The sequence below is a fragment of the Equus przewalskii genome, chromosome 18 (genome assembly GCF_037783145.1).
Source record: "Equus przewalskii isolate Varuska chromosome 18, EquPr2, whole genome shotgun sequence".
Classification (NCBI taxonomy): domain Eukaryota; kingdom Metazoa; phylum Chordata; class Mammalia; order Perissodactyla; family Equidae; genus Equus; species Equus przewalskii.
The window spans coordinates 21,377,828-21,522,006 of record NC_091848.1 but is presented as its reverse complement, the minus strand read 5'-3'; the positions used below and the strand labels follow the sequence as shown (position 1 = coordinate 21,522,006).

The 144,179-nt window shown below is 37.0% G+C and overlaps 2 protein-coding genes and 1 pseudogene across 15 annotated transcripts; 2 read left to right on the top strand and 1 right to left on the bottom strand.

Moving 5' to 3' along the window:
• The first annotated feature begins 36,136 nt into the window (after positions 1–36,136).
• On the top strand, positions 36,137–41,510 carry DNAJC19 (DnaJ heat shock protein family (Hsp40) member C19). The gene is made up of 6 exons (XM_008519104.2): positions 36,137–36,279; positions 37,156–37,207; positions 37,286–37,359; positions 38,420–38,499; positions 39,238–39,308; positions 40,914–41,510. The coding sequence occupies exons 1-6, from the start codon at positions 36,277–36,279 to the stop codon at positions 40,982–40,984; spliced, it is 351 nt and encodes a 116-aa protein (XP_008517326.1). The 5' UTR covers positions 36,137–36,276; the 3' UTR covers positions 40,985–41,510.
• Positions 41,511–49,206: 7,696 nt separating this feature from the next.
• FXR1 (FMR1 autosomal homolog 1) lies at positions 49,207–112,607 on the bottom strand. 14 transcript variants are annotated; one of them, XM_070583206.1, is made up of 20 exons: positions 112,408–112,607; positions 112,129–112,269; positions 111,708–111,797; positions 93,248–93,300; positions 90,853–90,946; positions 78,203–78,274; positions 77,648–77,796; positions 77,329–77,422; positions 76,531–76,647; positions 75,025–75,195; positions 73,531–73,609; positions 69,725–69,834; positions 64,327–64,413; positions 62,978–63,035; positions 62,828–62,890; positions 57,808–58,011; positions 55,728–55,928; positions 54,943–55,023; positions 51,000–51,091; positions 49,207–50,270 (listed from the first exon to the last, which is right to left on the bottom strand). In XM_070583206.1, the coding sequence occupies exons 2-20, from the start codon at positions 112,150–112,152 to the stop codon at positions 50,100–50,102; spliced, it is 2,010 nt and encodes a 669-aa protein (XP_070439307.1). In that variant the 5' UTR covers positions 112,153–112,269; positions 112,408–112,607; the 3' UTR covers positions 49,207–50,099. The 14 variants fall into 14 exon arrangements, with proteins under 14 accessions (XP_070439307.1, XP_070439305.1, XP_070439309.1 ...); XM_070583204.1 differs by having other exon boundaries at positions 62,828–63,035; XM_070583208.1 differs by lacking the exon at positions 54,943–55,023.
• LOC103550349 (diphosphoinositol polyphosphate phosphohydrolase 2 pseudogene) lies at positions 83,008–86,724 on the top strand (annotated as a pseudogene).
• Positions 112,608–144,179: the final 31,572 nt, after the last annotated feature.

The window sequence follows — 144,179 nt, the reverse complement described above, 5'->3', positions numbered from 1 at the left end:
TTCGAATAAATAATATCTTGGAAATAAATTTATCTTGTGACTTTTGGGCCGGCCCCGTGGCCAAATGGTTAAGTTCCCGCGCTCTGCTGGAGGCGGCCCAGTGTTTCGTTGGTTCGAATCCTGGGCGTGGACATGGCACTGCTCATCAAACCACGCTGAGGCAGCGTCCCACATGCCACAACTAGAGGGACCCACAACTAAGAATATACAACTATGTACCGGGGGGCTTTGGGGAGAAAAAGGAAAAAAAAAAAAAAAGACTGAGGAACTATTATAGGTTAAAGGAGACTATAGACATAAAGAAAAAAATATTATACTACCATTAGTTCAAGCTAATAAACTATTCAATCTACATCAATTTGTAACTGAATCAGATCTGCCAGACATGATACAGAAAACAGAACCAGACAATCATGCTCAAGAATTAAAACGACTTCTGCTTCTAGGAATTAACACTAAAATAACTGAAGATACTCCAAAGAGCTAACAGTGTGGGGATATTAGCTGTAGCATTATTTATAACAGCCAAATTTTTGAAAATAATATAAATGCCTGTTTAGAGTTCTTTAGGTTGCAAGCGACTAAGAACTCAACTTAAAAGGGTAAAAACAAAAAGAAAATGTATTGGCTCTTATAACTAAAAATCCCCAAGAGAGGCAGGCTTTCGGGCTGTCTTCAGGTTCTAACAATATCACCAGAATCCATCTTTTGACTGCTGATTCTGAGGGTCAGCTTCATCTTCTAACTGCTCCACCTAATGTTTATCATTTGAACATTATGCAAATCCAGAGCCTGAAAATCTTTTCCCCATAAGTCTGACAAATGCCTTCTTGCTTCATTCTAGCTCTAATTTGGTTACATATCCACCCTGAACCTGATGGTATGTATGTCTGCTAAAGCAATCTCACCCAAAACATATAGCTAAAAATTGGGTAGTAGGAGTTTACCAAAGAAATGTGGGATACAATTACCACTAAGAGGGAGAATTGATACGAGGCAAGAGAGACAGGTGACTACTAAAACGTCCAGTGATAAGCCATTGATTAAGTATATTATGATACATCCATTAAAATTATGTTGAAGATGAGTATTTTTTTGCATGGAAAGATTTCCACAGCATATTGTTAAGACAGGGGAAAAGCAGTAACTAAAACAATAGAAAATATTTACAAGAAAATATTAATAGTGGTTACCTCTGAGTGGCAGGAGTTCATAAATCCTCTGAACTAATAAAATTTTGTGTGTACAACCCATTTAATATGGATAGGCTTCATAGCATTCTTCTGGTTCTCAAAGGATCATAGTTCCCCAAAAAGGATAAGAATGAATGACCAGGGCACCCTTGTAATTTTGAAGATGAGGAAACAAAGGCTCAGAGAGGTTAAATGCCCTCCTCAAACTCACAACAGTCTGCTAATGACAGAACAAAGCAAGAATCCCAGTTTTCTGATCCCTGAACAGACATTCCTTTTGCTAGATGCTCACTGGACAGTATGGTCCAGGTTGCAACTCTGCAAATTAAAATTCTACTAAATGTTGAGAACTAGATAAACGATTCTGTTTTCAAGTGTATTACAAAAGTTAGGAAGTTCATAATGCAAAAGGAAGAAACTAAAGAGAGCAATCTTTCTCAAATTTGGATCCATGGACCTCTTACAAATGTGCCATAGACTTATTATCCAGGGTCAACAAATTTCTTATAGGAATATTTTTATTTCCATTTTTATTTTATAATAATCTAAAATGCATATTCTAAATCATTCTGATGACTCCTAGTAGAATATAAGCACTATGAGGGCAGAGCCTTTTTCTTTTTATTCACTTCTGTAGCCCCAGTGCCTAGAACAGGGCCTGACACATATGCTGGGCTGGCCAGCATATAAGACTTACTAATGAAGAAATGAACAACTGATTTCTGCCTCATGACCTTAGTGCCCATGTTTATGTTACATTCACATGGACACTAAGTTGTACTGCCGTGTTAAAAAGCTAAAGAGAAAAGAGAAAAGCAGATTAAGTAAAATAATGATATGCTCACACTTAGTTGAGGTCAAATAACATCTCAATTTGGGGTACAAATAAGCAAAAGAAATTGGTTAAACAGTTGAGAAATGACACAGCACTACTAATTAGGTACGCCAAATTCAAAAAACCCACCCTGTAACAGTCAGGATCAAAGGCAACTTTCAAAAGATGGTTTGGTTTCAGCAAAACAACATCATCCAGCTTAGTAAGTTAAATTAAATTTTTAGTTTTGTTTATGTTTAATTTATTGATTTCTTTCAATTTTGTAGAAGCTACAAGCATAAGAAATGTATGCCTAATTTAATGTTCTTAAATATTTACATAAATTACCATAAATAATGTAAGTCAACATCAGGAGTATAAACTATTTTATCCTCTAAAAATTGTCTTTATATTATTCAAGTTTTAAAACCAGTAAAGCAGTGTAAGTGTGGATCAAAAATTAGGAATTCAAATCAGTTTCTTAAAAGACTGTATAACTCTGGTTTTTAATACCACTGTGGTTCCATTTTCATTCATAAAAGTGAAATTAACTTGAACATTATTCAGAAGAATAATTTTATTAATCATAAAATTTAAGAATCTAAAATAACCTAGAAAAACATCTGATCCAACTCCTCATTTTAGCTCAGAAACGGCTCAGAGGCATTAGAGTGACTTGCCCAAGGTCACCTAATAAATCATGGTAGGAGTGGGCTGAGAACCTAGATCTAATCATTGTATCTACTGAAAAATGCCAAGCATTGTAAAAATACCTCTTAATGATAATGATGCTTTAACTCAACAGCCTATTGTTCTTAAATTGATTCCTGGGCATGATTCTTGTTACATTCTTTAAGTACAAAGAAAAGCAGCATACTGTTCTGGATTTATACAATCAGATTTGAGGGCTGACATTATTGTAATTGCTTGGTCCTTGAGTCAACTGGCAGCGCATCAACCATTAAAATCAAAAGCATATAAGGAAGCAGGAAGATCTTGGCAATGCATAAATACACTCAGGAAGAAAAGTCAAATTTGAACCTATCAACCTTGGCAGTTCTCTTTTCAGAGAGCACAGAAAAGCCACAGTGGCCATGGAAATTAAAACTGTGTCTTAAATGAATGAGAGATGCTGTAACTATGAGGAACTGAGGAAACAATAACAAGCAGTTGAAGCCTCTATACACCAATCAGGGTTTTTAAGATACATTTGGGATTCCATGTAATAGATGAAGCATTGGAGTGAACAATAAGGCCAAACTATAAGAATAATTCTCTTCTCCTTATCCTAGACTGAGACCAATCAGTATGATAGTGCACAATTTATATTTAAATGTAAATTTCAAAACTAATTATGATTTCCAAATAGCAGATGGTAATTCAGTTAGAAACACAATCAAAAGGAAGATTCATTTAGTTTGCTTAAAAGGTTTTAGCAAACAGGGTGAAAAAGTTCATACTGGTCATGGGTTTCAAAAAGTGTACTTGAAGCTGTGGACTTCCCATGGATATTCTAATCAATTCAATTTAACCAAGGTCCTAATAAAACCAGAATCCTCTTGTTTCTTTCTGAGGTTGTTCTGAAGATTTACAGAACACCCAGTATCAACCCATTCCCACAGGGGTTCCTCTCCAGAAATAGTTTGGACAGGAGATAACACTTTATAACCTGGTTTTCTTTGCCAAGCATCTTCGGCCTGTCCTTACAGCTACCATATACTATATCATATAGCCTAGATTTGCTGGAATGGTCTCAATCTCAATTTTTATATCTCATTATCAGAACCACGAGTCCCAATATTCTGGTTAGGGAAATATGATCTCCATGACTTGGCACAAAAGTGAACAACCAAGGCCTCCTTAGGGGCCTCCCGAATCTTTGAAGCAGGTCTAGAACTTGGCATTAAAACGAGTTTCTGGTTAGCATCATGTGGAAGTCAGTGACTTAGAAAGAGGACCAAAGGACAGTGAGCTAGCATGTTGCAATGAATTTAGTGACCATGGACTGAGGAGTCAACAGTACACTCCCATTCTGAAGACATCATACTCCAACTGAGGCAGTGTGTGCATCCAGAAGTACCATCTAAAAAGAAACTATGATATTTACAGAACAATTTAATTTTTGTCCGTAAAATAACTTCGAAGTATTCAGGATTCCTCATTGCTAACAGCATCAATATTTGTTCTACTTAGGAAGAGAGGAAAAAAATATCTGTAAAGTTTAATTTTCGTTATCATTTCTTTGCTTTTAAAGAGGACTAGTAATTAGTTGTAAATGCTCAGCTGACTGCCTCCATATGACAAGCTTTTGTTTTTACCAGTGGGAAAGCAAATCCAAGGAGAGCTCTGGCATACAACTGCCACTCAGCCAGCCAGCCGTGGTCAGTGACACTCACAATTCAGGTACTTTCTTTGGGAAGCTGATTTTGAATTTTTCTTTCGTTTTTAATTTTACATGCCTGTCTAGGAGGAGCAAGCACTGCTCTTCTTGATCTCAGTTATGTCATAAGACCAAGAAGATGCCCTTCTGGGCTGAATTGTGTCCTCCCCAAACTCATGCTGTAGCCCTAATTCCCAATGTGACTATATTTGGAGACAGGGCCTTTAAAGAGGTAATTAAGGATAAATGAGGTCATAAGGGTGGGGCCATAATACAATAGGACTGGTGTCCTTATAAGAAGAGGAAGAAACACCAAGGGTCTGCTGTACACACCCAAAGAAAAGGCCATGTGAGGACACAGCAAGAAGGTGGCCACGTACAACCCAAGGAGAGAGGCCTCAGGAAAACCCAAACCTGCCAACACCCTGATCTTGGACTTCCAGCCTTCATAACTATGAGAAACAAATTTCTGTTGTTTGAGCCACCCATCCTGTGGTATTTTGTTATGGCAGCTCTAGAAGACCAATATAGATGTTAAATACTCAATACAACTTCCCCTACTAAATGGTGCCTGCAGCCTCACTTTAAGTACTTCTCTTATATTATTTAAAAAGCAAAGAACTTGAGTCCAAGTTCATGACCCAAGTACATGACATTTGGGACACTAAAAACCAGACAGAAACACACAGTCTCACTCCCTTGACATGTTAAGGAAAGACTTCAAGGCAACCACAATAAGGAAAGACTTCAGGGTAACCACAACATCCAGAAAGAAAGGACATCTCAGAAAGAAAAGAGCCAGAGGGGAGTGTCTCAAATTCTGAATATAAACTCTGCCCAAATCTCTGGCTGACTCTTGAACGATGTTTGCATATGACAAATTCCAATCAGCACTGAAATTTCAGTTATTGCTCTCCACAGGGAAGACCAATTTTTCAGTTTGAGCTGAGCCAAACTGATAAAACAAAAGAAAACAATATCTTGAAAAAAAAATAGGAGTGATATTACCGAAAACTGCAGAGTAGAGAACTCCAAAACTCCATTAAAGCAATGATTAAACTGACCAAAAAAAAGTCAAAACCAACTTTTCCAGAATTCTGAAATCTAATAAAAAACTTACAACATCCAAGAGAATACTTAATGAGGAAAGAACCTACTGAATTTTGGTAAGAGAGGGGTGTGGCATTTTATCTTACTCCCCTAAAATCTCCCACCCAGGCTCAGGTGGCAACCACGAGGATAGTGGCTGAGATTCCTGGTGCAGCTCGCTGGTGCAGAAGGAGCAATACGGACCTTGTGCTCAAGGAATTGTGGTCATGTGTTTTGACCTATCTGGTGGCTCCTTGAGGGATCAGCTCAGAGGCTTGTCTACTCCCTCCCCACCCTGCGCACTTTGGAGCTTTCTCAGCACTGAAGAGTGGTGGGAATATAAAATTTTGCAGCTGCTTTGGAAAACAGTTTGGCAGCTCCTCAAAAATTTAAACATAGAATTAACATATAAGCAAACAATTCCACTCCTAGTTATATACCAAAAGAACTGAAAACAGGTGTTCAAACAAAAACTTGTACAAGAGTGTTTCTAGCAGCACTATTCACAATAGCTAAAAGGTAGAAACAACACAAATGTCCATCAACTGAAGAATGGATAAACAAAATGTGGCATATTCATATAATGGAAAATTATTTAACCATAAAAAGGAACAAAGTACTCATACGTGCTACACCATGGATTAACCTTAAAAATATAATGCTTAGTGAAAGAAGCCAGACAAAAAAGGCCACATATTGTATCATTCTATTTATATGAAATATCCAGAGCAGGCAAATCCATGGAGAAAGATGCAGATTAGTAGTTTCCAGGGGATGGGGACAGGGGAGAATGGGAAGTGAGTGACCAACTAGTATGAGTTTCCTTTTGGGGTGATGAAAATGTTCTGGAACTGGACAGTGGTGATGGTTACACAATATTGTGAATGAACTAAATGCCAATGAATTGTACACTTTAAAATGGTTAAAGCTGTGAATTTTATATTTTATGAATTTTACCACAATTTTTAAAAATATAATGCAATCCCGAGACTCAACGTATTTTTTACAATGTCCAGGATACAATCCAAAATTACTTAATATATGAAGAAACAGAAAAAATATGACTTATACTCAAGAGAAAAGACAGTAAATGAAGTGTGACCTTGAGATGACCCAGCTGCTGGAATTAGCAGACAATGATTTTAAAGCAGTTATAAAACTTTGCTTAAGGATATAAAGGAAAATATGTTTGTAACGAATAGAAACATGAGAAATCTCAGCAGAGAAATAAAAAATATAGAAAGGAAACAAATAGAAACTATTCAGCTGAAAAAATATTTGAACAGATATTTTGTGTTTATAAATAGGAAAATTCAATTATGATAAGCTGTAAATTCTTCCAAAATTGATCTATAAGTCCAATCCAATCACAACCAAAATACCAGGAAACTATCTTGTGTATATTGACAAACTAACTTGAAAGTTCACATGGAAACACAAAAGACCAAGAATGGCCTTACACAACACTGAAGTAGAAGAGCAAAGCCAGAGGACTGACACTACCTGACTTCAAGACTAACTATAAAGTTACAATAATTAAGATGATGTCGTAGTAGTAAAAGAATAGACAAGTAGATCAATGGAATAGATTAGAGGGCCCAGGAATAGATCCACACTTATATAGTCAACTGATCTTTAACAAAGGAGCAAAGGCAACTCAAAAGAAAAAGGATAGTCTTTTCAGCAAATGGTGTTAGAATAACTGAACATCCATAAGCAAAAAAAGAGAATCTAGACATAGACCTTACACCTTTCACAAAAATTAATTAAAAATGGATCATAGACCTAAATGTAAAACATAAAGCTGTATATAGAATATAATATAGGAGAATATGTAATAGGAAAAAAATCTAGATGACTATGGGTTTGACTGAGTTTTCAGATGTAAGACCAGAAGCACAATCTGTGAAAGAAAAAATTGATAAGTTGGACATCATTAAAATTTAAAACTTCTGTTCTGTGAAAGACACTGTTAAGAGAATAAAAAGACAAGCCCCAGACTCAGAGAAAATATTACCAAAACACATATCTGATATAAGACTTTTATCCAAAATACACAAAGAACCCTTAAAACTCAACAACAGGAAAATAAACAACCTGATTAAAAATAGGCAAAATATCTGAACAGACACCTTACCAAAGAAGATAGATAGATGGTAAATAGCATACAAAAACATGCTCCATATCATAAGTCATCAGGGAAATGCAAATTAAAACAATGAGATACTACTACACACCTATTAGAATGGGCAAAATCCAGAACACTGACAACGCCAAATGCTGGTGAGGATGTGGAGTGAAAGGAACTCTCTCATTCCCTGCTGGTGGGAATGTAAAATAGTACAACCACTTTGGAAGACAGTTTTAGCAGTATCTTACAAAACTAAATATACATTTACCATACAATTCAACAGTCATGCTCCTTGGCATTTACCTAAATAAACAGAAAATTTCTGTCCACACAGAAACCTGCACATAAATCTTTACAGCAGCTTTTTCATAATTGCCAAAACGTGGAAGCAACCAAGATGTCCTTCAGTAGGTGAATGGATTGATAAACTCTGGTACATCCAGACAATGAGATATTATACAGTGCTAAAAAGAAATGAGATAGCAAGCCATGAAAAGATGTGGAATAACCTTAAAGGTATATTACTAAGCAAAAGAATTCATTTGAAAAGGCTACATACTGTGTAATTCCAACTACTTGACATTCTGGAAAAGGAAAAACTATAGAGACAATAAAAAGATCAGTGGTTGCCAAGGACTGGGGGGAAGGCAGAGGAGGCATGAATAGGCAGAGCACAGAGGATTTTTAGAGCAGTGAAAATACTCTGTATGATACCATAATAATGGAGACATGTCATTATACAGTTGTCCAAACTCACGGAATGTATAACACCAAGGGTGAACTGTTACTAAACTATGGACTTTGGATGACTATGATATGTCATTGTAGGTTCACCAGTTGTAACAAATGTGCCACTCTGGTGAGGGATGTTGATAATAGGTGAGGTTATGCATGAGGGGGCAGAGAGGGTATACGGGAAATCTCTTGGCTATTATAAATAATGCTGCAATGAACATGAGAGTACACATATCTCTTCAAGATCTTGATTTAATTTCCTTTGGATACATACCCAGAAGTGGGATTGCTGGATCACATAGTTCTATTTTTAATTTTTTGAGGAAGCTCCAAACTATTTTCCACAATGGTTGTACCAATTTACATTCCCACCAACATTGTACAAAGGTTCCCTTTTCTCCACATCCTCAACAGCATTTGCTATCTTTTGTCTTTTTGATAATAGACATCTTAATAAATGTAAGGTGATGTCTCATTACGGTTTTCATTTGCATTTCCCTGATGACTAGAGATGCTGAGCACTTTTTTATATACCTGTTGGCCATTTGTATGTCTTCTTTGGGAAAATGTCTTTTCCAGTCCTTTGCTCATTTTAAATTGGGTCACAGTCATGCTCTGCATAACAACGTTTCGCTCGACAATGGACTGCATATACGATGGTGGTCCCATAAGATTATAATGGAGCTAAAGAATTCTTATTGCCTAGTGACATCGTAGCCTTGTAATGTTGTAGTGCAATGCATTACTCACATGCTTGTGGCTATGCTGGTGCAAACAAACCTACTGCACTGCCAGTCATATAAAAGTATAGCACATACAATTATACACAATACATAATACTTGTAATAAATGATAATGATAATAAATGACTTACTGGCTTATGTATTTACTATACTATACTTTTTATCATTATTTTAAAGTGTATTCTTTATACTTATTTAAAAAGAAGTTTACTGTAAAACAGTATGCTGTGTTATGTCAGCAATGCCTCATACATCTTGTGTTTACCATGTCTCTTGATGACATCATTTTCTCTTGTGCTTGATTTAATCTCGTGTTGTTTTGTTTGTCAGGGCCCTTAAGTGTACAAAATCCACTGCTAATGTTGCCAGTAAGAGGCCACATTGAGTGATTGGCCTGGAAATTAAATTAATAGTGAGTAAGTGCTGTCATGACCAAACCAAAAAGTCTGTTTGTGAGGTTGAAAGAAAAGGCTCGACCAGACTATGATGTTGAATTTACCACTAGCTCTGGGTGGTTTAAATGATTCAAGTATCTTTATCCATTACATAATGTGAAAGCGAGTGGTGAGTCTGCAAGTACGGATGTGAAGGCAGCTGAAGAACTTGTAAAAACTCTAAATAAGCTAATTGTGTAGAAAAATTACTTGCCAGAGAAAGTATTCAGTATGGATGAAACCTCCCTATTCTGGAATCAGATGCCCGAAAGGACTTTCATCCATAAGGAGGTCAAGTCAATGCCAAGTTTCAAGGCTTTTAAGGACAGAATAACAGTCTTGCTTGGGGGCAATGTTGCAGGCTACAAATTTAAACCCTTTGTGATGTGGCACGGTGAGAACCCAGGGCCTTCAAGCAAATCAAGAAGCACACACTGCCAGTGTACTACAGGAGCAATAAGAAGTCATGGAGGACCCAGCTCTTCTTCCAAGGTTCCCTCCTGAATTGCTATGTCAGCGAAATGGAGAAGTGATGTTTGGAGAATAACATACCTTTCAAGATTTTGCTTATTGTTGATAATACTCCTGGACATCCTCCTTTTATTGGTGACCTTCATCCCAATATCAAAGTGTTGTTTCTCCCTCCAACCACCTCTTTGATCCAACCATTGGATCAAGGAGTTAAAGCAGGTTTTAAGGCCTACTACCTGAGGAGGACCTTTGCCCAGGCTATTGCTGCAACTGAGGAAGACACTGAGAAGACACTGATGCAATTCTGGAAGGATTACAACATCTATGACTGCGTCAAGAACTTGCTTGGGGCCAGCCCGGTGGCGCAGCGGTTAAGTTCGCACATTCCGCTTCTCAGTGGCCCGGGGTCCACCGGTTCAGATCCCCGGTGCGGACATGGCACTGCTTGGCAAAAGCCATGCTATGGTAGGCGTCCCACATATAAAACAGAGGAAGAGGGGCATGGATGTTAGCTCAGGGCCAGTCTTCCTCAGCAAAAAGAGGAGGATTGGCAGTAGTTAGCTCAGGGCTAATCTTCCTCAAAAAAAGAAAAAGAACCTTGCTTGGGCTTGGGGTGATGTCACCAAGGAGTGTATGAATAGCATCTCGAAGAAGACACTCAAGAGATTTGTCCATCACTTCAAAGGGTTTGCCAAGGATGAGGAGGCTGCAAAAATCAACAAGGCTGTCATTGAGCTGGCAAGTGACTTTAACCTGGGTGTGGATGAGGATGACATTGAGGAGCTCCTAGAGGAGGTTCCTGAGGAATCAACTAAGGAGGAGTTGTTGGAACTGGAATAGGAACTCAGAGCTGAAGAAGACCAAGAGAAAAAGAAATTTCTGGAGAAGAAAAAGAAGAACCCTAAGAAAATTCACAGTGAAGGGTTTAGCAGAAGCTTTTGCAGAACTCGACAAGCTCCTAAAAAGTTTAAAAACATGGACCCCAACACCAAAAGGCTTCCATGAATAGAGAGGAATGTTCGTGATGCATTATTTGCTTACAAGTGAATTTATGATGAAAAAAGAAACGAACCAAGCAAACCACCATGGACATATTTCCGAAAAGAGTGACACTTCCCCAAAAGGAGCCTCAGGCAGGTCCTTCAGGACGTAATCTAGAAGAAGGCATTGTTATAGGAGATGACAGCTCCACGTGTGTTATTGCCCCTGAAGACCTTCCAGTGGGACAAGATGTGGAAGTGGAAGACAGTGATATTAATGATCCTGACCCTTTGTAGGCCTAGGCTAATGTGTGTTTGTATCTCAGTTTTTAACAAAAAGGTTTAAAAAGTTTAAAAAAATGAAGAATTCTAAAAATAGAAAAAATCTTATGCAATAAGGATATAAAGAAATAAAACATTTTTGTACAGCTGTACAATGTGTTTGTGTTTAATTGTTATCACAAAAGAGTAAAAAAGATTTAAAAATTTTAAAGTTTATAAAGTAAACAAGTTCCAGTAACCTAAGGTTAATTTATTATTGAAGCAAAATACATTTTTATAAATTTAGTAGCCTAAGTGTACAGTGTATATAAAGTCTACAGTAGTGTACAGTGATGTCCTAGGTCTTGACATTCACGCATCACTCACTCACTGACTCACCCAGAGAAACTTCCAGTCCTGCAAGTTCCATTCATGTTAAGTTCTCCACACAAGTGTACCATCTTTTACACCATTTTTTACTGTACCTTTTCTATGTTTAGATACACAAATACTTACCACTGCCTTACAATTGCCTACAGTATTCAGTACAGTAACATGCTGTACAGGTTTGAGCCTAGGAGCAAAACAGCTATACCATCTAGGTTTCTGTAAGTACATTCTATGATGTTCACACAACAAAATCACCTAATGTACAAAATCGCACGTCTCAGAATGTATCCTATCATTATGCAAGGCATGACTGTATTTGTTTTTTTGCTACTGAGATGTATGAGTTCTTTATATATTTTAGATATTAACGCCTTATCATATATATGCTTTGCAAATATTTTCTCCCATTCTGTAGGTTGCCTTTTCATTTGTTGCCGGTTTCTCTTCCTGCACAGAAGCTTTCAGGTTGATGTCCTCCTATCTGAGGATTTTTGCTTTTGTTGCACATGCATTTGGTGTCATACTCAAAAAAATTATTATCAAGACCAATGCCAATAAGCTTCTCCTCTATGTTTTCTTCTAGGATTTTTATGTTTTCAGGTCCTACATTGAAGTCCTTAATCCATTTTGAGTTAGTTTTTGTTAGTGGAGTAAAATAGGGCTTCAACTTCATTCTTTTACATATGGACATCCAGTGTTCCCAACATCATTTATTGAAGAGACCATACTTTCCCTATTGTGTGTTTTTGGCACCCTTGTCAAAGATTATTTGACTGTATATGTGTAGGTTTATTTTTGGGCTCTCTATTCTGTTCCATTGATCTATGTGTCTGTTTTTATGCCAGTGCCATATCGCTTTGATTACTATTGATTTGTAATATAGTTTGAAATCAGGAACTGTGATGCCTCCAGCTTTATTCTTCTTTCTCAAGATTGCCTTGGCTATCTGGGGACTATTGTGGCTCCATTGAACTTTAGAATTGTTTTTCTCTATTTCTGTGAAAAATCCCACTGGAAATTTGATAGGGATTGCATTGGCTCTGTAGAGCACTTTGAGTAGTATGAACATTTTAACAATATTAATTCTTCTGATCCATGAACATGGGATTTCTTTCCGCTTGTTTGTGTCTTGTTTGTTTTTCATCAATGTCTTATAATAAGTTGGCAGTGTAAACATCTTTCACCTCCTTGTTTAAATTTATTCCTAAGTATTTTATTGTTTTTGAAGCTATTGCTAGAAGGATTGTTCTATTTATTTTGCTGATAGTTTGTTAGTGTGTTGAATGCAACTGATTTTTATACATTGATTTTGTATCCTGAAACCTTACTAAATTTGTTTATTAGGTCCAACAGTTTTTTGGTGAAGTCTTTAGGGTTTTCTATGTATAAGATCATGTTATCTGCAAACAGAGACAACTTTACTTCTTCCTTTCTGGTTTAGGTGCCTTTTATTTCTTTTTCTTACCCAATTGTTCTAGTTAGGACTCTAAGAACTACGTTGAATAGAAGTACTGAGAGTGGGCATCCTTGCCTTGTTCCTGATCCTAGATGAAAAGCTTTTAGCTTTACACCTTGAGTATGACGTTAGCTGTGGGCTTGTTAGATATGGGTTTATCTCTTATGTTGAAGTACTTTTCCTTTATACCCAGTTTATTGAGAGTTTTTATTGTGAAAGGATGCTGAATTATGTTAAATGCTTTTTCTGCATCTATTGAGATGGTCATATGGTTTTTGTACTTCATTCTGTTAATGTGGTTTATCATGTTATTGACTTACATATGTTCAACAATCCTTGTAACCCAGGGATAAATCCCTCTTGATCACAGGGTATGATCCTTTCAACATGCTGTTGAATTCAGTTTGCTAGTATTTTGTTGACGATTTATGCATCTATGTTTCTCAGAGATATTGGACTGTAATTTTCTTTTCTTGTGTCCTTGTCTGGCTTTGGTATCAGGGTAATGCTGGCCTCATGATGAGTTTGGGAGTGTTCCCTCCTCTTCAATTTTTGGGAAGAGTTTCAGAAAGATTGGCATTAATTCTTCTTTAAATGTTTTGTAGAATTCACCAGTGAAGCCATCTAGTCTTGGGCTTTTCTTTGTTCGGAGATTTTTAATTACCAATTCAACCTCTCATACTAGTTATATGTCTGTTCACATTTTTATTTCCTCATGATTTGATCTTGGTAAATTGTATGTTTCTAGGAATTTATCAATTTCTTCTAGGTTATCCAATTTGTTGGCATGGAATTTTTCATTTTTCTCTTATGATCCTTTGAATTTCTACAATATCAGTTATAACACCTCCTCTTTTATATATGATTTTACTTATTTGAGTCTTCTCTCTTTCTTTTGTAGTTAGTACAGCTAAAGTTTTGTCAATTTTTTTCAGCTTTTCAAGAAAACTGGCTCTAAATTTGATGAAATTTCTGTTGTTTGTATAGTCTCCATTTCATTTATTTCTACTCTTATCTTTATTTTCTTCCTTCTGCTAACTTTGGGCTTAGTTTGCTCTTCCTTTTCTGGCTCCTTGACGTGTAAAGTGAGGTGGTTTATATATGATCTTTCTTTTATCTTAATGTAAATGTTTATCACTATGAACGTCCCTCTTATAACTGCTTTTGCTGCATCCCATGACTTTTGGTATGTTGTGTTTCCATTTTCATTTGTCTCAAGATATTTTTTGATTTCTTCTTTGACTAATTAATTGTTCAGGAGGGTGTTAATTTCCACATATTTGTAAATTTTCCACCTTTCTTCCTGTTATTGATTTCTAGTTTTATACCACTGTGGTTGGAAAAGATACTTAATATGATTTCAATCTTCTTAAATTTGTTAAGACACGTCTTGTGACTCAACATATTCTATCCTGAAGAATGTTCTGTGTGCATTTGAGAAGAATGTGTATTCTGCTATTGTTGGATGGAATGTTCTATATATGTCTGTTAGGTCCATTTAGTCTAAAATGTAGTTCAAGTGCAATGTTTCCTTACTGGTTTTCTCTCTGGATGATTTATCCATTGTTGAAAGTAGGTTATTGAAGTCCTGTACTACAATTGCATTGCAATCTATTTCTGCCTTTAAATCTGACAATATCTGCTTAGCATATTTAGGTGTTCCATGTTGGGTACATATATATTTACAATTGTTGTATCCTCTTGATGAGTTAACTTCTTTATCATTATATAACGACCTTCTTTGTCTCTTGTTACAGTTTTTACTTAATGTCTATTTTGTGTGATATACATATAGCTACCCCTGCTCTCTTTTGGTTTCCATTTGCATGGAATATATTTTTCCATCTTCATTTTCAAACTATGTATGTCCTTAAAGCTGAAGTGAGGCTCTTGTGTAAGTAGCATATAACTGAGCCTTGCCTTTTTCTTTTTTATCCATTCAAAAGTTCTACGTCTTTTGAATGGAGAATTTAATCCATTTACATTTAAAGTAATTATTGATAGGTATAGACTTACTAATTGCTTCCTGGCTGTTTTATAGTTCCATTCTTCCTCTCCTGCTGTCTTCCTTTGCGACTTGATGATTTTTCATAATGGTATTCTTTGATTCCTTTCTATTTCTGTTTTGTGTACTTACTACAGGTTTTTGCTTTGTGGTTACCATGAGACTTACATAAAAAAATCTTATAGTTATAACAACTATTTTAAGTGGATAAAAACTTAACTTTGATCATATATGAAAACTCTACCCTTTTACTCCCCCCAATTTTATGTTTTTGGTGCCATACTTAACATCTTTTTATATTGCGTATCCATTAAAAAATTATTGTAGCTATAGTTATTTTTCATACTTTTGTCTTCTAACCTTCATACTAGAGTTAAGTGATTTACACACCACCATTATAGTATTAGAGTATTCTGAATTTGACTATATAATTACTTTTACCAGTTAGTTTTATATATTTTCATGTTACTAATTAGTATCCTTTCATTTCAATTCAGTATCCTACTTTTAACATTTCTTTTAAGGCAGAATAATCTGCTGATTCAGGAAGTGTGAGGTGAGGCCCAGGAATCTGCATGTTTTCCCTGCAGGTGCTGATGATCACCTAGTTATAGGAAACACAACAGTGAGCAATGGTGAAATTCTCAGAGCCTCTTCAGCAATGTAGAACTGTATTTCTTCTACATGTTAGGCTTGGACAGTGCCTTGTTCCTTAAGTCCTTGTGCCTTAATTTAATAGGTCTTTTTGTTTTACTTCTTTGTCCCTAGTTCATCACCATTGCCACTCATCAGTGTTATAAATATGTCTGCCTACAGCAGTGTCTCCCTCATCTCTAAGCCATTGCTTTTATAATCTATGAACTTACAAGAAGATAAATAAAACTACTATAACTTTGTAGAAATTAAGAATCAATGGAACAGCTTTAGCTACTGAAGCTACCAAAACAAACTACTACAAAACAAACAAGAATTATGGAGAGTCTCAGACATGGAGGCAGCAGATACAATTGAGTGTGGAAGTAAGAGTAGGACTAAACTCAAGGAGATTCATGAGATTCATTGAAGGGCTATATTCCACTACCAGAGCAATGATTCCATCACAAAAATTGTTCTCAAGAAACTGAATGACCCATCAGTGAAAACCAGAGTTGTTAGTTGGGTGATGGTATCCCATATGATGTTTCCTCAATCTTGGTATTTGGGGTCCTTTAACACAGTATCTGGTCCCCTCACACTGAGCTCCCAGTCAGACTTCATTTTCCTTTGCCTTCAACCATGAATAGACAGGCAAAAATTATCATATATTTGAGAAAAATATACAGCATGAGAGAGACATATCATAGGAAGTAGAGAAAGAAATTGTCCCCAAAGGAAATAGAGAGAACCAAAAAAACAATTTTAGACGAGTGATGTCAGCAACATGGCAGAGTGAGCTGTTCACATTATCTCTATCCCTCTGAACTACAACTAAATGGACATTCCTTGACGAACAGAGGACACTCACACAGCACAACAGGATGCCTGAGAGAACCATACAGTTATATATCTCAAGGTGGGTGGACTGCCTCCTCAGGAAGTGGTAGAGATAGGTGAGCACTCCCCTACCCTTCCTGGCAGCCCTGTGCATACACCCAAACACTTCCCTAGCCAGTGGGAGCGCCCATAGTACTGTTGTGGTCCCAAAAGCAGGAACACGCCTTGGGACAACTGTGGGAAGTGGTGGCGGCAGCTCTGGTCTCACATGCAAACACATTCATGGCTGGTGGGAGAGCCCATCCTGCCACTGCAGTCCCAATGAGTGGCCCAGGCTCAGACCTCACGAAGAAGCCCCACCCACCAAGCACAGCAGCCAGGGGACCAAAAGAAGAGGTTATAGCTGATATACACATGCACACAAATGCTTTCCTGGCCAGCGTGAGCACCCATAGTGGCCCCAAAAGTGGGAATGTGCCACAGTGAAACTGTGGGAAGGGGCAGTGGCAGCCCTGGGCCCATGTGCACATGCTTTCCCAGCAAGTGGGAGAGCCCACCATGCTGCTGCAGGCCCAATGAGTGGCCCAGGCTCAGACTCTGCAAAGAAGCACTGCTCACCAAGCACAGTGGCCAATATAAGAAGAGGCAGCAGCAAGGGTCAGCCCGGTGGCACAGCGGTTAAGTTCACACATTCCACTTCTCAGGGGCCTGGGGTTCGCTGGTTCGGATCCCGGGTGCAGACATAGCACTGCTTGGCATGCCATGCTGTGGTAGGCATCCCACATATAAAGTAGAGGAAGATGGGCACAGATGTTAGCTCACGGCCAGGCTTCCTCAGCAAAAAGAGGAGGTCTGGCAGTAGTTAGCTCAGGGCTAATCTTCCTCAAAAAAAAAAAAAAAAAAGAGGGGCAGCAGCAGATATATCACCACAAGTGAACACTTTCCCAGCTGGTGCAAGAGCCGATAATATCACTGCTGCCCCATAAGTGGGAATGCACCTCAGCATGGCAGGAGCCCTGAGCCCATGTGCGAATGCTTTCCCAACCAGTGGGAGCATTCACCATATCTGCACAACTTCCAGCAGATGGGATGTAATCAGAAACATAGCTCTTGGGGCCAGCCCCAAGGCCAAGTGGTTAAGTTCGCATGCTCCACTGCAGGGGCCCAGAGTTTCACCAGTTCAGATCCTGGGTGCAGACATGGCACCACTCATCAAGCCATGCTGAGGTGGCATCCTACATGCCACAACTAGAAGGACCCACAACTAGGAATATACAATTATGTACTGGGGGGCTTTGGGGAGAAAAAGGAAATAAATAAATTCTTTTAAAAAAATTAAAAAGAAAAAAAAAAAGGAAACACAGCTCTTGCTTCCCCCTAGTGGTAGCAGGTGGAATCTGTGACCTGACACTGCCACAAATGAGCCAGCAAAAGATTAGTTCATCAAACACCATGAAAAATTACATGAACAATTCAGAGCAAAAGGAAAATGATAAATCTCTAAAAACCAACCCTGAAGACACAGAAACTTACAATCTAAATAACAGAGAATTCAAAATAACTGCATAAAGAAACTCAACAAGTTACAAGAAAACTCAGAAAGTTCAGTGAGCTCTGGAATAAAATTAATGAGAAGAAGGAATACTTCACCAAAGAGACTGAAACTATGCAAAAACCAAGCAGAAATCTGGATACGAAGAACACAATTAATGAGATTAAAAAATAATCTAGAATTCTTAAAAAATAGAGCTGATGTTTTGGAGGGAAGAATTAGTGATTTAGAGGATAGAAATGTAGAAATGCTTCAGGTGAAGGAGGAAAGAGAACTAAGATTTTTAAAAAATGAAAAAAAAAGGGGGGGATGGCCCAGTGGTGCAGTGGTTAAGTGCACACGTTCTGCTTCTTGGTGGCCCGGGGTTCACCAGTTTGGATCCCGGGTGCGGACACGGCACCACTAGGCATGCCATGCTGTGGTAGGTGTCCCACATATAAAGCAGAGGAAGATGGGCACAGATGTTAGCTCAGGGTCAGGCTTCCTCAGCAAAAAGAGGAGGTCTGGCAGTAGTTAGCTCAGGGCTAATCTTCCTCAAAATAAATAACTAAATTTTAAAAATGAAGGAATTTTTCAGGAAATATCTGACTCAATTAGGAAAAGCAACATAAGGATTACAGGTATTCCAGAAGAAAAAAGGAGGGAGAAAAGAGCAGAGCACTTGTTTTAAGAAATAATAGCTGAGTACTTCCCAAACCTGGGGAAAGAAGTGGACTTACAAATATATGAAGCAAGTAGAACTCCTAATTACATCAATGATAAACGACCCTCTCCAAGGTATATAATAGTAAAACAGGCAAAAGTCAACCACAAAGAAAAAATATTAAGGGGAGCAAGGCAGAAGAAATCATCTAAAAAGGAACCCCTATCAAGCTTTCAGCGGATTTCTCGACAGAAACCTTACAGGCTATGAGAGAATGGAATGATATATTCAAAATACTGACAGACAAAACTTTCAGCCAAGAATACTCTGTCCTGTGAAACTATTCTTCAGATAGGATGGAGAAATAAAAGCTTTTCCAGATAAAGAAAAGATGAGGGAGTTCGTTGCCACTAGACCTCCCCTAAAAGAAATGATCAAGGATGTCCTCATACCTGAAACAAAAAGGCAAAGGTCTACAAAACTTTGAGGAAGGAGATAAATAGACAGAAAACTCAGAACACTGCAGCTCTCTTTCAGAAAAGGGTAGCAATACTTAATTATAACTTTACAGGGAAGGAAAGCATCAAAAGTAACATAAACACTTCAACGTAGTCACAAACTCACAAAATGAAACAGAACAATTTGTGACAACAATAACTCAGTAGGGGAGGAGCAAACGGATGGAACCTGTTTAGGCTAATGGAGATAACAGTCTATCAGAAAATGGACTATCCCATCTACAAGATATTTTATACAAAACTCATGATAACCACTAAACAAAAAATCAGAGCAGAACCACAATTCCTTAACAAAGAGAAAACTGAGAAACTCTCCACAGAAAATCACCAAAATAATACAGAAATACAAATAGCTCCATATTTATCCAAGAAATCAAATTTATTATCAAAAACATCTTCCCTCAAAGAAAACTTCAAGCCCGGATGGCTTTACTGGTAAACTCTATCAAACATGTATGAAAGAAATAATACCATTCTTATACAAATTATCACAAGAAGTAGAAAGAAAAACTTCATCTGGTTATATGAGACCAGCATTACACTAATACCAAAAGAAGACACAAAAAATTACAAAAAAGAAAATGACATCCATTAGAAATAGAATCCCTCATGAACATAAACACAAAAATTCTCTAAAATATATTAGCAAATTGATTATAGATGGAGTAGCCCTGTGGTCACACAATGGTTGGTATTCTCCCACAGAACAATGTGGAGGAGGAAAAGAGCTGTCCCCAAAAGAGATTATATCTCTCCATTTATTTTTAGATCTTTTAAAATATCTATTGGCAGTTTTCAATCTGCAGGTTTTCCATTCATTTCTGGTTAATTTATCCCTAAGTTTCTCATATTTTTTTCTATATATTAGCAGAGAACAATTGAAAAATTAAAATTTTTTAAAACACCATGTCAGCACAAATGGCAGGCTAAGGACCTCTGAAAGCTCATTTATCCATAAAAGCACTGAAAAAAACATGCAAAAATTGTCAGAATCAACTTTTTCAGAATTCTGGGAATTACCTAAAAGTTTGCAGCAAACCAGGGAGCATTTAGTCAAGAAAAACTGCTAGATCTTGATAAGAACAGTGAGTTTGTGCCATTTTAACTTACCATACTCTCATCTCTTGCTTCCCAGCTCTTCAGCAGCCTTGGAAAAACAACTCATATTCTGGTACTGGAGGGAGCAGAACAGACCTGGATTTCTTTCAGAGGCTCATTCCCAAAGAGGAGTCATTATTTGATCTGAGTCATTGTTTTCTGTAAGATTCTTCTCATAAGGCTTGTCATTACCAAAAAGCGAGAGAGAAGTGACTCATCACACACAAGGAGTTCTCAATAAGATTAACAGCTAATTCCCTATCAGAAACTATAGAGGCCAGAAGGCAGTGGGATGACATATTCAAAGTACTGAAAAAATTAAACTATCAACCAAGAATTCTATAGCCAGCAAGACTAACCCTCAAAAATGAAGAAATTAAGACATTACCACATAGTCAAAAACTAAGACAGTTCTTCTCAAGCAAATCTGTCTTACAAGAAATAGTAAAGGAAATTTTTTAGATTGAAATGAAAGGACACTGGACAGCAACACAAAATAAGGAGTACCAATAAAGTTAACTACATAGGTAAATATAAAAGATAGTATAAATGTATTTTTTAAATAATTTTTTCTATCTAATTTAAATGAAAACTGCACAATACAATTTGGGCACATCAAATTATAAAGATGCTTTTCATGACAATAACAGCATAAGGGCATGAGGGGAGTGGACCTATATAGGAGCAAAGTTTTTATACACTACTGAAATTAACTTGGTATTAATTGAAACAAGATTGTTATAAATCAATACATTCACAGTAATCCTCAAGGTAACCACTAAGAAAAAAAACTTTAAAATACAAAGGAAAAGAAATGACAAAAGAATTAAAATAGTATACTAGGAAATATCTGTTTTACACAAAAAGAAAGCATTAATGGAGGACTGGAGGAACAAAAGAGAAATAAGACATATTAAAAACAGACAGCAAAATGGCAGATATAATTCCTGCCTTATCGGTAATTACATTAAATTTTAAACACATTAAACTCTTCAATTAAAAGGTAGAGTTTGGCAAAATGAACAAAGAATGTTCATGGTCATTTCAGATGCTTACTTTTCCCAATTTCCTTTTGTTATTGATTTCCAGTTTCATTCCATTGTCATCAGAGAATATATGTCTATGATTTCAATCTCTTAAATTAATGAGTCTTGTTTTATGGCCTAGCATATGTTATATCCTGGAGGATATTCCATGTGTACTTGAGAAGAACGTAGTTTTCTGTTATAGAGTGGATTGTTCCATAGATGTCTGTTAGGTCTAGTTGGTTTACAGTGTTGTTTAAGTCTTCTGTTTCCTTTCTGACCTTCTGTCTAGCTGTTCTACACATTGTTGAAAATGAGGGTATTGAAATTTCCAGCTCTTCTTGTTGAATTGTTTATTTCTTTCTTTAATTCCATCAGCTTTTTTATTCATGTATTTTGGGGCTCTGTTGTTAGATGTGCATGTATTTATAAATATTATATCTTCTTGGTTGATTGGCCTTTTTTATCATTATGAAACATCATTCTTTGTCTCTAGTAACAATTTTTGTTCTAAATTCTGTTTTGGCTGATATTAGTATAGCTATTCTAGCTCTTTTCATTGCCATTTGCATAGTATATCTTTTTCCATTCTGTTACCTTCAACCTATTTGTGTTTTTGAATCTGAAAGGGGTCTATTGTATATACTAGCATACCTTGGATATATTGTGGGTTCAATTTCAAACCACCACAATAAAGCAAATATCACAATAAAGCAAATCACATGAATTTTTTGGTTTCCCAGTGCATAGAAAAGTTCTATGTACGTTATACTGTAGTCTTTTATGTGTGCAATAGCATTATGTCTAAAACAACAACGTACATACCTTACTTAAAAAATACTTTGTTGCCAAAAAATGCTAACCACCATCTGAACCTTCAGCAAGTTGTAACGTTTTTGCTAGTGGAGGGTCTTGTAAAAACCACAATAACTGTAAAATGCAATACAGTGAAGCACAATAAAACAAGGTATGCCTGTAGCACATAGTTAAATCATTTCAGATGATACCACAACATCACTTCACAGCCAGTAGGATAGATATAATGAAAAACAGAAACTAAGAGGTGTTGGTGAGGATGCAGAGAAACTGAAACCCTTATACACTTATTAACTCAATTAATAATAGAATTAACTCAATTCTAACAAATAGAATATGGCAGACATAACAGTGTATGACTTCCAAGAATAGATCACAGTAGGTATTGCAATCTGTTCCTTGCATTCTCTCATTTCACTCAATGTGGGGAAAGTCAGATACCACATCATGAAGATACTTGAGCAGCATTATAGATCGGTCCATGTAGTGAAGAACTGAGGTCTCCTTTCAACAGCCATGTGAGTGAGCCATCTTGAAAGAGTTTTCTTCACCCCCATTCAAATGTTTAGATGACTACAGCTCTGGCCAACATCTCGACTGCAACCTCATGAGAGAGCCTGAGCCAGAATGACAGTTGCTCCTTAATTCCTGATCTAAAGAAATTGTGAGATAACTAATGTTTGTTGTTTTAAGCCATAGTTTTGGGATAATTTGTTACTCAGTCAAAGATAACTAATTTACAGAGTAAAGGAAAACAGAGTAAGAAATTTTCACATTGAAATTTCAGAAAGAAAAAAGAGAAAACAAGGTAAAAACAATACTTGAAGAAATATGACTCAAAATTTTTCAAAATGAAAACAAAATCCACAGGTTCTTGAAAAAATACTATCCCCAAGAAGCGCAAATTTTAAAAAATCTATATGTAGGAACATTATATTAAAATTGCAAAAGGTGCTGGCCTGGTGCCATAGCAGTGAAGTTCACGTGCTCCACTTTGCCAGTCCGGGTTTCACTAGTTCAGATCCCAGGTGTGGACATATGCCTCGCTCATCAAGCCATGCTGTGGCAGCCATCCCACATACAAAGTACAGGAAGATGGATATGGATGTTAGTTCAGGGACTATCTTCCTCAGCAAAAAGAGGAGGATTGGTGGCAGATGTTAGACCAGGGCTAACCTTCCTCAAAAAAAAAAATTGCTGAAGAAAAAAGATAAAGAGAAAAACTTAAAAGCACACAAAGAAAAATGATAAGCATACAAAATTAGGCTGAGATCTTACTTCTCACCAGAATACAATGGGAGCCAGAAACAATGAAATGATCTATCTGAAGCAATGACAGAAATTAGCTGTTAATCTATAATTGTATACATAGCAAATATATCCTTTAATAAATAAAACAAAACAAAGATATTTCCAAGCAAACAAAAACTGTGGGTCACCAATAGACTTGCATTTAAAGAAAAATTAAAATATTTCTTCAGGTGGAGGGAATATGATCACAAACAGAGACGTGTAAATGAAGAAGAGAAAAACCAAAAGAATAAAGAAGAACAGAAATGGTAAATATTGACTGTATAAAATAAAAATAAAGTTTCTGCTATTTAAAATACATGTATAGGGGCCAGCCTCATGGTGAAATGGTTAAGCTCGCATGCTCCACTTTGGTGGCCCAGGGTCTTGCTGCTTTGGATCCTGGGCACCGACGTAGCACCGCTCATCAAGCCATGCTGAGGCAGCATCCCACATAGTACAACTAGAAGGACATACAACTAGAATATACAACTATGTACTGGGGGACTTTGGGGAGAAGAAGAAAAAAAAAAAAGATTGGCAACAGATGTTAGCTCAGAGCCAATCTTTAATAAATAAACAAATAAATAAATAAAATACATGTGCAATTAAAATACATGAAAACAATAACACAAAAAGCAGAAAGTGAAAAAATCTTTTAGGAAATGGCAGAGTACTAATTTATATTAGATTTTAGTAAGTCACAGATTCTTGCTGTACTATCCAAAGTAGTCACTAGAAGAATTGTAAGAGTGTGTAACCAACAAGTAATAGAGGAGCAGAAATGGAATTTAAAAAACAAAACATTTGACTAATCTAACAGAAGGCAAGAAAGGACAAAGAGAATATGGAATAAGAGGGTCAATTAGAAAACAAATAATACGCTATTAATTATATTAAATATAAATGGACTGAATAGACAAATGAAAAGACTAAGATTATCAAATTAGATTTTTAAACATCCTCAAGTTTATGCTGCTTACAAGAGTACATTAACATAAATAAATAACATTGAAAGTGAAATTAAGTGAAAAGGTACAGCACACAAAGGTTAACCAAAAGAAAATTGCTATAAGTGTACTAAGATCAGGACAAAAAACTTTAAGGCAAGCAATATTACTAAAGATAAAAAAATTTTCATAAGGATAAAAGGTCAATCCAACAGGAAGATATAATAATTATGAATTTCCATGCATGCTAACATAGCTTCCAAATACATAAAGCAAAAATCAAAAGAATTAAAAGCCGAAATAGAGAAATCCACAATTACAGTGGACGATTTTAACATTCCTCTCTCAGAATGTGATAGAACAAACAGACAAATAATAAGATATAGAAGATTTGAATATTATAGCAAACAACATAATGAAATATATCGAACGATGGCAGAAAACATATCTTTTTCAAATACCCAGGAAATATTTATTAAAAGTGACCATAACCTGAGTTATAAAGCAAGTCTGAAGAAATTTCAAAAAATCAAATAATATAGAATGCTTTCTGATCCCACTGAAATTTTGCCAGAAGTCAATTTCTTTTAAAGCAACTATAAAACCCTTAAGCTTGAAAATGAATAAATTCACTTCTATACAGACAAAGGATCAAAGAAGAAGTCTCAATAGAAATTAGGAAAATCTGGAATTGAATGATAAAAACACTACATATCAAAATTTGTGGGATATAGCTAAAGCAATGCTTAGAGGGGAATTCATAGTCTTAAATGCATACATTAGAAAAGAGGAAAGGATGAAAATTAATCAGTTAAGCAAACATCACAAGAAGTTCAAATATGAAGAGCAAAATAAACACAAAATAAATAGAAAGAAGGAAATAGTAAAAATATGAGCAAAAACTAATATAAAATCAAAAGCAAACATATAATAGTGAAGATAAAGCCAATTTCAGTTCTCTACAAAACTATTTCAGTTGATAAACATCTAATGAGACTGATCAAGAGATAAGCAAGAAGGCATAGCTATCTCAAGTGAGGAATGAAGAGGACACCATTATAGATAATTCAGACACTACAAAGATATTAAGAGGATATTTTAAATAACTGTATGCCATTGAATTTGGAAGTTTAGATTAAAGGGAAAAAGTCCTAAAAAATACATAACTTACCAAAGAGAAACAGAAAATACTGACATTTCTATAACTATTAAAGGAATTAAATCTATAATTAAAACCTTCCCTAAAAGAAAATCCCAGTTCAGAGGTATTTACTGGTAAATTCTATCAAACAGTTTAGGAAATACTATCAATTTTTCACATTCTTCCAGAGAATTAAAACAAAAAAAAATAGGGAACACTGCATGCATTAGTTTCCTATGGCTGCCATAACAAATTATCACAAACTGGCCTAAAATAACAGAAGTTTATTCTCTCACAGTTCTGGAGGCCGGAAGTTTAACCCCAATTCCACTAGGCCAAAATCAAGATGTCAGTAGGACTGCACTCCCTCTGGAACTTCTAGGAGAGAACACATTCTTTGCCTATTCCAGCTTCTGGGCACTGTTAGCATTCCTTGGCTTATGGCCACATCACTCCAATCTCTGCCTCCATCTTACACTGTGTTCTCCTCTTCTGTGTGTAATCTCCCTCTGCCTCTCTCTTGTAAGGATGCATTTCATGGTACCCAGGGCCCACTTGGATAATACCCCTACAAAGACGTTTTTTTCCAAATAAGGTTACATTAATAGATTCCAGGAATTAGGAGATGAATGCCATTTGGGGGGCCATTTTTCTAACCTACCACTCTCCCCAACTCATTTCATGAGGCTAGCATAACTTTGAAATCAATACCTGAAAATGACATTATGAGAAATGTAAATTAGAAGCCAATGTCATGAGTGAACATAGGTACAAACACTAAAAAGAATATTGGCAAACCAAATCCAGCAATACATAAAAAGAATGAATATACCATGATTCAGCTGAGGAATGCAAAATTGTGTTAACATTAAGAAGTGAATATAATTCTCTACATGAATATTGACAGAAAAGAAGAGGAAAAATATAGGGAGAAACATACATCTTTACGTCTTCAACAAGATAGAAGAGTTATGTTAGATGTCACCTTAGTCTACAATTTTTTCCCTGAAAAAATTTAATAAAAGGAGCCCTAATGCCTTCGCTACCTCCACCAGCACCTCTCTCAAACATAGACCATTGGGTCTGTGGATACTTGGAAGCATCCCCACTACCTAGTACCTATAATTACCAAGAGAGCCGTAACAACTTTCCCTGGAGCCCAGAACTGATGTGATGATTGAAGAATCCCATCTTTAGGTAGGGGCGGGAGCAGGGCAGGTTATATCTAGGAAAAGTCTGGCACTGAATTTTATCAGGAAGAGGAGACGTGAAAACTTTCTCACTGGTCTCCAACTTTTGGTGACTTAAAATCTCCAGCTCTTTGAAATCAAAGTCAATGTATGACCTAGCCCAGAGGTGTGTGGTAGACCCAGTTTTAACAGTCCCTAAAATATTATAGTGCAGTAGTTCTCAAGCCAAAGCATATCCCAGCCACCTGGGGACTTTGACAAACTACAAGCCTTAGCCCCACCCTTAGAGATTCGTAGGTATAGGGAGCCACCATTGTGATAGAAGGATGACATATTCTTCAAGTGTTTTACATTGTTTGCGCACTGCAGTAAGAAAAAAAAAGTCTAGAACCATTGGAATAGTGGTATAACAAATACAAAAATATAAATGCCTGGAACAGAAATATAAATATGCTCCATTCCCTTGCCCCAGATATTTCTGGACCTCATCACACAAACCAAATTAATGTTCATGTATTTGTTTTCTATCGGTGTATAATAAATTACCACAAGTGTACCGACTTAGAACAACACATTTGTTATATCACTAGGTCAGAAGTCTAGGCACGTTGTAGCTGAGTTCTCTGCTCAGGATCTCACAAGGCTGAAATCAAGGTGTCTGCCAGGGCGACAATCTCATCTGGGGCTTGAGGGCCTCTTCCAAACTCAATGAAGTCGTTGGAGAATTCACTGCTTGCAGTTGCAGAGCTGAAGTGCCATTTTCTTACTGGCTGTCAGCTCCTAGAGGTTGTTCTCAGCTCCTAGAGGCCACCCTCAGGTCCTAACCACAGGCCTTTAAAAACACGACTCTCACACTAGTCTGCTATGATGGTGTCTTACATAAAGTAATGTAACCACCAGAGTAACTATCTCATCACCTTTGCCATATTACGTAATCTAATCAAGGGGGTGATGATGATGATGATCGCACCATATTCACAGGTCCAGCCCACACCCAAGGAGATAGAATCATCCAGGGGGTGTACACCAGTGGTTAGGAATCTTGGGGGCCATCCTACAATCAGACCTATCACAGTGCATATTGCAGGGAGGGAGAAAATATAAAGGAATGGGAAAACTTTGAATGGACAGAGTAACTGAAAGAAGGGAATAAAAGAGACTGAGGAGTGGCGGCAAGAGAAAAAAGAGTTGAGCAAACAGCATTGGCGGAAAATTGGGAGAGTTAAGAGTTTTTTCTGGCAATGGATTTGGTGTGAAGCAGACAGTAAGAAAGATAAAATAAGGAAAAAGGACCTTCTTTTTTTTGAGGAAGATTAGCCCTGAGCTAACATCTGCTGCCAATCCTCCTGTTTTTGCTGAGAAAGACTGGCCCTGAGCTAACATCCGTGCCCATCTTCCACTATTCTATATGTGGGACGCCTGCCACAGCATGGCATGCCAAGCGGTGCCATGTCCGTACCCGGGATCCAAACCGGCAAACCCCAGGCTGCCAAAGCAGAACGTGCACATTTAACCGCTGTGCCACGGGGCCGGCCCCGGGAAAAAGGACCTTAAGGAAATCCTTCTCACTATTAAGAACTTCCTCCCTCTTTTGACGTTTTTCTTTAGAGATTACCATAAAATATCTTAATTTCTTTCAACTAATTGTATATGTAGTTGTTTTTGTTTCTAATTTTTATTTTTTGCTTCTCTGTTGTTCAATGCAAATCTGTGCTCAGAATAAAACTCAACATGATTCAACATCATTTTGATTACATTGGAAAGATTAGACTTCAGATTCAAACAGACCCTAAATCAAATTTCTACTCCTTCACTTACCAGCTAAGTTATTTTTTTAAACCACCACCAATTATTAACCACTATGTACCTATTCTAAATGATGTTGCTTAATTTAGCTTGTGATCAAGATATTGCTTCTAGTCAACTGGTTTATCTCCTGTAATCTGGTTAAGTGACAGCTGTGATCACCAGTTTATCCAGATTGACAACAAAATAACTAAATGCAGTTAATTGCTTCATTAAACCCCTTATGTGGTTGCACATATTAAAAAGGATCTCTATAACTGTCTATTATTGTATACAATAAATGTCAGCTTCTATTGTTATAGTTTTTATTATATCTTGCACTCTGGTAAACCAAGTGGCAGATATTATTATTAAGTCAATGATCTGAAAAATAGAAAAGTGAAGTTGAGACATCTCAGGAGGAGAGTTCACATTAAGAAGGTGCTTTCCAGCCTAGACTGCAAAATACCACAATGGCTGAGGTTTCTGTCTATCTTGTCCATTGATGTTTTCTCAGAGCTTTGCAAGTAATAAGTGCTCAATGAGTACAATATTTGATACATAAAAATTATATTCCAATTACCAGTTGCATTTATGGTACACATGGCCTTATTAAGGCGTCCAGGGTCAGGATAGAGGTGGAAGACCTACCCATCAAAAAATTAAGGGCTTGGAACAGTTGGAAAATAAATTATTCTTGCTGGAAGATATTATAAGTAATCTACTCACTCATTTTACAAATATCCTTTGAGCACTTTCTATGTTCAGATTCTATAATAGATGTTGTGGGGAATAAATAGAGTATATGAGACATGAACTGTACTCTCAAGGATCTTCAGCGCAATAGAGAAAATACTTGTATACCAATAATTTCTATACAAGGCTGGACGTGAAAGGGGCACGTATAACAGAAACAAAATTTGTACAGGAGTTCAGAGAAAGGGGAGATCACATTAGACCATGGATTGGCTAACTATGGCCCATGAGCCAAATTCATCCTGCAGTCCATTTTTTAATGATCCGTGAGCTAAGGATAATTTTTACATTTTGATAAAACAAATAATACAGAGACTAATTTCTCTGTGTCCCTTTACATAAAAAGTTCATGGACACCTGTTCCAGAGGAACGAACAAAGGCAGCTTCACAGAAGGCACACTTGATCTAGGCCTTTAACTGAGGGGCAGAGATGGGATGGGGGAAGGGCACTTGGAATGGAGGGAATGATTTGAGTAAAAGCCAGAGGCAGTGGACTTCAGCGCACATCTGGAGAATAATGGGAACAAATTCCATTTGGTAGGACTATGAGGTTTATGAAGGGAGAAGTGGAGATGAGTCTGGACGGGTCGTCTGTGGTGGGTGGGCTAAGGAAGTTGACTATGCAGTAATTGAGGACGTCACAGTTGCCAGAAAGAATTTCATAAAGTTTTTCATTAGAGTCCCTTCAGGGACTCTAATGCCGAGAACAAAGATGATTTTTCATGGTAGAGCACTACAGTAATGTGATTTTTATGACTACTAGCCAAGGAGGAATCCCATGCTTCATTCTGGCCACCGAATAACTCACAACGGCAATTCTCTTAACACTAGCCTAGGTCAAAGTGAAACTCCCAGATGGGTGCTTAAAGACACCTTGCTTTATTAGTTCTCGTCTCCTCCACCATCTAGCTCCCTGAAAATGTGATTTAAAACAGGACTTCCGGCAGACCCTCCAGTGTAGCTTTGTTTCACATGACACTATGTTATTAATGCATGACACTATATTATTAATAATATTCACCAACAAGTCTCAGACCCACTATTTCACCCTCATTTAGTGGCAATCTCCAGCAATCAAATAATTGTGCTTGTCTGTCTAGCCCGGGCACAAGATGCACTTACACATACAGTTCTGTTGGTCACTTCCATTTGCTGACAGCGCAGCAGGAAAGTCTCAATTTATTCAATGCTTAAAGCTGCTGCATTCAAGTGGAACCCTGGCTATGGAAGGGGGAAAAAGGACTGAGAAAGGCAAGGGGAAAGACATGCAAAGAGGGAGTGGAATGGAGGGCTGGTTGGGAAATCTCCATTTGGGAAAAGGCACCTAGGCTACTCCAATTTCCAAGTTTCCCCTGAAATCCTCCGTGCCTCAACTTTCCTTCCTCACAGCCTGAGAAGAGAGCAGAGTCTTTATTTAGAAATACATGCCTCCTGGGTGCTGTCACTCTGGTCAAACACATTGCAACTCTCTGAGTGGCCCTTCACTCACATGCTCCAGACTAAATGAGGACAACAGTTCTTGAAATTAGAAAGAAAAGTAGGAAGTCAGACTAAAACAGATGCAGTGAGAAAAAAATGAAGCAAGCTGAGAAAAGGGGAGAGAAAATCACAGGAGAAACAGTTATAAATTATTTTATAATAGCCACAGGGAAGGGCGGGTCACCTGACTTAGAAGCAGATGAGCCACTGGACTGGAGGAAAGAGTGGGTGGACCTTGGGCTTTCCCTTCCCGCTTCCCAGGATCTCTTCTGCTTCCCCCCTGCCTAGGTCCTCATGTGACTCCCACAGGGCCTGTCTTCAGTCCCTCTTCTCTAAATCTCTTTTCTCTTCTTTCCTTTCTGCACTCCAATTAAAGTATTCCTTTTGCTAGTTACAACACCGAAAGGATCTCTTAAAACATTTCACAGAGGAGTCTGCTGATCATAGCTCAGTATGATCATTTACCAAGAATATTCATATCCAAACAGGAGACAATAGGATGAATTCCCAGTGGTAGATTGCCAGGTCATGGCAGGATCACTGGAGGAAAGGAGATCATTAGAGAGAATAAAAAGGAGTGGAATGAAGGATAAGGGAAGGGAAGGACATATTTATTGAGTGCCATTTAGTTGTACATATAGCATTACGTGAGCAGCTGCCTACAAAAGATTCCCTGGGCTAAATGGCTGCTAGTCAGGAAGTTAGATCCCATTAATCCAAATCTAAGATAATTCCTAAACAAAGTGGTAAGGAAATACAGGGAAAGACAATTTGACGACCCTCTCATCTTATGACGCTAACATTATACACATGTGGAAAGTGGACAAAAAGGGTGAGCAATTACTGGACTCTGATAGGGCTTCAGGAAAGTTAGTCAACCCCTCTGAGGCCCAGTTTCCTCACTAATAAAACAAAGCGATTGGGGGGAAAAATGGTCCTACATTTTCTTCTCATTCTTAAATTACATGACTCAATGAATTCTGTCAAATTTTCCCCCTTCATAGGATCATTCCTATAGCAGATAAACATGCTTTTATTTCTTCCATCTTAAAAAAACAAAAATGAAAAAACTCTCCTTATACTGCTTCTCCCTCTGGGTACTGCCCTATTTCTCTAATTCCCTTTTCAGCAAAATTCATTGGAAGAGATTTCTTATAACCTATATGTCCACTCTTTCTCCTCCCATCCTTTCTTGAATCCACTCCAATCAGACTTTTGTCTCCATCATGTCTCAGAAACTCTTCTCATAAATATCACCAATGATCTCTAGTAGTCAATACTCAGTTGTTCTTTTATTTGACTATTAGCATCATTTTTACACAGTTTCTCCATTGAATATTTTCTGCATTTGGCTTCCAGGACACCACCCGCACCTGGTTTCTGGTCACCCCTTTCAGTCCAATTTTCTGGGGTTTTCCTCACCCCCTCAAATTTCAAATATAGATGATCCCAAAACACAGCCCTTATTTCTCTTCTCTCTCCACTCACACAATGGACGATGTCATCTGTTCCATGGCCTTAAAGACCATCTATGAGCTGATGACTTCAAGATCTCTCTCTTGACACCAGACTTGTATATCCAAATGCCTACTTGAAAACATTCCTTAGATATCTAGTTGATATTCAAACTTCACATGACAAAAGCTCCCACCCTCAGTTTGCTCTTCAGGAAGACTTTCCAGTCCATTAAGTGGCAACTCCATCCTTCCAGCTGCTCAAGCCCATAGCCTTGGAGTCACTCCTAAATCTTTCCCTTCTCTCACACACCACTTCTCATCCATCAACAAATTCTATCAGCTTTTCCTTCAAAATATAAGCAGGAGTCCAGCCACTTGTTTCCACTTCCATTGCTTGTCACCATCTCCTACTTGAAATATTGCAGTTGCCTCTTATAACGGTCCCCATCCATGCTGGAAACAGATGGCATACTCAACTGGAGTAACTGAGGAGAATTTAATAAAAAGAGAGTTTATAAAGGTGTGGACAGGATGAAGGGAAATTAGCAAATGATGGTCACGTGTCCTGTGTCCAGCAAGCTAGCAGGCAGATAATGGAGTCATTATTAACCTTAGACCTTAGGGAGCAAGGAATGGGAGTAATTACCTGAACACACACACAGCAGGAACTGTATTCTTCAGTGGACAAACTTGGGCAGCCTAGGGCAACCAACAGGAAGGAAGATGGAGAAATGAAGACCATGAACTCACTCTCCTCCTGTTTTCTGATCTTCTGATCTCAGACATCACTGAACTCCAAGCCAGACGACAAGAGAGCCCATTGATGCAGTCTGTTAAAGTCAGCCTCCTAACCTCCTGTACTCCTCTGGGACACAGAGCAGAATGGAAAATGGTAGAGAAGGGATCTAGAGAAGAAAACAAATATATCAGCCAAAATATCCTTATCTGCAAAAGAGAAATAAATAGTACTGTCATAGAGTGAAGTGAAATAATCTACATAAAATATTTAGCACAAGTCTGGCACATAGCTTTTTTTTGAAGATTGGCACCTGGGCTAACATCTGCTGCCAATCTTCTCTCTCTTTTTTTTTTCCTTCTTCTCCCCAACGCCCCTGAGTACATAGTTGTATATCCTAGTTGTAGGTCCTTCTTGTTGTGCTATGAGGGACACCGCCTCAGCACGGCCTGATGAGGGGTGCTAGGTCCGTACCTAGGATCTGAACGGAAGAAACTCTGGGACACCAAAGCAGAGCATGCGAACTTAACCACTCAGACACGGGGCTGGCCCCTGGAACAAAGGTTTTAAGGAAAAAAAAAAAACAATTCTTATTTGCCTGGCATCATATTTCCAAGTGTGGATTTTTATGGAGTGATGTTTTCCAAACTTCAGATCATGACCAATTAGTGGGCTATAAACTTAATGGAGTTCCTAGCATTTTGTGGGGGGGAGGGGAGGGGACATAAAAGACCAGCGTGCATTTCATGAAATACGGGTAACTATTGTCTCAAAAAAATTAAATTCAGTTTAAATACACATTAAATTCAAAGTGTGTGTGTGTGTTCAGTTATGTATTTGTTCCCTGAGTGATAATGTAAAATATATTTCTTACGAAGAGTCATGGTCAAAAAGTGTTTGAAAGCCACAATGCAAGAACACTTCTAGCTACTCCCTCTCACCTCTCACTTATTCTTCCCCAAGAAGTGACTTACCTGACTGACAAACTTGGAGGAGAAACTGAGCAGATGTGCTTGAGTCCTCTCTCATTCTCTTGTCCCTGCTAGTCCTCACTTTTATCTTCTCTTATTCTCTATAGTCAACTAAATAATGGTGTCCAAAGATATCAGGTCATAAAACCTGGAACCCGTAAATGTTACCTTACGTGGCAAAGTCTTCACAGCTAAGATTCTTAACAGAAACTAACGATTCAGTTAAGGATCCATGATTAAGTTAAGAATCTATGATTCAATTGAGCATCTATGATTAAGTTCATTGTCTTGATACGGGGAGATTATCCTGGATTATAGGAGTAGGCCCATAATGCAATTACATCTATCCCTTAAGAGGGAAGCAGAGAAGATTCTACACACAGAGGAGAAAGGCAATGTGAAGACAGAGTAGAGAGAGATTTCAAGATACTGATCTTCCTTGAAGATTGAAGTGATGAAGTCACAAGTCAAGGAATGCTGGCAGTCACCACAAGCTAGAAGCAGCAAAGAATGATTATTTATCCATTCATCATTGACAAACATTTAAAAAGGTTACTTTTAAAGGTTCTTTGCATGTCTTTAGTGGGTAAGGAAGGGCTTACCAAATTTACATCCTTGAGTGAGGTGTCACGAGACACCTCTGAGAAGGCCTTTGCACACCAATTTGCACTCTGACTTCCCTGGTAAGAATAATAGCCACACACTAAGTGATAATTATGTGAAGAGCACACTATGTACATAATCTCTATCCTCACAAAAATTTGGCAATATAGTCATCATTACCCTTGTCTTACGAGTGAGAACACTCAGAGTCAGAAATAACTTGTCCAAAGTCACACAACCAGTAAATGACAGGGCCAGGCTGTACGTCTAGTTTGATTTGCCTCCAAAAACAGGGCTATCTCCACTTCACCTCCAAGTGTCTCCCTGCTTTGCCCATCTCTGGTTCCCAGAGGCTGGGCTTCTTTATGATAATCCATTCCTCAAGCAAGCTGAATGCCATCTGTACATGCCAAAAATATGCATAAGAAGAAGTTTTTTCAAGCAGCAATCTAGCTTGTTTCTGGCCAATTTGGTCCCAAGTTCTTACGCCTCACTTGATTATTTATTTTGTAGTTGGTGGGGGAAAGTTAGATAAAAGAGAGGCAAGAGAGGAAGATGTATACTTAACACTAGTGTCTTAGTGCTGGGTCATCTGTTGACAATAAATTACATTACAAAAATCTCAGGGCTAGAAGAGCTCTTGGAGATCCAAATACAGAATCTTTTTATAGATGAGGAAAACAAAGCCAATAAATTTGCTTATTTGTCTAATAACCAACCAGTTCCTCACAGCAGAATTTCATTGCACTGTAAACAGATTTCTAATACTTTGTAAGTTCTAAGTGGGAAGCAACTCCAAACTTATTTTGATCATCCAAACATTGTATTGTAAAACTTCCGTTATTTTTCTCTTCTCAAGCATTTATGTAAAGGTACATGAAACTGATGCCCTATAAGGGCAAAACCAAATCTTACTTTTTATTTTGAGGAGTGGGGGAGAAATTTTAAATAGCACTCTTCAGTTGTGGGGATTTTGAGATCCCATGATCAGAATATTAACCGTCTTTGAAGTGGTAACTTCATTCTACACAACAAAACCCCCAACGTTCACACAAGGTCCTGTCAAGTCACATATTTAAGTAAAATTCTTTTAACAAAAGAATGCTACCGAGTGACCCCTGAAACACAATGTAGTTCGTTCATTTGGTTTTCTGGGACATCTCGTTTGCTATACTGGGTTGCTACATATTTATCTGGCTTCATGGTGGAACTGATCCGGTTTAAGGATATTCATAACCGTCGACAATTATAAACAAAAATGGCAAACAGAGGTGCTGAGAGGTAGGGCAAAAACATTCTGAGTAAGACTACACAGTATTTGCTCGTGCCCTTTTATGCCAATACCCTTCCCAGCAGGAATTTTCAAATACCCTCGGCCCAGGAGCAAACAGCAAAACACAGAGACGCCCCACCTTCGAGCTCAGTAAGGAAGCGATCCGCCCACCCATCAACCAATCCGAAGCGGCGTTCTCCAGCTGCCCTCTGCTTGAGCGACCTTTTCTTCCCCGTCTGTGAGTCTCCCCTTTTACGACACTTTCCGGCCTAGTTTGCGGCCGCCACTGCCGTACTTGCTGCGGCGCCCGTCTGGGCGGGTGGTACCTGGTGCTGGTGGCCGCGGCGCTTTCTGGTACAGCGTGCGGGTGGTGGCTGCGGGCTTTGGGCTGTGATGAGCCGCGCTCCCGGCGGAGGCAGGGGAGCTGAGCCGGAGCCATGGTGAGTGCGGCTTGCTGCTCTCCTGGGCGATCTCGGGCCCACGCCCCAGCCTCAGCTCGTGGCCTCGGAGGAGAGGAGCCGAGGTGGTCCGCCTGGTGCGGCGCTGGGCTGGGGGTGGAGGGCCCCGGAGAGCCACCCTCTCCAGCACACAGAGCTGTTGGCCGCCCCCCACCCCCTCGGGCCTTTGTGTTCTTACACGGTCCTTCCGCAGAGGGTCCCGGCCCTTGGTCCGCCGCCGCCTGGGCTCGGAGATTAGTGGGAACGAGTTTAGTTATACCTGCCCTTCCCATAACACATTCCCACAGTCTTTTCTCTACTTTGCTTTATCTTTCCCCTTGGTTCTTGCTAACTCATCTCTTCTCGATTCCTGAACATATTCGGGCTTCTCTCCTGTTGTCTGTAATCGTGAGGCGAAACAGTGCCGAAGGCTCTGGAAAGCTAGTCTCCTAGTTTAAGCCCTCGTTGAACGTTGAAAATAGATTGTCAGTATTTTACAGGAACCCTCTGTAAACAGTTCTTCCTTCCCTAACAGAAACTTAACTTCTGTTGCTCTTGATTGAACTTTAATGTGATTCCATGCGCCCCGAGGTGAGAGAGAGGATTTCAAAGGAAGGAAATCATCTTTTTCACTGTTGTAAAAGTAAATTAGCAGATCAGTTTGCCCTTTTATTCCGTCATGAAAATCCCAAACCTTCATAAGGCATCAGGTAGAAAAGTTGCAATAGTTTTAAAGGATCGTTGGGCAGAATATTTTCACCCTTAACCTTGTTTCTCCCATTGAAATAAAACTTGTAATGAGTTGGGATGAGAGAATGGGTATGATAGGGAAGGGTGGGAATTAGAGAAGTAAATATTTACTCTGCTTCCCCTTACCAGGCCACTACAGTGGTAGCAGTTGGACTGACCATTGCTGCTGCAGGATTTGCAGGTTTGTTTATGGTTTGGGGGTGGAAGTGAAGTAGGGGGTTTGGGGACTTTTTAATTACTCTATTAATTTTGTTTTTAGGCCGTTATGTTTTGCAAGCTATGAAGCATATGGAGCCTCAAGTAAAACAAGTTTTTCAAAGTCTACCAAAATCTGTAAGTCTTACTAAACATTTTTGCTAATTCTTTGCTGCCTACGTATTAAGCCTAGAGCCACACTCAAGAAGGTAGGATTCCAAACTTGAAGTTCTAAGTGATTGCTTTGGCCCCCTTCTCTTGCTTTCCACAAGGAGGGTTTAGAAGTTCTAAGTATTGTAACGATGCTACCCTAAAAAATCAAATGTTATGTCTAACAGAATTGGGGCAGAGGTGTTAACAATGCTAGTGTCATGAAAGTTAATATCACTTTATTGTTTATATACTATTTACTTCGGCATCATCCGTCCACATTCTTGCCCTCCTTCCTCTGCTCTGCATCACAAGCACAGAGGGATCTAGGGATCTGAAGTGATCCATTCTTACTGTGTGGCCCTGGCACTCCCTCACATACTTGGGTGGCACTGCAGTTAATTAGGCTATAGAGTATGACTGGAGGTGATGATCATACCTTCTAGTGTCACAGTTCAGAGTGAATTTGGCTGTGACAGCCTGTTGAGTATTTATTTCTATTGTTGTGATTGAATGCGACAGAATAGAGTGAAGGTAGGCTTTGCCAATATGATTTCTTAGGTAATAAGGTCAGAGGACCTGATAGCCTGATTTTCTCAATACATATCTTAAAGTCTTGTTTTAGTAGTTGCCTCGAACCTCAAAATACTCTTGAACTACTTGTCTCAAAAGAGCTCTAAATCCTTTTCTTGAGGTACTTCTTGTTCTAAAACATATAGTCATATTCTGAGATCAAATTTTTATCTAGAACATGGCTGACTTGGACATGGCTATCTTCCCTTCACTCCCAGAGGAACTGGCTTTGAGGCACTGTCCTTTTGTCTTAAATTTTCAACACAGTTTAGGTTGTCTGGGGAAAAAATGATCCATTTAATGATCATTAAAATATTTGTTGCTACTTCTAAAGCTAAAATACCCTGGGAACTGCACTTAAAGTTCTCTGAAATGTCTGTTTTTCTACTGGTTCTATGAACATTTACAAACACTTTTTTAGCAACTTTCAATTTATTCTAATAATCTTTTATTACAAATGCATTTTCTCTTTTAGGCCTTCAGTGGTGGCTATTACAGAGGTGGGTTTGAACCCAAAATGACAAAACGGGAAGCAGCATTAATACTAGGCGTAAGGTAATAATTTCTAATATTTTTTACAATTCTAGAGCTATGACCAAATGTAAGACCTTCTCTCTTTTATTTGGAGGGAGTTGTTATGTACAGTTTTAGGATCTAAACACTCCCTATAAAAATCCAGTGAGAAGGCACACTGGCACGTAAGCACTTTTTTGTCGTTGTTCAGGAAGATTGGCCCTGAACTAACATCTGTGCCAATCTTCCTCTATTTTGTACACGGGATGCCACCACAGCATGGCTTAATGGTCAGTGTGTAGGTCCATGCTTGGGATCCGAACTGGCAAACCCTGGGATGCCAAAGCAGAGCGTGCAAACTTAACCAGTATGCCACTGGGCCAGCCCCATAAGCACTTTTTAATTCATTGAAAGATAGACTTTTCAACAATCACAGTGCCCAGTGTTGTTCTCTATAGCTAACACATTTTTTATGGTGAATTGCTGCCTTCATTTCCAAATACTTAAACATGCTTTCCTTCTTAATAAAAGGACTATTGTAATGAATATTATCAAGTTCAACTAGATTTTTGTTTGAGAATGCCTTATTTTTCTAAGGAGCTGTTTCTTTAGTTCCCAGATTCAGAATATTCATCTCCCTTGTGTGTTAGGGAAGAGGCTCCTAAACAGCTTATACTGTCACAATGACTTAACTCGTTTCACACTGTCTTTAATTGGCTTTTATGTACAGTTTTTTGATGTGATCCAGTAGGTTACAATACCTTTTCCTTTTTAAATTAGCCCTACTGCCAATAAAGGAAAAATAAGAGATGCTCATCGACGAATTATGCTTTTAAATCACCCAGACAAGGGTAAGTAGTCATTAAACTCTTTCTATACAAGATGTTGGAGTGACTGATTATAATTTTTTATCTAACTCTTGGCTATTACAAAGGAGATGCCTAAATCTGTATGTGAGCACTGTCTTGCAGGCTGGATCCATTTGTTGTTTTTGATGTCTTTAAAGAATAAATTCTGAGTGAAAAATGTATGTATAGAATAATGAGCAGAGCTAATTACTGTTATAATTTGAAAGTGGTGATAAGCGTTAACAATGTTTTGAGATCTGCACTTGTGATAAAATGTGGCTTCTAATAGTCATAAATACTGCTGACACCAGTTTGGTAGGGGGTTGGTCTACATTCTTAAGGAAATGTTCAGTTTCAGTTAATGAAACTAAAAGCATGATTTTTTTCCTATTCATTTAGACCTTTGAACTAGAAGTTACCTAGTTAGAAACCTATAGGATGTATTTATTCGTTTCTGATACTCTTCTAAGCAACCTTGGCTGTGTTGAAAGAAAGGAACTAATTCCTTGGAATACCAAATATAGACCACAAAATCCATGTTCCAGTGCTCACATCCTTTTACATTCATAGGAGAGGCTTTTCATTAAGAAAGAGGGTTTTGAGTTTTAAACAGGGTTGTAATTGCTTGATAGCTGACTGCATAGTTTATGAAATTTAACTTGTATTAACTGGAGGGCCTCTGATTCAGTAAGTCTAGGGTGGAGCCCATAAATTTGCATTTCTACCAAGCTTCGTATTGATGCTGATGTTTGCGGGTCTGACCACACTTTAAGGAGCACTAATCCAGGGGCCCAGTGGCGCAGCAGTTAAGTGCACAGGTTCTGCTTTGGCGGCCTGGGGTTCGCTGGTTCGGATCCCAGGTGTGGACATGGCACCACATGGCAAGCCATGCTGTGGTAGGCGTCCCAAATATAAAGTAGAGGAAGATAGGCACAGATGTTAGCTCAGGGCCGGTCTTCCTCAGAAAAAGAGGAGGATTGGCAGATGTTAGCTCAGAGCTAATCTTCCTCGGGGTGGGGGGAGATTGACACCTGAGCTAACAACTGTTGCCAGTCTTCTTTAAAAAAAGAAAAGCACTAATCCAGCAGATCAGTAAGAAAGGAGTAGATATCATTGTGAAGGGACAATTAATAAAAGGAAAAGAGAAAAACTATGAAGGACAGAAGACAATCCAAAGTAAAGTGGGGTCTTTCCAACAAAGCTTAGAAGGCTGAGAATATCATGGTTTTAAAACAACACAGTACAATAAATATGTTCATTTATGATTTGTAATCATCATGAATAGGTAACTTACACTATTTCAAAATCACATAAGTATGTGGGGGTTTTTTAATCCTATTCCTATCAGCTTATGCTATTTTAGAAGGTGCCATTTTTGTGGAAATCTCCCTTATGTGACTCACTTCTGTTGCCCATTGGTCCAATATATTACCATATATTTGGTGATCCAGTTGCAATGTCAAAGTTATTTTTAAAAATCAAAATACCATTTCTGCTAATTCCACTTCTCCGATAAGCATAGGGATCCTTGAAACAAGAAAGTAAGTTTTCACCACGTAGAAATTGAGAATCTGTGTTATAACTAATCCTTTTTCTTTTTTCCTGTAGGAGGATCTCCTTATATAGCAGCCAAAATCAACGAAGCTAAAGATTTACTGGAAGGTCAAGCTAAAAAATGAAGTAAATGTATGATGAGTTTTAAGTTCTTCTTAGTTTATGTATATGAGTACCAGCTTTTTATAATAAAAAGCCTCGAAGCTACAAATTTTAAAAATGATTTAGCGTGAGCTAAATCAAAGCCTTGGTATAAGAGATTAATACTCAATAATTATGGATAAATACATACCATTTGAATAGAAATATTGTTCATTACTCACTTAGCAAATAATTTGGTACCTACTTCAAGGCAAAGTGAACAGGACAGTCTGCTTTCAAAGAACCTCCACTCTCATGGGAGACTGATAAACTGGTAATTAAAGTACAATATGTGATAAATATTATGATAGAATTAGCACAGACTGTTACAGTAGGGACTCATCTCAGGGAGGAAAGGCTGTTAAGGTACAAAGAACTGGCCCAGCTGCTTGGAACCTTGAATTTAAGTGAATTTAACCACAACTTTGACTAAGAAATTGGCGTAGGTATGTGTATATCCCTGCCAGCACTCAGATTTCATACATTAAAAACTGAAACAGTATGATAAAAGATTTGAGTACAGGTCTTGTTTTTCATCAAAGAATTTGCATCGTATTCAGCTAGCCTCTTAAAGAAACTGACCATTTTTTAATTACTTTGATTACTTTTTTACATTAAAGTTTTGCATTTGTTATGACCAAGCTTAAACAGTTAACAAAATGGAAAACTGAAATGCCCCATTAGCAAAATATCCAGCTTGTTCCTTGAGAGTTTATACACTGATAAATTTAAATGACATTTGAGAGCAAATGGCTTACTCTTAGTCTAACATAAAATATCTAAGGATCTTAACCAGAAGACCTGTGTAAAACCTGTGAGGTAAAATAGCTAGTCTGGTCACCAATAAAATATGTATGTATTATGTTTAGCTCTAAAATGATAAATTATACTATCTGCCATCTAAACTTTCTTAAATCATCCTCAAGTTCTTAACTATTAATGGAGAACACAGACTTTCAAGGTCAAAATAGTGGAGGTAATCATATTTAGTGTCTGACTGTGTTTAGGGGCATTTTCAGAGTTGGGATATATTTGCTCTTTGGTTTATTTTCCATCTTGTTTCCTTGTTTAAAAATCTAATCAAGTCCATTTGTTATGGTTTATTAGAGTATGAAGCACCAGGTTAAGGCAACGATGGCTTTTGTGTAGGATAAATCTTTTTTGTTATTTCCAGGAACAAGGGCATGTAAGATATGATTGATTCTAGTTATTCGAAGTAGTTATTTCTATAAAGTCACAGCAGTGAATTAGTGAATACTGAACCATTGTTCCTAAGGGCAATACAGGTTCCTATGAGCCTCTGTTCGTTTTTGTCCATGAGTATATAACCTTGTTTTATGCATGTTTCTGTTTAAACACACTTTATTTAATATATATTATTGATTCGTTAACGTTGAACTCACAGCCAACACTGTAACTCAAGCCAGCACATCACAGCCTTCTTGCATTTAGGAACATTAGGCAGCACTTCACTGAGTTTCAGGGGCATCTTTAACAAGGGTAATCACGAATAAACCATGCAAAAATGTGAAAAACTTGGTACTAAATGGACCATGGAACGGATACTCGTTTACCGTTATGAAAATGTAAACAAGGCAGAGCATCACTTTGTGGGCATCATGTGATTCAAATTTTTCACCCTTCTGCATGTCCATAAATGACCAGGAAAGCACTCTGAGTGTTGATTTGAGGCTTACAAATAAATTTTAGCGAGTAGCAGAATTTGCAAATGAGGAAGTCTGCTAATAATGAGGGTCAACTGTATTTAGGCTTACTGACCTTTTTTTCCAGTCCTTTGGACTAATCAAAAAAGTTTCTATGAACATGAGCTTTAATTGAGAAGACAGAGTATCAGTTAAGACTTAAACGCACGTTTTTCAAAGACAAATAGTTTGACAATATGCCCCAGGCAATCAAGCATTTACTCTAAAAAGGAAAACTTCATGTAGTGGGTATAAATACTTTTGAGTGTTTAATGCAAATAGCATACCTGTTTTTTTTCTTTTTTTTAAAGATTGGCACCTGGGCTAACAACTGTTGCCAATCCTTTTTTTTTTTTCCCCTGCTTTATCTCCCAAAACCCCCCCACCCCCCACAGTTGTATATCTTAGTTGCAGGTCCTTCTAGTTGTGGGATGTGGGACGCTGCCTCAAGGTGGCCTGACAAGCAGTACCATGTCTGCGCCCAGGATCTGAACCCTGGCCTGCCACAGCGGAGCGCGTGAACTTAACCACTAGGCCACGGAGCCGGCCCCAGCATACCTGTTTTAAGACAAGTATTGAGACAAGGGAGAACACTTTAAAATAATACTAAGGAGCACAGCAGAGCACATTTTTCTTTCATAGTAATCAGCTTTATTTCCAGGCTTACCTTTTTCAGGTAGAAGAATCCACATTTCATTGAAGGCTATTAGGCAAACCTACCATTTTTATTGGGGGAAGAAAGTCATATATATGAGGGCTCTAGCTCATAGTGGGTAACTGATGCAAGTATGAACTGTAAAAGAGCCTTCACTTTTAATGGTATTCTCTTACAAAATACTTCATGTGTCATTTTAGCATTTATTGACTACCTTTAGTATGCTAGCATTGTGCTAAACAGTTTCCCTGTTATCTCCATAAGAGTTACCATTGTTAACTACATTTTACAGGTAAGGAAACTGAAGTTTAGTGAGGTTAATAAGTAACTTGCCCAAAGCAGCATGCTGGGTGAGAAGGCTGATATTTCTAAAATGCAAAGAAAGTTCTGTCCTGTCAACCTCTGCACTGTGGTACCTTTCACAAATCTGATAACCCAGGGATGTTTGCCTTGGGGAAACGTGTGTGTGTGTGTGGAACTTGCCATTACACATCTAGCTTGAGACCTTTTTATCAGTCATTGCTTACAGATAGACTTTTTTTAAATGAGGAGGAAGGTATGGTTGGACACAACACTAGGGAATAGGAGGTGCAGGTTTCAAGTCAAACTTCTGCAATAATAGACAACTTTGAGCAAGCCATATACGTGGTTAGGGCTTTGCTTCCTCATCTGTGCCGACTTGAAAATTGTGAGGATTCCTCTACATTTTATGGATAGGGAAACAAAAAGCTAGGGCAAATGGTTTCTGAGGTTACACAGCTAGTGCAACAGTAATTACGCCCTGGGTGTGTTCTCGTTTACTATGTTCATTTATAATTTGGTTCTATATTAGTCCTCAACAAGTATGTTTTGGGGGAATTCTTATCCACAGCCTTAATAGTAGATCTGCCTTACCAGTGGTTTAGTTTCCCTACTTAGCCCCTTCCCTTTGGCATTCACTCGGCCTCTGGGTTGACATCATGAGTCCTACACTACTTTATAAAATCTGCTTTGCTGATGATGAAAGTGGGCTATAATGAGTGGTCCTGGAAGTTAAATCTTTTCCCACCCTTAAGAGTTTTAATTAAATTTTCTTGCTTTCAAGTATTTTCCAAATGATGGGAATGCCTATGGAAGCATTTAAACAAGAAAAAGTCTGGTTACACTGATCAGTCCAGAAGACCCAAACCATTCAAGAAATGTGAGAACTTGTGTGAAAATAGACTCGATACAAGCCCATACCTATATATTCTGAATCTCAACGCTTGGTTGTATATGGTTTTCTCTGCCGTCCTTAATTTGCTCTACTCTAAATTACAACAAACAGAAGCAAGAAGGGTAGAAGGCAGCAGGAAGCAAAAAGAAGTGGAAAAACTTAGGTAACTAGCATCCTAAAACAAGGGTAAAACCCTAAACTTCAAAATGAACTATGCCACACTAAAAAGCTGTATTGTATTCAGCATATTGGAAATGTATGCCCTACCTTAAAGAAAATTTTGCATCAGAAATATTTTTTTTAAAGATTCACTCAGAATGCTTCATGTAAATAATTAGTCAAGTTTTAAGTTTCAACACTTTAGGCTAGAATATTGACTTCTGTTTCAGTGAGAATTTACAAGGCATCTTTCTGTTGATAAAGACCTATAAAAGTTGTTTTGCACTTCAGAAGTATATAGTGGGGTCACATTTTATTGAGTATAAGGATGCCCCCAAACATGTTAATTCCAATGAGAATTTAGAAATTGGCTCAAAAACTTCAAGAACAGAATATGATAGGAAAAAAATACATAAATTTGAGGTAAAGTAAAAAACAGTATTTAGAGTGCTACAGTAGGTTTTCAGTTCTATAAAGTATCCTGGACTGAGAGTAACCTTGAGTACCAGGAAATTTAAATGACCCAAGCTCTATTTTTTGTTGTTGGCACTGTCGTTCAGAGTGGTGTTCATCTCCTTAGAGCCAACTGTTAACCTTAGCATCAAGATAAAGGAAGCGCTTCTATCCAATGCTGTTATTCCTGACCCAATGATGAGGTCATAGTCCAGTGTTATGGTATAATCTGTAACGTGTTAACACTTGCTGTTACCTTAGTGCTGTTTCAATTAATGGAATTTCAAATGTAATGTTTACATGACATTTTTACAACCTGAAAACAGCAAGTTGAAAAACGAAGCTCAGAGATTGAGGTATAAGCTGCAAGCCACAATGAACTATAAATTGGTTCACCTAGAAAAACCATGGGAAAATTTTTGTAATGCAAAGTCTCTAAATTAGAAAATGAGTAGCTACATTTAACAATCCATTAAAGTAAAAAGGGTACAAAATTCAGAAAATATCCCTGTAATTTCACACCCCCAAAAAACATACCAGCCACTGAAACACTAAGAAATTTCAGAAGCTGTTAATTAGTATACTTAATAGTGGAGCTTTAAGACTGAGAACGTCAGTGAAAAATAATGTTGCCTCTGCTGTTGCTATCTTCAGATGATACACAGCATTGGTTGGAAATGTCTGGGATGGATACATATATAAAACATTTTAATTCAGCATACTCCTTGTTTAGAATACTTGGGAACATGGTTGTGTTACCCAGCATCCCACATATGACTAGACTCCAGTTATATTAATATTGGAAAGATCCTTAAGAGATCAGCTAGTCCAGCCCTCTCTAGTTAGATGAAATAGAACACAGAAATACAAGATGATATTTCTGTGCTTAGACCTCCATCTTTTCAGATTATCAAAAGAAGTAGTAGGCAAACAAATGGACTGATTAATTCCTCTTATAAAGCTGCATTTTAGTTTATCCAGGGCATCTTTGTGTACCTTATTTCAGTAGTTGAAATGGTATATAGAAGATACAGATGAATATGAATCTAAAGTGACCCACTGATGAACCGTTTTTAAAAAACAAAATTAATATTTCCTTATAGACTATATGTACCTCCCTCATCTAGTAATTAGGGATTTTCTGGATTAGATTTTTGCTTGGATTTCTAGAGTAAATGATTATACCTAAAAATTTATCATTAGGTTAAACCATAGAAAATTTGCCACTTTTGTGGGTCAAAAATGTTCATTTGCAACTTCTTATGGTTCAACATAATTGACTTATTTTCAACCAGCAGTTGAGTGCAGTTTTGAATTATCACCCCTTGCCAAAAGTTTAACTACAGCAGATTGTGATTACTGCAGCAGTTCCTGAAATAAAACTCAAACGCTAACAGAGGTTCATCATGAGTTCTAAGTGACTACTATCCATTCCAGCACACATGATAATAGAGAACTAAAATTTTTTTTAAAGGGGTCAACAAATTCACTATACCAGATATCCTTATAAAAGGGTATAGGGAAATCCAAACCATAATAGCAAAGAGAGGAAGACTGAATGCGACTTTACAACAAACATCCTTTTTGCCTTTTGGAATTTTGCCAAACTCATATATCCAAGTTCAAATCCAAGCTCCCAGAAGCCTTCTACAAAATCCAAGTGTAAAAGTCGTTTTCCTTTTCTGTCATTTCTAATAACCACCAATCATCTGACATAAGACTTACTGCATTGTAGCCAGTTTTCCATTCTTCTCTCCTTGGTAAACGAAGCTCATTGTAGGCACAGCCTATCAGAATACTAACTAGTTGGTTTCAAGCTCAAAAAAGTGTTTGCAGAGAACACAAATGGTACTGTTTCCCAACCTAACTGCAACATTAACTTAACTTGCCAACTGTGCAGAGACCCTTCTCAGGTTTAATACTAGACTCACAGCAAACAATAGCTACAAAAATGCCTGACTTAGCACAAAGGTAATGGGATCCGAGCCACAGAAGAATGGCTGGCAATGAAGATCCACAATACAAGAGTAAAATACCAGCTGCTTTTGTCTCCTCCTTAACTAACCCTGTTCTTCAGTTATTTTGCTTGCCTACATATACCTGTACTTTCTTTTTTTTAATTACATTTATTTAAGCACTTCCCTCAGCCCTGTCCTATGCAGTGTCCAGGTAAGTTTTCATGAACTCATCAGTTTGATGTGCTGCGTGTCTTAACTCCACATTAAAATATATAACTACTTAAAACTAAGACTTCTGTATATTTTACCAGTGGTGACTGAGCTGTCAACAGAGACCCATACCATTTTGCAAATGTTTTAGGCCCACTGAAGCTTAAAAAAGGTAATGCCAAACCGAAGAACCCTAGGCTTCCCAGATATCAGGAAAAGCAGTTAATTTTTGCCGCCACACAATCTCAGCTCCTATTTCATGATTTAGTTCAGATTGCATATATGATTTCATGTATTTACACTGAAACATCATTTAAGCTGCACAAGACCTTTCGATTTTTTTTTACTTGAGTGTGTCTTTGTTTACGATGTACTGGCAAGTTCTCCCATAGCAACGTATGATTTAACTAGTATAGTAGCGAAAAACGATGTACCCCTCTGAAATAAGTTTGGAAAGCTACCTGAATCAACAATGGTTACCTTGAGGAGTAGGCGTTTCACTTGTGAATCTGAGCATGTATTATTCACCAAAAATAAGTATCATGATTCTGCAGTACATATATTTTTTTAAAGGACGAAACACTGGGTTTAGTCATTGGTAAGTAATGAAATCTTAATATTGTTTCCTAGAATATGGTTATTAGTACTGTAAAGAACTACTTGGACTATACTATACTAGAAGTTTTAAGATAGGCTTGTGTTTCTTCCTTTCCCACTGAAACTATCTTCATGGAAGGAGGATTTTAGTGAATCTACATGGAAGAAAATGAAAAATCATTTTCTTCTTTATACCATATTTACCAGTTTGGGGATTAAGGAAAATTCTTTTCATACCTTCCAGTTAATCTATAACCCTATTATCGAAGAGAACTAAATGAAAAAGCCAACAATTTTACTTGTTTCTAACTTTGATGGATAAAAAAGACATTTGTTGGAAAATTTTTAAAAATCAGGATTTGACATTACTTGATACTGTTATTTAAGTGCAAGGATTACACTGTGTGCACCACATCTTACTTGAAAATTCTCACTTATCAGCGTTTCACAAAAAGGATTTAATACTTAACCTCAACAATAATAAATGTGAGGGCTAGGGTTTTATGTACACTGATCTGGAAACCAGTACATGTTTAACTATACCCTGAATTCTCTTTCAGTCATTATAAACTAAAATCATTTAAAATCTTTGTGCACATAACAAAACAAATTATGCACATAACTTTTCAGATGTCATGTGGCAGAAAGGGTTGTCTGTCTTGCTCAGTGGTCTATGTAATATTGTAGAGCAAAACTCTCCCATAAATCCAGTTGTTTACTATGACTTCACAATTAGCTGCATAAATTATTCTACCATTGTTACTCTTTAGAACAGCACTTCATGTCTGAAGTCCCTAAAGTTAAGCTCTCTGGCTAAAATGCATACAAAAAAGTACAATCAGTAGTAATGAGAACCTTCAGAATTGTTTCCTTGAGAATCAAAAGGCAAAGTAGTAGCCCATTATTTAAAAATTGCTCATCATACTTCTTTATAAAAATATTTTTTAATAAAGTCAAAGGCAAAAGTAAAATTCTGGATTTTAGCCCGTTGCCTCCAAACACTGCCTCCGATTAGGACTTTGTTACAAAGACTCCTGATATCAAATATATGATCAATTCCCTAAGCCATTCTATTCTAACGGACTAAATTTTTAAGTGCTAAGATTTCAGAGGTTTCATTACAAAATGATAAACTGACCAACTAATATTTTAATGCTATTTATGAGCAAGTATAAATGCTTTTTAAAAGCAATCAGGATACTATTCTAGGCCTGCATGTAGCTCCAACTACTTTGCAACACTTGATATAAAAAGTAGAAAGTTAAAAATCAGCAAATGGAAGATCAAAGTTTATTTACTACCTGCATACAAAAACATATTGCACATCAAACAACCAAAATCAAAAAAAAAAAGAAAAAAGAAAAAAGAAAAGAAAGAAAAAGAAAAAAGAAAAGGAAAAGATACTCTACTTAAGACTAACATGTAGTTTATACAGAATAAACCTTCTGGAAATTGATCTTTTCAGTAGTTCAGGTTATGTCTGAATGGACATGTCTAATTCAGCTTAGTGTTTTAACTAAAGCTATGTTTGATTTTTAAATACTGTACACTTTAATAAATAAACCAAACAAAGCCTCAATGTAGAACAGTCACTGCCAAAATCACCCAGTGTCCCTGCAGATGCGAGTTTAACAAATGTATTCCAGTGGTCTGCAGATTTTCCTCTACATACAGCATTTAAAAAACACATTAAAACAGACCAGTTTCCAGACTAAACTAATGAAATTACAATTCAGTGCAAAATATTTTAGACTGCATTTCATTCTAGTTTTCCTCAGGTGAAGAAGTGGTTGCATATTATTAAAAATGTAACAAAAGCAACTAATGCTTTCATAAAGAATATTACGTTAGGGATCCCACCCCACCCACCTCCCCCCATCTCTGCCATATTTTGAAAACAAAATAACATTTCCTATAGCCAGCAACTTTTTTTAATGTTACATATACTATTCTCAAGGCACATCTGATGATATATTTTATAACACAGTAGGTGTCAAAGTATGTTTAACATATGATTTCTTCAGGATCCCTCCCCTTTCTGAATTCCAAATGGAGGAACTGAAAGTGCGATGTAAAGACTGGCGATCCATATTCTATCTTTGGCAAGCTTGTACAAGCACTATTGTAAAATGTAAGGTAAAAGAACTGTAAACTAGGAACTTCTTCAGTTTATGAAACACCATTCAGGACTGCTGCTTCTTGAGTGTTTTCTTCTTTTAAGGTATTAATCTTTTCTTCTCCTGGAGTACGCTGTAGCTTAGAAATTTCATCGCCAGAAGCACTAGTTGGGCCATTTATTGCCTTTTCTGAAGGACCATGCTCTTCAATCACATCTTTTGCCTGCCAAAGGGAGACAACTTTTTCAACTTCTTAATAAATGAAATCTATAGCTGAGGAGGAAAATAGCTACATAAACATTAATCAGCTAATAAATAATTTGTTTCATATACCACAATGGATCAAAGAATTATAATGTTAAAAATCAAAACAACTACCAATATACTGAACCTCTCTGGGTCTGTCAACTCTATCTCTAGTACCTAGCAGTGCCTAAACCACAGGAAGAGTCTTATTTGTTTACTGAACACTTGTGCCTAGTTTTATTTTAACCACTGGAAGGTTCACCATATAAAAGATATAAACAGTTAATACCCTAAAAGTAAAGCAAATCACCTACTTTACTCACCTTTTTTTTGAAACTCATATTTACATATCAAATCCCTTAAAGCATTTAAATAATTGAAACTTATAAGTCTAATCCATCATTGAAAAGAGGTATATTATAGCCTATTGCTCCCCAAATTAAGCAACAGTCTCTACACCCAATATCTTTGGGCAGACTGAATTTTACAAATACTCTTTACTTAGAGTTCTAACTGAAAAGTATTTCAAGCTCAAGCATGCATATCTTCAGTTACTTGGGGCCAAGAACAAAATCAAGAGTAGTCTTTAAAATATTATTCGTCTAGTTTGGGAAACAAGTGATCATACAGTAAGTTAAGAAATAAAAATAAAGCTAAACCGTACCAAAAAAAACAAAACAAAACCTACAGGTTAAGTTCTCCTTACCATTTCTTTCTTGTTTTTAGCCAAAGTTTCCCTTGGGAGGTTTCTTTGTCTGCTCTGAGACTCAGCTCTAGAAATATAATCTGCAACTGTGACTGTTGAAGATGAGAAAAAAATTACAGGTGTTGAAAAATATTTCTAAAGTTTATTTATGGATAAAGAGTAATTTCACTTCTAAAATAAACTAATGGTGGGTTACCCAATTTCAAAGTTTTCTTAAGCTGGGTACCACCTCCAACCAAAAACAAAGCGTGAAAAATTTGCCTGATTCAGTGCTGACAATAGAAAATTTCAAGCTGGAGATCGAGGACGCCTACATTAAAATCCTCTTTCACAAGAATCCAGCCATTTTTGCTTCTGGTTGAGTCTACGGTTGTTGGATAAGTTTGATATAAAAATCCACAACCAATAGGAAATACAGCATTTTAAGCCCAGACAGTGTTTGCAATTATCAGTGGGAAAAAATGGGGCGAATTTGGTGCAAATCATGGTGTAGTATACTTCAATTTGAAAATTTCATCAAAGATTTTAAAAGATTTACTCAAATCTTAGTTTTTTGTTTTTAAAAAGCACAATTAAATAATGTATCCAAAGTGTGGTATTTTATGGTTCCTTTTTAACATTTCTCATTAGAAACCATTGTGATTAAAAAAAAAAAAAAATTTACAAGCAAACTAAAAATGACGACACCACCGTAAAAATGTGGACATCAATCATGGTGGAAAAAAGGCCACCATGAAATCAGTAACCACCCCCTCCCCACTCTGCCAGTCCTTCAAGGGACTGATTTATTTGTGTGCACACACGCACGCACGTGCTTGCTTTCTAAGAAAGCAGGTGGATGGCAGTAGTGATACAGGAAAAAGACTAACCCAAGCTAACGGTCTACTGCCAATCCAAGTGCAACAAATGACCTCTGGTCTACATATACTCTGGACTACCTTCCCTTTATACCTCAATCCTTTCTCTTCATGGGTTTGCAACTTAGAATTAAATTCACTGATCTGAAGAAATATCAAAATAATCCTTTTTTTTTTTTTGGTGAGGAAGAGTGGCCCCAAGCTAACATGTGTTGCCAATCTTCCCCCACCCCCCTTTTTTTGCATGAGGAAGATTGTCACTGACTTAACATCTGTGGCAATCTCCTTCCACTTTGTATGTGGGACACCACCACAGCACAATGAGCAGTGTGTAGGTTCGTGCTTGGGCTCCAAACCCACAAACCCTGGGCCACCAAAGCAGAGCACACAAACCTAACCACTAAGCCACTGGGCTGGCCCCTCACTTACTTTCTCTTTTTTTAAAGAATTATTTTCTATCAGAAATTGTGAGGAAAAATCCCTGATTATGTGAAATGTAGTGAATTTTAAATTATGGGAGCAAGTTAATTATGTAAAGAATGAAAACTCAAGTAAACTTTAAATTATTTAAAGTCACTAAGGTATGGAGAGAATTGGTGCATCAGGTTCAAATTATATGAAAATCATTTTGATATTAAAAAGCTAGATAGTATTACAATTAATTTTTCTTAACCATGAATTAACATGCTAAAACTTTTATAAGATCCAAGAACTTTCTACAAATACTAAATGAATCTTTTCAAATCTCAAGGAAACAACTTAATTCAAAACTAATAGACATCATTTATTAGAAACACCACCAAATAAAGATGTTTCATGCCTAAAAACTGCCTCTTGCAAATTTTAAGAAATGCAGCATGCTCATTTTGGAACTTTTTAAATCATTTAAATTCACTGTTAATGAATTTATAAATACTTTTAATGATAGTTTCCAAAATTAGGGAGGAGAATACTACTATCCACTTCATTAGTATGTCTACATACGTGGTGGCAAAACCATTATAGGTACGATTCTAGTTCTGGGAGCACCTTAAAGAATTCATCCTGTTTCCAAAGTTCAGTCCTCATTGACACCTGGAAGAACTCAGCTACTTGGAAACTCTGCTTGCATAGACTGAAATACTGCTGTATCTGAATGCGGGACAGTTCTTACAACTCTTCATCCAATATGTACAGGCAGAGAATAATATACTTTGATAAAGTTATCAATTAATTTAAGAGGCACTTAGCTGGCAAGGTAAAAATTTACCAGTGCCCCTCCCCCTCCAAAGAGAGATGAAACCAAGAACAACTTCAGTTGAGTCAAAGAAAAACCTATTTATAGCCAGTCCTTATAATAAAAGCCACTTGAAAGTTCAATACAGTATTTACAGTATCTAAAAAAATATACAGGCAATTTGTGCAACATAATTTGGACTCCAGAATTTCCTCTAAGGGGACCAACTTACTCAGTTGGACTCCAGTGTACTGTCACATTCCGTGTATAGTAAAGAATATAAACTGATTAATTTACACTAAGGGCAACAAGAAATTATGAGCAAATGAGAATAATTTAACGACTGTGTATTTAAGAGAATGTTGATATTAACTTTAGATGAAGGCTGCCTTTCTAGAACTGCTACCAGAGTCAAGGAGAAAGTGATGTGCTTGCTTGTCCTATCTTGGATTTGTCTTTTGCTGGGGGCAGGGCAAGAAGTTTAAAAGAGGAAAAGCAGTAATTCCAAAGAACAGAATAAAACAGGAATAAATGCAGTATGGAACACAAATCATTGGGAAATAATTGAAAACTCCAAATTACTCAAGTTTCAATTAATACCATGCAGAAATCTCTGCCTCTTCTTTAACAAACCCCACTACATTCTTTTTATGTCCACTGACTTAGTAATAAACCACCATCCATCTAGTTAGTAAGCTACATTGTAATCTATGCTATGTTAAGTACATACTGATAGGTTGCAACTTTTTATTTATATATGGCCAGAAACCATATTCACTGCTGTGCCAGCTTCAAAAAACTAAATACAATCTCTTGATCTAAAATATATTCCTAACACTAAAGAGAGGGAAAAGAAGAGAAGGAAAAAGAGTGAGAAACATTTTCTGAAAACTTTCTATTTTTGATATTTAATTCCTTTTCAGTTTACAACTATCTTTAAAACATGAACTTTTTTTCAAGAATAGGAACTAATACCCTTAAACCAGTTTCCCAAATGTCTCTATAACCACTAAACTTAAAATACTAAAGATACTGGAATTTACATTCTTTACTTGGGGAAAACACAGGAAAGAATTTGTTTTGGAAAAGAATGCAAAAAATTGATTAGTTTAAAAGGGGTTTATTTCTGGTGCACACAATTTCTTCATTGTGAATATACACGTGATTTTCTGTACACAGGAAATGGAATTATGTTCAAAATAATATAGACACAGCAAACAAGTTTCTTTGAAGTTACTAAAAATTATGACTACTTAAAATGAATTAACATCCTAAAACTAAGTAAGTACTATTAATCTGAATAGTTAGTAGGTGTAAGGGAAAAAGCATCACACTACAATAAACAAACAAAAACATAAACATGCATTCCTCTTATTAGGAAAAAGACACTTTCAAGTATTTTTCTCATTTGTACTTTTTTTTTTAACCGTGGGTATTAAAATTCCCACAAAAATGAGGTGCTGAATCCAGATATAGTAAGCAGGCACCATGCAAAAGCTGCCCAGTTTTGCCAATCAACCTCAATCACAATCTACAACACAGTCCCTGGGATGGCAGGCCCCAACTCAAGTGTGAAGAATCTGCCAAGTGGACAAAATAATGGTCTTCTCAACAGTATTTCCATGTAAAAAACTGAGACACAACATTAGTTTAATTAGACAGGTTACTAAACATTTATGGTGTGAAGGAAGAATGAATGCATTTTCTTTAGAGTAGTAGTCTTATTAGTTGAGTAAACAATTTATGCAATGCACATCTTGAATGTATATGCACACGTGTACACGTAAGTATAATATATTTAGAAAGCAGACACATGACATTGTTTTTCATGCTTGTGACCTGGTGGTGTCAACAGGTCCACTCAAGTTACCTGGCTGTCTATCTTCTGCCTGACCCCTGAAACGACGCCTGCGGCTACGATTGCGTCGCTGGGGCTTTTTTTCACTATCATCTGTAATTGCAAAGTTTACCATGAACTATTCTGACAAAAACAAAACAAAACAAAAAAAAATTCTTTCCTTCAAAGATTTAAGGAAGGAGAAAGAGAACCTTTTAATTAAACAGGGAAGATAAAACAACATACATTACTGACAAGAAAAATACTTCTGTAGTTTAAGCATTCCAAATAGATTAAAAACGGAATTATCATCTGGAAATTAAGAGGGTTTTAATTCTTAATTAAACAAACACTAAGACTTAATTTAAATTACCATCATTCACAGATAAAGTTTTCCTCTCCAATACATTTTAGTTTTTACCAAAGTTAATGACATTTTAGCCCTTTGGAAATTAATGCCTACTCAAAATACATACTTCACTAGTGTCATTTGTAACTTTTAAAGAGGCAAGCTGAAAGCCCAATTTTAGTTTTGGAACAATGAGAGTATTAAGTGCCTTGCAGTTTGAATATTTATATTGATTTAATGGAATCAAAGGGCACTTTAATAAACCCTCCCAGTTTCAAATAATTTGGCTATACAAATCTCAGAACTAGACATTTCAGACAGACAAAAAGCTATCTACCTTATTTGAAGTAAACACTAAGAAAAGTTCAATTTGCAAATTGCATGTGTTTGGATTTTGTTTTCTTTGAAAAAAGCATCATACATTAATATTATACAATAATATGTATCTTTTCCCTAAGTGCTTACATACCTAGCCCATTTTCATTAACTGAGGCTGTATCAGATTCAGTCATTCCATCCATCAGAACAGCATCTTCATCAGTCCTTCGTCTACGAGACCGCCTACGACGGTTAGTACTGTGATGAGATTCGCTGGCATCAGTGTCTGCAGTCTGATCTGATTCTGTATTATCAAGTAAGCTGTATGGATTGCTGTCTGGATCTTTGAGCACTATATGCATGTCAGAGGCAAGAAATATTCGTTTAAGAGAACTGTAGTTATTAGGAATGTTTTGATCTACATTGAACTATATCAACTGAAAAAGAAACTTCAAAATTTCCCCCCAATAAAAATATATTCTGTCTTCAAATGTTTCCTCTACCACTATTTCACCTAGAAAATAACATATATGAAAAGAATTTAAATGACAATGAAAAATTAAAGCAGAAGATGAACAGACACCTCAGCTTCCTACCACTTCTCTGACTTGTTTTGAAAATACATTAGGAAATAGTAAATTATTACATGCTTTTTAAACATTCACATTCCCGGCTAACCTTGCCTAGAGGCTACAGAAATAAAAATGAGTAGAAATATATATTCAGTGAACATGAATTAACTCTACGAGCGAGCTTTTGTCCTCTCTACTGATTCAAGGTGACTGCTGCTGCTTTGTCCTGATGTTAACGGACTATTTCCAAGTAATACTCAACACCTGCACTCTGTGACATAACAGAAATCTGTTACTAGGAAGTGAAGCAACCAAAACAAATTTACACAGAAGGGCAAACTAAAGAAGGCTGAAATTCTAAGTGGTTATAGGAAAATGTGAAAATGAATGTTGACTAGTACTCCCATCTCCAGAAACAAAGAGTGAAGGCGGGGTAAGGTGGGGTGAGGGTGGGAAAGGAAAAGTTTTAAGATATAATTCATAAGAAAAAAAATACCCATCTTACCTATGTGCATTTATTGCCTCCACCAATCAAATTATAGAAGAAATTCACCTAATCACGATTTTTCCTTTCTAAGTTTCCTTTGGTAACAGCTAGCAAGCTAGCATCTTTGCAAAAGACACTAAGTTTATCCATTAATCATAAACACTAGGTAAAGTACATTTATTTTGCAATTCAGCATAATTTTATAAACTTTGGTAATAGTAAACAGTGTACTAGAATATAAAAACTATTTCCCTGAAAGCCAGCAAACTTAGGGCTTAAAGAATATCACTAGAACCAGAGAGTACCTTTAAAAAGTCCCTACATTTTGTGATTCATTCTAGTTCTTTGTAATTTGTAAGCAAGTTTGGTATATATTTAATTATATATACACATATGTTCTATAATCTTTAAAATACTATATAACCTTTCCATAGGGCATATGTTATAACAATAAAAAAAAGTGGTTTTCTTAAACTGCTATAAAATAATGTTAAGAGTATATCCCTTATATAATCTGGTCCACATATCCCTGACAATTCTCCCCCCAGCCCATTATTGCTAAGCAAGAACATTCTGGAAACTCCAATTCTGCTTAAGTTATAATATTTAAAATTTTCAAAAAGACACAAGGAAAAGTTGCTTTATACACCTCAAATCCCAGGCTTCCAAACACTCTTTTACAGATCAATTCCTCAACCAATGAAAATTTTTTTTTAAAGATTTCAAAATTTTTCCCTGTTCCCAAAGTAGTACATAATGTAGCAAAGAATGTTTCTCAGTTTATTTTCAATATTAAATATACAAAAGTATTTAGCTCTGTGCATTAGAATTCTCTGAGTCTGCCTGATAAACAAATATACACCCCAAATACTCTAAGGGAAAAAACATTCTAATTACATAAGCCCCCAAAAACTGACGAGATAAACATCTGACCATCGAAAAAGAGCATCAGCCAACTAAAGTTTCTCTGACCTGAACGTTCTAGCTAAACCCTCACTAAGAAAACACTCCACAGGGCTTTTTCTTATATTGCTGTATGTTCCACTATTTTCCTGAGACAGTGAGTGGAAAGAGAAACTTCCAAAAACTGGGTGCCCTGGGAAATGAATTAACTTGCATAAAGTTATACTGTTTACAAAGAAAGGATGCTGACATAGTATATAAAAGACTACCAGAACTGATGGAGGATTTGCCACCACGTGGTCCACCACGACCTCGACCCCCTGAAACACTTCTGCCTCTTCCTCCTGGGCGTCTCCTGCTGTCACGCTGATGTCGGCTCTCTCGATCATCTTCTCCTGCCAATGACCAATCACTCAGCTCGTCTTTACGCTCAGATTCTGTTTCAGAAGGGTTAGACAGCTCAGAGTTTGTACCTTGAGAAAGAAAGAGAACCTAAGAGTTAGATTCCTATTAAAAAAGAAAGAGTGAAATATTTCAAAATTATTTCCTACAAATCAGTATTTAAATAACCCTACTGACTGGCTGCTTCAAAGGTGGCTAAATAAAAATTAAAATGAACTTGAAATTTATTAACTAAGAAATAACCAAATGTTAATATTATACAAGTAATATAATACTGTAACTACTAGTCAGATTAAAAATTGAATTCTTTGGATGTGCAGAAACACAGCCAATAGAATGTTATAGAAAACATACACAATGTTACATATACAGTATGAAAATGCACTTAATATGGGTAAATACTGAAAAAAGTTTTGCCCATTTTTAGGTTTTAATAAACTATTAGTATAATAAAAATAACCATTATCCCATATTTAAAAGTAAATTTAATCACAAACAGAAAAATGAATAGTTTAACTATATAGTATATTCTACCATTATTTCATTGATTCTAGGGGGGCAGGTTTTTCACATTTTTAACATCTCAAAAATTAGGATGCTTCTTGTCATTGATGGTCTCATGAACCAGGAGTGTATTTTTAGTGGTCGTACATAAAGTAATAGTATATTTTATGAGCAAAAGTGTCTTAAATTAGAAGAATACAGTATTTGAAGTTACTGAACAAATTTTAAGGAGATTACTGAGAAGACGACTTCAACCTAATAATCAATAGAACTGAAACCATTATCAGTAAGACAAAAATTCAGTAGAATTTTCAAAGTTCATAGACCATTTCTAACGTTTCAATGACCTATTTTTAATAGTGACCTTTTAAAAATTTAAACACTGCATGGATTCTATAAAAGGCTATAATACTCATTATTATATCATAATTACAGTGCCAGGTTTCTATCACCCAACCACTATCATACTCATTTTCCACTTTCATTCTTTGTTCTGGGATGCCCCTTCCATCCTTCCTTTTATCATATATCCAAATATATCTCCTTCAGAGCCTACCTCAAGTTCTAGCTTCAGATCAACTTAACTGAAACAGACCTCTCTCCTTCTCTTATTTCCTCAAATGTAATGTACATCTATCATGCAGTGTTGTCATGTGTTGTTTTCTATTTTCTCCTCTTTGGATTTACTTCCCACCTGGTCTATGATATCTTTAAAGGGTAGAGCTCTCCTATACCTCTAAATGACCCCAGACACCTAGCAATGTGCATAACAATTTTCTCTTGATAAATTAATTTGCTGCATGATTCTGAAGTTTCTTGGCTCATCTCCCAATAAGAGTGATTCCATGATAAAGTAAAAGTTCCCTATATTTAAACTTCACAAGTCATTTGATGATAAAAGCAAAACACAAGAGCTCTACAGATGCACAAAGTTCTAAGTACTAAGGAGCAGGGAATAAAATGTAAAGTTTAATAAATGAAGAAGCCTACTAACTTCCTTTCTCCTTTAAATATAACTCTTGAATGCATCTTTCTTCTCCACATGCCATTAACTATGGATGTAACTAGTCACTCATAGAAGAATGGATTAAGTAATTATTGGAAGTATATTTTAGGAAGACTATAACAAGTTTCTATTATTCACATTCGAGTCTGTTAAGTAAGAATCTCACAGAAAAGAATGAATCTCCTAAACACTAATTTCTTGAAATGACAAAAGAGAACTTTATTAACTAATGTCATGGTTTGTTCGAATAGGGGCAATTTATCATTTCATAAATAGTGGAAAAAAACTTTTGGAATGTATAAAAACATCTGAATTTATTTACAAATATACAGCTTGCCTGAAAACACTACCAAAATTTGAAGGTAGATAAATATATCATTTTTAAACATTCTCACAAAGTTCCTATTAAATTCTCTTCAGAAATATAGTGTGGTATTTAACTCAATGTCATAAACAAGCAGCCAGCCCTCGGTGGTCTAGTGGGTAAGATTCAGTACTCTCACTGCTGCGGCCCAGGTTTGCTTCCTAGTCAGAGAACCACACTACCCGTCTATTGATGTCATACTGTGGTGGCTCCAGGTTGCTATGATCCTAAAAGCTATGCGAGCAGAGTCACCCATGGTGGACAGGTTTCAGTGGAGCTTCTAAACTAAGACAGACTAGGAAGCAAGACCTGGCCACCCACTTCAGAAAAAATTGGCCATCAAAACTCTGTGAATAGCAGCAGAGCATTGTCTGATATAGCACCAGAGGGTGAGAGGATGGCCCAAAAAGTACCAGGCAAGATTCCACTCTGAATCAACTCGAAGGCACTTAACAAAAACGCAAGCAAGAAAATTCTTAAGTTTAATCTAAATCTAGTATTCAAGATACTAAATCATAAACAGATTTTAGTAGATAAGACAGATAGTAAAGTCAAAAACAAAACAGGCTATTGAATTGGCTAGTGCTCCACTTTATTCATATTAAATAACCTTTAAACATTTTTGAGATGGCAAATGGGACTTTGCAGATGTGATTAAGGTTAAGGATATGTGGGGGGTGTCACCCTGGATTATCCAGGTGAGGTCAAACTAATTACATGGATCTTTAAAAGTAGAGCAGCATTCTGAGCTGCAGAGAACTAGAGATGACAGCATGACTCTGCAGTTCCTGGTTTTACAGAGGAGGAAAAGAGGGCCACAAGCCCAGGAACGGAGGTGGTCTCTAGGAGCTGGCAATATCAAGGGAACAGATTCTCCCCTAGAGCCTCCACAAAGGAATAAGCCCTGTTGACACTTAGATTTTAATTTTAGCCCAGTGAGACTCATGTCAGACTTCTGACATACAGAACTGTTAAGATAATAAATTTGTGGGTTCAAGTCTCTAAGTTTGTGACTGGTTAAGCACAAAGCAAAACTAATACTCTGCTGAAATCATGGCAACCATTCCCCATCTCTCATCCAAAAATTTTTTGAAATAGCTTTAAAAATGATTCATGAAACTGATCCAATTTTTAATAACTCCAACAATAAAAAGACCTGTTTTAAACAAAACTTTAAATCAGATTTTCTCCTAAAACTTCTAAAATCACCTCATAAGGATTTACATCCTTTTCAATGATCATGTATGCTAAATTTAATAGCTCAAGTACATTTTATCAAATCCAACATGCCATACCATTGTAAGACATAATATTTTGCATGCCATTAAAGAAAATGCTGCCAATTAAAGTTGTAAGACACCATCCATTGTAAGATACATACCAACTTCAGAAATGTATTGAGAAAATGTTTCTTATAGAGCTTATACAAAATCACCTAAAAATCCTTCTGATATCAAGCAGACAAGAACATGTATAACCAAATTCAAATGGTTTTTATTTCTCGAGCCCAGTTAAATAGCTATTTCAAGAAATATGTTACTGGTTTGCTAAGATTCAGAGGTAAGAGTGCCATCTACTGAAGAATTTGCATAGTTTTCTTCAATCCAGATGATATTCCTCTACCTTTATCATATAAAAATTTATCAACTGCTGTCAACAAAAGCATTTTGCCAAGGAGTGACCTCTCATGAGTAAGTGGACTTCCCAGAGGCTTATGAAATTCTTCAATGAATTCATCGTCCTCACCATCCAAAAAGCCAAATCTGATCATTTGTGCTAGTAATTTGTACCTCTAAAATCATTCAGTATATACTAATTGCTCTTTAATTACTTTTGTATTAAATGTATTTTCAGGAATACAATAAGAGGTCACAATTCACATGCTATAAACACTTTCACTTTACTAGAATTTTTGCTTCTCAAGTTTCAAAATAGAGTTAACTTTAAAAAATATCAAGAAATGAGAACAAAAAAATATGAGGATATGAAAGGGAAGGGATAATCAACCTTCCAACCCTTAGAACAAATGAAAGCAAAAATTTAATATAACTCTGGCATCATTAGATAATCCTTCAGTCAAAAAGGAAACTTAGATGTGAAATCTGCACAAGGTAAGCCTTCATCTATTTCTCTTTTCCCTAAATGCCCTCTGTTTTGTGGAAAAAAAAAAAAAAGGCTTATGCAAGATTTTCCCAAAACAGGATGAACATAGGGGAGTTGAAAAAAGAGAAGGGAAGAGAAAGCGAAGAAGAGGAGGGAGGAAAAAAATCAAGTCACTACCAAAATCCAATTCGAAATGTAGAAAAATGGAACAACTCCAAAGCTGAAGAAGAATAAGTGAGAATTTAGGATTAGAGAATTGTTGACCATCATCATCCACTGGTCCCTTGTTAGGCCCCATCCTTACGGTGAAATACATTTCAGAAAAAAAAGGTTCATTTATAAAATGTTAATTAGGTTCTGGGCTTTTAAAGTACTCGTTTTAGTGAAATGCTGGCTTTCACAAAATAATTCCAGATGTGAGATATTAATATTCAAAACTGCCGAATGAGCCAATAAAGTATATTTTAAACGCTAGTACAGATTTGCTATATGCAATCTTGGCACAATGATTAGCATAGTTTTTGTTTTTACTTTCTTAGAGAGTAGGCAAAAGACGATTCCTAGCAGTATCACAACCATTACGAGGGTTTTTATTGGAAAATGTATACAACTGTACAAGGGAAATATTTGGAAAACAAGTTTCATATTTATTTATTCTAAATATTTGGAATAAACATGATCATGAACTATCAACTTAACAAAAAACATGTTTCATTTCATTAAATAGCTGCTTGAATATTAAGTGCCTTTTACTGTCATTAATAAAAGTATGCTGTCCCTACTATTAAGACATATACCTCAGAAGTATCTCCTGTCCTCAAAGCCTAGAATGATGAACTAAGTAATAATAATAAGTAAATGTACTGGAGCGCATAAACTAGTACTACTACAATAAAAATTTGTTTTTTACCATAACCGGAGGTGTAATTAGGGCCTCGACGACCTCTGCCTCTTCCACTATAAGACCTAGAACCTTGTACAGAAGAGACGGTACTTTCATCAGTGGCATATCCTTTCTCTTTTTCAGGCCCTCTGGTGGAAGAAGGTCTGAAACCCATACCAATCTGTCGTAGCTGTTCATCAATCTGTAGGCGTTCCATTCTTAGCTGCTCTACTTCCTACAATCAAAACAAAAAAGGGTAAATCTTCTTATATGTAACTTCTTTTCATCTTAAAGCCTAGAGCTAGAGCTAAACTTCCTACCAAAGAAAAAAGCTGCAATCTTAGGCAATTTTTTGGTAAAGTACAACTGTGCACCCGGTAAACAAAATTTACAAGGCCACTGATTCACCAAATATTTACTAAATGCCTTAGTGTTTGCCAAAAATGTTAAGTGCTACAGGCATACAATACAAAAAACAAAAGATTCTCCTACTTCAAGAGGATGTTTAACAGGTAAGCATTAAAATAACCTATTTATTAAATAGCTAAAAATTATAAATTATCATCCGATTTAGCCCTGAAGGAGTTACAGCTCTGCTAAATGAGGTACAGCTGTCATCTATGAGAGATACTATTAGTAACCTACGTTCCTATCAAAAAGGTGACACCTGAGTTACGTCTTAGATGAACTACTAGGCTTGGTCATTTAGAAATTGACATAATTACAGGACGTGAAGGTAAAGTGTCTAAAGAAAGCTCTTGGCTGAAAGGTAGGGTACTAGAAGATAAAGCATGAGCTTCGAATGCCAGACTGAACTGAGACTTATCATATAAAGATGCGCTTTGAAAGAGAAGCATGACGTTATCAGGGGCACTTTCAAAACATTAACAGGAGTGATATGCATGACTAAAAGGAAGACATACTAAAGATAGAGAAGTTAAGGATATTGCTATACTTTAAACAAGAGAAACAGGAATAAACGGAAGAGAAAGGGTTGCAAAAAGACAACTGCAACTTTTAATAATTTATGGGGCATTTCCTTTCTAAAACCCTTGCTCTTTATTTATCAACTGAAATAGATTATATTAGAAACAATAGTTAAGAATTATCAAATGATGTCTACAGGGATAGTGCATCTGATTCAGGTAATGACAGTTACCAACAAAGCCCATCTCGACTCCTGGTTCTGGCCCTATTTGCATGTAAAACATCAAGGAAAAAACAAAATGGTTCTAGTATAGAACTGTTTCTATAGAATGGTCAAACTACAGGAAGACAAGAGTGATCATTCTTAAACAGTAAGGAAAGAAGTGTAAAAGTTCACAGGGAAAGAGAACCAATGTACATGAGGTCAATCATTTTATTATGGCAAAGGACTTTTTATTTTTGAATTCTCATGTAGAAAAACAGAGCAAATCTGAATCAACAAAAATATTTAAAGATTTGAAATTCACTACCAACAAATATAAATTTAATTATAAGTTTAATGTGTGGAATAACGATATGAATGTGAACAGAATACTAACCTTTAGATAAGCAATATGATACTCTAAAAGAACTTGCACATTTCCGATGCTTTCTTTAGTGCCAACAAATACAAATGGAACCATCCCCTGTAAGAAAACACAATGTCCTCAGTATTTAGTATTTTAACAAAGTTCTAGCCTAAATGTAACAGACCAATATATAATTTGGAAAACTTTTCTGAAACAAAGCAATTTACAGCTACTAAACATCAAGATTTAAAAATAAATTGCTTTTTAAAAAGATCAATATAATTTGAAACACTGAGACTTTCACTAATGTCATATTTGCATTACAATTTAGCATTTAAGTATGCTAAAAAATTTAAGAAATTACTTTTAAAATATAAGGTTTTCTAATTTCTAATTTAATCTAGTTCTAAGTATACAAACTAGCTTTTTAAAGAAATTTCCTTTCAAACTGGCAGGAATTTACAGACTAGACGTATCACCTTAGCAGTGACTGACTTAAAAACACAATAAAACACACTAGCCAGGTCATCCCTCTAACATATGCTCAGCTCACAAAACCTTCAATTTCTGGGTATTGGTAGGAGTGCTTCTTGATCATTAAAAGCATCACCTACAGAATAAAAATATTTATACAATGTAAAATAAAAGAATTACTGATATGGGCAAATACTTAGTCACAGGTATTAAAGCAAATCAGAGGATTAACCTAGACCTGGTTTACTTCGCTGAATTTCAAAAGAGGAAAGTTTAAACAACTGGGAAGGAAGAGAAATAAGATAGCTAAATAACAACGGGTTTTTTATTTTAAAGAAATACACTTCAAGCTTCATATTAACTAAGGAAAATAAGGAAAGCCTAAATAAACTCACCCAATCAGTTTTAGTGTCTCTCCTCACTTTCTTGATTTTACAGAATAGCTCCCAACAATTATTTAAACAGACTGGCTTAAGAATTTGGAGTTCTAAATATGGAACTAAGCGTGGCTTAAGAATTTTTGATGGTATGTAAGAAAATCACTCTATGACTTATTTTAAAACTACTTTTTTAAAAATTTAATTGGTAAATTTTAGATATGGGAGAGTAAAAAGTAGGAACACACGAGGGCAGATACTAAGGATACAGGACAGCTCAAAGACAGCTGTAATGACCATAAAGAAGTAATTACAACTATGAATCATGAAACGAGGGAATCTAACTTAAGCTTAGGAAGTGAGTTAGTCTTGACCCTGTCCTCAAAAATGCACAGGCAAGTAAGAGGATGGCGGGGGGGAATGATGAAAAAAAGTTTAAACAAATACTATATTTCTGGGACTATGTTATTTATTCTACATCTATATTTTATTTTCTAAAGTTACTTTCTTTTTTTTCCCCCTGCTTTTCTCCCCAAATGCCCCCAGTACGTAGTTGTATACTCTAGTTGTGAGTCCTTCTAGTTGTGGCATGTGGGACGCCGCCTCAGCATGGCCTAATGAGTGGTGCCATGTAATAAAACAAAGTCCTTGTTCTAAAGGCAATCATATTCTCAGAAAAGACACTAAACATTCCTGTAATAATCTCATTGTATAGCATTAGTGATATGAATTAAAAACACAGGAACATTAGGAAGAATGTGAATTATGCCAGCCCAGATGTGGAAATTTAGGGGAATTATAAGAATATTACTGTTATTTAAAGTGGATGTTAAAACAAACAGAATTTCACCAAGTACATAAAGAAGGGAAAGTCATTCCAGACTGATGATCTGCAAGGAATAAGAGAAATACAATGCCTTGATCCTGAACTGGAGATGTCAGCACCAAGTTACCCCCAAACAAAGGGAGACGCAAAAAGGTATCTTTAAAGGCATATATTTTACAGAATAATGGCTGTTGTAAAGTCATAATAAGAAAAAAATTGAGAGTAAAGAGCAAGTGATTATTAGTGAATATGAGTTCATTTCTGAGACTTCAATGAAATTCTAGATGTTTGAAATGCCAAAAACTGATTATATTTAACAGATGGCACTAAGACAACCAACTAGCGCTCAGAAAAAATAAAGCTGGATCCGTTTCTGATACCTTACACTAAAAAAACCCCAAATGGAGTGAAAATTTATGCACTAAAAAAAACCCAAAAACCTGGAGAATAAAATATACAAATGGATTTCTGAATGATCTACAAGTGGGAAAGACCTTGCCAAGCATGACAGAAAATGCATAAGCCATAAAGCAAAAGTCTAAAAAAATCCAACAATGTAAAATTTTTTAATGTCTGCACAGGGGGAAAATAAAAGCAAAATAAGAAATATGTGTTACACATATGAAAGACAAAAGACTTCCTTAAGGGGCCAGCCCCATGGGGTGGTGGTTGGGTTTGGCAGGCTCTGCTTTGGCAGCCCAGGTTTGTGGGTTCAGATCCCAGGTACAGACCTATGCCACTCAGCCATGCTGTGGTGGCAACCCACATATAAAGTGGAGGAAGACTGGCACAGATGTTAGCTCAGGACTAATCTTCCTCAAGCAAGAACAAAAACAAAAAATCAAAAGACTTCCTTAAAATGCAAAAAGGTCTTACAACTCAGTAGTAAAGACAAAAAATATGCAAAGGACACACAAGCTGTTTACAAAAAGATCAAAATGTCTTTTAAGCATGGAAAGGTAACAGGTACACCTTATGGAATGGCACAAAAGTTTAATGAAACTCAGTATTGGCAAATAAGTGGAAAACAGACATTTCCTACACTGGTGCAAAGAATGTGTGGGAAAATTAACAAGATCTAAATATTTAAATGCCAATACAGCCTTTGATCTAACAAATCCACTTTCATGAAATTTACTCAATAGTCACAAGGGATGTCTGTTTCGGCACTGTTTTTAACAGCAAAACAGACATGAAATGGCACCATAACAACAGTCTGAAATCTATTAGCTATGATGGAGAGAGAAGGAAAGACACAGACAGCACATAGACATATATTTATTTTTCACACTATACCATTCGATGCTCTTCTGACTTACACATAAAGCTATTTCTTTTACAATTAAAAACTCTAGGGGCCAGCCCAGTGGCGCAGTGGTTAAGTGCACATGTTCCACTTTGGCGGCCCGAGGTTTGTCGGTTTGGATCCCGGGTGCGGACATGGCACTGCTTGGCATGCCACGGTGAGGCAGGCGTCCCACATATAAAGTACAGAAAGATGGGCATGGATGTTAGCTCAGGGCCAGTCTTCCTCAGCGAAAAGAGGAGGATTGGCAGCAGTTAGCTCAGGGATAATCTTCCTCAAAAAAAAAAACAAGAAACTCTAATCTTAAAAGAACTTAATGAACTAACAAAATATTTATCAAGTGCCTATTCATTGTGCTAGGGAAGAAGAGAGACAATGATAATTCAGATTTGATTTCTTGACTTGAAGGAATTCATAACCTGGCTTGGAGACATAAGATAAACCAGAAAACAAAATACAAGGTTGAAAGAAAATTAAGTACCTAACACCAAAGACTTCAGAGTAAACGAGTTTTAAAATGAGTCTCCAGCGGATTTAGACAGCTTAAATTGTGAGATGGTGGCCCCAACTAAGCCAATACCAACCTTCACATTTGTTTTAACATGCAATGGTTTAAAAATTGAAAAATTTGGGTATTATTATAAGTTTCCAGCTTCTCTTATAAATATTGGAAGAAATAGCAACACAAAATGCATGCATTCCCACATGGCAACCAAATTAAAGCTGAGCTGCATCTGTTTCTTTTACAGAAAGACATCATGAGCCCTCCCCACTCCTGTCTTGTACATCCCAACCCACTTAATTATTTACATAATCTGCTTGGTTTAAGCATGTAAGTTTCTTAACCCTGGTACAGGAATGGTGGTAACAATGACCAAAACTACAAACACAGGGAAGTACAATGAGTTCTTATTTATGAAAGAGGACCTTAAAGCTTGCAAGAAGATGGTAAACACTAGAAAGCAACTGGGGATCAGCAAAGCTAAGGGAAGACTAGATATTACTACCAAGCTAAGAAATTTATAGTTCAGTCATTTAATGGCCCTGTCCAGTAAACATCTTGATCTTCAGATCAACTTATTAAGTATAAAAGGGGAAAGCGCCAAATATAATAGTATCTACTATATATATGTGAGTACATACATACACAGCATCTATTTTAATCCTCATCTCAAAGGCATCTTAAAGTCACGAAAAATGACTGGGGAAATGGTGTTTAAGAATAAGCAAAAGTTACTTGAGACTTACAACAAATTTTGAAGCAGTGTACAGTGAAATCAATCTGAGCCACAAGTACTCACTTGTAAAATACTAAGTTATTTGTTTTTCCTCATTCGCTTTTAAGTGTATATTTACCTCCACATTCTAACTAATTAAAAAGTGTAAGGGAAGTGGCTACCTTTAATAAGCATCTTTACAACATCCAATACTTGATATGAGGCTATCTGTCAGGACTAAACGTCTACAGATTTCTCTGTTTGCTGAGGAAGATTCACCCTGTGCTAACATCCGTTCCCAATCTTCCTCTTTTTCTTTTTACGTCAGCCACCACCACAGCATGGTCATTAACATGAGTGGTGTAGGTCTGCGCCCAGGATCTGAACCGGGCTGCCAAAGCGGAGCATGCTGAACTTAACTGCTAGGCCACTGGGGCTGGCCGCCTTTTTTTTTTCCTTCTTTACAAGACTGATTCTGTTCAACAGGTTAACCAACTCTCCAAACAGTAATCTATTGTGCAAAACTTGAGAGGTTGTGAGTATCCTGCTTTCTGGGAGATAATTCGGGGGAAAATTCTTGCTTTATCTTCAGGCATACAAAGTTTAAGTCAACTATACAGAGATGACCACTGGAGCCACAAAGGTGAGAGATCCTTAAAGTGATGTATGAGGAATAAAGAACAGCATTGTGAACAAAACATCAACATGTGAGATGAGACTGAAAATGAAATTTCTGAAAGTTGGCATCAGAATTCACAGCAACATAAAAGCTTGAAGATTTCAATTAAGAAATGGTCAGTGCTTTCAGATTCCACTGAAAGTAAAGGAGAGTGTTATTTATCAAGAATTCCTTAATAATACACTTCTGTTGAGAGTATCATATTCTACAGATTTACACTCTAAGTACAAAAAAAGAACCGTTAAGATTATCAAATTAAAACCTTTTTATCAAAAACTGGGTTTTTTTACTCAAGTACTGAGAAACCAACCAAGAACCAAAGTCCCACAATTGAAAGATGACTTGTTTTCTAAGTATGTACAGCAATATTATAAGGAACAGAATTTTTTTAAAAAGAAAGAAAAATTCACTGCATCAGAGCATTAAGTAGGCTCACTAGATACAACTTTCCAGAACAATTTCCAAAACATAAAATAACATTAATAAGTTAGCCAAGAAAAGAACGTCAAAAAAAAAGCAGGCAAATTAAATTACATTTTAAATACTTACATCCTCTCTAGGTAGTTTATTTTCATTGTCTCCTTCAATTCTCACCCGAACCACACCAGATTTGTCCACTATTTCTTGAATAACTTTGCCATTTTTTCCAATTACTTTTCCTTTAATAAGAGAAAACAAATATAGTAAATTAAAAACGAATATTGCTATCATTTCAACATCAGCCCAAATTTAAGACTTGCTATCAAATTATAAAAACCAAGTAAAGCTCCATCTTTTTACTCTCAATTAATTCATCCTAAAGACTACTGAGAAATTTTATCCTTGGTCTGAAATTTCCTTCTCTTTAGTATGCCTAAGGCTGTTATTAACTGAGACTGGCGATGCTGCTCACATGTAAGACCATTTTCAAAGTCTAAACGATTTTTACTATGTTCCATGTCATTTTTATATTTTTAAAATATCAAGTCCAACTCATTTCAAAAGCTTGGATATATATATATAAAAGCAAAAAAAAAACTTTTAGCAATAATCATAATTGTTTTTATATGTTATTCAAAAGATGAGCAAAATCATCAATCTTGCTTTTATTTTCAAGTTTCTATTTGTTCAAAAGATACCTGTGACTTGAAGATACTTTTAAAATGAATATTCTCTTCACTGAAATAAAATGTTTACATTTAACAAGTATTACATTTACACCAAGAAGTTTTTAAAAGTACTTCACAGCTATACAAATACATGCAGCATGTATATGGTATGTTTACTTTCTGGATGTGAAATACTGCAAAATTACACAAAATCCAAATTATTTACCTTCTCCACACTTAACTTCTAAGTCTGTCAAACAAGAGTTATTGAGTATTCAATAATTAAAGGAAAAACTAAAAGGGAGTTATGAAGATTCTCTTCCCCTTAGGAACTTAACTAATTATAAAGATAAAAGTAACATACACTCAATAAAATAACAAAGCAATATTGGGTAGTGTTACCTGGTTAAGAGAAGTAAATATTCAGGTACTGTTCACTAGCAGAATAGATGTATCCCTTATAAAGTTAACACCACCACATTTGTTATGAAGTCCAAATCCTTTTTTTTTTAACTAAATCAGCAATCTATTTCCACAATAAATTTTGGTTGAAAGAGGTATAAAATCCAAGTTTTTCCTACTGCATGCTTGAGAACAGTTTCCATTAAAGAATAAACAATGGAACAATGGCAACAGTAAGCTGGTCAATATAGGATTTTCTATCCCTATTCTCAAACCTCCTCCCCCATTAGTAACCCTAAATTTACAAGCAGCAGCAATTGAACAGGCAAAATTAAAAAACAGAGTAGGACAGGGAAGTCAGATGATGCATATCTTCTCTGAGCAGCCCTAGCAGCAGCATATAAAAGCTGCCTTCACTGTTAACACAGTGAGGTTCAAGCAGCAACTCCATTCTTGACCCTGCTAAAAATAAGCAAATATCTTTTCGAAAAAACAGAACTCAGGTTGATATATCATAATTCCTCCCCCAGAATCTTTGCCCCTTTTTTCTTGTGAACTATACCAGTGGTGAGTGAACATCCATCACCCTTCTAGGGTCCATGGCAGGGACCTACCTGCAAGTTTTATTTAGTCCCACCAGAGACTGTCAATATTTTAACTGATCATTTCCAGAGTTTAAATTCCAAAGCATACTGACAAACTGAAGCAGACCTGTAGCATAAATTGAGCATTGAGCATAAATGCTGAAGGGACAGAGTAGAGAAGTGATTAAGGAAGGCTTCCAGGAGGTGAAAGGTTTCAAGTCATTTTCAAATTAATGTTCACCATTTTTTCTTTTGACTTGGGATGGGTGAGAATGGTCAACTTCTAGAACTCTTGGAACCTGAATGTCTAAGGGAATCCTCTCTGGAACTTACCCACCAAGTAGCCCTCATACCCTTTTCCATTTCAGTCCTCTTTTACTCTTTCATTTGGACTAAGAATGTACTAAGAATGCGTCACCCATAAAACATTTTGAAGGGAAATGTGTTATTTTGGAGGGAAATGTGTTATACACAACCAACTGAAATCTTTACTTCTGAGTATTTCACCAACATGTAAGAGCAGCTGCTAATGTGTATTTCCTAAAGAGTATACCAATAACCCAAATCACCAAAGCCAAACAAGACAGGGTGAGGAAAAAAGGGACATGACAGGTACTCACATCACTGCACAGGCAAATGAATAAAGAGAAGAATCAGACAACTACAAACATATCCAGTTTCCTTATTTCTGAAATACCAGGAATTTTTACTCAAAATTAACAATACCACAAATTCCATAAGACCAAGGCTATCTTCTATAAAACTGAGTTGAAAATAACCGATTCCCCTGTACACACTCACCACCAAATCATTTTTACAAGTGAAGACATCTAAGTTAAATTATGTTCTATAAAGCAGCAACCACAATGTTAGCACTCATAGATGTCAATAACTGAGTGTGATTTCAACAAAAAAGATGATCATTTCAAAACCAGTTTTCTTGTCAAAGGTTATTTCATTTGAAAATGATAAACATTTGAAAATATTTTGTATCTTAATGTTTATTAAAATTACACAAAATTCTTCAAGGTATATTCAATTTTAACAACTCATCTCTCCAGCAGTTCACTCTACAGTAAACAGTCGTCTCCAAGAGCAGATAACGTGGAGCTTACTTAACTGGCAGTATGTCATACCTATCCAAATGTTTGGGCACAAGAGAAAAGCTTTTTATGTAACTAACAGGCAAATACCAAGAAACCATCCAAATTCTTGTGTTGTAGACTATTGTCCCAGAATATACTACTTGTTACTAGCCAAAACAAATGTCTTTTTATAGTGCAAGTATTTGATTTGTTGTTGTTTAAATTTTCTCCTACATATCTATTTTACAGGCTTTGTCAAATAGAATACCTATAGCAAACAAATCACTTCTTAAAGGCAGAACAGGCCTAATAATACACAAAGGGAGCCCAAACGGCTCTATAAATTTCAATAAAGTCAAAAAACTAATGGGACACAATAGATGACAACTCATCCTTCTTAGTAAATGTTACTACTTTATGTTGATGCCTTTAAACTTTTAGGACAATCACTGAGTATTTAACACGTGACCAAAGCTTTCCTATTTGTCTCAAATAGCACTGAAAATTAAGGATAGCACAGATGTAGGGGATATTAATAACAAAGCTATTAAACAACGCATCTCAACCTATAATGTTCATTTAAGTACAGCTTCAAACTCAAAATTTTTTGTCACTTAACTTATAACTCACAAGTAAAATAGTTTTTATTAATGTGTCAAAAACTTAACAGTGAAACCTCCCCTTATCTTATCACCATCCTTCTCTCCTGCCCATGACTTCTTACCTTATTCTATGCCTTTGCAACAACCAATTATTATTTATTCAGGGCCTACTGTGTAGAAGTTTATTACCCTATTGTTAGTCCACTCTTACTTTTTCTTCTGCACTAAATAAAAGAAAAAAATTATCACAAACACCTTCTCAAAAAGTACTATGACAATTCTGATGTATACGAATGATAAAAAGACATTAAGCAATTAAGAAAGAGCCCAAAGGATGAAAAGGCTTAAGAAAAACTGTAATGACTGTTACAAAAATCATGAGTCTTATTAGTGGGTCACCCTGTACAGAAGAAAGAAAACATCTTCACTTTTTAAGAAGACAATAACAAGTCACATACAATGTTACTACTAAAACAATGAAAACAAGCACTGTTATCCAAATACTCCACATAAGTAAAATAAGATATCAGACAACACTAATTTTCAATTAAGTCACTCTATGTAATTAAAATAACATTTAGTAGAAGTACCTACCAACAAGATTTCTAGGAACCTGAATAAAATCCTCCACAAATTCCAAGAAACCTCTAGCCTTTTTTACAGCATCAGCACTCTGTAGAAGAGGGGGAAAATAAACATGAAATAAAACCGTAAAGAAACCCACAACCCAAAACAAAACATGAGAAACGAGAAAAATCTGAATTATGCTCTAGTACAATATTATACTCAACCCACTAGTGACATATAAGGTCAACTAATTCATGAAGTACTAAAAAAAAAAAATAAGAGTAATCATTAAAACTCTAGGAAAAAAAGTACTATTAGAACCAAAACATTAGACATTTTTAAGGTCCCTTTTAAGCTCCTGAGAAAATTAGCAGTTTAACTTATTTATGTTTGCCAAATTTTAACCTAATCCTAAATATGTTTGGTCCATACTCCCAGGTTGAATTTCTCCAGGTGAATGCTAAAAACAAATTGCTCATATTGCGTGCATTGTTCTTTCTTTCTCAACATAAATTATTTTGAAAGCTGTTTTTGCAGAGACACATTTTTAAAAATTACTGACAAGATCATTAAAAATTCCTAATTTCTAACGAATTTTAAAAGATGATGGGAGGAGATCCCTCTAAAAAGAATTTACAGTTTTCAGTAACAATTAACTTCCACTTTTAATGTTTGTTCTTTAATAACCATAGATCAAGTGTATTGTGTGCTCATTATATTATATACCATACACAATAAAAATTTTATAACCATATTTAATCCTCGTAAACTTTAAGGCAAGTACTATTATTATTCTCATTTTACAATGAAGAAAATTACGCAGCTAAGTAACTTTCTCCAAGCCCACTCAAAGTGGTAGACACAGAATTCCAATTCAGGTAGTAGGGCTCCAAAGCTTTTCATCTTCATTACTTTTTTATACTGCCCACTTGTAAAGATTTCAGAAATAAAATTCAGGCCTCCTACTCAGATTTACTACACGACTCAAGCTTTTCAAAAGAAGAGCTATTGTATGAAAAGACTTAAAATTATCAACCCCTACTAGAACTCATCCATTTATTCTAATGTGAAGGACGGTCTCAATGAAAAGTCTGAATTACTTATTTATCAGATATATTATTTTCCTGTCCATGCAAATGTCACAATTAACCAATGACAAAATATTATCCAAATTCAAGTTCTAAAAAAAGCTATTCTATTATACTCTATTAACTGCTAGTGCATGACACATACCGAGCACTCAAAAAACTGATTTGTAATGCAGATAAAACTGAGTTGGAACTCAAAAACACCTGGTTAAAGAACTTGTGAAAATAGCGCTTGTTAAATACTCAGTATCTTTCACTGTCCCATATAATACAATTATCATCTTCAATTCACCTGCATATGTGTAATGATTATTAGGCTGACTGATTTTAAAGCGTTTCACTAGTAAACTGAAATTCCAGATAAAGTAAGATCAAACAATAGTTAATATGTTATAGTAAAGTTACCCGAGGTTGGGGACAAACAACAGCTTACCTCTCCATAGATTCTAAATGTTCCCGTATCTTCATCCAGCTCAATAGCTGTAACTCCAGGAACCTTCCTAGCTTGCTGTATGTTACTACCATGTGTTCCTATTGCCAGGCCCATTAAATCTTCTCTCACAACAAATTCCTCATGAAAAGCTGCTGCAAGTTGTTTTGTGCACTAGTAAAAGAGGTAAACTAGAAATTATAAAAGCTCAAAAGCAAAAAATGGGTTTTTGTTCACCCACGTTCATAGCATTATTCACAACAGTCAAGAGGTGGAAGCAACCCAACGTCCACTGAATGATGAATAGATAAACAAAATGTGATATATGCATACAATGTAAAATTATTCAGCCTTAACAAAATCTGACACACGCTACAAGGTGGATAAACATTGAGAACATTACGCTTATTGAAATAAGGCAGTCACAAAAAGACTAATACCATATGATTTCACTTAGATATCTAGAGTAGTCAAATTTATAGAAACAGAAAGTAGAATGGAGGTTGCCTGGCACTGGCAGGAAGAGAAAATGGGAAGTTGTTTAATGGGTTTAGAGTTTCAGTTTTGCAAGATGAAAAAAGTTCTGGAGACTGGGTGACCAACAACGTGAATATACTTAACACTACTGAACTGCATACTTAAAAATGATTAAGACACTAAATTTTATGTTATGTATGTTCTACCACAATTAAAAAACAAAAACAACTAAGGGAAAAAAAGAATAAAGGAAACTCATTTAGGGTCATACAATGAAAGTGGAAAGAAACCATTTGATCAGTCTATTTAATCATAGTCATAGACAATAGTAATTCTAAAACAATTTTTCAGAATTACTGATATAGGCAGTTCTCCAATTCAGATGATTCGTGTTTCAAAACTCATTTGCATATCCCTTGTTCGGAACTTTTAAATTAATAAGGGTATTTGCAAACTTGTCCTAAAGATAAACATACCTCAATATCTCTAAGACAGTGTGTGCTCACATGTGTGCTGCGGGGCGGAAGGGGGTGGGGGCAGGGAACAAGTCATTAATAGTGTGGCAGTGAAGAACACGACAAAACAGGAGTACCTGATGACAGGATAGAGAAGCAACGACAGGCTTTTTTAAAAAACTGTATGCTACGTGCCCTCCTCTCCTCTTACACAAGAGTTGTTATAGTGTGTGGCGACAGTGACAAGTTAGTCCAAAAAAAAGGTTAAGAACAAGAGTAAAGAAGAACTAGCAATATAGTTCTATTGGATATCCCTAGTGAGTATCTAAGCTCTTTGGTACCTGTCATCTAAGTCCTGACAAAAAACTAAACAGGCATTTAGCAAATGAAAGGCTACGTCTGAGAAAAGTAACCGAAAAAAGCACTTCTTCGAAGGACGCAATGACTCCAGGTCCACAAAACAGGTCCTAAATTGACTTACCTTATAGTCAAGCAGTTTGATCCAGGGAATTTGAATGATATACTCACAAAACTAAATGGACACACAAAAAATCTTTTTATGAGTAAACCCACTTACTTCTAAATGCTTAGTGGCCTCTTCATTTCTGGACATAAGCATCAACTTCGTACGAATACTTCGCAAATGCATATCACTTAAAATATTTACTCTCTTCACAGTTGCTTCACTGGCAGACTACAAACAAACAAGTCAATCACTCAAAAACTTAATCATTCTTCAAGACAATACAAACATGACCTTCCATGGAAAGCCTTCTTTGATTCTCTTCTACCATGCCTCCTCTCCTCACTTAACATTCCTCCTTCCACAAGTAGTCTTAGTTTCCTTTCTCAATTCTCATTTTACTTAGAACTGCTAATCAAATTATGATTGAGGGGGGGATAACACATGATCCCACACATTAAGAATTTTACAATGTTAGGACCGGCCCCGTGGCCGAGTGGTTAAGTTCACTCGCTCCGCTTCAGCGGCCCAGGATTTCACTGGCTGGGATCCTGGGTGAGGACACGGCACCGATCATCAGGCCATGCTGAGATGGTGTCCCACATGCCACAGCTAGAAGGACCCACAACTAAAAATACACAACTATGTACCAGAGGGCTTTTCGAAGAAAAAGGGGGAAAAAAAACTTTAAAAAAAAAAAGAATTTTACACTGTTAACAGTGTCACATTAAAATTTTTCCTCCTTACTCCAGAAGAAATTAAAAAATTAATATTTCATAACTGCAAAAAAATTTTTCTCCTAGTGTATTAATAAATTCACTATACTCCAAGTTAGCTTTTATCTTCTGAAATATTTAATTACAAAATCTGTGCAATATCCATTAACAACCTTAAAATATGGAGTTATCTTACCAGTATCATTAACTGTGTGGTTTCTGGATGGTAAAAAATTCTGCATGCTCCTACTGCTTTCTTAAACTCTTTATGTGCATTTTCATTAGCACACCTAGGGAGAAATTAATTCAAGTGTAAGACCTAAATAGATTAAATTTAGATTTCAATTATAATGCAAGCTCAGTATTTCAATTTGATACTACCCATTAAAACTTTTGTTTACTAAAAAGATTTTGTATCAGAAGTTTTTGATGGCGTTTGGGGAAAAAAGATTTTCGTAGCACTGAAAAATCCTCCTAATTCACAAAGCAATTCAGTAGTAAAGAAAATTACTCACGCCTCTCTCAAATCCTCAGGAACATCCACTGTGCATTTAAAGAAGGTATTTTTTTTGACAGTTTTATTTTGATTGACAGGCCGAAGTCGTTCAAATGTGACTATTTCATTGTAAGTGGCATCACAAGCAGCATATTCAATGACATAAAACTAAAAGACATCAAAATACTTTAAAAATCCCATCTGAACAAAAATAATGAGCTTTAAATGAAGTTCTAATTATCTTGCTCCCAGCAGACCCACCCCCTGGTGGCACAAACACTAAGAACAGCTTAGTTATTCAATCTGATTTGCCTAAACTAGATTATAGGTTCTTACAAGCATGACCCTTGGTGGTCCTCACATGCTTGGGGTGTACTTCTGGAGAGTAGCTTTGGTGTGTGAAAATTCAAAGACAAGAAATTAATAGTCTGATCAATTCTTGAAATACGTGATCAACTATTTGTGAAGCAGGGCTTTAGAAACAAAACTAGGAGTTGGAATAACATTTATAGAAACCAAGCGCTGAGGTATTTCCTTGGAAACTAATCACAAAGCAAGTATTAACATCACTTACTTCTCCCTTCATCATTCGAACTTTAGCCAACCACCATCCACAAGGTTCTTGGTCATTTGCTCTTGAATATACCTGAGAAGGAAAAAAACCATCCTTATCCATTCTTCCCAAGATTTCAATATTTTTAAATAATGACTTATAGATGCCAAATCTCATTAAATTCAAGAATCAAAAATGTTATTGTGATGAAATTGGTGTAATAAACATAGTTTAATAAGAGTTATGGACATTTAAATTTTACTACTGAAAAAAACTGAACCCTTTCTGACCAATTTGGCTCCTTGGAAATCCAATTCTGAATTCGTGGTGGTTTACTAAACATAAGTTAAGTATTATTTTAAAGAAATGCTTCTTACGAGGCAGTTTTACGTAGTGTAAAATACATATAAATCCATTTCTGTCAACACTGTTCATCTTTAAGTACTGCACTCTGATGATTCACATATCAGAAGGATAAGCTAGACCTTATTAGAGATGTATTTTAAATCTACTGTCAATATTTATAAGATGATGAAATCAAGAATTGTTTCTCAGAAAGTGATAAACCCAATTTTAAAATTCCTTTATGGGGCCAGCCACACGGCCGAGTGGTTAAGTTCACGCACTCTGCTTCAGTGGCCCAGGGTTTTGCAGGTTCAGATCCTGGGCTCAAGCCATGCTGAGGCGGCATCCCACATACCAGAACCAGAAGGACCTACAACTAGAATACACAACTATGTACTGGGGGGCTTTGGGGAGAAGGAAAATTTTAAAATTTAAAAAATTAAAAACAAAATTCCTTCAAAGATATGACATTTAGATCCCCTGCTGAGGAACCTAAATCAAATATACTAAAAATGTTCAGCTGAACAACAAAAAAATTACACACATTTACTCTATCTAGCAGAGTACTTTATCTTAACAAAACCTATTTAAAAAACTTATCTTACATGCTCTAAACTTGTAATTATCAGGTTATTTTTAATATAATACATTAGAAAAATTTCCATTAGGAATTAAAGATACAGCAGCTTGTTTGTTGTTTTCAATACATGGAAAACCGGGGCGGGGGGGGGCGCCAGAGCCTGGGAAGAGATGACTTAAGAAGTACCCTCACAAAAATCCTGACTATATAATAAAATAAGGTTGGAGAAATCTACCCATACAAATTAACAGCCATCCATGAAATCAATGCAAATGACTACTGATGGGCAAATAGTTTTAGAAAACCTGAAGCTTCTCTCAAAATGATCTGAGAATAATCTTGGAAGTGGTAGAATACTGGAACTGTAAACGAATAAGCAAAAACCTCGTGATCAACTTTACTGTATACATGATTAGAAAAAAGCTATGAGAGGGGCCAGCCCCGTGGCCGAGTGGTTAACTTCGTGCGCTCTCCGCTTTGGCGGCCCAGGATTTTGCCAGTTTGGATCTGGGGTGCTCATTAGGCCATGCTGAGGCGGCACCCCACATGCCGCAACTATAAGGACACACAACTAAAATATACAACTATGTACTGGGAGGATTTGGGGAGAAAAAGGAAGAAGATTGGCAACAGTTGTTAGCTCAGGTGCCAATCTTTAAGGAAAAAAATGAAAGAAAAAACTATGAGGGAGGGGCCTGCCCAGTGGCGCAGCAGTTAAGTGCGCACACTCCCCTTCGGTGGCCCAGGGTTTGCCAGTTCGGATCCTGGGTGCAGACGTGGCACCACTTGGCAAGCCATGCTGAGGCGGCATCCCACATATAAAGGGGAGGAAGATGGGCATGGATATTAGCTCAGGGCCAGTCTTCCTCAGCAAAAAGAGGAGGATTGGCAGCGGATGTTAGCTCAGGGCTAATCTTCCTCAAAAAAAAAAACAAAAACAGAAAAACAAAACTATGAGGGAAAAAAAGGTCTATATACCAACCTGGCTCCAGTGGACTCAATTTTGGCTTTTGCCTTTCCTTCATGCACAAATCTTTCTATTTCATGACTTTTACCCTTTCTTATAGGTCTTCCAAAAAAACAACAAATTTTACTTTTTTCAGTATAGAATAAAAACTCTATTTTGCAATTATTGTATGTATCCAGTGGGCCCTTTTTATAAATCTAATGTAGAATCTAGTGATCTTACTTTCCCTGTATCTTAAAATACTTTGCTATTTCATTATCATTCATCAATTATTCCCAACTATGCTTCAAAAAAAGTCTATAACAGAAGAATGATGGTATCACCTGGAAGGAGATTAACAGTGAAATATATCGTTACTACTGCATCATTCTCTAGTTTCTTTATTACCTAGTCTTTCAAGAAAGTATGAAAAGACTGGAGACACCATTCTTGTAGTCTGCTTCTGGCTATTGTTGAATAGTTAACAATTACGAATTTTTATTTTCCATCAATGATTGCAAAGACAAGAAAATTTAGAGAGGAAGAACTTTCACAATTATTAAAGGAATCAGAATGATGCAAAGAGACAGACAATAGCACTCTAAATTCTAATGATGAATGTGAAATTATAAGCAGAATTTCAGACTATGAAGTCTTCAGATGACATCCTAGACGGATATTTGCCAAGAATATATTTCTCAGGAGAAAAAGGAAATTTAGTATTCACATTCAGTTAAGTCATTCAACTGGAACTTCATCATACAAAATCCTGGGACAAGAATGTGGACCACTGTGTTTTTCTAGAAGGACACATGACAGTATTCTTTCATCTTTTGTATTTGTACACCAAAATGTACTTGATACAATTCATAAGTGGACAAATGCCAAAGGCAGCTGTGTATACAAAGATGACTAGAGAGAGATGATGAAGAAATGCAAAAAATCCAATTGCTTAAATATGAAAGGAGTTCAATTATAGTGCAAAGACAACTATATTCTATTCAATAATATTAGAAGCCACCATAAGTTCCAAAGTATTCTTAAAGTACTACATTCTGATAATTCAAGTATAAGATGAACCAGAAGAAATGATAAACCAGATCTTACTAGAGACGTATTTTAAATATGATTATCAGTATTTTTAAGATAGACATGTTCTGGTTTATGCATGATACCTGATGATTAGTAATATTTAAAGAACTCTACTCATTTTAGGCATATGTATTGTCAAAACCAGGAAAATACGGAATAAAAATTTGGATTTGCTATGTTTAAATGCTTATTAAAATATCTAATAATGTTGACTGTCACCATCCTTTTATTTTTACCTGTATAAAATTTTATGTAAAATTACTTAAAAATACAAAAAAACAAACAATAAAAATGGCCCACTGAACCCAAACGATGAATGATGATGACTATTTTCCCTAGTATACTGAGGATTAAAAAAACAGAAAGAAAACCTTAAGAAGGAAAAGTGCCCACTCCAAGCACTCTCTCAGAAAGGCAGTTCAAGCTAAGCAGGCTGGAGTATCTCTTAGTGATCCATAGTGGATGGGTCCTTCAAGCTTGAATGCTGAAAAAACTACCTAAATCCCTTCGTTCTAATCCTATGTTCACCAAGGCATTACCCTTCTAGGATTCTGGCTTCCTGTTTAAGCTTACGTACAAAAGAGAGAATAAACCATTTTGTACTGCCTTGAGGCTTTGTCATTCAACATTAACATGCTGGATTCCATTTTAAACTTACATCTAGCTCTGTAGCTTAATAACTTTACCCCTGAAAGATAAAGCCAACTAATCTAAGTTCCTGAGCCTGAATCAAAACACTATGAATTTGGCTCCACTTGAGTGCTATGGGTCAAATCAAATCACATCCCTTACAAAATGAATGGTGTCTTCACACAATGAAAAATCACTTTAATAACCCAGCATTAAAACTGTGCCCTAGTGTACTACATCTCCAATGTTGATTACTGAATTTATTTATGACTATGGCATTGCAGTAAGAGCACTTCACAGAAATTCCTGTTCCTCAGATTCCACTTAAATCTCCAAACTTTTCCCAAGGGAGCAATTCACACTCTAAAGCAAGGGCCCTCATTGTTCTAACATTCTAAGTTTCTCTAAGAGCTTAAAAAAAAGCAGGAAGGGGCCAACCGGGTGGCATAGTGGTTAAGCTCACACTCCACTTCGGTGGCCCTGGGTTCACCAGTTCGGGTCCTGGCCACAGACCTACATGTCACTCATCAAGCCATGCTGTGGCAACATCCCACATACAAAGTAGAGGAAAACTGGCACAGTTTTAGCTCAGGGACGATCTTCACACACACAAAAAAGGCAGGAAGTCTCCACCCACTAAGGAGTGCCCATGAGAGACCTAAAAACACAATAGTACTCAAACTGAAGAAGGCTACGGTTTTACGGAGTAGAGGATGGAATATGAAGAATCAAATTCCAAAGGCCTATTTCAGGATTCTTTCTACCAAAAGACTCCAAGTCAAACCTTATTACAAAATGATCTCCAAATCCTAGCACACAACCAAATTGTGACTTAAATAGAATTCCAGTCTGGCTCCTCAAATGTTATCAACTTTTCATTCAAGTTGATAATGTTCAGGCCGCAGCACTGCTGCCCAGTCGGCGTGGGTCCTCGCAACTGTCTCCGCGGTGCAAGCCTTGAGCCTTGCTCTTCCCCTGGCGGAGGCGGCGGCAGGAGGGAGCAGGCGAGCAGCCGGCGGACTCCATGGAGAGCGGCGGACACCCCGGCAGAGGCGGCGCTTGCTCCCCGGCTCCTGGGCTCCAGTGACCCACGCTGGCGCCTTGCCTTGCCCTGCCCCGCGCCGGAGCGGCTGCCGGCTCCGGGACTGACCGGCCTCACTGCTCGTCCCGCGCCGCCGCCTCGCCTCCCCGCGCCCCGACTTGCCCTCGCCCGCTATCTGTGGCGGGGCGGCGGCAGCCGGAGCAGCAGCGGCAGCAAGGGCCCGCCTCTATGATGAAGTTCAAGCCCAACCAGACGCGGACCTACGACCACGAGGGCTTCAAGAAGCGGGCAGTGTGCCTGTGCTTCCGGAGCGAGCAAGAGGACGAGGTGCTGTTGGTGAGAAGCAGTCCGTACCCAGACCAATGGATTGTCCCAGGAGGAGGCGGGGAGCCCGATGAGGAGCCTGGCGGTGCTGCGGTGAGGGAGGTTTATGAAGACGCTGGGTCAAAGGAAAATTAGGCAGACTCCTGGGCATATTTGAGAACCAAGACCGAAAGCACAGGACATATGTTTATGTTCTTACTGTCACTGAAATATTAGAAGATTGGGAAGATTCTGTTAATAGAGGAAGGAAGAGAGAGTGGTTCAAAGTTGAAGATGCTATCAAAGTTCTCCAGTGTCATAAGCCTGTACATGCAGAGTATCTGGAAAAACTAAAGCTGAGGTGTTCTCCATCCAATGACAATTCCACTGTCCCTTCCCCTCCAGATAATAACACCTTGTTTGTAACTGCTGCACAGACCCCTGGGTTGCCATCTAGTATAATACAGAGGGAGCTGGGAGAGCATCTTCCCGACCACGTGCCACCTCACTGGGAGAGGCTTCTTTACTTTCCTTGGCAAACATCTGAATGACGCTTGCAAACTGTCTGAATTTGCCATGCAGGGTTTTCAAACAATTTGCATGTTTTTCAGATGCTTTCAAATCTTTTTTTTTAAGTGTAAAATATTTTAATAAGCCAAAGCCATGTGGAATTTTTTTTTAGATGCCTTAACTGTGCCCCCTGCCCCACCCCACCTCCCATGTTATTTTGTCATTTTTTCACTTTTTTGTCCATTCGACATCAGTCTGTGGTTTCTGTCAGATCAACATACTTGTGGGTATGTTTTCCCCCTAAATTGGTTTCTCATTCACAGCATTAACATATTCAACAAATACTGTTGTGGGAATTTACGAACATCCTGATATTAAAGAAATCCACCCACTCAAAAACTTATTTCATAGGATCACAATTTTAATTCATAAATTCCAGATTTGGACTCTTTCTATATGGTTCAATAACTATTTTGACAAAGGACTCAATTTTCTGTTTTTAGGAATTTGTCAACTCATTTGTCTCAATGTTCACAATTAGTTATTATTGTCACTAGCTACCCGATATGGCCTATTCCCCTATAACTCAATAGTCCTTTAACATAAAGTTCAACTCTATGGAGTTGGTGATTTTTAGGGAGGTATTGTAAGCAAAATGCATGTAGCAAATGCATATCATGAAAACTGAAAAAAAAAAAGTTAATAATGTTCAACTATGCCTTTCAAAGTCACAACCAGAGATAATATGAACACCAAAGCAGGAATTTCTACGCATCACCAAACTATAAAGTAAATTTCTAAATAATGTTAACCATTAACTTGAATAATCAAAACAACCTCTTTTACAACTACATGAGATACATTTATTGAGTACTGTTCCCCTGTATCCACCATTTCATTTCACTGCAATCAATCAAGAAATAGAAAATGTACATTAGGAAAGCAAGTTTAACACCTAGAACACAATAATTCCATTATTTACCTACACAATAGTATATTCTCATTCCTATTTGTGGCCAACACTTTTAACAAATGGGTTTCATAAGTCTTAGAAACTTGCCATTCCCCAAATGAGACAGATCTAAGTACCGAAGAATATGCTTGCCTCTTCTTTAATGTATAAGCATTTCCCAAGCACTAACAATGGATTTGGTATTAAGAGAGAGACTGCCTCCAACTACAGACAGCTAAAATTTTCAGATTGGTCCTAAGAATAAAACTGAAACATTTTTAAAGGTAAGATGTAAACTATACATGCACATTGTATCTTTTGTATGAATATAATACTGAATTTAAAAAATGAGGGAGAGTCGTATCTCAAATTAATTCTTATTCCCTTTGTCTAATTTCTCACAAGGCACCTATCCCAATGTTATAATTAAAATATAAAGATGTACAACCATAATATCTGACAATCTGCCATAAAAGATGGAAGGAAAGGCACATGTCACAAGAACAAAAGCTTGCCAATTCTTAGTTCCAACAGAAAACTTCACAATTAAAAAAGTTTTTAATATCACCTATGTGAAACTCAAAGGGGAAACTGAGAAAACTTTGTAAAATTGTATTATTGGCTTCAGATGTCAGGTTTCCTGTGTAACACATCTGAGCATATGTATTAACTTGCTGAACAAGGCAGTAAGGCAAAGCACCTCATATATCACAGGGAGAAAATAATTTTTCTACTGCCCTTCAAATATCCCAGAGCATTTTATTATATATCAAGCTTAAGAGAATCAATGAACTCTTCATTTTCCCATTACCTCCAACTTTACAAGCTGAGCACTATTTTCTTAGCAATCTTTAGCAAAACCAACCATTAAGCAAATACTTACCGAAAATACTTAATTACATTTACTGTTATAAAGATATTAAAATATATTCCACTTTTTTAAGTCAAATAAAAAAAGTCAGATAATTAGATTTAGAAACCTTTGAGTTTTAGACCTTTCAAAACCTCAACTTTCTTTCATAAATCATACAGCGTCATCGTCTTGAGGCCATTACAAGACTACGACACTAATTTATGTTCTATAACTTCATGTAAGTCTCATAAGTTGCCTGGAAAGGTGAACCGCAAGTAGCCAAACATATTTTCAAAGCAATAAAATTTTAGAGTAAACCATAGGAAACTGTCAATATTCAACCACTCCTGATCTACGAGAATGGAAATTTCATATGGCTGAACTTTACATAAACGCCTGAAGAGCTCAATGGAAGGCTCTCTTCTAGATCATTTTTGTTCTAAATGCACTACTAATGGCAAAATCAAAGTCACCTTTCCCATCTTCAAACAGGAAGGATTCCTAGAACTCCAAAAGAGCAAGAGTTCTGAATCTGGCACAAAACTGACAACATCCTGTGAACATAGCATGATATGTTAAAGAACAACATTCAGGACAAAAACTGAAACTAGTTATCAGCCTCCCAACTTTCAAGCTATCTAACCTTGGAAAAGTTAATGAAGTATTCAGAGTTTAGAAGAGGCCCTCAAGAGAACGTTATGTTAAACTGAGATAAACTGTTTAAAAAGCCTCATAGATTATATGTTAATAACTAGTACGTTATTACTGCTATACTAGTATTTGTGACTAGCAGAAAGAAAACACTGGCTGATGATTTAAAAATTAAGATACTAAAAGTAATAAACTATGTAATAAATTACCATAGAGAAAAGTATCAAGTTAAAAACGTAAGTACTCTTTTTATTTTAGGGGAAAAAAAAAAACCCACAAAAACATGGCAGACCTGAATGAATAAAATATGACTTCTTAATAGAATAAGCCACAACGCTTTTTTTTTTTTAGTTGCCTGGGAGAAAACACAATATAACAGATAAAAACTTATCCATAAAATGCAAAGATTTTCTACATCAAAAACTACACAGACAGGAGCAGGACCTGTGGCCGAGTGGTTAAGTTCACGCACTCTGCTTTGGTGGCCCAGGGTTTCACCAGTTCAGATCCTGGGTGTGGACCTACATACCACTCATCAAGCCATGCTGTGGCAGTATCCTACATACAAGAACTAGAATGACTTACAACTAGGATATACAACTATGTACTGGGCCTTTGGGGAGGGAAAAAAAAAAGGAAGATTGGCAACCGATGTTAGCTCACAGCTAATCTTCCTGACAAAAAAAGATTAAAAAAAGAAAAAAACTACATGGACAAAAACCAAAGACAATTCACAGAACAAAGGGGTTAACACCCAATAAACTAATTTAAAAGATGTTCTGTATCACTAGTGATCAAGGAAATGAAGATTCAGAAGACCACAGCTTCCTTCTATCACGTTTACATAAAACTTGACTGGTTAATAATAAATCAGCCAGTCAACCTATGAGGAAACAAACACCTTCATGTGTTAGCAAAACTATGAAGTGATAATTCAAAAAGAATTTTTGGAAGATGACATGGTACATTTTGGTACTATCAAAATCTTAAATATACATGCCTTTTGATCCAGCAACTGAACTACTTCAACTACATTACCAGAAAATGATTTACATAAGGACATCAACTCTGGCTTTTTTTTTTTTTTGGTAAGAGTGAAAAAATCTGTCAATGATTTCAGTGTCTTGGAATTATCATACAACTGTACTAAGGACTATTATGGGGTGGTTAGGAAGAATGAGGGAAATCCATATGTATAGACATAAAAATTTCTATGGTATCCTAATTAAGTGAATACAAAAATCACAAATATATAATGTATTCCCAATTTCTGTAACTTAAAAAACCACACAAATTCTTTATAAATGTAAAGAAAACAATCTAGAGAGACACTTAACTCTGGTAAATGAGATTTAAGCTGAGGTGAGGAGACAAGCACACGTACACTAAGAAAGAAGGTTTACTTTTTACTTTATACACACTAATTCTGTATCATTTCGTTTTTTACAAATTTATTACTCTGAATTTAAAGGGGGGGAGCTTTCAAAAAGTTATTTCGTTCAAAACACGAAGGACTAACAACTGTAATGCCTAAACAGTACATGTCATATGGACAGACTCCCAACTGTGGCAAAAACACATAATGGTCCGTGGGTGGCAAGATTAACTTTAAACTTCTTCCTTATGTGAATTTTCAAAGTTTTCAAAAGCAAAAACAAACGAGAGTATGGGCCTGTCCAGTGGCGCAGCAGTTAAGTGTGCACATTCCGCTTCTCGGCTGCCCAGGGTTCTCGGGTTCAGATCTCGGGTGTGGACATGGCACCGCTTGGCAAGCCCTGCTATGGTAGGCATCCCACATATAAAACAGAGGAAGATGGGTATGGATGTTAGCTCAGGGCCAGTCTTCCTCAGCAAACGGGAGGATTACCAGCCGATGTTAGCTCAGGGCTAATCTTCCTCAAAAAAAAAAAAAATGAGAGTAACACCTTAACTTCAGGCAATGATTCCCCTAATTTTAAGGAGCAAACTTCACCAAGACTGAATCACAAAACACAAGGTGAAATAAAACACTCTGTAATCATCAATTTCCAAATCAATCTCCAACATCAAAGTTTTGTACATAGTTGAGGTGGGCCAAAAAGATGGTCCAGAAACTAGACAGAACCTTCCTACAGTGGAGAAAGGACAGTGTAACAACATCCTCAGCACTCCAACAGGTTTTTCCTTTAATCTGAGCCTTTACAACTCTACAGTAAGTGAACAACAATAAAAAAGTATGAAAAAGTACTCTCAGAAGTGATCACCACATATTTCTATTTCTAGAACATTTCCAAAACTAAGCTTGCTTGACCTGACCTATCACCAGAAATTCAACTTCTTCTGGAATAAGACATAAATTTCGAAAAATGAAAACAAACCAATGTTTTATCCATCCTCACAGAAAGATGCTGAGTAGAAAAAGGATAAAATATTGAGAAAAATATTTTCACTGGAGTCTATAAAGTCTGAGTGAACATGGTACAGTAATAATCAGCAGCATCACTACTACAATTCATACAAGCCACCAAGTACTCCACAGGCCTTAATTTTCAGCACTTTGCCACTTTGTTTCCCAGTGTCTTCCCATACCAGCTGAGCCATTTCCCTCAAGGACACAAATACACACCACACCTTGACTACAGTTAGAGGTTTCCTTACAGGGAAGTTCTTAGTACCCAGTTTTGGTGGAAGTCAACTATAAAAGAAAAAAATTAGTAAAGTGAATGCTATAACATTAGGGAGCAAGCTCATAATGCCCTGACACAATTAGATTATGACATGCTTTGATTTAGCAAAAGCGAAAGAATGCACAGTGAACTTAGAGTAAGTAAGTAAAATCTAGGCAGAATTTTAGAATGGAAATGAGTTTAAGTTATCAGAGATTAACTGTAAACTTCTACAATTCTTTGGTTTCCTAGCATAACACCTACAATTAATGGGAACTCAGAGAAAATTTACCACTGAAAAAATTATGAAGAATAATTCCTTTGCAGGTATTAAATGAATTCAATTGCAAAATGCTCAGAACAGTGGCAGAGATTATGTCCTGCTGTTTATAAAAACATTTAGATAGCTATTTCATCAATAAAGGTTCTCCTATGCCCCCAGTTCCCCTATCCCTACCCCACCGTAGATAAACAAGGTTCAAATGAGATTTGAAAATCTCTCTTTCACTATCAAGCCAACTCCTTGTGAGAAATATATTTAGCATATCTGAGCACCTTGGAGGAACTGTATCAACTTAGATCTCCCCTTATGCCTATGAGAATGGCTATAATCACCAAGACAAGAAGTAACAAATGTTGGAGAGGTTGTAGAGAAAAGGGAACCCTCATACACCGCTGGTGGGAATCAAACTGGTGCAGCCACCACGGAAAACAGTATGGAGATTTCTCAAAAAGTTAAAAATAGAAATACCATATGACCCAGCTATCCCACTACTGGGTACTTACCCAAAGAACTTGAAATTAACAATACAAAGAGACTCATGCACCTCTATGTTCACTGCAACATTATTCACAATAGCCAAGACATGGAAGCAACCCAAGTGCCCACTGACTGATGAATGGATGAATATGATGTGGTGTGTACATATATACACAATGGAATACAACTCAGCCATAAAAAAAAAAAAATCGTCCCATTTGCAACCACATGGATGGACCTTGAGGGTATTATGTTAACCGAAATAAGCCAGACGGAGAAAGATAAACACCATATGATTTCACTCGTTTGTGGAAGATAAACAAACTTACAGACAAAGAGAATAGCTTAGTGGTTACCAGAGGGAAGAGGGGTGAGAGGGTGGGCACAAGGGGTGAAGGGACACATTTCTATGGTGTCTGACAAATAATAATGTACAACTGAAATTTCACATTGTTATAAACTATTATGGCCACAATAAATAAATAAAGAGACGGAAATCTACACAATTGATAGATTAAAATATGAAAATACAAATTAGTAAGAAAAAAAATCAAATTTTCTATCTCCAACAAACTAAGTATACCTCTATTTGACAATTACTTCCAAGTTTCTTTTTATATAACAGAAGACATATTAATGAATATTAACATATTCAAGACAAACACCCAAGATCTACTAACTGTGGGAAAAAAGCAAGATACAAAGCAGCAGTACCCTATGATCCCATTTTTTTTTTTTTTAAAAAGAGGGGGGAGGGAGAGCCTAGGAATGCTATGTAAGCCATGAACAGTAGTTTTTCTCTCTGGGCAGTGATTTTTGGTTTTTTTCCTCTTTGTTTTTCTGTACTTTTAAAATTTTCCAGACATTCCTAGAATGTTCAATAAGGCAGGAGGCTAATTACAATATTTCACATTATCACATATGAGCCATATTAATGATCACTATAATAAAGAATGATTACTAATATCTCACAAAGATACTGAGTAAAAAGCACGAGACAAATTTTAAATCAGCAAAAAGGAGGAAAATAATGACCAAAACCATACAGTTCTCTGTACTAGATTCTCTGCAAAGCAATTCAAATGCACTATCAATCCTTAACTCTCAAATTATTTTCATTTTAGTGATAAAAAAACTTGACCAAGGTCACAAAGCTAAATATGGGAGAGCTAACACATGAATCTCAGTTCTGATTCTAAAACTCAAGCATTGCTATATTATACAGCCATTACCAACAGAAAGAATAAAGAAAAGGAATTAGATTTATTTTCCATCACGTAAACAGATTGTCCTACAAGAATATTTATTTCAAACAACCACCAAAAAATAGGCACACGAGAAAATAAACTTATAAATACGTACCTCTACTTCATCTCCTTCACTAATTTCTTTTTTTATGTCAGGTGGTGGTGGTAATCTAACTTCATTAAACGGAACCTGGCGTTCTGGTTGCCAACTGAAGAATCAGAAAAGGAATTAACAATTTTAAAATTTATTACAAACAGTCCCCTGACTTATGATGGTTTGACTTATGACTTTTTGACTTTAAAATGGTGTGAAAGTGATATGCATTCAGTAGAAATTGTATTTCAGATTTTGAATTTTGATCTTCTCCCAGGCTAGCGATATGCAGTACGATCCTGTCTCATGACGCTGGCCAGTGGCAGTGAGCCCCAGCTCCCAGTCAGCCATGTGAGGACAAGGATAAACAAGTGATAACAGTTACAATCATTCTGTTCTTCACTTTCAGACTAGTATTCAATAAATTACATAAAATATTCAACATTTATTATAAAATAGGCTTTGTGTTAGATGATTTTGACCAACTGTAGGCTAATTTAGGTGTTCTGAGTACATTTAAGACAGGCTGGGCTAAGCTACGATGTTAGGCAGGTTAGGTATACTAAATGCATTTTTGACTTAATGATTATTTTCCACTTACGATACAATTATCAGGCTGAAACCCCATAATAAGTTGAGGAAGATATGTATTCTAATAGCTCCTAATATGGAAGCTATATACTCTATCCTTAGTGCTGAATATTTTTCAAGTTAATCGTTTAGCTTTTCCTAAAGAAAAACAATCTTCATATTATATATTTTTTCCCAAGTAATTATAGATTGAGGTAGAACAGATTTTGCATGACTCTTGATGGAGTTTACAAATAATTAATATAACTGATCATAATTATATAGTACTTTTCAAATTACTCACTCTCAGGGAACAGTACATACATTATTCTGCAAATGAAATAGGCTAAAGTCACAGTAATGACTTAGAGATTCAAAATGATGTCATATCTATACCACTGCCAAACAAACAGCAGTGAGATCAATTTATTTCGAAGACTTTTACAACTATATAGCCTGTCAAAGGAATACACTTTGAGATTATAAAATATAAACTGCATAATTCCTTTTTAGTGTACATGTTTACAGAAACACAGAAAACTACTCCATTATGCTGAATAGCTGAATTAACAAAAGATTTAATTTTCTCACATAGAATTTATCTTTTCTACAATGAACATATACATTATAATTAACCTAGAAAAAGCATACTTTTAAATCTTTGTAGCTAATATGAATTTATTTAAACTACTAATTTAGCTGCTGCTTAACTGACTTTTGTGTGTTATATTTTATAAGCTGAGTTGATAAAGCTAAAAATTTTTTCCTACTGTAAGTTCTAACAGCTTATTCATATGCCTAGGAGGTATATGAGCACATAAAATGTTCCTATAGCTTCTATCTGCCAAGGTTGGGCAAAAAAGCAGGAGACAAGGAAAGATTTTTGAGCACTTTCTTTTCATCATTACTGTCTAAATGGCAGCTGCTCAAAGACGGAAATCATCTCAACACTTGTCTCTACATGAAACAAGTCGAAACAGCTGTTGGGCAGATACCTTTTCAGGCAGTTCCAGAAGCAGCTTAAAAGTGAAAGTTGAACAGTTCTTTCTGGATCTTCAATTACACAGTGCTCCTTTATAACTCTTCCTAACCAAGCCCAGCATACTGTCTTTCACATTTTTAGAACATTACCTAGCCCTTACAATAGATATTATTCCTTATTAACATGAAGCAATTAAAGGTGGCCTAATACTTATTCTGACTACCAGTAGCCATTTGGAAGGCCTTCTACAATATTATTTCAACATTCTGGGGTTTTTTTGTCTGTCTGTTGTTGGGGTTTTTTTTGTTTTTTTGTTTTTTTTTTGAGGAAGATTAGCCCTGAGCTAACATCTACCGCCAATCCTCCTCTTTTTGCTGAGGAAGACTGGCCCTGAGCTAACATCCCTGCCCATCTTCCTTTACTTTATATGTGGGGCACCTATCACAGCATGGCTTGCCAAGCGGTGCCATGTCCGCACCCAGGATCTGAACTGGCGAATCCCGGGCCACCAAAGCAGAACGTACGCACGTAACCACTGCGCCACTGGGCCAGCCCCTCCACATTCTGGGTTTTTAAGAATTAGGCATATTATAATCCCATTTGTGCCACCTACTTTTGCAAAAGCTACTTAGTGAATCATGTTCACATGTGTTTCAGCAAAGAAGGAGGTCATGAAAAAGTGACACGCAAATTGTGTGCAGAAAAAGAGGCACAGAGTTATCAAATCTAGAATTAGTGAACTCATAAAGACCCCCTACCCAAAAGCAAAATCATTTTCCAGTGGCAACAGGGGCACCCAAAAGCAAACAGTTCGGCACTCCTGATCTTTAAAATTAAGCTCTCTATCAATAAAAAATCACTTACTTATTCTCAAAAACAACTGTGAGGGAGTCTTCATGAACATCTTTGATAAATCCCTGTAAAAAAACAAAAATAAAAACACTATTAAAAGCCTATCAATATCCAATTAAATGCTGTTAACTCTAAAAGGCTATATTAACTCTAAAAGTCTCTCTATGTATACAAAAACAATACAGAGTACTGAAAAGAACAGGGCTTGGAATTAGGGAAATCTGGGTTTGATTTCAGGTCCATCATTTATGAGACGTGTGACCTTGGAAGTTATTTAAACCCCCTGAACTTCAGTTTTCACACAGTATCATCTACCTCAGAATAGGAAAAACAAATGTACATCCCTGAAACATCACAGGTACTAGTTGATACTCATTGTTCAGGCTCTAGAGTCAGGCTGCCAGGATTCACATCCCAGGCTGTATCATTCATACATTCTTGAGCATAGTTTTAACCTAACGGTTCATTTCAATACTACACCTCATGGAATTACGAGAATTAAATGAAATAATTAATGTTTACTACAGTACTTGGCAGAGACAGAACTGAAATTTATACAAATATCAGTTATAAATACTAAATTACAGTCACGCGCCGCTTAACAGGAATATGTCTGAGAAATGTGTCATTAGACAATTTCATTGTTGTGTGAAAATCGCGAAGTGTACTTACACAAACCTACATGGTATAGCCTCCTACAGACCTAGGCTATATAGTAATAACCATCATATGTGACCCATCGTTGACCGAAACGTTATGTAGTGCACGACTGTAGAGCCCACCTTTAGCAAAAGGCTTCACTACATTTTGAATACTAACCTTGGCATTAATCTTATTTTTCCTACCAACTTCTCTTCCTCCCTCGCTTAAAAACAATTGGGCTATGGCAAGTACACTGCCTCGAAACTATTTTCGAATGAATATAAATAATCAATAAAAATCAGTGTTCATTTTCTAACCTTAAAATTAATTTTGAAATTAGTCTTTTTGCTCTATCTTCATTTGATTAATACAGCTGAAAAAAATGGTAACATCTGACATATTCAAAAAAGAGCAAGGGACGCGGGTGTAGAATAACTGTTGTTCAAATCCTTGCTCCACCACTACATAACCTTGGGCAAGCAGTACTTGGACCTGTATGATTACAACTGATAGTAAATGACACTTTTATTACTGTCAATCAGAACTACAAAGTTCTCAACCTCAAACGCTTACACACACGCTTTGAACCACTAGGTACTTTGTAAACACTTTTCTAAAACATTTATCACACTAGACTCCATAATGTGCACTAAAAACTAGCTAAATAAACACACACACTCTCTTGCAGTACCCGGTTAAAACACGGCAGAAATGAACACATCTGTTTACCTCATCTCCTTCCCAAAAGTCCATTAAATAATTCTAAAGGAATTTTAAGGCATAAACCCACAAGAAAAAGACAATAAATAGAAAAAAAAGTGGGGAAATTTACAAAGCAGACAGAAGAGGATTAACAGTAATTTCTTAAAAAATAAGTACTAATATTTAAATACTTATTATGTCAGACATTATTCTAAGCAAATTAGCAAACCAAAGACTATGAAACAAACAAGCAGTGGAAAAACCGAAAGGCAAGCAGATCAGTATTACCACCCCAGAAAATCTCTAGAACTCAGGACAGAAATCTTGGAAAGAGGATACCAGATGGAGATGAAAATAAAATTATTTTATTTTCTTTAGTAATGTAGAATCACCAATCACAGAGTGCAGGTAACTCATAAATCGAATGTCTCTCAGTGCCCTCCTCCTACACTTGCTACTCAACAGTATGATTTTGTAACTTGGCCCTATCTCTCTCCAGCTCCAAATGCCTATCATCTGATTTATTTGCGTGCTATGGGACATTTCAATGCGAATATCCTCACATGAGGCCTAAAACTCAGGATACCTTCTGTTCATGAGTGCTATAGTAGCTCTCGCCTTGCGATTCTGGAGACAATTTTTATTCCTCTTTCTCCTCCCAAAGCTAAAACTTAAGAGCTGCCATTTCAGTTCAAGCTCTGATTACGTGACCACGCTGTAACAACTTCCTGGCCAGTTTCTCTATTTCTAGTAGTTCATCCGTACATCCACTTTCAGCAAGCATTTTGGTCAGCACTTTCATAGTAATGTTACCAGCATATCTCTCTGTATTATACCCTTGCCATTTGTAGAGAGTATTTCAGAAACTGAGAACTTCCAAGTTCATAAATATCAGAGTAAAACATCTCACCAGAGGTTAGTCATGTTTTCAACTTTCACTAACGTTTTCTAGTCCTTCACAAACAACTTTCAGAGTATGAAATGTTTCACTAATTAATCTTTATCATTTCTGTTATCATTTATACAGTGAATTAGTTCAAATCACAGCTCCAAGCCACTAGGAAATTCAACTCTTCATTATAATAAAAACCTCTTCTTCTACCTAAAAAATCAGTGTTTAAAAACGTCTTCCCACTCCCATCCCCACTTTACTTCCACCAAAAACATCAGCATCAGCTTTCTTTGGGTGCACATTTTTCATCAACTTTAAGAAAAAAATATGGCTATAGACACCTACTCATTGCTAATATCCTCAGGCATGAGATTAAATAGATTAAGGACTTGACACCCAGTCCTTAAAGTTAAAGTGTATTTGGACTGTAGCGAACAATTAGGAAACTTGCTCTCATCTCCAAACCCTAGATTCTAGGGATAAGGTGCTTCTAATGGCAAGATTTCCATTAAATTGGGACCATTTGATGCAGGACACAATCAACACATTTCAAAATACTTTTGTACTCTCCAAGTCACCAGAATGATGGTGGGTCCCCATATACTCAAAAGACCCAAAATGCCAGGTTTGGGTGTTTACCAAAATCTTTGGGAGTCAGGGGACACCAAGTAACAATGGCCACATTTGTCTGCACATGGCATAAGGGGGCTTTACGACTTTAAGTCTCCATAACTTCTGTCCTCCTCGTATTAGTCCCAACTTTGGGAATTTAGTCTCTCTCTTCCTTTTCACACTCATCTGGCCCAGGACCCGTATTTCCCAGACCAAAACCTTTGACACCTCCTTTTCTTCCTCCCATACATATGCAAACACTCAAGATTCCAAGGCATCATTATAAAATGGTCTCTTAATTTGTTCATTCACACAGCCCAATATACGTTTCCATTTGAAACTCTCAACTATAATTTAAAATAATGATCAGTAACAATGCAATATAACACATATCTTAAGTGTGATCAAAATATCTTAGAAGGTTATCCCCAAGAAAATAACAAACAGAGCATGATATAGTAATAACCAAAAAATGCCAAAACTTATGTGTGAATTGGGTAAAGGATGGGATGGACGGAGTAGCAGGAATCCCTGAGCAGTGGAAGCACTATCTGAAGGATTTTTAAAAAGCAATCTAGCCTAAAATAAAAATTTTTTTAAAAACTCATAGACTAAGTAAGGTGGCAAGTTAACCAATAAACAATAAGCTTCCTAAATAAAAACAATAAGCAGCTGGAAAATAAAACAGACAAAAACATTCTTCTACCAACAGTGATCAAAAAATAAAATCCACGGGGCCAAGTGGTTAAGTTTGCAGACTCCCCTTCAGTGGCCCAGGGTTTCGCTGGTTCGGGTCCTGGGCGCGGACATGGCACCACTCGTCAGGACACATTGCGGCGGCATCCCACATGTCACAACTAGGAGGACCCACAACTAAAAATATACAACTATGTACCGGAGGGCTTTGGGGAGAAAAAGCAGAAGAGAAAAAAAAAGAGAAAATTAACAAGAGTTGTTAGCTCAGGTGCTAATCTTTAAAAAAGAAAAGTAAAAAATAAATCGTAATTTTAATAATATAAATCCTGTTTTAAATGTTACACATTTACTGCAGTTTGTTCTGGACTTTGCTTTTCTCCTCCCGCTTTATATCTTTAGATCCTTCCTATCAGAATATAAAGATCAATCTCATTTTTTTAAATTTGCATAAAGTGTTTGGCAATTTTGAGGTGGGAGCTTAAACGGCCTGTGGAAATAACAAGGTACACAGGATATCTGCCTAACTTTAGGATACATTTTTGAAGTTACAGAACGCTACAGCTGGAAAACAACGTTTTTCAACTTGATAAGGGTAGTCATGGGGAAAAAACTCTTATCAGTTAAGTGGAAAGGAACACAGTATAAATGCATTTCAGGAATTCAAAGATTGAGATTATGAAAATAATCAAAAATCACAACAGATGAATTATAGGCCCAGGCTGTGGGAAAGTCATCTAACAACTCTTGAAGACATACAAAATTTTCTTTATAGACCTTCTGGATCCCTCATTTTAGAGGGAAGGTGAAACCATATACATCAAAAAGCCCCAAAGTTTTACTCCCTAGGAGATTATAAATACTGAATTTAAAGCCTAATCTTCTGTCTGGAGCTCTTTTCATTAAATCATTATCAATCACGTGATAAAAATTACCTTTTGCTAATTCGTAGTTTTTAACTCCCAAGGTTAAGTCTAAACCATATTAATTTCAAGAAATAAGTCATTTTTCCTAAGAAGCCTATTGAAGGCAAAGTTCCAGAACAAAACATCAAAATCCAGTTCACGGGGTTGGCCTGGTGGTGCAGCGGCTAAGTGCACACACTCCGCTTCAGCGACCTGGGGTTCACCGGTTCGGATCCCAGGTGTGGACATGGCACTGCTTGGCAAGCCATGCTGTGGCAGGCATCACACATATAAAGTAGAGGAATATGGGCACGGATGTTAGCTCAGGGGCAGTCTTCCTCAGCAAAAAGAGAAGGATTGGCAGCAGATGTTAGCTCAGGACTAATCTTGCTCAAAAAAAAAAAAAAAAAAAAAAACAAAGAAAGAAAATCCAGTTCACAACTGGGAAGGCAGCTATATTGTCCAAAACACACACTTCAGTTAAAATAAAATTTTAATATTTAAAATACTGATCAATTTATCAGACGCTCTGCTTGAGAGGTGGCTTAGAAATCTAGAAATGCATAAACTCCCTTGAGAACATTCCCACTAAAGTAATTAAGAACATATTATCTTAGTCTAGGAAAATTCCTTTTTGACTGCAAAGTAACTAACATTTCAAATTCACCTATTACTTTAGATTTTTCAAAAATCTACTAACGACCTCCCATTATTGCAATTCATTACAACACAAAAATCACATTCCTTATAAAGAGGAAAACAGAAACTTAAAAACCTTAATACTCAACAAACTACTCCAGAAACCAGACAGCTTGAATCCTCAATTAAAGTAAGGCTTAGAATAGATTCCCAGATGCAAAAAAACCCAAGATTTACACCCTAGAGCTGTTAACTCTTAAATTTCAAAACTCTTATTACACGAGTTCAATGAATGCCAACAGACTGAGGAAAAAACATCAGCAAGGAAGACTAAATAGGCAGCAGGCTTTTAATGACTCCAGTCTCAAGGGGAAAAGCAAAGGATCTGTCAGGAATCAAACCTCTAGTTCACATTCATTCTCTTAAGCAAGCAAAAAGAAAAAGTTCTCACACTCACATTACTGCCTCCTTCAAACTTGTTCAAGTATCCTTAAATAACTTAAGATTCACTCCAGCTTTAACACTTGTATCAAAGTTTTTCTTTTTAAAGTCTTTCTCAGGATCACTAGCACGAAATTTAAAGATTTTATTTTTCTATTTATTTGGCATAACAGTCAAACAACTACATTTTTTATGCCTTTTCCAATGTGTTAAGACATTACAGTTGTTGGCTTAATTACTGAAGCAAACTTGTGATAAAATACTGTATTTCTGAAAGTGAACTGAGTGGAATAAATTCTTTATACATTAGAGGCATTGGGCTCAGTTTGTTAGATCCTTGAAGGCCTTTCCTCTGACTAGGTTAACAATCTCCATTTTCCCTAACTGCATCAGTTAAAGCTTACAGCTGTGAATAAACATGATTACAAAAACATAACCCATGAGGAAGTAAAAGCTAACAGTGAAATTTAGGCAAAATCCAACTCAGGTTTTTGTTTTTCAAGAACTGCCACAATGGATTTGATAATCACTTGTTATCCTCTGACTAATTATCAGTTTACTTCCTGATTCATTCTCTGGCCCCAGTCTACCTTCCCAGCCCCTCAATCCTAACAATTTAACATCTCTGAAATCAGAATGCTTCTCACAATTGTCGGCATCTTAAAATAGCTGATTAGCCATATGACAGTCAGGATACAAATGTCACTGTTTAAGCATGCTCAAACTTGGTTTGCTTACAATTTGCTATGGTACTTGACTACAACTCCTTGACGTTTCATTCAGCAAACCAAGAAGGACTATTTTATTTTAGGAAGTATTAATGTTTCTTACCAGAAGGTTGTTCTGTTGACACCTTCTGATAAAATCAAGAAGGCACCAGCACAAAACTTGTAGAGTGGGTGAAAATTCTTAGAAGAAAATCCTGGCGATAACAGAGGAGAGCTCTTTCATTCTATTTACCATTTTTTAAAGATTTTATTTTTTTTCCTTTTCCTCCCCAAAGCCCCGCGGTACATAGTTATATATTCTTCGTTGTGGGTCCTTCTAGTTGTGGCATGTGGGACGCTGCCTCAGCGTGGTTTGATGAGCAGTGCCACATCCGCACCCAGGATTTGAACCAAGGAAACACTGGGCCGCCTGCAGCGGAGAGCGCAAACTTAACCCATCGGCCAGGAGGCCAGGCCCAGGAGAGCTCTTTTAAAATATGCTTGGAACACCAATGCTCTCCACAGCACTGAGGAAGATATTGTGAGAAAAAACACAATCATCTGAATGTAAATATGTTTTAACCAACGTATTTTGCTTATATTTTCCACTTTATGTACGCAAGTGTTTAAAGATGACCTTTGAATAAGTATATGACAAGAACTCTAAAATACAAAACTACCACACATAGATTAATCGGCAACATTTCTTTTTTCTTAGTGCCCCTTACAATTGATACCATTTTAGATACAATGAAATTGTATGCATCTTCCACTAACTTCCCAAATCCATATACAGAAAGATAACGTACTACCTGGACCCTAAACCCAACTTCCACCTATATCAACATCTCCACCCCTGGCCTACTTTCATACATCAAATCAACACGTCAACAGTGGGAATCACCTGTTGTCCTGTTTCCAACTCTACGCATGTACAATCCAGGAATTAGAAGATTAAAAAAAGACAAAATTGAGTATAGCAAAGAGTATTTTTTTTAAAGATTGGCACCTGAGCTAACATTGGTTGCCAATCTTTTTGTTTCCCTCTTGCTTCTCCCCAAAGCCCCCCAGGACACAGTTGTATGTTCTAGTTGTAGGTCCTTCTGGTTGTGCTATGTGGGACGCCACCTCAACGTGGCTTGACGAGTGGTGCCATGTCTGCGCCCAGGATCCAAACCGGCGAAACCCAGGCCACCAAAGCAGAGCGCGTAAACTTAACGACTCAGCCACAGAGCCAGTTCCACAAACAGTATTTCTTACTTAACCAGGCTTCTAAAAGAATACAGCCCCATCACTAAGGCATTCATTATGAGTAATGAACTAACTTCTTGCGCATGCATCTAAAATGGTACTAGCTACGCACTATCCTTGGAAGAACTGAGAAAAGTGTGTTTCTGTTTTATAATTCAGATGAGAAAAATCTATTGGGTTGAGAAAATTGACTTAGGAGCTGCCAGATCTAAGCGATCAACATTACCTAAGCAATTTTATATGAGTCTCACTTTGCAAACTCAGAGTCAAAGCTTCTTAAACTAAGTATTTCCAGGCACTCAAAGGTGTGCTAGTAGTTAAACCTACTCCTCTCCCCCAAAAATACCATAGTAAATCTTCCTGGAGCTTTTATAACAAGTAATTTAAATAATTTATAATAGACATTTTATGTTTCTGGACTGTGTATACAGTTAACAGCTATAGAAAGAACTCCTTACTAGGGAAACTGAAAAAAAAAAAAAAAAAAAAAAAACCCACCTCACTTACACCACCACAGTATAATGACTTCACTGTTAAGACTGGTCTCAGATCCACTACTTACCATGTGGTAGGTAAAACAAAAGAGGGCCCAGGGCAGTAAGGAAAGGAAAATAAGACTGGCTTTAGAAAATAAGACACACTCCTCACTGGCTTTATTTGCCCCAAAGCAAATCACAATGTCCCCCTTCAGGGACTCTCTACGGTCTTCACAGAGCACCCCAAGCTTTTTGGAGCAATTCTCAGGAGGTTCTATCAACTGTAACTGGGACCCAGCTCTCCTGGATGCTGGACGCCCTCTTCCCATCCCAATCCCAGAAGTGAGAGAGATTTGTCTAAAAAGAGCAAGTACCAAATTCCCCCACATGCAAAAACACAAAACTTTAAAATACAGGTTATCTATTTTGTGGTGCTAGCACGCGTATAAATATTCAAAAATAAGTCAACGTAGCAAATATAAAACAAATGAATAAAACACAAGAAAATCTAAAAAATTAATACAATCTGGACACAGGATGTCTTAACCAGAACTGGGAAACCTGAAGCTTTAATGTGGAAAAAATAGTTCACTACGTAAAAACTAAAACCTCTTTACAGCGAGGGATACCAGAAAGGCAACAGATAATAGATGGGGAGAGGATACTTATAATAAATGACCCCTAAGAGATTTCAAAGTGACAAAGGACACCCCAACAGGAAAATGGGCAAACAGGCAATTTATGGAAAAGCAAATCCAAATGGCCAACAAACATTAAAATTCAGAAATGGAGATCTGCAAATCCAGGTTCCTATGAAATACCCGTTTACATCCAATAGATTGGCAAAAACTAAAGATTATAAAACATTTCTGGCAAGGAGTTGACATTCATCAATGGAAGAAATGGGAAGTGTTAGGCCTTCTGGAAAATAATCTGTTAATATTTACTAGAATTAAGAAAAATTTCCCTTCCTCAAAGCTATCCCACTTTTCAAAACCTCTCCAATGAAAACACGCAGAGCAGCAAAAATCTGAGAACAAAATAAGCGTCTATTAACTGAGAAACGGCTGGACTTCATGGTAATTCTTACCACAAAATATTACACACCATTAAAAAATAAGTTACACTCCAAGTGAAAACAGCCTAACTGTAGATTACTTTTATAGAGCAACACTGAAAAGACCTACATTTGTATCTGAATGTGTATCTATGTTCCAGTCCTCGAGTAGGCAGCAAAATCTGGTACCCTGTGTACATGGCTATAAACAGGTTACCTCAATGGAGTGGGGATGAGAGAAGATCAAGTGATAAAGGGGAGCCAAGAAAATAGGAGGGGGGAAAATTACAATAAAGCAATTTTATTTATACTTTTGCATACGTGTCAAATTATACATATGTATACGCACGTACAGTAATCCCTCTTTATCCTCAGTTTTTGCTTTCCACAGCTTCAGTTACACAAGTCAACTGCAGTCCTGAAAACATTACATGGAAAATTCCAGAAACAATTTATAAGTTTTCAATTGTACGTGTTTTTTTGAGGAAGACTGGCCCTCAGTTAACATCTGTGCCCATCTTCCTCTATTTTTTTTATGAGGAAGATTGGCCCTCAATTAACATTTATCCCCATCTTCCTCTATTTTTTTAATATGTGGGACACCTGCCACAGCACGGCTTGACACGTGGTGCTAGGTCCGCACCAGGGATCCAAACCAGCAAACCGCGGGCCGCCAAAGCAGTGCATGCAAACTTAACCACTACACCTCTGGACCAGCCCCTGCAGCGTTCTAAGTAGCGTGACGAAATCTTGTACCCTCCTTGCTTGGGAAGTGAATCATGCCTTTGTCCAGCATATCCCTGCTGTATTTAGTAGCCATCTCAGTTATCAGATTGACTGCCACTGTATCACAGTGCTTGTGCACAAGCAACCCTCACTGTACTTAATAATGGCCCCAAAGTGCAAGAGCAGTGATGCTGGGAATTCAGATATGCCAAAGAAAAGTCATAAAGTGCTTCCTTTAAGTGAAAGGGTGAAAATTCTGGACTTAAGAAAAAAAATTGTATGCTGAGATTGCTAAAATCTACGGTAACTTTCATTATAATTTGTTGGTATATAATTGCTCTATTTTATTTTTAGTTGTTGTTAATCTCTTACTGTGCCTAATTTATAAGTTAAACCTTATCATAGAATGTAAGTATGGGAACTTGGAATGTATCCCCCACAGATAAGGGAGGACTACTGTATAAATTTTGAAATAAGTGAGATATATCTTGAACACTTCGTCAACCATCACTTTTTCCAAACGGTATATGTATACGTCACCACTCCCCACAGCGTTTTCAGTCTTTCATGTCGAGGGATCTCAAATCTACATTCTAAGCAACAAATTCGTTTGATGTTTACAACACCTAAAAAATCTGAGTTGTAATCTGATTTCAAAAACAAGCACAAACATTCAAGACTGCTATTGCAATCAAAAAAGTTCTTAATTTCAAACATACACCCTTTTTTTTAAAGACCTACAGAACTAAATATACAAACGGAAATCATTGCAAAATCAACAAATATTATGTCTACAAATAAAGTAGTCTGTAAATTTACTAATTACATAATACGTTACAGAAAGTACTGCACCATTATGGAATAAGTTCTATAAAGGAAAAAATTATTCAAGGCTGGGCTTCAGGGTTCATTTGTACTGAACATTTAACTGTGTTGTTTTTTTTTCCCCCCAAGATTTTAATTTTCCTTTTTCTCCCCAAAGCCCCCCAGTACATAGTTGTGTATTTTTAGTTGTGGGTCCTTCTAACTGTGGTATGCAGGGCGCCACCTCAGCATGGCCTGATGAGTGGTGCCATGTCCCCGCCCAGGATCCAAACCGGTGAAACCAAACCACTCGGCCATGGGGCCAGACTCGTAACTGTTTTAAATAAAAGAAACACAATGAGGATGATAGAATTTCATAAGAATGCATAAATATCTACTAATGTTTGCATACCAGTAATGTTCTTGGTTTGTTAATTTCACAAGCTTATAATCCAATAGCTCTCCATGAAATGGAATGACTTAGTGGTTCCAAATGGTCACCCATAACAATTACAATTTTAGTGGTTCCAAATGGCCATCCAAAACTATTATGATTTTCCTTTTGCAAAGAGTGGACACTCTATGTATTTCTACGTATGCATACAGTTCTTTGACAATATCTGAACTTCACCAGGATCAATACACAACCCCTAAAAATAAACATACATTCAGTTTGCATCAAAATCAGAAATGATGAAGTTGGTTTTGTATAAATGCAGTTATCCTAAGATTAACAACAAACCAAAGTGTGTGTGGAAGCCAAGAATGAGTAATTCACTTGTTCACTCAACAAATATGTACTGAAGGCCTACTAAGTACACATATCCAGTCACTGAAAAATTTAGGATTTGAAAACAACCTGAAAAGCTATAAAAGCAAAAACTTATGAAACAGCAAAGAAAGAAATCGTACCATGATTAATTAGCCAGAATAAGAAAGGCAGAGACAAGGGCATGAAAAATGAGATTCCTGATCCTGGAGAAATCTTGATGGGGAATGCATGTTCCTTTGTCAACAAGAACTATAAACATCAGTTATTTACTGGAGAAGACCTCCACTCATCCTCCCAAAAAACCTAAGCAAAAAATGCTGAAGCTAGAGTATGGGAGACACGTTAAAACAACTGAGATATAACACTAGTTCAATTTCGCCATGGCTTCAACCTCTTTAACATAAGAATAAATTAACATTAAAAGGATGGTTATACACAGAAATACATACACTCAGATTAACAAAACATTTTGCATTGCTTAATTTTGTTTTGCTGTAGCTGTTCTTTATGAAGATTTGGTCCTAGGAAATTTAACAGAACCATCACAACACAATTTCTTAACATCTGCTGAAGAATCTTCTAAAGCCTTTTGATACTCAAAAATACTACGTGGCAAGATTACCAAGAGGTGTCAGATCATAAGAATATCTGAATAAGAAGTTTCACAGATATGCATACATAAAGCATTTCAAATACTGCTCAAAATACCTTACATAAACAATACAAAGCTAACAACTGCGAAGAGTATAAATCAGAAGTATCCAGAACAAACTATAATTTGAGCCACATATCTAGTCTTAAAAATTTCTAATAGCCATATTAAGTAAAAAGGAACAGGCAAAATTTTAATAATAATTTCATTTACTCCAACATATCCAAAATATTATTCCAACATGTAATCAGTATTTTAAAATTGTGATGTTGTACATTCTCTTTTTCATATTAGTCTCAGAAACTCAGTATGGATTTTACAATTAAACAATTCAAACTAGCACATTTCAGCCCCATGGCTATTGTCTACCATATAGGAAAGAGCAAATTTTTGTAAAGTGAATACATAGTTCAAATCCTTTCTCCAGGAATCTTCTCAATTCAGTCCTCTTGACTTCCATTGTATTAATTAGTAATTTGTAATAACTAATCTTGTAAGTCATGTATTTGTACTTCAAAAACAGAATCACACTACAATGGTCAAACAGATCAGGCTCTCTAGAGTCTGAAAGATCAGAGTCTGAGTCTTTATGGAGCCAGATTCACTTAGCCTCAGTTTTCTCAACTGGTGGTAACACTATCTCCTTCACTGTGACTGAGAGGACCAAATCAGATAAACTCATGTAAAGTACCTACACAGTCTGATAGTCTGAGTACTCAATAAACATACTGTTATTGCTGTCACAGCTAACTAGCATCTTAGTGAACTAAATGAACCTAGCAGATTCCATGACTTGATAAAATCATTAAAAGAAATACAACTGTGGGACCAGCCCGTGGCCGAGTGGTTAAGTTCACAAACTCCGCCTCGGCGGCCCAGGGTTTCACTGGTTCGGATCCTGGGGGCAGACACGGTACCGCTCATCAGGGCATGCCGAGGTGGCATCCCACATGCCACAACTAGAAGGACCCACAGCTAAAATATACAACTATGTACTGGGGGGACCGGGGGAGAAAAAGCAGGAAAAAAAAAGACTAGCAACAGTTGTTAGCTCAGGTGCCAATCTTTAAAGAAAAACAAAATACAACTGTCTCAAACTGCAGACGAATAAACCAAGGTCTTATATATCTAGCTAGTCCAAAAATTAGGGGTCAATCATGGAATACATATTGCTCTTCCCACCACAAAAAAGCTAGTTTGTCCACATCCTTAACATTGTGGTAGAGAACTCATTTCTTGAGTTATAATCCAGTCAAGCGTCTGACCTGTCTTCCTAACTAAAATGCAAACTCACTACCCTGAGATTTCCTTTGGAAAACCTCTAATGCTATGCTAAACTACACAATTGGAAGCAAGAAGCCCTAGAGTTAAATCTCATTTCAGCCACAGTGTAATCTTGGACAAGTTACTTAATCACTATTGTCAGTTTCCTAATACGTAAAATGGGGTTAAAAACAATACGTCATGGAGTCCCTGAGAAAACAAATCAGGAATTACACATATAAACTTCACAGATATATAGTAAGTAACAGGCACTCATAGTACGCTGTTATCTTACGGAAGGCACACAAATGTTAAATGACACATAAAACATACAGGTACATACGTAAAACTACGAAAAAAAAGTATATTTTCTCTAAGTATACAGAGCCAAGGCCTTGACAATATATCGCTAGGTAGATAAGAATATTTTTTCTTTCTTTTGCTTTTCCGTTTTCAGATTTTTCATAATTATGTATTGTTCTTCTAATACAAAAACAAAACTTCACAGGAAAAGTATTTAAGTTTAATTCTAAAGAATCAAGTGGCCTTTGAAGTTAGTTAAACCTTAGTTCTTTTAAATTTTTATAAAAACTGCATTTTAAAACACGTACAGGGGCTGGTCCCGTGGCCTAGTGGTTAAGTTCGCACACTCCGCTGCAGGCGGCCCAGTGTTTCCTTGGTTCGAATCCTGGGCATGGACATGGCACTGCTCATCAAACCACGCTGAGACAGCGTCCCACATGCCACAACTAGAAGGACCCACAACGAAGAATATACAACTATGTACTGGGGGGCTTTGGGGAGAAAAAGGCAAAAAAAAATAAAATCTTTAAGAAAACACGTACAACTAAAACCATCTTTAAAGAATCTGGAACACTACGCTTTTTTAAGACTGTCCCTAATATTATTAAGACAGTTACCATCTCTTCCTCAAGAACTGATTGCCACAAAAAAAAAATCAACAATTTTTGAAAAGTCAGTACTGTCTCAGAGCACAACTCCTTTAATATAACTCTACAGGTCATCATCATCAGTGATAACAAACCTACTCCATAATTTAGTGAACCTCAAATTTCACTTTAATATTAAATTAAGCTAAAGTAATGCAGAAATTTTGGAAATATTGTACTACTTTGAAATTTGTCTTGTAGCCAATCAATTACATAGTCAAAGCAAAATCACAGAGCTCTAAAATTAATTCTATCTTCTAAAAGAGAAGGCCTGAAATTTCATTCAGCCGTCTTAGAGATTACACATTTCCTTGGAACACCATGGAAACTTTCCTCTACATGAGCCAGAAACTGAGTGACTTACTTTCAACTTCTATTTAAAATTATACTCTGCCCACAGCTTTGCAAGTTGCAATGCTATTACAAAGCTTAATATCATATACATCAGTTAAAAAGCATTTTAATGACTCCAAATGGGCACAAGGTTTTTTGGGGGGTAATGGAAATGTTCTAAAATAAGATTTTGGTAATAGTTATACAACTTTGTAAATAGACTAACAATCACAGAACGTAAATTCTATTTCAAAGCTTTCAAAAGAAAAAAAAAGGCACGTGAAGTGGCCAGTAGTATAAACCCTAAGATGCTGCGCTCCAGGTAGAAAAGCTATAAAACCAAACTTTTATATAAAATGATATCCTCCATCAAGTGCTTAATTAACATATCTTCCATCCTTTCCAATCCCCATAGATTTATAGGGTTGTAAACAGGAGCATACCAAGTTTTTCTCTCTTTAACAACTATAGATCCATGGCTAAATATATAAGGAGGAAGCAGAACAAAGAATTTAGCTTGCTACCATCTGTGTAATTATTTTTTTCCCTGCTTTTTCTCCCCAAATCCCCCCAGTACATAGTTGTGTATCTCAGCTGTGGGTCCTCCTGGTTGTGGCATGTGGGATGCTGCCTCAACGTGGCCTAATGAGCGGTGCCATGTCCGCGCCCAGGATCCGAACCAGCGAAACCCTGGGCCACCAAAGCGGAGCAGGCCATCTTAAACCACTCAGCCACGGGGCCAGCCCCTGTGTAAATATTTTTGGAAAAAAAGACTATCCTAATTTGAGGTCAAATCTTCAGCTTTTCACTGGTTCCAATTAATCTGTGAAATCAAGTTTCAGTTCCACTAGAAAATCTTTAATCAATGTCTACAGAGCACTGCCTCAAGGCATGATAATACTGGCTACTAATCCCATGACTTTGAAATTCTTCAATGGCAGTGCACATTTACAGCCAAGTGTGTGTGTCTGTGAAGATGGGGGAATGGAAGGGGAGACAAGGAGAAAAATCAGAATCACCTTTACACTGAAAACCACCAGTGAAAGAAAAAGTACTACACCAAAGTGTTAACAGCTGTTATCTCAAGGCAGCTGTTTTTTTGATAGTTTCCAAAATCCCCTCACTAACCGTGTATTACTTTTTAAATTAGAAAAAATTACTTAAAAGTAAGTTACTGCTAAGTTAAATGAAAGCAGCCAGACTCAAGACGCTACACAGTATACTGAATGATTCTACATATATGACATTCTGAAAAAAGGCAAAACTATGGGGATAGAAAATATTCTAGGGTCTGGGGGTGAGGAGAGAGGCTGACTACAAAGGAGCACGAGGAAAATTTTGAGAATGGTGTAACTATTCTCTCTCTTCATCATGTTGATGGTGGTTACACAACTTCTAGCATTTATCAAAGTTCATATAACTGTATACCAAAAAAGGTGAATTTTACTATATGCAAATGAATCTCAAAAATTTCATGCAGTTAAAAATAATAAACTGCGTGTGCAGTAAGCCAGTTTTTTCCCAAGTGGGCGGTTTGATGGGATAAAAATATGCCAGGGACTACTGAATACTTCAAACCCCTCATTTTACACAGAAGAACACAGATCCACAGAGATTTGTTCAGGAGTCCACCGCTAGATAATGACAAGCTGAGGTACAGACCTGGAATTCCAATTTGTTTAACTTCAAATGCAGGGATGGTTCCACATCACCATTCTCTCTCTGGAGTTCTGAAGACCAGAGTTTCCACAAAGTGCATGTGCCAGTGGATTATGGCAGAACACAAACTCCAAACGTTCAAGTGCAATTATTTTAGTACACACAAACGTAGCTAGCGTCCTTCCCAACTTCTGCCAAAGAATCACCTTACTCTGTTCGGTAAAAATGGTTAATGGAGTCCAAGTCTAATCAAGCAGATTTGTAAAGCATGGATAGGGACCAACAATAAACACTTCATAGCTCCAAAATGGGAGCATTTACTATAAATTGATTTTAAAAAAATACGTGAAACCAAAGTAAGATTGTAAACAACCTTTACTAAAACTTTCAAACTGATGATCTTAATGAATCTTATTAAAAAAGAAAAGAATATCTTGTATAGCTGGTGACCAACATAAATAAATAAAATATACTTGGCTAAAAAGAAATGATGTCGCCTATCTACCACTTACATACTGCAAAGTGATTTGTAAAGGCAAAATAATCCTTTTCTATTTTTCAATATGCTAGGAAAAAAAAATGCACACGTCCATTAAACAAGAACCCTACAGCCAAATAGTGAGAATTTGAAATTCTGGGGGCGGGGGGGAGTTGGGGGGGGTGGTTGATGCAAAAATGATGAACCTTTTCTACCCTAACAGGAAAAGCATGGTAAGCCCATTCTTCGTGCATTGTGCCACAACTGTATCCGCAGTGATTCAGAGACGGCAACCACTAGGTTTCAATAAGAACTGGAGTCAACGAAACGTCTACTCAAATTTCGCTTAGGTCCTTTGTCTGACACCAAGTTTTAAACCTAGACTACTGATGCAACTCGTCACGCTTTGAAACACTCCTTTCCACCAGGCAGACACTCTTTTCACTTTATGTTGACCACCTAAGGAGATTTAAACTTGTAAAAAGCTTAGGGACATCCTTTAGACGCCAACAGTGATTCCCCACTATGCTCTCACCACGTGACAGTTAAACCAAATCCACACAGCTAATGAGTAAACTAGGAAAGAAAAACAACGCTGCAAATAGGAAATCACGACCACCAAATCAAATAAAACCCCGTAGGATAAAAGGTACGCTGAAAGGAAACCCAGTGAGAATACCTCCCGCGTACGCACATTAGTCCTGTATTAGGAGAAGGCCCTCCATAAAAATAGCCAGCACTCTCAAACATTTGAGATGCTGGCTTAGCGAAAGTGATTGACAGACAACAGCTGGGGAGACTCTGTATTGATCTTATAACATCGTGGCACACTTTGGGAGAACAGGGAGAAGGAACTGTTACAAAAGCAAAACCAAACTTAAGGATTTCATTTTCAGTTCTGTGACCCCTACGCTGGAAGCTCTACTAAATTCCTCTACTCTCGAATTCCTCTTCCGTTTTCCAGCCGCGATTCCCATAGTAATGCATTTCCTTCCTCCCGATGGAAACAAACAAAAAACCTCGTGGGGGAACAAACAAAAATCAACACTTCCTTCCACAAACACTGGGTAACTAATAGAAAGAAAGTGGTCACCTCCCCACCGGTCTCTGTGATCCATTTCACATTTTAAGTCTTACTTTAACGCCTAGAACTCTGGCCTTTTCTTCCCTAATAGAGGGGCGAAGGCGCCGCCCAATTTCCCAGGCCGCAAAAATACTTCAACCTGCCCCATTTCAAGGTTTTCTAGTTTTCTTTCTTCGATCCTAACCCTCAATCCGGTCCCCGCTTCCCCTCCAGACACCGAAGTTTATTAGCGCAAAACCCCAGTACAAAGGTGAATTCCTAAGATTCCGAGACGCGCTCCCCCACGGAGCTGGGGAGGGGTCGGCGCCCGGCAGAGGCGCTCCCGCCCGGCCTGGCCGAGGGGCGGGGGAGCGGCCGCGACCACACAATCCCACCGCCGCCTCCCCGACTCCCACCGCCCGGCCAGGCCTGCTCCCGGGAGCTCCCCGCCGCCCAGCAGCGGCCCGGCTTCTCCTCCCCGGCCCGCCAAGGGCTGCGCCAGCATCCGCGAAGAAGGTCCATCAGCAGGAAAGCACAGGAGGTGTCCGGCGTGTTCTTTCAAAACATAACGGAGGCCGGGCCCCCGAGACCGTTAAACCGCGGGTGGAGGGGGGAGAAGCGAGGAACCCGGCGGCCCCGGGCTGGGGCCTGGCCGCCCTTCTCGACCCCAAACCTAACTCTCCCGGACCACCAACCCTCCCGCAAACCTACCCCAACCCCAGGCGGACCCGACAAAGCAGTCAAAGGGTCGGTACCTTGTAGAAAGCCCCGTTGGAGCCGCGAACCTCCACCGTCAGCTCCGCCATGTTGGAACCGCAAAGGCCGCTGGGAAGAGATTCTAGAAACTTTCCAACCAGAGGGGAGGAGGGGGGAGGGGCGTGCAGGCGGCAGGGGGAGGGGCGGGGAAAACAGGGCGGGGACTGGGATCCCCCGCCCCACACCCCTGGGGTCTCACCGCGCCGCGCCGACTTTCCCGGTGGGATCCCTCGGCTCCTTACATCATCGCTGGGCTCCGCCCGCCGCCGCCTACGCCCCGCTCCCTCCCGACACAATCGCCCTCCCCTCACGGACCCGCCCCTCCGTCCCCGCCTCGTGCCCGCCGCTCGCCCGCTCCAGCCAGTCGGTGCCTGCAGCCGACCTGGAGGAAACTGCCCGGCCGCCGTCTGCCGCACGCACCTGCCTTGCGCTGCGCTCGGGCATCCTCCGCTTAAACTTCTCGAAGTGCCCGCGGCCCTGGAGCAGCTTCCTCACCTGAGGAGCAGCGCCTTTGGGGATCCCATTGCCCACTGGCGCAACCTTTTGGGCGCAGGAGGGATCCTAAAAATGGACAGACTCTGTGCTCCAAATTCTTTTCGCATCGCTTTTTTTTTTTTTTTTTTTAAATCAGTGGACTTCTCTTGACTCAAATTCCACGGTTCCCCACCTCCGCACAGTTGGGCCGAGCCGCCGCCCCACCTGTTACGCCTTTAGCTGTTTAAAGGTCAACCTAAGTATTTTCAGCGCGACTTAGACGTGTGCCCAGCCTGCAGCAGAGTTTGGGTTAATTCCCTCGTTAGAAGTAGTCAGGGAAACTTAGTAGAGCCGCAGACCACGTTTCTCCCTAAGTAATGCACGCGAACTCCCACAAATGGAATCAAAGCGGAATCATCTCGTATGGCTTTTCTAACAGAACCTACACCAGTACTGTTAAGCATTATGACGAAGATCCTTTGAATGTCTATTTTAACAATACTAAAACTTTCCCAAGGCGGGGCCTTTGGAAATAATACTAGAAGGACTCTTTTATGTGTGTGTTGTATTATCATTTTGACAGAAAAACTCTAAAGAAGGATGCTTTGCCGGCGCTCTGTACTCAAGGAAATGCCCACTGACGCAGCCTTTGCGGGGAGGCGGGTCCTAGAAAGATGTACGTAACATTTGATCAGCACTTCTACATTTCCAAAGGTTAGGAAAGGAAATGAAGGCTACGAAAGTGCTCAATATGGTATTGCTATGTACAGGATGTTCTTTTGAAAATGTTGAACGTGGGGCGGGCCCGTGGCCGAGTGGTCAGGTTCTCCCTCTGGCTTTGGCTGCCCGAGATTTGAGATTTCGGTTGTTGGAATCCTGGGCCCCGACAAGGGTTAGGCCATGTTGAGGCCGGGTCCCCCATAGCATAACCAGAGGCACTCAGGGCTAGAATATACAACTACGTTCTGGGGTTGTTTGGGGAGAAGAAGAAGGGGGGAAAAAAAGAAGATTGGCAATCGTTGTTAGCTCAGGTGCCAATCTTTAAAAAAGAAAAATGTTGATCATGGTGAGGAAAATGTAAATAGCCATCACGTGAAAAAAAAACTAAATACCCATTAATGAGTAATAGCCACCACTTATTAAGAGCTTTATCTGTCCAACGTTTTACTATCTTATTCTGATCCTTCAGAAGTATAATGCCCTGCTTTTCTTTTTTTAACAGCTTTATTGACATAATTCACATACCATATAATTCATCCATTTAAAGTGTACAGTCAGTGGTTTTTAGTATGTTCACAGAGTTGTGCAACCATTACCACAATCAATTTTAGAACATTTTCATTACTCCAAAAAGAAACCCAGTCCCTGTTGGCAGTCTTTCCCCATTTCACCCCAAACCCCCAGGCCCTAGACCGCCACTAATGTACTTTCTGTCTCTATAGATTTGCCTAGTCTAGACGTTTAAGATTAATGGAATCAAACAATATGTGGTCTTTTATGACTGGCTTCTTTCAGTTAGCATAGCATTTTCAAGGTTCATCCATGTTGTAGCGTGTATCACTACTCATTTTTATTGTCAAATATACCATTGTATGGATATGCCACATCATTTTATTTATTCATTCATCCATTGATAGACATTTGGGTCATTTCTACTTTTTTGGTTGTTAAGAATAATGCTCCTGTGGAGATTCCTGTACAAGCTCTTGTATAGACACATGTGTGGTTTCATGTCTCTTGAGTATATACCTAGAATTGGAATTGATGACTCATATGGTAACTCTGTTTAACCTTTTGAGGAATTGCCAGACTCTTCCAAAGTGGTGCCGCTATGTGCATTCCCGCTAGCAATGTATGAGGGTCCTAGTTTGCATCATGGGTTTTTCTTTCTTCCTTCCTTCCTTTCTCTCTCTTTCTCTCTGTCTCTCTCTGTCTCTGTTTCACTCTCTCTTTCTTTCTTTTATTTGTTTTGGCCTTCAGTGTATTGTTTGGTTTTGTCTCTCAATGTGAGTGACTTTGGGTAGGGCTTCAAAAGTTCCATTTTGGATACAGGCCAAAGCATTTCCATATTATCTGAACTTTGAAGAATAAAGATTGGTCCTTTTCAGGCCTTGCATACTAAAAACATTTGATTTTGGACCCTTCCCCCTTCCCACTAACACTTTACTATTCCTGCTAGGTAGACCTCTTGATTTCCATTCAGCAATTGAGATTTGTAGCAACCAGTCAGTTATCTAAGATCACACATGTTCTAAATAGCAGAACTAAGATTTAAGCCCTCTCCTTTCCATTTCCAGAGCCCACATCAATGATCCTGTTTGCTGCTCCCATGTTATATTCAAGATGGAATATTACACAAACTTTTAAAATTTTGATGTTGGAGCCTGCCCTGTGGTGTAGTAATTAAGTTTGGTGCACTCCACTTCAACAGCCCAGATTCATGGGTTCAGATCCCAGGTGCAGACCTACACCACTCATCAGCCATGCTATGACAGTGACTCACATGTAAAGTGGAGGATAGTTGGCACAGATGTTAGCTCGGGGCTAATCTTCCTCAGCAAAAAAGAATAAAAATTTTGATGTAGATCTATTTTCATCGTCTTGAAAAGATTATATCTTAATAAAACTATGGGAAAAAGTCAAAATAAAATTTCTTAAAAAAGGGAAAGTAAAACAGCATACATAATCACATAAAATATTTTATGTGTGTGTACAGAGAGAGAGAAAGAGAGAAAAAGTCTGGAAGTGTATATTTCTAAAAGGTAGACCTATGGTTGACATAAATTTTATGATTTCTGTATTTTTTGCACTGTCTGAATTTTTTAGAATGAACACATCACTTGATTCTCAAAAAAAAATATTTTCATTTTTTAAACACTGTACTATAGAATATTCTGCAGCCATTAGAGATGAAGTTTTAGAATAATATTGATAGGAGAAAACATCTTTCTTTTTTTTTTTGAGGAAGATTAGCCCTGAGCTAACATCTGCTGCCAATCCTCCTCTTTTTGCTGAGGAAGACTGGCCCTGAGCGAACATCCATGCCCATCTTCCTCTACTTTATATGTGGGACGCCTACCACAGCATGGCTTGCCAAGCAGTGCCATGTCCACACCTGGGATCCAAACTGACAAACCCCGGCCACCAAAGCAGAACGTGTGCACTTAACTGCTACACCACGGGGCCAGCCCCCAGAAAACATCTTAATGTAACTATAAAAAGAAGACTGCCAAATAATATATGTGGAATCAGTTCTGTACAGAAAATATATTGTAAAGGTTTTTACCAAACTATTAACAGTGGTTATCTTAGGCAATGGCATCACGAATTATTACTTTTCTTCATGTTTTCCAAGTTTTCTGCATTGAAAAATAATATGTTTTTAATTTAAAAAATTTGTACATTACATAGGAAATGGTTCTTTAAAAATACAATTAAACCCATGCAGGGCCAGCCACGTGGCCAAGTGGTTGCGTTCGCAGGCTCCGCTTTGGAGGCCCAGGGTTTCACTGGTTTGGATCCTGGGCCCAGACATGGCACTGCTCCTCAAGCCATGCTGAGGCAGCATCCTACATGCCACAACTAGAAGGACCTACAAGTAGAATGTACAACTATATACTGGGGACCTTTGGGGAGAAGAAGAGGAAGAAGAAAAAAATGAAGATTGGCAACAGATGTTAGCTCAGGTGCCAATCTTTAAAAAAAAAACCTAAAGAATTATACACACACATAATGAAACCTTGTATACAAGGCTCCTGGAACACTAAGAACTTAAACTTAAGATTTTGATCAATTTTGCGGTGCTATATTTAGTTTGAGTTGTCTTAATGAAATGTGATATGGAAACATGCTATCATCATTTTAAATCTTCTCAACATAGTGCCCTTGAAAATAATTTTGACTGAATTGAGACTATAGGAGTTTTCCTTCCTCAAGAAACAGATTTGGAAAGTCTAAAATAACTTTTAATATTTCAGTCAACAATTTCCAAAACAAACTGTGTTCTATTTTATAAATAATTAATGAAAGACTCATGAGTCACAATTTAAAATATTTCAACTTTTGTTCCATAGGCATCTTTGATTTTTTTATCACAATGCATTATCAGACATTAAGGATAAGAATTAACCTTAAAGAAATTTACATTAGATAAGGAAAAAAGTTCTGTATGTATGGTGATGGACGTTAACTAGACTTATTGTGATCATTTTGCAACATATACAAATATAGAATCATTATGTTCTACGCCTGATACTAATATAATGTATGTCCATTATACCTCAATTTAAAAACAAAAAAGGAAAATTACATTAAACCCAAATAGTGAGTTCAATTGTCTTGATATTGTAAAGAGTCCCTCAATTTATTTCTTATGATATAGGCAACACAGGGTGAAGGAAGGAGGAAAGAAATCATACTGGTTTTATTTTGCAAGTAAAAAACTGAGCCTCATTCCTCCCTATACCCTAACCTAATGTGAGGTTGAACTTAAAGCAGGAAGGACTAGAGCACATGCCCTCTTGAAGCATAATTAATCAGATTGAGAGCATGGACTCTGAATATGGGTTGCCCATTGAAGTGCATCTGTGTCATTTTCTAGTTTGGACTATATATGAGCGAAAAAGAAATTTTTATTTTTAAGATTTTATTTTTCCTTTTTCTCCCCAAAGCCCCCTTGTATATAGTTGCATATTTTTTTAGCTGTGGTTCCTTCTAGTTGTGGCATGTGGGATGCCGCCTCAGCATGGCTTGATAAGTGGTGCCATGTCGGTGCCCAGGATCCAAACCAGCGAAACCCTGGGCCATGAGAGCAGAGCGCGCGAACTTAACCACTCAGCCACGGGGCCGGCCCCCAGAAATTTTCATTAATGTTAAGCCACAAAGATTTGAGGGTTGTTTAATATAGCAGTTAGCATTAATTGATCTGTCAAATGCATATGCCTACTTTACTACTTACATCAAAATGAATTCCAACTGGAACAAAAATTTAAATGTAAAAGTAATCATGAAAATACTACAAGTAAATATGGGTAACTATTAAACTGTTGTTTAATTGTTTCTACCATAACAAAACACCCAGAAGCCAGTGAGGAAAGACTTCTAAATTTGAATACATAAACATTTAAAACTTCTCAAAGGAAAAAATATTACCATAAACAAAGTCAAAAGATAGGCTGGAGAAAAATGGCTAAATTCCTTGCTAAACAAAGATCTCTTGCAAATCATAAGGAAACACAAATAATCGTGTAGAAAAATGGACAAAGGACATGCACAGTTAATGTAAAATTAAATATAAATGTTCAATAAGCACAGTAAAAATGCTCACAACTGAAACTCTCAACAAATGAAAAACATATTAATAAATCATTTAGATATCACATTTTCCCTCTCTGAATGATAAAGATTTAAAAATTTGGTGAAACAAGTGTCAGAAAAAATTTCGAAAACAGCCATATTGATACACAAATATGTAAATTGGTTCAACCTCTTTAGAAACATATTTTTCAATGGTATCAACATTAAAATTAATCCATATAAGCCAGCAATTCACTTGATAGGAATTTATCCTACAGATATACTCAATAAGGTTGCAAAATTGTTCATAAGGATTTTTCATTGATGGAAGAAACTCAATCACAATTAAGAAAAAAAAATAAAAGAGGAAAGGAAATAAAAACCAGAAAGAGCCTAAATTAACCCTAAAGAAACAAATTTATCCGTAAAATTGCATAATATGCATCCATTAAAAGGAATGGGATAGAGCCAGAGTTCCCAAGTTGTGCACCAACAGGCAGTGAATTCTCAGGGGTGCCTCAGGATATTTTACATTTGTGAGATAAACATAGGGATTCTTGATATCTGTAGGACGTCGTGCACACTGCTATCTTAAAATAGTTCACAATTTCAATATTAGATCATGCTACATTCCACTTGATGATTTCATATCTTCCTAAGCATGCGTTTTCAGCAATTGATGTAACAAAAAGCAAAAATCAATGTGGAACAGGAAATGAGAGGAGTAATGTCCACTGTGATTCCAAGAGAGGTGTGTAGTGACCAATGGGTATGCATTAGTGTTCCCATTAGTAAGGAATTGTGTTACTTAAGAATGAGATTAGGGGGCCGGCTGGTGGCTCTGGTTAAGCGGGAAGGTTCTGTTTCGGCGGCCCAGTGTTCACCGGTTCAGATCCCCAGTGCGGACATGGAAGCACTTGGCAAGCCATGCTGTGGTAGGTGTCCCACGTGTAAAGCAGAGGAAGATGGACACGGATGTTAGCTCAGGGCCAGTCTTCCTCAGCAAAAAGAGGAGGATTGGCAGCAGATGTTAGCTCAGGGCTAATCGTCCTCAAAAAAAAAAAAAAAGAATGAAATTAAAATCTTTTTTCTACTAGTTTACATTTACTCATTTTTCACAGCTATCAAATTGTTAGGATATAAATACTTCTTAAGTTTTTTAGATCTAACTACTTAGTAAACACAATCATTAGGTATTCATTCGGGCAGTGTACTGAGTACTGAAATGCTGAGGATGCTATGAACCAAGAAGGTTTGGGAACCTTTGAAGTAGAAATAGATCTATATGTGGAAATAGGGAAAGCTCTTCCATAATATATTATTAGGAGAAATAAGCTGCAGAACAGTTTATTTCTGGAGGAGAGGGGGAAGAATTGGTTTCTTTTATACATTTTTTTGTTACTTTTTTCTTTCGTGCATGTATTTTTTAAAAAGTAAAATTTTTTAAATAAAGTGTCATTTTTCCCAAAAAAACAATAATCAATCATCAAGATTCTCACCTAGGTATGGTAAGGTATTTAAAATTTGTGTTATTTTTCTATTGCTTCATAAAAAACAAATTACCACAGCTTTAGAGGTTTAAAACACCACACATTATCTTTTCAGGGTATATGTTATACCACACCCTCTCTAATTTGGGTGGATCTCCTCTAATCAATTGAGGCCTCAAGAGAAAAGACTGAGGTCTCTCCAAAAGGAAGGAATTCAGATTCAAGACTGTAACACGACTATTGCCAGGACTTCCAGCCTGCAGGCCTATCCTGCAGATTTCAGACTTGCCAGCCCTCACTATTGTGTGAGCCAATTCCTTAAAATAAATCTAGCTCTCAAGCCCTAGAAATTTCCTGGGTGATAGGAGTGTCTTTTGTTATTTATAAGAAGTCTTTTGAGCACACCTGAGTTTATGCTAATGGGGTGATTTAAGGTGGAGGCCCCTAGATAGCCTCAGGTTGGGGCTGGTCACCAGAAAGATCAAGGAATTAGGATTAGGCTAGTGGGATTTTCAGCCCCACCTCTGACCTGGGCTGGAAATTAAAACTCTATAAACTATTGAACAATGAGATTTGATGTGCTGCTGGGTGGGTGAACACGTGCACATGCTGGGAGGGTGGTATTCCCTAATTCCATAGCGACAGAAGCTCCTGCCCTTGCACCTTTCTGGTGTCTCTGAGAAACTGGGAAGCACAGCTTTAACCAGCCAACCTCTCTCTAGTCTATTTATTTATTTATTCATTCATTCTTCTACCCATTCGTTCATCTGATTTATGGAAAGCACTTACAAGAAGGCCAGGCACATAGTAAACAGTAAAGTGGTGACTGTGTCATTTTTACTTTTTATGTTTTAAATAATTGCTAATAGCATATGCCCAATGCTAGGTGTGGTAGAGGGGAATACAAAGAAAAATCAGACTGATCTCTATTTATAATCTGGGGGTTGAGGTAGAAAGAAGCCCCATAAATAAGCAATGACAATTCAACAAACTATACAGTATTACAACTCTGCCCCGTGGAAGATGGGCATTCAAAGAAAGAATGCCAATTCTGTGCTGAGAAGTCAGTGTGCCTCCACAGGGCAGAAGACAATTTAGTGGCATCTTCAAGAAACTGTAGTTTGTCATGTAGTCAAGGAAGAAGACATTCCAAACCTAAGAACAACATGAAAAATGACCAAAAGTATGAAAAAGAAAAATTCAGCCCAGTTGAAGCTTTTTATGCTGTTCACATAGAATTTAGGACTTCTATTTTATTGTATCAGATCACTTAATTGTAACATTTTGCACTCATTTTCTACTGATCTGTAAGCTCTTTGACAAAAGTTTTTTTTTATAGCTAACTATACATGATATTTAATAAATATTTAAAGAATGGATGAATGGATTTTGGATCCAAGTGGGAAGAATACTATAAGCTACATTAAGAGGTTTGAAAGTAGTGTATTTCTGAAAGGTAGCTGTAACGTAAAGAGTAAGGACTCCAGAGTCAGTGGAGAGGGAGGAGGGCGAAAGGGGTGATTAGGCACGCCTGTGAGGTGATGGATTGTAATTAGTCTTTGGGTGGTGAACATGATGTAATCTACACAGAATTCGAAATATATTACGATATACACCTGAAAGTTCAAAAAAAGTTGAAATATAATAATGTACACCTGAAATTTATATAATGTTATAAATCAATGTGACCTCAATAAAAAAAAAAAAGAAAGAAAAAGGACTCCAGAGTCAAACTGCTGGCTCTGCCACTTACTAGCTGTAACCTTGGGCAAATCATTTAACCTCTCTGTGCCTTTGTTTTCTCCTTTGTAAAATCGAGATGAAAATAGTGGCTACTCCAAAAGAGCTGAAGTGAGGGTTAAATGAAATAAAATATATAAAGTACTTAGAAGAATGCCTGGTATATATCTGGTGTTCAGTAAGTGAGGGTGATGGTGTCAGATAATGAATCAAGCCATCACAAGTTTCGAAGTAAGGAAATCATTTGGCCATGTTTGGGTTTTAGACAGAGAATTTTTATCAGTAGAGAGGAAGAACGATTTAAAAATCATAATAGAGAAGGCAGAAACCAGTTAAAAGCCTATTGCAAGCATAAAGAAGAGATAAGTAGAACCTGAAGGAAGGTAATGAGAGTAGAGAAAAAGAAAATTGAGATATTTAAAATGTTGAAGCAATGGGACTTAGTAGCTAGGGATATGATGAACGATGAAGAGAGCCTCAAGGATAAATTGAAGTTTTTATTTGGACAATTGGGTACATAATGACGCCATTAATTTAGAACATAGGGGAAGATTTGTGGAGGGAGATGAGTTCTGTGTGGGAAATACTGCATTTGAGGTGTCTTCAAAACATTCGGTGAAGATTTGAGTAGATGTGTAGGGTGGAGATTAAGTTTTGGGAGTCTGTGGTGCAAATTTAGCATTTAAGATCAGTAAAGCATATGAGATTTCCTAGGGAAAGTTTATAAGAGAAAGTAGAATAAGAGTAAACACAATTTGTAGACGGGACTATTTGGGAAAAAGAAGCTATATGGTGTCATTTACAGAGCAGAAGAGAATTATTATCTTATTAATATAGACTATAGTGTTTAATAATAATATTAATAAAAGATATACAGCAAAGCATCTGACTAATATAAACTAGACATAAACTTGCCTAGAGCAAAGATTTATTTCTGCTTCTGCACAACATTGTCTTGCTTAGTACTCAATATATTGAGGCTCTAAATGTGAATGAATGCATAAGATAAGAATAATAAAAATAAATACCTAATCCATGTAACAACATGGAAAATGCTTAACAATAAATGAATAAAAAATAAAGCAGAATGTAAAAGTTGATCTGCACAATGATTCTAACTACGTAAAATTTATATATGCAAGTAGATAAGAATAAGACAAGAGCTTAAATACATGAAAATAGTTTAATTTGTTAGGGTGATTGGAATGCTGCTTTTTTCCCACATTTATTTGGAGTACCATTCATAATGTAACTTAATGAGAAAGAGAACTGTTGAAGCATATTTGACAAGAAAGCAAGAGAACTGCTCTCTATGGCAGACCTGATTCTATGTGGTTTCCTTAAGATAGTCAATTCACCTCTCTTAGGGAGGGCGATCATGCTGAAATCTGAAAAGATGATTTCAAATATAACCAGGGAGAATGGGGACAGTAGTAAAGATGACAGTCTGCTAGTCAGAAGAAAAAGATTATGCAAAGGTCCCCAAAGAGTAGAATGACAGTAGCATAGAGTACTGTAGCAAGAGATTACCTTAGCTAGAGGTCTCTGACAAATAACTAAGGGGTTTAAATTTTATCCTAAGGACAACGGGAACGCAATAAGGGTAGAAGAGAGCAAAGGTGTGGCTTTCCCAAGAATAGAAGCTCATGCTAGAAAGCATATGAGTTCATCAAAACATGGAGCTTAGAGCAGAGACTATCACAAAATAGCTGTTCACGTGACTTGCCTGGCCAGGTGACCTTAGGAAAATTCTCAACTTCATTAGGTATGAAAGACTGAAAATAGATGATCTCAAATTCTTATCATCTAGGGGCTGTGATCAACCCTCTAAAAACTTACTCACCTCCATATTTCTCTGAATGTTTTCCAGAACGTGCATAGAAAATTATGGGCCTCCTTATTCTAGAGTTCTTTGCTATCAGTTCTTCTTTTAATATTATTAGTAAATTATATTTGCCTCTTTTTATCTTTTATTTATTTGTTTATTTTATTTTGGTATTTTTGAGGATGATTACCCCTGAGCTAACATCTGCCGCCAATCCTCCTCTTTTTGCTGAGGAATGCTGGCCCTGAGCTAACATCCGTGCCCATCTTCCTCTACTTTATATGTGGGACGGCTACCACAGCATGGCTTGCCAAGTGGTACCATGTCCATACCCGGGTCCGAACTGGTGAACCGCGCACCGCCAAAGCAGAACGTGCAAACTTATCTGCTGCACTACTGGGCAAGCCCAACCTCTTTTTAAATAAATTTTTAATTTTGGAATAATTTTAAATTTACAGAAAAGTTACAAGGTTAGTACAGAGAGTTTCCATATACGCTTCACCTTGCTTCCCCTCATGTTAACATCTTACATTACCATCATACATTTGTTAAAAACCAAGAAGCTGACATTGGTATATTGCTATTAACTAAACTCCAGATTTTACTCAAATTTCACCAGTTTTTCCACTAATATTCTTTTTGTGTTCCACAATCTAGTCCAGGATACCAAATTGCATACAGTTGTCACGTCTCCCTTGTCTCTTCTGGTCTATGATAGTTTCTCAGTCTTTCTTTGTTTTTCATGACCTTGACAGTTTTGAGAAGTTCTGGTGAGATATTTTTTAGGGTGCCCCTCAATTTGGATTTGTCTGATGATTTTCTCATGATTAGACTAGAGTTATGGATTTGGGGAAAGAATACCACAGGGGTGAAGAGTCCTCATCATGTTATATCACAAGGAACAATGCCATCAACATGACTCATTATTGTTGATACTAACCTTGATCACTTGGTTAAGTTAGCATTTTCCAGATTTCTCCACTCCTGTTGTTCCTTATTCATACTGTATTCTTCGGAAGTCAGTAAATCCAACCAACATTCAAGGCAAGGGGTGGAGGGAGAGTGGAGAAGGAGAGGTGGGATTAAGCTCCACTTCCAGGAGGGGAGAGTATCTGCACATATTATTTCGAATTCTTCAGTGCGGGAAATGTGTCCCTTCCCTCCCATTTATTTATTTATTCAATCACTTATTTATTTATATAAGTATGGACTCATGGCTATTTATTTTATACTTTGGATATAATCCAATGCTACCTTATTTATTTTGTTGTTCAAATTGCTCCAGATTTAGCCATTGGAAGCTCTTTCAGGTTGGCGTCTATGTCTTTTGATGAACTCTCATCATTTTGCTTTTTGAGTACTTGCTTGCTTTCTATTACTGTAAGATGCCCTAGGCTCGTTTTGTATTTCCCTTACCCCAGCCCAAGAATAACCTTATATTTCCAAATATTACATTTGATTTGCAGTTTGTCCCAGATTTACCTGGTGGGAACCTCTTCAAACTAGTTGGTGAGTTCTTTTAACATGGCTCATCAGTGTTTGAGCAATATGTACTTTCTCATACAACAAGATGTTCCAGGTTCATCTTATGCTTTCTGTCCCCTGTTGTGGAATCAGCCATTTCTCCAAGGAGCCTTGGTTGCTTTTATTGGGGAACTGTGTTTAGAAACCAAGGTATGGGTGATAAATATATACCTACTTCTTTAAAAATATGAGTTTTTTATCAAAGACATTTTTATAAACTAAACTTATTTTATAAGGCTTCAGAATTTTATTCTGTTTTTTTTTTTTGCAGGGCAAGATTCACCCTAAGCTAACATCTGCTGCCAATCTTCCTCCTTTTTTCTTCCCTTTACTACCTCCAAAGCCCCAGTACAACTTACATAGTTGTAAGTTCTTCTGGTTCTTCTATGTGAGCCACCGCCATAGCATGGCTACTGACAGACAATCGGTGTGGTTCCACACCAGGGAACTGAACCTTGGCTGCTGAAGTAGACATGCAGAGCTTTAACCACTAGGCCATCAGGGCTGGCTCTAGAATTTTATTCTTAGGCCTGAAAGATGAGCTAGGATGCAACGGATTCTAAAAAGTACCTTTTTGAGCTTTGGTGGTCCTGAAAACTAAGAGTTATCTTATTGTAAATATGAACTTGACCTTAGACTTTTATTATAATTTATTATTGAAGCAAAGACTTTGAAAAATACATACAGTTATTTATATCATCTTTAATCTATGTTTCCATATCTGTGCTTTTACCGAAAAGGAGAAAAGCTTCAAATAGCATGTTTCCCTCCCATCAACACTTAGACCAATGTTTTTCAAACATTTAAATAACCCTTATCACTGCAAAGTACTCTGTTTTATTTGTTACTACTTTGCTTTAGTTTTTAAAATGTTGATAATGATCCACTGAATTGATTCCATGATCCAACAATGATAGGACTAGCAGTTTAAAAAAGCACAAAGTAGGGGCTGGCCCCTTGGCTGAGTGGTTAAGTTCGTGCTCCGCTTCAGTGGCCCAGGGTTTCAGTGGTTTGGATCCTGGTCGTGGACATGGCACTGCTCATCAGGCCAGGCTGAGGCGGCATCCCACATGCCACAACTAGAAGGGCCCACAACTAAAATATGCAACTATGTACTGGGGGTCTTTGGGGAAAAGAAGGGAAAATAAAAAAATAAGATCTTAAAAAAAAAACGCACAAAGTACTCATAATGACTTCAAATAAATGGGTCTCATACTTAAATTAAAATACTGGTTCTAACCTCATATGCTTCTGGAGTTTAATTATAATAACTGAGCATTGATTAGATGCCAAACACTGAACTCAGCACCTTTACATATATTGCTTCACTTAATCCTCTCTTTAGCCCTTAGAGGTGGCCATTATTATTCTTTATTTCACAAAAGAGAAAATTAAAGCTCAGAGATGTTAGCTAACTCGCCAAAGACCATAGAACACATAGAGGATCAAGTCAGAAAACTCAGTCTTTCTGATTCTAAAGTTCATGCCCTTAACTGCTACGTCACATCTTAGTACCATTAACAATCTCATGAAGATGGAATGGACATAAGAGATGGATGATAAGAGTTGCCTAAAGAGGATGGTAGAGCTTAAGAGTGGAAAAATGATTTGATAATACGAGCCTGGACTAGGAATCTAAATCTGAGAACCAAATCTTGTCTTATTGACCTCTTGAATTTTCTTCCGCTTTGCTCAGTCACCACTGGTGCTACCAGATCTCAGACTTTCAGTCCTGGATTCTCTGCAGAGCACGCAGGATACTCATTCTTTCTTTTGAAAAACTGTATATTTCCGAAGTTTTTCTTTTTGTCAAATATTATACCTAATTTAAAGAATCAATTAGTTGTCAATGAATTTTAGAAACTGTAGTGCCCTGCTCCTGTCTATAATCATTTCCCCTTTCCCAGAGATAACCACTTTTAACTTTTTAGCTTATTACCTTGCTATCGTCTGTATCTCTAAATAGTATGTGGGCGTTATCTATTGACTTCCTACCGTGGAAGAGGAGGCCTTATCTGTCTTCCTTTTACTGCCTCCACTACAACATGCACACGTTCTATTGCTCTTCCTCCAATTTAGTCTTATTGGAATTTAGGTTGGGTTAATATTAATATTATATATATAAAATCAAATATTTAGAGCTGAGCCATAAGATAAATGAGGATTACTTTTCTGGGATGATTATGTTTTTCCTAGAGTTTTAAATTATTTTTTTAACTTACGTCATGTTTTTATCAACGTTTCAATCCCAAATTCAATTTATCAACCATTCAATCTCAAACTCTTCACTAGTTGTAGAAATATCTTTTCAAGAAGTTAATTCATAACAAGCATTCAAACAGGTTCATCTTGAAAAAGTCTCTCCTAGGGATTTTTTTACCACCTCCAAACCAGACAGGTTATACTCTTCACCAGATACACAGCTATCATCCTGAGATCTCCCTTTACCAGCATCCTGGGGATTCACTTCATCACTCTGTTTCTTGCCTCGATTTTTTTTGAAGGATCACAATCTTCAGTTGGTTCTTCAGTAAGAATGTGGGGAAGTAAACTTTTCTATGTTTTAAAGTATCTTTATTCTAACTCATAGCTGATGATAGTTTGGCTGGCTATAAAATTTGAAGTTGGAAATCATCTTCCTTCAGACATTTGAAGTGTATTCCTCAAGTATTTTTGTGTTTCCAGTGTTGCTATTGAAAACTCTAAAGCAATCCTAATCCCCTATCTGTTGTATGGGATCATTCTTTTATTTATGGAAGCTTTTAATATCTTATTTTCATCTCAGGTGGTCTGGAATTTCTTCTCTTGAGGAAGATTAGCCGTGAGCTAACCTCTCCTGCCAATCCTCTTTTTGCTGAGGAAGACTGGCCCTGAGCTAACATCTGTGCCCATCTTCCTCTACTCTATATGTGGGACACCTGCCATAGCATGGCTTGACAAGTGGTGCGTAGGTCCACACCTGGGATCCAAACCAGCAAACGCTGGGCTGCCAAAGCGGAATGTGCGAACTTAACCACTGCACCACCAGGCTGTCCCCTGGAATTTCTTGATGATGTGCTTTGGTGTACATATGTTAAGCACAAGATAGGATCTTTCAGTCTAGAGCTGCATGAGTTTCTTTGTGGGCCCTGTTCCTAAATTATTTCACTAATGATTTCTCCCCATCCTGTTTCTCTGTTGTCACCTTTTTTTTTTCCTCCTCAAATCCCTCCAGTACATAGTTGTATATTTTAGTTGTTGGTCCTTCTAGTTGTGGAATGTGGGATGCTACCTCAGTGTGGCCCGATGAGCAGTGTCATGTCCGTGCCCAGGATCCGAACCGCCGAAACCCTGGGCCACCGCAGCGGAGCGCATGAGCTTAACCACTTGGCCACAGGGCTGGCCCCTCATTTTTTTTTCTCCTCAATTCCCCCTAGTACATAGTTGTATATTTTAGTTGTTCTCACTTTTTAGAATGCCTACTATTTGGATATATCATCTTCTAAACTGATATTCTAATTGTTTTTTATCTTTTTCTCTCTTAGTGTTCATTTCTTAATCTTTTCACTCTATTTTCTGAAAGATTTCCTTAACTTTATCTTCAACTTCTCTATTGAGTTTTTCATTGTTGCTATCATATTTTTAATTTCCAGAGGCTCTTTCTAATTTTCTTAAATAAATAAATATATAATTGTCTTAATCTATTCAGGCTGCTAGAACAAAATATCACAAACTGGGTGGCCTATAAACAACAGAAATTTATTTCTCACCGTTCTGAAGGCTAAGAAATCCAAGATCATGGTGCTGGCAAATTCATTGTCTAGTGAGGGTCCACTTCCTCTTAGATGGCTGGCTTTTCACTATAACTTCATGTGGTGGAAGGGGTGAGGGATCTTTCTGGAGCCTCTTTTATAAGGTACTAATCCCACTCGTGAGGGCTCCACCCTCAGAACCTAATCACTTCCCCAAGTCCCCACTTCCTAAATACCATCACCTCAGGGGTTAGGATTTCAACATATGAATTTGAAGGACATAAGCATTCAGTCCATTGCATGTATGCAACGTATGCAATATAGCATATATGTATTTTTTATATACTTCAGAAAAATATATATATATTCCTGTTGTGCTTTGGCTATATTAATGATATTGTTGAGTAATGATCTTTTGTAAGTTTGTCCTGTTTGTATTGTCTCTGTCTCCTCCAAGTCGACCCACATTACTGTCTTGACTGATGTTCTGCCTATTCACTTATGGCCTTACTCACTGACTTGTTTTTTTTTTTTTAAGATTTTGTTTTTCCTTTTTCTCCAGAAGCCCCCCTGGTACATAGTTGCGCATTCCTAGTTGTGGGTCCTTCTAGTTGTGGCATGTGGGACGCTGCCTCAGCACGGCTTGATGAGCAGTGCCATGTCTGTGCCCAGGATTCGAACTGGCGAAACCCTGGGCTTCAGAAGCAGAGCGTGCAAACTTAACCACTTGGCCACAGGGCTGGCCCCACTCACTGACTTCTTTAAAAAGGACTCATTTATATTGTCAGAGAAGCTGAAGAAAGTCTATAACATACAAAGTCTGTTCAGTTTCTATTCTCCTTAAAAGGTATTTGTAATAGTGGCAATATAGCCCTTTCTGTGAACATCTAGGTTTGGGTTTCTTACTCAGGTTTTCAAAACTAAACAATAAATATGAAATGGTTTAGGAATAGGTGATACAAACTATAAAGAAAAGCAAAGAAATAATTAACAGAGAAGTCAGGATAGCAGTTACCTCTTAGAATGGGAGAAAGAAAGATTTTAGGGGCCAGCCTGGTGGCGCAGTGGTTAAGTGTGCATGTTCTGCTTCGGCAGCCCGGGGTTTGCCAGTTTGGTTCCCGGGTGTGGACATGGCACCGCTTAGCAAGCCATGCTGTAGTAGGCAACCCACATATAAAACAGTAGAGGAAGATGGGCATGGATGTTAGCTCAGGGCCAGTCTTCCTCAGCAAAAAAACAAAAGAGGAGGATTGGCAGTAGATGTTAGCTCAGGGATAATCTTCCTCAAAAAAAAGAAAGATTTTAAATCTGGGAGGAGCATAAAAAGAGCTTCTAAGATACTAGTAACATTTTATTTATTAGAGTTTAATGGGTTTATGGGTGTTCATTCTATAGTTTTATTATCTAGACTGCCTGATTTTTATATGCTTTTCTGAATGTATGATATAGCTAAAAATTTTTTAAAGATGTTTGCTCACTAAAAAACTGAAAGGCGTTTTCAATTTTACCATAAAATTTCTTGTATTTTAGACTTACCTGCTTTTGCTAGTTTTGACTATACCATTTCTATGAGGCATTTTGAAAGATAACTGCAGATACATATACTTTGTATTACTTTAAAAATATATTTGGGGGACTGGCCTGATGGCTTAGTAGTTAAGCTAACACGTTCTACTTTGGTGGCCCGCAGTTCACGGGTTCAGATCCTGGGCATGGACCTACACACCACTCATCAAGCCATCCTGTAGCAGCATCCCACATACAAAAAATAGAGGAGGGTTGGTGCAGATGTTAGCTCAGGACCAATCTTCCTCACTAAAAATAAAAAATAAAATAAAATAAAATACATTTGGGATAAGTAAAACTACTTCAAAGCACGGGTGAAATTTAATCGTGTTGTCTCCAATTTCCAGTATAAAGGAAATGTCAAAGCCAAAAATATGGAAATAAACAACTTTAAAAAACTTTACTGTTCAATACTCTCAAGAGTTAAAAAGACAGGAAAGGGAACTGGTTTCATAAAACATATTTTTAAACAGGCCATATCATTTCATAATGATACGAAATGTGCATCAAAGAAAATCATTCCAAAACTCTATAAAGACGGCAGTACCACAGTTCTGGTCAATTATGGTAAGAGGAATTGGCTGAAGCCCATATAATCTGCTTGTGAATTTGATTAAAATTATTTTGCTTTAAATATATACTTGGTGATGTTGAGAGGAAGATAATTCTATATAAAGAGTCAGGTAGATGCAGCTGGGCAAAAATGGGAAGGAAGACATCTGCTCTAATTGAGGACAGATCGAAAGTGTTTTGGTTTGCTTAGCTTGGGTGAATCATTTGACCTGGTTTAACTGGTTGGTTTGTTTGGTTTTCTTCTGTGAGTTTTTCATCCTGTTCCCTGTGAATAAGCTAATGATTTTTAGAAAGGAGATGCAGTCATACTAATGGCACACTGCTATGAAGAAACCATAAGAGCTGGGAATGTAGGAGGGTGTTCTGGATTCAGTCCACTGAATAAAGCTAGATTCTTATCCGTAAATAACGTTGTTTTCCTCTGCCAGACGTTACTAGATATACTGATTAACATAATCAATGTCAGCAAATACACATTTGTATGGAGACTAAGCTAGAATTTTTGAAAATTCTAGTGTGATCTGAAGAATAACTTATTCTTATAAAAACAGGTTTTCATTCATTCGTCAATTAAACATTTCTGGAACATATATAACATGTTAAGCATTTGCCAAGTGCCAAGCATATAAAGAGCAAAGAAAGATGGTCAATTTCTTTAAACCTCATAATCTTTTATGGGTATATGTTGAGTAAAATCTTTTATGGGTATATATTGAGTAAAATTTTTGATATTATGTGAATTCCCCAACCCCCTCCCCTCCTCCCCAAGAATAAAGGTGGGAGAAAAAAGGAGAAAAGAAAGATAATGCTTGGATCCTCAATTTCCTTTAAATTCTCCAACTTAATAATTAAATTGTTCATAAGCTTTATTATCACGACAGTAAACACAATACTCTTGTTCACAGGTCACATTGTTTGTTTGCATGAAATTGACTTGGCATTCGTACTAAGACCAAAGAATATGTGACTTCACCTAGGAAATGGCTTGAGAACTTAAAAAAATTTTTAGTGCACCCAAGCAGTCTTGATATTTTATTACAATTTTGTTTTCTGAAAGCCATTTATAGATTTATTTTATTTCTTTTTCTGATTTTGCTTTGTAAATTCTTTCTCTACCATGGAAGGAAACACAGACATTTTTTCTGGGGCCAGCCTATGGCCAAGTGGTTAAGTTTGTGTGCTCTGCTTTGGCGGCCTTGGGTTTCACGAGTTTGGATCCTGGGTGCAGACGTGGCACCACTCGTCAGGCCATGCTGAGGTGGCGTCCCACATGCTGCAGCTAGAAGGACCCACAACTAAAAAATATACAGCTATGTACTGGGGGGACTTGGGGAGAAAAAAGCAGAAAAAAAAATAAACATTTTTTTCTTCTCTGCTAAGAATTATCTTCTTAGAGAAAAAAATATCCTTGGTAAGATGACATTTTTGGAGAATAATACATAATTAACTTGCAGAACTCAACAAGTGTGATAACTTTGAATTTTGTCTTCTTGATGACCCCTTATTCAAAGACACTAGTTTTCTAGGCAGGTATACTGTGAAAGCATTTTAATGATATTGTTTTGTTATTATTATTATTTTTGCATTTCCATGCAAAAACGTTCATATTAACAGGTTAGAGGAAGAGTAAACTAATCAGAACTTTAGTGGATTGTCTTACTAATAAAATTACTTCTATTAATTTATTTTAATTATTTTAAAAAGTAATCTTTAATACTGAAAATAAAATTTTATGAAGTGGAAAAAAAGCACCAACTTCGAGTTCCCAGTCACTCTTCAAGTATTCACTAGACTTTTACTATGCCCTATATTGTACTAGACAGATGTGGGATATAATGGTGAGAAAGATGGATACAGTTCTTGTTCCCTAAGAGCTTTCAGTTTATCAGGCAAGAAGGGTGACTGAACAAGTAATTACAACAAAATGAGACAGGTTCCAGATGGGGAAAGGACTGGGTTCTATTAGAGGCCAGAGTAGGGTATCACAGCATAGTCATGGGAGAAGCAATGCACTATTTCCTGGAGGAAGTAAGGGTTAAGCCAAGATCTTACACTAAGAAATTACACTATGCATCTATAGTAGGAGTTTATGGGAATTATAATGATACTATTTAAAGACACACCCATAAATCTTTATAAACTTGACATTTGACAGGTAACTAATTTTATAAACTAGTTTACAAACTGATAATCATTAGGTGGGCAACTGTATCCCCACTTTAAAGAAGAGGAAACATATTAAAGATGTCAAGATGCAATTGAGATTCTAATCTCTTGAACCAATGTGTATGGAGTTTAGGCATATTTCCAAAAAGGTGTAAATATATGAAGATTGACATTAAAAGTTTGAGCCTGCTTTGCATGTCAATTTAAAATCAAGAGAACCAAGAAAGTAAAATGTCCAATTATTCAGGGAATCTCAAAGCATACTGAATAAGACAATGAAAAAGTACAGACTCATTTCACCATCACTTAACAAATATATTATTATTCTGAGATAAAAGGCGAGGGATTTTGGGCATTATCAAAGAATCTTGTATTTCAAACTATTTTCTTGATTTCAACATGATTTTCAGAACATATTTATAAAGCCACTTTTGTGAGTACCCCTGAAGGAAAAACCAATTAAAAAAAAATAGAGGGCTGGCCCTGTGACTGAATGGTTAAGTTCACGTGCTGCACTTTGGCAGCCCAGGGTTCGCCAGTTCAGATCCTGGGCACAGACCTGTGCACCCCCATCAGGCCATGGTGTGGCAGCATCCCACATTGAAGAACTAGAATGACCTGCAACTAGGATATACAACTATGTACTGGGGCTTTGTGGAGAAAAAAAATAGAGGAAGATCGGCAACAGATGTTAGCTCAGGGCCAATCTTCCTCACCAAAAAAAGCATACTTAAAAAAAAAAAAAGAATTTGCCTTCTTTAAAAAAAATTTTAAAAAGTCAGGTTGAAGCTCTACAATCTTGGCCAAGTTGTCTAAAATCTCTGCTGGAACCTACCCCTCAGGATTATTGTGAGAAAATGAAATGTAACAACGTGCTTTGTAAACTCCTAAAGGCTGTTTAAATTCGCTCTCCTCTAAGTTTCTCTTGCTCCCTGAGAGTTGGGACCAGTGCCTAGTAAATAAAGCAATCAAGCAATATCTGCCCTATTGAATTGTTTCCAATCATATAACAATTAGACACTGTTAGGTAGGCTCTGCATCTCTGTTCTTCTTTCCATGATCAGCTCTGCTGTTATTTCTTCTACATTTTACACTTCATTGTAAGCTTGCCACAGAGGAAACTGTTGGTTTTGTAAAATTATGGAAAACGATTGCAGTAAAACATAATTACTTGACACTGATATTCTCAACCATTTTGGCCCAAATTTACACATTTTAGAGTCAATATGTTGGGGGGAGGCGTACAAGCAGTGTTTCTTAGAGCTACTCCAATTTCGTGTTTTGATATGGGAGCCATGACTTCTTCAAAATGATTTATGTATCTAGACCTAACGAGCTGATCTCCTGTTTGACTTCTACAGTGGTTTTCACGAAGTCCATTCCTCTGGCAATTGATTTTGTCCAACCTCATGGGATTCCTTAAATTCAGTGGTTAGTTTCTGTCCTAAGTTTTCGCATGTTTATTTTCTTTCTAGAACATAAGCATATAGTAGGCACTCAAAATAAAATTATTGATAAGTTGATAATTGTGAATGTTATAGTCCTATGCCTCTCCATATTCTGGGGTCTGGCAAAGTAAGCCACATGAAAATCTTAGGCCTAATATAGTGGAGATTTAAAGTGGGAGTAATGACGCCCACTTCAGAAGAATGTTGTGAGACAGAAGCACTTAATACTTATAATTCAATCCTGTCTCATCAAAACACATATCCTTCATAACTGATGAGCTCTTTGGGAACAGGGACCATATATTAATCACGTGTCTATCTTAAACACCTAGCAAAATGCCTGATCTGGCATGTAGTATATAGCCAGTTTTCTTCATCTGATTTGATAGTATTGAATGAATGATAGTGGGTCTCCTATAAATAACAAGATAAGTTGGAGACCTATTATAATTGGATATTTCATTTGCAAATTTATTTTCAGCTATCACTGCATTCATTTGTCTTTAGTTGAATACATATCCTCATGGTCAATATTTATTGAATGTTTTGTGTACTGTATGTGTTAAGTCTTTTTTTTTTTTAAGGAAGACTAGCCGTGAGCTAACATCTGCTGCCAATCCTCCTCTTTTTGCTGAGGAAGACTGGCCCTGAGCTAACATTCGTGTCCATCTTCCTCTACTTTATATGTGGGATGCCTGCCACAGCATGGCTTGCCAGACAGTGCCATGTCCACACCTGGGATCCGGGCTGGCCCCAAGACTTTCAATAATGTTGGTTCAATTGAATTGTGGAGATGTTATACAAAAGGAAAATGAGAATGAGTCTCTTCCCTCAAGTAGCTTGCAATCTAATTGAAAATATATAAATGTCTTTATAGGAAGGACTAAGAACATTTTAAAAACAACAAACAAGTAAATGTGATATATTAGAGTGGCTTTCAAACCTTTTATATCTTGAGCCAGAGTAAGAAATATTTTTTACATGGTGATCAAATATATATACACATAAATAACTAAAGCAAAACTTTCATGAAACGATGCATACTCTTATTTTATGGTTGCATTCTGTTATGTCTTTTTTTATTCTATGTTGTTTCATTGTATTTTGTTTAGTTAAAAAAATTCTGGAATCTGCCAACTAAACTTATTTTATGGCCCATAATGGGTCATGGCCTGCATTTTGGAAAAGATTGAGTTTGTCAGATTACTAATAATACTTTTTCATTTATCTATGATAACATGCCTTCTAGGCTTTCACTTTTTGCATCCACAAAAGTTCAATGGATATGGATAATATATAAATATATATGGATAATATGTAAATGACTACTCAAAGGCAGTCATTTTGTATGAGGCAGAAATTGTTTGACAGGAATAAAATTGATAAAGCTACAGGTTTCTAGAGAGAATAATCCAGGGCCCTAAGTGTGAACTGAGCAAAGTTAGAGAATTATGGGAGCAAGAATGGTGAAGAAAGCATTGTCCCAAGCATCAGGGAAAATAAAGCGGCATCAAATGAAACGAGGAGAGCTGGAGACAAGAGAGGGAAAGTGGCTGGTTAAAGATACTTGAGATAGGGAATCAGCTGAGAGGAGACAGGGGGGAAACAATTTGACCTAAGCTTGTGGTCACTTGGAATGACCCCAAAATACTTGGGAAATTGTTGCAGAGTGAGGGAAATATAATAGTCAACCTAAACACAAAGCACATGTGATGTGAGACCCGTTCTACTAAGTTGGTTTCTGAGATTATGTTGTTTGCCTGCAAATTGGTCATTTAGATGTGGTTTCTGCCCTAATGTTTCTTTATGTGGCCTCAAAGTCACTTCGAATTGCTTCTCTAGTTGTAATTTACACTAACCTATCTTTACTCTTACATGTAGTTTCTTTATAATCAGCCAATTTGTGTCAGACCAAAAACGTTAATTTTTGAGATAGTAATAAAAGCTAACATTTGTTCAGTGCTTACTCTGTGTCAGGCATTGCTGTAAGCACTTTGCACGAGTTAATTCATCTAAACCTCGGAATGACCTTTTGAGACAGATGGTATCATTACGCCCTATATTACAAATAGGTAACTTAGGCAGAAATAATTTGCCCAATATCATATGGCTCGCTAGTAGCAGAGTCTGGCTTCAGAGCCCTTATTCTTATGCATTCTGCAATACAGGCTGCTTGAGGCTTTTATGGTCTGGGGACCACAGCAACTCTCAGCATTGTGTTTCCTAGTACCAGGGCCTACCTATCTGACCTAGGAGGTTCAGGCTTGCCATTTCCATGATTCTGCAGTAGGATACATAGCATATGCACATTGCAAAAACTTAGGAACAATGATAGTCATAAAAGAAATGATAAATTAATCAGGCACAGATAAAATATTTAATGGCATTGCAATTTGTACAAAGAAATTACATGACCTCTGACTGTGCTTAATCAGGGAAAGCTATTTCTGACATCAGCAAAAATGACAGCTTCTGGAAGACGAGGAAATACCCCTACCTAGAGTAGCCACACTGCCTTTTTTCACCCCAATTTGGACCTTGTGCTGGATATCTTCTGTTTAGGCCCTCTCTCCGCTCTTCTTCAGCCTGCTCTATGCCCTGGAGGCTGACCTGCATAGACTGCATCAGCAGGCTTTTTTGCCTTCTATCTTTGGGTGGATGGAGCCAATACACAGCCCCAGCAGGAGATGGTAGGAGGGTGGAGAGCTGTGGGAACCGGTCCCACCATCTCACATCTGTTTTCATCCATTGACTGAAGGTTAGAGTACCTGTCCATCGGCCCTCACCACAGAGCTGACTCTCCAGGTTCTGGAAGCCACAAATTCCCCTAGCTCTGCAGGCCTAGCAGTGGCAAGGAAGCCCAACTCCTACTGGCCTATCTTATGTGGTTCCCCTATATCCTGATTGCACATTTAAAATAGTCTCTTTTTTAAAACTCTCCTCGAATTACCCAATTTGAGTATACCATCAATTTCCTGCCAGTCTCTAAATTATAAAACCCTTTTGACCCCCTGCTTTTGACCCTTACCCTAAAGGATTTGTAAATAAATAAGGTAAAACATCTAGGATATCCATAATGTATTTTCCCAATACAATGAAGCAATATTTGTTGTTTTCTCGTGTTTCTCCATTTGTATTGGAAAAGGGAAGAAAGAAGGGAAAGGAGAGAAAAGAAAGGATAAAAACAGAAAATTACCAGTAAACCAGGAGACAAAAGGAAATTGAGACCAATCAGCTGGGCAGCAGACCATAGTCATTAAGGCCTGAGTTTCTGAAGTCACCAATCCTGGGCTGAAGCACACAGCCCCTTACTAACTGTATGACATTAAGAAAGTTACTTTCCCTCATCCCTAAACTGTTGAAAATAGCATTTCCTATGTCATAATACTGTTGTACGGATTAGGGAAAAAGCATTTGCATCCATTCCTGGGAAATTTAGGTCTTCAATAATTATTACTTACTTCTTTTTTCCTTTCCCCTAGCCTTTATTAAAAGCTACTAAGGGGCCAGCCCTGTGGTGTAGTGGTTAGGTTCTCGTGCTCCGCTTAGGCAGGCCAGGGTTTGCAAGTTCAGATCCCAGGCCCTGACATATGCATCGCTCATGAAGTCATGCTGTGGCAGCATCCCATATACAAAAAAGAGGAAGATGGGGCCGGCCGCCATGACCAAGTGATAAAGTTCACACACTCTGCTTTGGCAGCCCAGGGTTTCGCCGGTTCGGATCCTGGGCGCAGACATGGCACCGCTCATCAGGCCATGCTGAGGCGGCATCCCACATGCCACAACTAGAAGGACCTACAACTAAAACATGTACTGGGGGAATTTGGGGAGAAAAAGCAATTGAAAAGAAAAAAAGAAGATTGGCAACAGTTGTTAGCTCAGGTGCCAATCTTTAAAAACAAAACAAAAAAAATGAAGAAATCCTATTAAAAAAAAAAAACAAAGAGGAAGATGGGCACCAGTGTTAGCTCAGGGCTAATCTTCCCCAAGTGAAAAAAAAGAGGAAGATTGTCAATGGATGTTGTCTTAGATCTAATCTTCCTCACCAAAAAATAAAAAATAAAAAGAAGTCTAAGGGGCTGGCCCCGTGGCCGAGTGGTTAAGTTCGCGCGCTCTGCTGTAGGTGGCCCAGTGTTTCGTTAGTTCGAATCCTGGGTGCGGACATGGCACTGCTCATCAGACCACGCTGAGGCAGCGTCCCACATGCCACAACTAGAAGAACCCACAACGAAGAATACACAACTATGTACCGGGGGGGCTTTGGGGAGAAAAAGGAAAAAAATAAAATCTTTAAAAAAATTAAAAAATTAAAAAATTAAAAAAAAAAAAAGAAGCTACTAAAACAACATATAACTATTTTGTGTGTATTTTCATTGACATTAGATTAATTTAGAATTTGAAAGAGAATCGAAACCTACTCTTTCTGATTCCTCACACCACTGCAAAATTCATCATTCCAACCTGATGCAATTTATTAGTGTTTCATAAATTCAGAATTTTAGGCATGAATTCAAGATTTTCAATATCAGTTTAGTTCCTATTCCATGAAATAAAACTTCCAGTTTGAGAAAGTAAAAACAAAAATAGAACTTAACAATAAAATATCATAGAGAATTCCAAAAAATGTATCCGCTAATTTTTGGATGACTGATTTTAGGAAGAAACTTTTAGAGGAATCATGTGTAAAAGAATCAAGAGTATTTTGATTCACTTTATAATATCTGATTCACCTCACTCTCAGGAAAATGTGATTTTAAAAATGTGGAATGCTTAACCAATAAGTATTAACCCTTGAACAATAACAAATTAAGTACACCAAGAATATTCATTGCTTTCTTCTAATTATTTAAGAAATCAGGGCTGGCCCAGTGGCGTAGTGGTTAAGTTCATGCTCTCCACTTCAGTGGCCTTGGGTTTGCAGCTTCAGATCCCAGGAACGGGATCTAGCACTGCTCGGAAAGCCACACTGTGGCAGCATTCCACGTAAAAATGGAGGAAGACTGGCACAGAGGTTAGCTCAGTGACAATCTTCCTCAAGAAAAAGAGGAAAGATTGGCAACAGATGTTATCTCAGGGCCATTCTCCCTCAAAAAACAAAAAAGAAAAGAAATCACTCTCTGCTGGTGTTATTTGGCTCTTTTCTTATCTGCTAGTTCAATGAATTAAGAAAAAAGATTACATACATACAATATACAAAGAACATATGTGATGTATAGGTATATATAATATATTTTACATGTTTTAATATACTATATATAAATATATAAATATGTATATATATTTCAGAGTACAAAATTAACAGAATGAAAGTTGAATGAATATATAATACAGAATTTACCTTCTTGTGTGCAATAGCTCTCTATGGTATAATTTATTATATTCAGGTGGAATATAGCTATGATTATTATGGGTGAGTACTTTGAAATTAGTGTTTTCTTCAGTATAACAGATTAAGTACAAGGTCTATATAGCTTTTTGAAAACTTTGTTGTAGCGTCTAAAATCAAATTCAGATAAAATGTATCATGTAACAGAAAATATTCGAATATAAAGTTAAGAACTTTTAAAAATTAAACCTGATTGAAACCACATCATGAATGGCATGGCGTTTATGTATATGTCTGAAAGACATTTGAAAAATATGTATCTACTCATAAGTAAAAATCAGTGATTTCTAAGTGTGGAACAATATAAGCCACCTTTTTGATAATGGAAAATATTAAATCAGAAATATGAGTCACCCTCATAAGAAGGGAATCAATTTTTAATTAAAGGGAGATTTTGAAGCAATCACTTGGCCCCTCGGTTTATTCAGCTGTAATGCAGTAAATGCCGCTGCTCTGGAATATTTACAACACCTTGTTCAGCAAATTAGCTGAACCAGTTGGGCTAGGATTCAAAGCCCCAGTTCAGACTGTATTTTGTTATACTCTCATTTCCTTCATAGATTTCTTCCTCCTTCTGTCATCTGACACCCAAGTTACCAAAAGATAAAAGATCTCTCACATGTGCTACAGAAATCATATTCTATTACAAACATAAATTCTAACCCCTGTTCTTGGTTTACTTTACGTTTTGATTCATGCTTTAGATAATTTTTTGAAATCATAAAACATGGCTAGTGTTGGAGATAAAGACAGTTTACATATTGTGATATTATCTATCACTAAATTCTGTTTTTATTTTTGCTTTGTCCCCTTTTCCACCTTCACGTGGGTCTTTTGTTCTCCTAGTCATCAAAAACAAACAAATCCACCTCAATGTAACTTATGTTGCTTGAGAAAGCTCTTCCTTCTGTTAATTTTTTCTGCCACACTTGTTAATTAAGCTTCAACTAAAGGTGCCTCGGCGGTGTTTTCGAACCCCAGTGTAACAAAAGCTGGATGGAAGCTTCATGGCAACAGGCATTTTTGTTTTATTCACTGATACATTCCAAATACAGTGCTGGTACACTGTAGAAGTTCAATAAATATTTGTTGACTATCGTACTTTTTGTTTGTAACAAATATAAATAACACAAAAATGCTTAAACTTAAAAATGGAAGTCTGGGGCCGGCCCTGTGGCCGAGTGGTTAAGTTTGCACGCTCTTCTGCTGCGGCCCAGGATTTCGCTGGTTCAGATCCTGGGCCGGACGTGGCACTGCTCGTCAGGCCACGTTGAGGCGGCGTCCCACAACTAGAAGAACCTGCAACTAAGATATACAACTATGTACTGGGGGGGATTTGGGGAGATAAAGCATAAAAAAAAAAGAAGATTGGCAACAGTTGTTAGCTCAGGTGCCAATCTTTAAAAAATAAATAAATAAAAATGAAAGTCTTTCCTTCTGCAATCCTGATTCCCAAAAGTAACTGCTATTAAGTGGTGTGTATCCTTGCAGATTTTTTTCTATGTAGAGCTCCCTTTTTTAGTTCTTAGTGAGGGTATATATTTTTATATGTCAATTGGCTATTTATATTTCTTATTCTGTTTATATACTTTGGTTTTTGATTCCCCTTAGGACAAACGTTATATATAACGAGCTTCTGCATTACTGCTCTCTGGGATCAGCTACAATTCATTCCTATCTTCAGTCACTGCCTTGGTATTTTAAGATCATTTGGTACGTTAAGTCACATCCTGAAATTTCCAGAAAGCTAATTCTGATTTGTTACTCAATTTAATGTTATGTGGGCTTAGGAAAGTTATTCAGCATCTCCATGCCTTATATTCCTTCTCTAGAAAATGGAAGCAGCCAAGGGGTTAGCAGTGAATATTTGGCAAACCTCAATCATAGAAAATAAATAATGAATGGAACTTCCACTTCTCATGATCCATTCCCATGCCACCACTGAGCAGGCATCAAATAAATTGCATAGGCTACAAAATTGAGTGGATAATAGTCACTTATTTTTCCTATGTGAATAATAAAACCATTTTAAATACCCATTTCAAAATTTTGAATAATATTGGAACACTATGTCATCATACCATCAAAATTTGAGAAAGCATTTATGATTTATAAATCACAAATGGTATCAAACACTTGCGACACTTACCTAAGATTATTTAGAATAAATCAGAATTAGAATGAAAATCTCTTCTGGAATTTCTAGTGCATTTAAAAAGTTCTCCCTAATTTTATAAGCGCCTTTTCAGGTTCAAAAGCAAATCTGATTCTAACTCATTGCATTTTAAACAATCTTTGGTCAAAGTACAAAGAGGTTGATCTGGATGTTAGTATGAAAGCGCTGAGAGAGTATGATTAAGATTTTTAAAAAGACTCAACTGAGAGACTCAAGCCAGTTTTGTAGCCTTCTAAGAAATCTATTTACAAAGTCTCTGAAAATTTTCTTTATTTAGAATGGTTAAATTAAAATCAACCTGGAAGGAAGTTTTGTTTAACAAAAGTTTCTTACACATACAAGAGGTGTTATCTATTGTTGCACTTAACTGATATCTAACCTGGCTTTTGTTCTAATTGGAAATAACTCAGTATTCATTCCTTTATGGGCTCTTGTACTGCCAAATCACAAAAGCCTTTTACAATGGGCTGCCTAGGAAGACTTAGGGAACAATGGTAAACAAGTTGGTTAACTGCTGAAGACAATATTGGAACTAAAATGAAAATGTAGCCTTTGTTACTATTTGGGACCCCATGGAACTTTTCATTATGCATTTTGCCTTAAGGGCTTTATGAAGTTGGAAAAACTAGTTATTGAATTTTAATACATGAAATCCACACCTAAAAGGAGCAGATCATGACCCCACTGAAGTCTAAAAATACTCTCTGATGCCTTCAGACCTTGATTCTGTTACAATATTCTTCCTAGGTTGCTAAACTGAGAATTCTTGCTAACGCAGACTGTACTACATGAGGGAGATTTGGTGTCATTGTTGGGTTTGTTGACCCATGAACCGCAGGAATATTTGATACCTTATGTAAAAACTATCAAATTTCTGCTTTCTTTTTGCTGAATGAGAAAATCTATTTATAGACTAAATGATAACACGGAAAGCATGGCAGGGTTTTCTTTCAGGCAATAAAAATGTAATGCAAGTCTTCCCTTGTAATGAAAAACAAACAGCTTGACAAAGTGTAATTCTGTAACTGCTTAAAAGAAGACCACTTTTCAAAAATGGATCTTCTAGTCTTCTAAACAGTTGTGAAAATTCGAAATGCCTCTTAGTGGCTGTCCATACATAGTAATTATCACAGATATACCTCAGTGGGTAATAGAAGTACCAAGACTTGACAGGTGTGTTCTAACATATTTAACATATGGTTACTGATACACACAATGTGAAGAAGGAGTGAGGGAGGGAAGTAAGGGAGGGAGAGGGTAGGAAGGAGAGAAGGAAGAAAGAATGAAGGAAGGAAGGAAAAAATTTGGTCAAATAGACCATGTCTAAAGTCAGCTTGCATTCCCTATTAGGTTAGTCAGCTCATGAACTTTGTTGCAGTTCCATTTGGAGACATGAGACCTTTATTAAGCATACTATTTTAGGTAATGTCCATGCAGGCACTGATCTATTTGTTCAAATGATATATTATTACAATCTGTTAGACAATTCTTTTTTTTTGAGGAAGATTATCCCTGAGCTAACATCTGCTACCAATCTTCCTCTTTTTGCTGAGGAAGACTGGCTCTGAGCTAACATCCGTGCCCCACCTTCCTCTACTTTATATGTGGGACGCCTGCCACAGCATGGCTTGCCAAGTGGTGCCATGCAACGTGCAAATTTAACTGCTGTGCCACCAGGCTGACCCCTGTTAGTCAATTCTTTACATGTAATTGAAGCGAGAACTTTAAGCAAGCATATGGGAGTGATTCAGAGGATATTTTGTTGTTCCAGATATATGCTGTTTCAATTGATTTTTTTAAATGCCACAGAAAAGTATAACTAAAGGAATGTTTATGGTTCATTGCAGTATTGTTTGTAATCACTAAAAATTGGAAGGTCCCTAAATATCCATTAATAGATATGGTTGAACAAATTATATGCACTCCACTATTGAATATTACACAGTTGTTAAAATGAGCTCTATACACTGACTTGGAAAAATTTTTTAAAGAAATTATTAACTAAAAATGCAAGGCACAGAACAATACATTTATGATGATCCATTTATGTAAAATAAAGTTATATATGTGTATGTATGCAAATACTTATAAAAAGGAAAGGAACTTTGAGATTGAATCTTTCATAATAGCATATATTCATGTACTTATGAAATTAAACAGACATCTGAAAATAGCAGTTATATTTGGGTTCAGATTTATTCGTGGTGTGTTTAGCATGCAGCTGGGTACAAAATTAGTGCTCTTTGTTCTAGTTCTTTTGGTTTCTTGTCAGTTTTTAAGGCAAATATATTACATTTACTCCTTAAAACATATGGGCATTCCATCTAATTTCCAAAATACAGTGAAAATAAAACTTGCCGATCTCAAAAACTCATTTGGGAAAATTTAAGGAGAAAAGTCTGGGAACCTTGCCCTTTGTTTTAGGGTAAGGCTCACAAGACTTTTCACAATTCTTTAGTATAATTTTTATTCACAATCATAATCAATTCCTTAATTTTCTCAATATTCTCTGAGGCTTTGAAGGCGCTAAGCTTAGAGCTTCCAAATCAGGACCACTGAAATTTCCTAAAGAGAAATCGAACACACAAACAAGCAGCAATTCCCCTCTCATAAGATAAGCAGGATACAGGAAGAGAAAAATAAAATTTAGCACAAGTTACTATTATCAATAAAACTGCCTTTGGTTGCACATAACCTAAAACTATGACTCAATTGCCTTAAACAATAAGGAAAATGTATAATTTCGCATGGAAGGAAATTTTTCCCAGAAGATTGGCTGGAAAGGTGATGGGTTTCCATCAGAGAACCTGAGAAGTGCGCTGTTTCCAGCAGCAGCTAAGGTTGGATCAGTAGCTGTAAGTACAGAAAGAATGGCCCGTGTCATGAGAATTGCAGTTGGAAGGGTCTAGCAGGATAGTCTCCAGAGAATCCATAAAACCATCTTTAAGAATGACTCAGCTTTGAACATCTGCCAAACCAGAGGGCAAAGCCATCTTAAAATAGTACCAATCATGGCGGAAGACCTTTTCTACTTCCCTCCTAGTACTCCAACTTAGAGGGGTCAGCAACAGCAGCTG

Coding starts and splice junctions, on each gene's coding strand:
- FXR1 (XM_070583204.1), bottom strand. CDS start 112,152: ATGCCCGAGCGCAGCGCAAGGCAG. Junction 90,947..93,247: donor ACAGTTGTTTTTGAGAATAA/GTAAGTGATTTT, acceptor CTGATTCTTCAG/TTGGCAACCAGAACGCCAGG. Junction 76,648..77,328: donor CCACACAGTTAATGATACTG/GTAAGATAACTC, acceptor GTTTGTTTGTAG/TCTGCCAGTGAAGCAACTGT.
- DNAJC19 (XM_008519104.2), top strand. Junction 37,208..37,285: donor TGCTGCTGCAGGATTTGCAG/GTTTGTTTATGG, acceptor TTTTGTTTTTAG/GCCGTTATGTTTTGCAAGCT. Junction 37,360..38,419: donor TTCAAAGTCTACCAAAATCT/GTAAGTCTTACT, acceptor TTTCTCTTTTAG/GCCTTCAGTGGTGGCTATTA.